Here is a 110572-nt window from a genome sequence, read left to right as displayed (position 1 = left end):
GTTAATAAGTTTGGTTTATACATTTGGCTTCAGACGTTCTTTCCCATTTAACTTTCAGTAAAGCTAGAGTTGTACTGATGACAAGCAGACAGCATTCAGCCAACCCCCTTGCCTCTCATGACGTTCCATGACATTTCAAAAGAAACATCCGTAACTGGGTTCGATTCAAGCACAAAGCAGTTCTGTCTGCACAGTGACATTGCCCTTGGGAGGGTCTAGGAAACTGACTCCAGTGTTGCCAGAAAGTAAATCCTGCTTTCTCAAATACTGTAAATACAATGTAAATACAAGAGACTCATGCAGCGCATAACCAAAATGAGCAATAGATCGGGCTGAAGAATGGTTAGGAATGTTGCCTTTGAACAAAGTGTGGAATCATTACTGCTGTCCTCCCATGCAATACTCATACAGGAGGAAGTTGATACTGTTCTGAATTTGTCACAGTATATATCAAACTCAAAAGCCACAATTCTGGAAATTTATTTGTGACCAAAGCCATCCTGGGAAAGTTGAGTCCAAAGTTAATACAAAATGTTTTTGGTCTTGTGCATTAAACACAAAATATATTGCATTAAAACTATCTCATTATCTCATTATAACTGTGACCTAGTTTTTGGGTCTGTATAAGTTTAACTTCTGCATATGATAACACATCATGTGGTTTTGAAAAAAGCATGCGTGATCATTCTCCACTCTTTATTTTTAACATGCAAAATTGCACCTGCTTGCATGTATTGTGTCATCTTCCTTTTCAACAAAGATTTCTGCAATCCATTCACTAAACCACACCTTGTTCTCTTTATATTTGGTTAGTATAATTAAATAAGATAGAAGAAACGCTTAAGTGACACGTGAAGCAAATGAAAATTACAGGAATATAATCTAAGTTGCGCATCTCTTTGTACATACACTCCATCCAGCTAAAGCTTAATTTAAAAATCAATTATTTAATTCTTTAAATTATATTTATATTAATAAATATAAATTATATTAATGATATCAAATAATTATTTATTTAAAAAACATGCTAATATAATGCAGAAGAGGATTTAGCGCGTTGCATTTACAACACAAACGCTGAACTGCGGCAGTCCGGAACCTTCGAAACACAAATCACAGTCTCCGGAGAATTACTGAGTGCTGCACCAACCCGGAAGTGCGCCGATGTTTGAAAGATGGCGGACGTTCCAAGTGATGCACCAGAATGTGAGTCTTATCAATGTCTTAGGGTGGTTTCTTCAGATACTTTAAATGTACTTAAAGACTCCTTTCCCTTTTAACCAATGTACATTTATGGATCGCTAGCATGTCATGTGTAGCATGACATGCTACGCTTCAGATAATGAGATATTTATGGCAATGGAAACTTCTAGTAAATGTATGAAAACATCTGTCATCAGATAGTCTGCCACAACAACTGCCTCTTTCAGCTGGCTAGACGTTTGTTTCTAACTGTTTACTTTAACGTCCATATATAAAGATTAGTTTAGGTCTTTCTTGAAATGTATGTGGCAACGTACAGTTATTCATCAATCATTTTGATAATTGATTGTTAAAAACAGTCATGCCGTGTTCATCTATCAAGTCTCAAGTATCTACATATGTGTATTTATATCTTAAAGTTATTTGGATTGTTTTTTTTTTTCTGCAGACTGTCCGGGCACAAGCAGTGAACAGGCTGGTAAATCATCTGCATGTCAGGGATGTCCAAACCAGAATATATGTGCATCTGGTGCTGCCAAAGCTCCTGATCCTGGTATACATTCATTTATACATCTTCACTTATATCTGCCATATCACAGCTCTGGTTTGTCAGTATATATGAACAGAATGGAATCTTATACATTTTGGGTGTTTATAGTATCTGCAAGTTTTATAATGAACTTTTAGTAAATTTTAGGATATGTTCAAAAACGTGATATAAACGTTATAGACAATTAAACCTAAAAAGTCTAAATCTCAAGGCTCTACATATTTTTTTTCTCACTGCAGCTATTGAGGAAATCAGACAGAAGATGACATCCGTGAAACACAAGATTCTAGTTTTGTCTGGGAAAGGGGGTGTTGGGAAGAGCACATTCAGTGCACATTTATCTCGTGCACTTGCTAGTGATGACTCCACAGAGGTAAGCCCGAAAAATTCTGTACATGCAAAGAGTGCTTTACTGTTATACTTGTGTGTAGACGGTTTCAAATGTTACTGTGCGTGCTTGCTTTTGTGACCCATATTTAAAGGGATAGTACAGTCTTCTACTTCTTTTTTCTAATTTCCTATCCCCCCCAAAAAATGGGTGGTTAAATGACTAAATGTAAAATGTATATGGACATTTCACCCCAAAAATATGATAATTCTGTCATTTACTTACTCAACCTCAGGTTGTTCCAAACCTGTATACATTTTTGTGTTCTGCTAAACACAAAGGAAGATATTTGCAAGAATGTCAGTAACCAAACAGATCTGATCCCCCATTGACTCCCATACTATTTATTGTACCGTACTATGGCAGTAACCGGGGGATGAGATCTGTTTGGTTTCTGACATTCTTTCAAAATGTAAAGAACTGTATGCACATTATTTGGAACAACCTTAGGGTGAGTAAATTATGGCAGAATTTCAATTTTTTTGGTGAAGTATCCCTTTAACTTCCGATACACATTGACAAAGAAGTCCCTGCTGTTTATTTCTGATAACAAGCTAAATAAATAACATTAGCTAGCAAGTTTAAAGGATGTCTAGCCAGTACAAGAACCGTTCCTTGGCTAATCTTAAATTCGACACAAGCCATTCAACAAATTGTTTATTTAATACAATTATTACACAGTACAATTTTGAAATATATTAACACAAATTTAATTAAATATAAATATTATCAGCCACTAGCCAGACCTATCAACAAACACAGACCGGAAGTTAACCCTGTTGGGCCAGGCGCCATGAAACCGTCTATAAAATTTGAGTATTCTATAAATCAGTTATCACAGTTTATGCAACTGTCGGTTGTTGACATCAGCTTTTAGTCTAGTCTGATCCATCTGAATTTATAATCTTGTTTGGTTCTTGTTCATGTAGTTCAATGTCATATAAATATGTAACTAATAATCTTTTAAAATCCAGTATAAATAAACATGCCATGTTTATTAGTACTTATTTGTAGTCCTTATCTTTTCTTTGGTTTAAAACATGTATACCATTATAAAAAGAATATTTCTATGTTTTCAGACATGTTTATTTCAAAATGCAAATACTTTTGAATGAATTGAAAGGTTTAAGTGGGTAGTCCATTCCATTAAAAATATATATAAACATCATAACTTTATCACTACATTGGTTCACATACAATAGCTTTAAAAAGCTTTTTTGTATCACTAACAGTGTTAGACCAGAAATATAAGCATCATTCAGTGAGGCCGGATTAAATCTGGTTATTTTTGTGTATATCATCTCCTTGCAAATGAGTTTGTTGACATGGTTACTCTGCTTAGGAAAACATTTTTAGCACTGGTATCAAATTCCACACGATGCCTCGCACCACCCATGAATGTTTTACATACTGACTCAAATCAAAATTCATGCAGAGATGATAACAGGTTGTTTTATAGTGTTGACATGTTAGAACAGTTTTGAAGGGAAAAAAAAGAATATTAAAAAATAATTTTCTCTTTAACCGTTTTTGTACAAATGAGATTTTTAAGAAATTAGACACAGTTTTCCAAAGCATCTTAACCTTTTAAATTTTTTATTATCTATTTGCTTTGAATGGGCTACAAGCTTAACTAGTGCGACTAGCTTTCCTTAACATACATTTTCATTTTGTCGCCTGTTCCAGTGGATTAGTGACAGATTATTTATGCCTCACAGCTCTGTGAACATTAAATCACATTTCCAAACTCTTTCAAAACATTTCTGAAATCATATCAGACATTTTTAGTGTGACGCCGTGGGCTATGACATTATCATTTTAATCAAATTAGGAATCCCAGCCAGCCCCTGAGAAGAACGTAACGTGCTTTTGAAGAAAGCTGAATCTCTGTGACAGAGCGGCTAATGGGAGAAACCTTCTGTCTGTATCTCGTCATCAATCGCTTCACATTAATGTTTGGCTGTCTGAGATTGCTGCCTATGTTCAGTGTGCTGCAAAATCTGTGTGGCAGATAGAGGCGTATTTAACAGGTTCACTGAGGAGAGCACGGCTCAGTCTGGGACTCTTTCTGAGTCAGTGTGCTGGGTAGAGCTGTATTGATTTCGTCTGTGGCCGCAATAGCGCTGTCAGCGTGCAGACCAGGGCCTCTGCGTACCCATGGCAGCTCACTGGCAGAAATAATCCTCAATCGCTCAAACGATTCAAATCTCACACCCGTCTCTATCTGTCTGAGGACTTCCAGAGTGTTAAATGCTCTATTGTCGGCCCGCATCCGTGAAACCGTGAAGAATAGAGTCTATGCTTTTAGCTTCCTTTTGTGGGACCGTCTTAAAAGGTCTTTATTAGGTCATGCTTTTTTCTTTTCTTCATATCTCACTTTCTTACCACTGTTGGATTGAAGTTGTCTGGATGTAGCTGTTTTAGTATTTAGTTCTGTATTGATTGTGTTTTTTTCCAGACACTGTCACTATCTCTCAGTGCTTGGGCATCGTAGGCAAGCGAATGGCTTACATGGTAATTGTGTCCTCTAATTGGGCTCTTGCGGGAAACAGGTCACACTGATTGAAACTTGACAGTGGTGTGCGTATTTGTGTGTCAATGCGATAGATAACCCCTGAGCACCATTCCGATATCTCTCTTTAGTCTGCTGTGACAGACCCCCGGACCCCTCTTAAGGGCCGTGAACAGGGAACGTGAGCTCAGGAGGGAACATCCTTTGTACACCTGCGGTTTGTTCACACATCCTGTTGCTGAAAACTAAATGAGTGAAGGGAGCGTCAAGAGCCCCACCAGTGCAACTGTCAGTGGGCAGAGTCGCTCTTGTCAGGCTTTTCCACAGCAACACATTTACAAGGTCAAGTAAAATAGCAGTCGCCACTTAGAACCTCACATTTGACACTTTTTAAATATGACAATAGAACACTATAATATTTTGTGAAATTAATAGTTTGGTGTCCTAATTCTGGTTGGAGCCATGTTTAAAGGGAAAATTCTGTCATCATTAAGTCATTAAACCTGTATGACTTTCTTTATTCTGAAAAACACAAAAGAAGATATTTTGAAAAATTATATTTCCCATTGACCCCTCTATTGTATGGAGACAAAACCAAGGCAGTTCAATGGGGACTAACGGTTTTCTTTTACCAGCATCTTCTTTTGTGTTCTGCAAAATAATCAAATCCATACAGGTTTGAAATGTCAAGAGGGTAAGTGGAAGATGACAGTATTTTCATTTTGGAGTGATCTCTTTAAAGTAAAATAACTGTGTGGTACAGTATTATATTTTGCTTGTCAATTGCAGGAACAGGTAGAATATGAAATGAATATCAAAATGTAATGTTTATTCTCATAATTATTAATGTTGAACTTTTTTTTAAACATAGGCAGAGAAATCTGTTCTGTAGGTGTTGTGGTTATGTGTCGTCCATAAACATTGACTGTGGCTAATCTTCTTGTTTTGCCCAAATGTCACACTATTAGCTGTTGTATCATGCGGTCATGATTCATTTATACAATGTTATCCTACGTAGTAAGCGAAGCGGAAATTATCAAAGATTCTTTACCCAGTTATAGGCTATTATAGTAAACAATATTGTTTGCCCCGAGATACTCATCTCATGCTAATGATTATCTAAGTGTTGAATTTACTCAATTCTACATTTGTTTTGCTTTTAAAAAAAAAGAAAAACCCTCATCTTGACTTAAATGCTTTTGGTTCTGACTGGAGGTCGATGTTGGGAGATAAAGTAATCTACAGGTGTGGCTTTCAGTCATAGTTATTGGAGCTTGAAAGGGAATGAAGTCGTCATTGTAATGTAAAATCCAGCTATATGTAGCAGTTAATGAGGAAGTTTGTGTGCTAATGGTTATAACCTGATAAACCGGCTTTGGTATAATGCGGAAATCAGACCCAATATTCTTATTTTGTAGAAATATAAGTCCTAGGTTTACTTTTCTGTGATGTTTGTTTTAAAGGAGTCATACGACGTGATTTCATGTTTTCCTTTATCTTTGGTGTGTTACAAGTTGTTCATGCATATATAAGACACTTTAAATTGCAAAAAAGTCTCAAACCTAAAGAGATTTTTTATTTAAAAGCGGAGTCTCATCCAAACCTGCCTAAAACACCTGGTTTGAACACCATCCCCCCCACATTTCTTAGTCAGTTTGTAAGAAGCATTAAAGAACACCGCCCAAAACGTATACACAGAGAATGAAGGTGTGCCTATTTCCGCTGTAGTGTTGTTGTTTTCCTGCCGCCATGTCGTGGAGGCGCAAATGAAAAACGACTTAGTTGGGTGTTCCAAACGAGGACACAATTAGAAATCGGTGGTTACGTTGTCTTTACAACACTGTTCCAAAACAGCACAACTCCAAAATCTGAGTGTGTGCAGCACATTTAACACCTGATTGTGCACAAAAGCTGTTTCTAAACAGTGGGGCAAATCCAACTTTGTAAGCACAGTAAATTATTTGTAACTGACTATTCAAACGTAAGAGTTTTGTCGGTCCTGCAAGTGCAGACTTTTTTGTATTTATGAGGCTGAATCCATCGGGAGCTGGAGCCTCGTATCCTTTGGCTGTTCTCCCTTGCAGGGTGATGGTTTACAAAAAAGTAAATATGAGTCATTATATTCAGGAACTATGCCCGTGCTGGATCCAACAAATGGCATGTTTTATTGACTTTTGTCACGTTCCGTCAAATGCAGCTCAGGTAGTTAGCTAACTGTTAAACCTTACCAAAAATAAAACCTTTCTGATCCGTTACTTGGGCAAATGCATTTTCTGGATCATATTCGGGCTTGAACAATCCCCGGTGACATGTTCCGAATATGGTAAGGGGCGTTACATTTCGGCTTTATGTTATTAGGTATTCAGCCAATCAGAAAGACGGGGAACAGAGGAGCAACGGCAATGCACAGAATGTGAAAACGAATAATTTTTTTTAACCGTAAACCACGTAAATGCACTTTATTACACCAAACACACACAATAATGTTCATTTTAAACATCCAATATGACCCCTTTAAAGGAATTTAGAATTCAATTGTAATTATAACTATTACTTATGTTAACTATACATTTCTTTTTCTCGACGCAGCACAAAAACTGACATAACATCTGAGCCAATCAAACGTTCTATGTCTAGATATTTCTTAATATCTTTTTGTTAGGACGTTGAGCTTCTAGAAGGATAATACTTTTTTTCCCTGTGGATGAACCCTATCCCCGTTCTCTTTATCAGACGATGAATACCATTTTCAAGACTACTGTGCCTATCTTGAACAATCAGAAATGTATTGGAGTCACTATATATACACTATATTCTATCACAATACATATTTAGTCACTGATATTCTTTTAGCATTTTCTGACAGCCTCGTGCAATGTGGGGTCAAATGCCTCAAGGGAAGAATAATGATGATGGTTCCGGAATCTCTCCTTCAGAGTTTTGAACCTTTGCATTTTGAGTTGCAGCCAGATTAAACCACAATAGTTAGATTATATAAATGTTAACTGCATTTTCTTTTTTTGTTCTTTAGCAGGAGCATTCAAGCTACAATATAATAACCAAAGCAAGTAATAAAGTAACCGTTTGTGGTTATCCCACATATCCTCAAGAGATCCATGAGATTCCTAGCCTTTTTCTGAGACTAAGACATGCCTTTCCACTGCCATTCAACATACATTTTATGAGCTCTTAGACATTTATTTAAGAAGGGACGATGGTGTTTTTAAACCAGGAAAAGAGGAAGTGCTGAAAAGTGAAACGGTTGCCATAAGAAAACTATTTAGCTTCCGGAAGGAAGTGGTGTGACTTCCCCTGTAGCTCCGGGGAAGAATCCCTGACCTTTGCTGCTATCTTACCCTCCCTGCAACCTTACTCACTGGTAGTGCATTTCCTTAGAGAGAGAGAGTGAAAGAGAGAGTGAGGGAGTGAAAGAGAGAGTGAGGGAACCTGCTCGGTTCCTCTGGGACTGTTATGTGGCGTTCTTCCCTCCTCCTTTGCTTTTTTAACCCCCCCAGATTGCTTTTAGCAAATTTCCTTTTGATAAACATCAGGAAGCAAAGGAACAGGAAAAGGGAGGGACAAACAAACAGTTTCTGAGTGCAGCGTTTAGTGAATTCAGTGATTCATTCAGTCGAAGTTCATTCAAGACAAGGTTAAAACAGACCGATTTAAAGAAAAATATTTCAGGATTTAGACAAAATACAAAGTTGCAGAAAAAGTATTTCTGCTTAAAATAAAATGCAGTTTTATCTATACTACTTTACTGCATTGATGTTCATTTATGTCACAGTTGTAAACAGACTTAAATAGACAACACATCTGGAATTCTATCTTTTGCCACTGATCACACACACTGAATGATATTTGCTCTGCTGTGATCGTCTGAACATCTGCTGTAATATTGCATGCAGCAACATGTGCATTTTATTGTCAGAAAAGAGGAAAACGTTTTGATGATCTCATTGACAAGAGGCAAGAACGTCAGCCGTGGGTTAGTTTGCCAATGTTTCTCTTGTGCCAATATAACATCTGCAGATGTAGATGCTGTGTCTACAGACCAATAGAAAGTCAGTCCTGTTTATCATAATGCAGTGCAAAAGTTGGCTTGTAACAGATGAAATCTGAAAGCATTCCCATATAAAGATAATGATGCTTGTGGTTATATAGAGACTTCAGCCCTTTATTAAAAAGCAGTGCAGGAGGATTTGTAACACACTTTGTAATAACAGGCTGCATTAAAGACTGCTACTGTGGCATTGCTGTTGTTCAGATTCAAAGGAACAGTTCCTCCAAAAATGAAAACTCTGACATCATTTACTCACTCGCAAGTTGTTCCAAATCTGTATACATTTCTTTGTTCTGTTGAATACGAAAGAAGATATTTTGAAGAAGGTAGGAAAAGAAACCGTTCTGGGCCACTATTAACTTCCATTGTCATTTTGATCAGAATAAAGAAATGTATACAGATTTGGAAAAACTTGAGGGTGAGTAAATGCTGACAGAATTTACATTTTTGTGTGAACTGTCCCTTTAAGCTAAATTGTTTGTGAACCCAAAATAAATAAAATCACAGTCACAGGAAAAATACAGCTGCCAACTAATGCACGGCGTAATTTGCCTCTTTTCATGGTCCTCATTAATGCAGAGTGTGTGGATCTAGAATCAGACTGCTTTATTTTTAGTTTATAGTGTTTCCTTATTATTGGTACGATTTGTTCCAGCCTGTAGGCAAACTCGGATGATTGTAATTGTATTAGCGGGACTATGATTTTGAATTACCATGTTTTATTGAAGTTTGAGCTTTGGCAGTAGTTCTGGATGTGTCGTCACCCACACAGACATGCTGAGTTAGACACACATTGTGCCCCTGTTCTAAGCACATCGCTGCTGAGCATCTGGCTCAAAGTTCAGATATAAGCATGACTCAGGTCTGGTATACACTCATACCCAAACACAGTCCAGACTTTACAGTCTCACACGTAATGCTTTCATTCATACCCACGCAGGCAATGGAAAGGTTATGTGTCACAGCAGGGCAGAAGGGCCATTCACACACGAGTTTAAATAACCAATATGTGTATTAGCTTTGGTCTGTGTCCAGGGCGCAGACTGAAGGCACAGTGCAGCTGTCTTATATAAGATATGAGTCAGTGCTGTGTGTGTGTGAGAGAGAGAGACTAACTGTGCCACACTGACATCTTGTGGTAATTTTAGAGTATTGCACTAAAAACTATTGAGAAAGGGGAAAGCAGCCTAATGAAACATGTTCAAAACCATTTGAAAATATCTTACATTTTCTTTCTTTAGGTAGCTCTGCTAGATGTGGACATTTGCGGACCATCCATACCAAAAATAATGGGGTTGGAGGGTGAACAGGTATGAGTGTGAACACACAGACAGCATGTATGTGGTAATATATGGGAATATTCACTGAAACGTTCAGGCAAATGATCTCCGTTTGTACTCCGTTTCCTCTTTAGGTTCATCAGAGTGGCTCCGGCTGGTCTCCAGTGGTAAGAAATATGTCTCTAATAACTTTTGACCTTAACACTTTACCCAATATAGTCTGAAATGGCCTGATAGTGTCGTAATTGTCTTGGGATGACTCTCTGACTTTTTCATTTCAACTCCCTGTTTAGTATGTAGAGGACAATCTGGCAGTCATGTCCATTGGCTTCCTGCTCAGTAGTCCAGATGATGCTGTTATCTGGAGAGGGCCCAAAAAGAATGGTTTGTCTTTTACTTTAACCCTACAGACATTGTATGTGTTTTATTAGACTTCCTTCGCCGTAGTTTTTCTTTGTAGTGTCATTAGTTGTATGAAAGCCAGAAGTCTGAAAATGTCTTACGTTTGGGGGGACTGCGCAGGACTTTTATCTTTGCGATATCGTAGATCCTGTTACTGCTGGGTAGGACATTGAGCTTGCAGGCCAGTTGGAGGGAGACCGTAGTCTTAAAGACTGAGCTGTAGTCTAAAAACAGCAGCTGAACATAGTTCCTCCAGTTGCTAGATACAGTGTATCTTGCTCAAAGCACTAAGGGAATTTAAAAACCTCAGATGGCTAGACGCTGGTTGAAAACATTTCTGATACTTTTTAAAACCATTGCCCTGGTTTTTGAAAATAGCAAAAAGCCAAACCTGACTTCAGAAAGTGGGGTGAAGTGTTGCATTTACAGAAGGTGCACTTTTTTTACAAATCTACAGTACACGTAAATATGATCTGATCTTAAATCTGTGTTTTTTGGTTTGGAACTTGGTTTCTTTGTGGGTTGGTGTTTTTTAACTCTTGCTTGATGAAAACCCAGGTGTGCTGTGCTGGTCTAAAAAAGTGTTGGAATTTTGCCTACTTTCTAGAACAAATTCAGTATTAGAGATGACAGGTTCTTATGTGTTTCCAGCATGTGATTTATCTTTGGTTTTTACATGGGTTGCTATGAGATGTTCTGCCTGATTAACCGTGAGGTTTCATTTCGCTAAACGGTTTTATCATCTCAATTTCCTTTATTAAAGGGATAGTTGACCCAAGTCTTTCATCATTTATTTACCCTCTTGTCATTCCAAACTCATCCGTCTGTGTTCTGCAGAAGAAATTATGTCATGCAGGTTTGGCATTACACCAGGAGGAATAAATGATGACAGAATTTTTTGTTCCTTTAATGAATCGGCTTTCTGAGCCACATTTAAACTTTATAAAGCAGAAGTATTGCTTTCTAATTAATAAAGTTCCCTACAGACATAGAATACAGATATGATTGTAAGCGGAACTTGGTCACGATGAAAAAAGGTTTTGTAGGTCCTCTGATAAAGCATTGCAAACACCCCAATTGCGTAGATAGAGGGTGCAAACTGTTATAAAAAGGCACTAAAAGCAGCAAAGGCTGAGCAGCTCCGTAACCTGATAGAAACAAACAAAAACAATCCAAGGTTTTTATTTAGCACAGTTGCTAAATTAACAAATAAACAGACATGATCTGACCTAGTTATTCCGCCACACCTTCCGCCGCAACCCTGTCCTATGAATTAGTACCAACCATCGCCCTAAAAGAAAGGCTCCATTGTTTTTTATCTTTAGGAGGATTTTACCTAGGAGGATTTGATCAAACTTATTGCAACATCTAAACCTACAACTTCCTTATTAGACCCCATACCAACTAAATTTTTTAAAGAGTTACTACGAGTTGCAATTGAGCCCATTTATAACATTATTTACTCGTCAATCAATCTAGGCCATGTCCCAGGACCCTTTAAGCTTGCTGTCATTAAGCCTCTTATCAAGAAACCAAACTTGGACCCCAACGAACTAGGAAACTATAGACCAATTTCAAATAGTGTCCACTCAGTTGTGCTCTTTCTTACAAAATAATGACATACACAAACATTTTCAGTCAGGCTTTAGACCACATCATAGCACTGAAACTGCGCTCGTCAAAATGACAAACAACCTGCTTATAGCATCAGATAAAGGTAACATCTCACTCCTAGTTCTGCTTGACCTTTTTGCTGTGTGCGATACTGTAGACCATAATATACTTCTAGATCGCTTGCACAATTATACCGCTATTGAGGGACTGGCACAACAATGGTTCAGATCTTACTTATCAGACAGACATCAATTGGTCCATTTAAATGGGGAATCATCAAATCTAACGCAAGTAATTTATGGATTACCTCAGGGATCGGTTCTAGGGCCCTTGCTATTCTCCATATACATGCTCCCCTTGGAAACATTATTAAAAAACATGGAATTAGCTTCCACTGCTGCAGATGATACTCAGCTATACATCTCATCAAGACCAGATGATTCCTCCCAGCTATCCAAATCAGCCTTTTTCCACCTTAGAAATGTTGCCAGATTACGAAATATTCTATGTGTTGCTGACGCAGAGAAGCTTATTCATGCATTTGTGACCTCAAGACTTGACTACTGTAATGCACTTCTTAGTGGTTGTCCTGCATCATCAATAAACAAACTACAGTTAGTTCAGAATGCAGCTGCCAGAGTTCTTACAAGGTCCAGAAAATACGATCACATGACCCCAATGTTATCAACCCTTCACTGGCTACCTATTAAGTATCGTATTGACTTTAAAGTTCTTTTAACCCACTTATAAAGCCTTAAACGGTTTAGCCCCTACCTACCTAACAGAGCTTATATCACACTACAAGCCATCACGCTCTCTAAGATCTCAAAACTCAGGACTTTTGATAACACCTAGAATAATAAATCCACCGAAGGGGTCGAGCTTTCTCATACATAGCACCTAAACTCTGGAATAGCCTTCCTGACACTATTCGAGGATCAGACACACTTGCCCAATTTAAATCTAGATTAAAAACGCATCTTTTCAGCAAAGCATTTACTTTAATTGCAAAATATGCTAAATAAACCACCGGGAGACTGCTAAGATTAGATATTATTTACTAGAATAATTTTATTTATTCTATAAAACACCATGTAGTGTGTTTTACCTTTTTTGTGTTTTTCGGTTTCTATTTTCCCCTGTAAAGCTGATTTGAAACAATGCACATTGTGAAAAGTGCTATATAAATAAAATTGAATTGAATTGAATCGAAGGGTTTGATTTCCATGAAACAAACTGATAAAACAGAAAAGAATGGATACATTGATGAGGCAATCCCACAAAACTGTTTTAATGTTAATTGGGTGTTCCGTCACGCTCACGTTGTTTGGAGTTTTTAGTTGTTCGCCTTCCAAAAATTGGAGAAATAGAATGTTGGTGATTGTCATATTGAATTTTTGTAAATTGTAAAGCTAAAATTATCTGGATACATTTTGTATAAATTTGATGAGAAATGTGGGTTCATATTTACATTTTCAATAATATTGTTTTAGATTGTAGGCATATATGAGCTCAATTTGTGACAAGGTTGAGATCTGAATCTGAGGTTCTGAATCTCTAGAAATATTTGAAAGGTTTTTTTTCTTGAAAAGAGACGTGACACAACTGAAACATGAGAAAACATTTCTAGAGATATTGACAAATAAAAGAGATCTGAATTCTATAAATGTGTTTACGCTTTCAAAAAGTATAGCCAGTTATACATAAAACAGTGAAAGGCGATTACTTTCTGCATCAGGTTTGACGGTATAATTAAATGTGTATTGCATGTTCTGATAAAAAGGAACAGAAATACAGTTGTTGACTTGTTTCAAGATGACGTTCTCAGGGTCTTTTCTCTGTAGAGTTAAGAGCATGTGGCTCTATTTGTCGGTCTAAGTTTAGTGTGGTTTCACTTCCTTATGACCTGTGATGTTTAGGACATTTTTCAGAAAGTATTATTTCTTAACATCGTGTCGCACTGGTGATCAGCGATCTAAAGGGCTCATGTAGCCACATTTGAGTAGACTCTGGATGGCAGAACCCCACACTCTTAAAAATAAAGGTGTTTTTTTGTCTAATTTGCTCCACAAAGAACCTCCAACATTTCTCTTTCATAAAAGGTTCTTTGTTGTAAAAAAAGGTTTTCTTTAAAGAACCTTTGACGGAATGGCTCTTCAATGACTTCGCTGTGAAGAAACTTTTAAGGGCCTTTATTTTTAAGAATGCAGCAACTGTAGAACCTTTTCAGAGACATGTTCCGATATTCGTGATTTTGCTTTTGGTCAATTGTATTGTATTTCAGGAATTGATGTCCTGTTATTTCTGAGGAAGCTGAGATTGGGTTTACTGTGATTTTATTTAGAGCCTCAGGATGGACAAAACGTCGCATCGCTCTTCTGTGTTCTGACTTTAACTGAATGCAAATACATGAGATAACAAAGGACAGACCATCAGCATTCAAAGTCATGTGATGTTAATTCCATGTTGGAAAGATAAATGCTAGCACTCAGTTAGGGCCGATCGAATTTGGCCAACCTTTCTTTTATGTAACTGTTCTAAAGTTTTCATTGGTTTTGAACTAAACAATGTATGACTAACTAGACGAGTCTAGGCGGTGAATGACATGCAAACTGTCACTGGGCTCAACTTAAGTTTCAGACCATTTGATGGACCAGTGCTGTGTTCTAAACACAACCAAACATTCAAACTGGCTAGCGGACAAGAATTATATGTGATTTAAAGGGATGGGTCACCCAAAAATGAAAATTCTGTCATCATTTACTCACCACCTTGTAATTTCAAACATGTATGACTTTCTTTATTCACAAAAGAAGATATTTTGAAGAAAGTTGGAAACCGAACACTGGCCCTCATCCACTTCTGTTGTATGGACACAAAATCAAGTGCAAGTGAATGGAGGCCAGTTAACAACATTCTTCGAAATATTATCATTTGTTTTAGATGTGCTATGTGCTACTGCCAAGAGTATGTGTTGCATGTTATGTGTTAGCTCCGCTAAAGTTGGGCTGTTTTTCGCTGTTCTAATGGTGTGATTGAACACATTACCCACTGCGTCAGTGGAAGGGATGCAATTTTGCCCAAGCATAGAACCGTTTCTGATGGTTGCAATGGGCTTGTGGCTACGCTGATTGGCTGAGGCGGTTTCCCTCACACTTGCACTGTGGTTCTGCTCTTTGCTGCTCTCACAGCGTGATTTTATACGGTCCCCTTGTGTTTCACGCAATGGTAGAGACCTCTCTCAAAAGAGAATGTCTCCGGTTATCGTCATAACGTCGTTTCCCTGAGAGGAGGGAACGAGGCATTGCGTAAACTGCCGTGTTTGCATGCTCAGATCGTCGTGCTGTTGTGTTCAGTCGAAAGATTCTGAGGATATGCTTTCAAGACGGTGTACTATATAGGGGTGTTTTGACTGACATTGGCCAGTTCCATTTTCATTTCCGCTGGCATTGTGCCAGTATAGGTTTCAGTATAGGTTTGTAGAAGGGGATTCACCTATGTCTCGTTTCCTCCACTCAGGAAACCGAGGTCTTGACAGTGACAAGTTGTTTAATACAGGGATCGTTGCATGCTACATTGAAGTCCAGTCTGGTCAGTTGTGGCCTGGGGGTTAGAACGTTGGGCTTGTGATCAGAAGGTTGTTGGTTCTAATCTCAGTGCCAGCAGGTCATGACTGAAGTGCCCTTGAGCAAGGCACCTTACCCCTGATTGCTCTGCAGTAATGTGTCACTGTAAAAAGACTACTTGTAAGTCGCTTTGGATAAAAGTGTCTGCCAAATGAATTAATGTAAATGTATAGACAGAGGTGTGCTTTGCGAGTGTCAGTCCTTAGTGTTCAGCAGCCTGAAAATAATTCACAAATTTTCCTTTATTCATATTTTTATTTTATAGGCCTAATATCGAAAGGCACTTTTTGTTGTTGGGGTACAAAGTAACTTAGATTACATTATTGTAGCAGCCAATTATAGGCCTTATATAGGCTATTCATGAAGGGAGAGGGCTACATTTATTGTTATATTTGACTTTGTTTTGCTCAATTTTATTTTAGGTTATATTGTATTTTATTGAAAAGCAAGACAAAATGTGAAAAGCAGATTTTGACCATTCAGTTTATGCAATAGTGGAAAAAAGGCTAAATAAATAGAAGAAATGTAAAATGCCATATTCGGCCTCCTGCCAAGTGTTTCATTTTTATATAGTGTTGCCAGTTGGCAAGCGTTAGTCTCATCAGAAAATTGGAATGACATTCATTGGTTAGGCAAGCCCAGAGCATCTATTCATTGGGTGTATTTAGAGGATGTAAAAGCTTTGAGGCTGGGTATGTGGGAAATGTTATTTGGCTTGGATGCAAACATTAAACATTTAAAACATGAATCTATAAAAATGATGCAGTTGTAATTCCTGAATATACAAAACGGTCTGTGTAAATGCACCTAAATGTATCTTTAGATCAGGCTTCTGTGCCGCATTTGCAGTGTGCGTGACTGCGTGTTTTTGTAAATATTGGCTTAAGTGTTATCTGTTCTAACTCGTATCCCATTAGACTGATGTGTTAACAATGTAGTTTTTCGCATTGTTTTAGATTGATACATGTTCAATATATTGCTCATGTTTAGGTATGATCAAACAGTTCCTAAGGGATGTAGACTGGGGAGAAGTGGACTATCTGATTGTAGATACGCCCCCAGGAACCTCAGATGAGCACCTGTCCATCGTGCAGTACCTCGGCGGCGCTGGTATCGACGGGGCTGTGATCATCACCACTCCACAGGTTAAAACAAAGTAAAATTTATGTTCCATAAAGTCAATCTTCCGTATTTTTGTAACCTAACTAAGATAGAGAACAAGATCTTGACACTGTTAACTAAAAAAAGTATTGGTTTCCTGTAGACGACACAGTTCATGAAGTGGAACACTGGTTGTGAACAGCTGTGAAAATGTTTTTAAATGGCCTGCATGTCAACTGGTATCTAACTGATAGTATTGCTCTATCAATGTCAAGGTCACAGGTTCGATTTCCAGGGAGTGCATGAACTAATGAAATGTTTACCTCAAATGCACTTTACAATGTTAGTCTGTCAAGTGTAGAAATGTAAATGTAAATGAACAAATCAATAACGTTTGAAAATGCTTTTCGAGGCCACCAAGCCAATTTTTGCATAGACAAATGTTGCTAACTTAAAGAAAAGTTAATAATTCATAGGATTAATCTTGATTATTTAAACAGTGGAATGCAGTGGAAAGAGCACACATTGTGCTCTCACTTCCTCATAAAGAGCCAGCTATGTTTTGGTGTGGTGGTGTGTTGCAATACCTGTCTGCAAAAATAGGTTCTAATTTAAATGTATTGCCAAGTAAACAATATAAATGTTAATGTCATGGTTGTCACCGGTATTTTTTTCTTGCTGTTAAAAAAAACTCTAGGTGCTGTTATGCATTTAAACCTGTTGTTTAGATAGTAAGGTAAAGAGCAAGCATGAGTTTATATTATTCCTTCTATGGTGTTCAAGTCTGTGGTGCTCATATGAAGCAATGCATTCTTTTTTTAAACTGCAGACATTTATATTTATTCAAGATAAGCAAGTTGTTTTCTTTTTTGCATAAATAAGTGTTTTTCATAGATGTGATTTAACAGAAGTAAATGACAAATATTGGCTCTATACAGTATGCTGGTTAGATTGCTTACAATTGGGATAAAGTAAACATTACACAAGTATTACATAAAAACAAATAATGCTTTGGGTCCACAAGACGTGCAAAGAATGGTCGAGTAACTCAAATATAAACGCCAGGCAATGGTTTATAAACTTATTTATTGAAGTCAGTCATTAATGCTTTTCTTTAAACCGCAACAGCATTTTGCTATGCAACAAAAACCCCTTTTAGCGGGAACTGAGCATCAAAACATTTTAGCATGGCTACTGACCAATCGGCTTCCAGGATCCATTTCATTAAAATAATTAATAAATCTCATAGCTTTATGTAACTGAATGTTTGATTAGAACTAGTGCATTTATAACGTTTGTTATTATTTCCTCTTTGAATAGGAAATATCTTTGCAGGATGTGAGAAAAGAGATCCGATTCTGTAAGAAGGTCAAATTGCCCATCATTGGTGTGATTGAAAACATGAGTGGCTTTGTGTGTCCTAAATGCAAGGTATGCTTTTCATTTTGTAAGGGTTTACACACATATTTCATAATTTATTTTCTACATTAAATATTTTAGTTATCGCATTTCTTGAGTAAATGCGCTCATGTGATAAAGGGAAAAAATGAAAATTCTGTCATAATTTACTCACCTTTGCGTTGTTCCAAATCTGTATACATGTCTTTGTTCTGATAAACACAGAGAAAGATATTTGGATGAATGCTAATAACTAGACAGCTTCTCTCACCTACGTAATATTAACTGTATTCGTTCTTCTCTCTCTCAACCAACATTACAGTAGTTCTTATTCACGCACTAGTCACCTCACGTATAGACTATTGTAATGCCCTTCTCACCGGTGTTCCCTCCAAATGTCTGTTTGCACCCTTCAGTGCTCTTTCTCTTGTGGTACCTCGGAGTCGACTTACTACCATGGGTGCTAGATCTTTTAGCTATGCTGCCCCCGGCCTATGGAACTCCATTCCCTTAGATATTCGAAATACCGATTGCTTGCAGACTTCTAAAAACACCTCTTAAAATGTATCTTTTTGCTTAGGCTTATAATATGCTTTACTGAGTCTTTAATGCATTTAATTTTTAGGTGCTAAGTGTTTGTTGTGTGTTTTGTCTTGTGCAGTGATTTGTACATTTATTTTATTCTTTGCCTGTTTGGGAGGTTTGACCTACCACAGTAGGAAAAATACAGTGGTATTCAAAAGTGCCCCAGAACGGTTTGCTTTCCTACAGTCTTCAAAATATCTTCTTTTGTGTTCAACAGAACAAAATAAAGATTAAGTTATATTTCCTACAATGGGAGTCAATGGGGGGCAAAATCTGTCTGGTTTCAAGCATTCTTCCAAATATCTTTCTCTGTGTTCAAAGACATTTAAGCAAATTTGAAACAAAGCAAAGGTGAGAAAATTACAGAATTTTCATTTAATATTTAATAATGTTAATTATTACATGAATTATTGATTTTAATTGACCCTCGTTCTGGTGACAGAATACATCACAGATCTTTCCTCCAACAACGGGAGGAGCACAGAGAATGTGTGAAGAGCTGAATCTCCCTCTTTTAGGCAGAGTACCCCTGGACCCACGGATAGGTACACAAGATTTTATGACAGATTTATTGCATCAGTAATAAAATGGCATCCTAAAATCGGTCGCCGTCAGACTATCTGGCTATGAGGAAGTTTTACAAAATAAACAGTGCCATTTGCGGTGCGTCCCGTTTCTTTAATTTGTTGAGAGTGTTTCCTTGTTTTTTAAATTAAACGTAGTCAAGTATAAGGAACCACTTTTGTATCAAAAAATCTCCCTCTGCGGTTCCTATTAAATGTCTGATGCAAGCAGTTTCTAGTTCTCTAAATGCCGTTCCGTATTTTAAAGGGAAAAGCTGTGATGCGGGAAAGTCTTTCCTGACCGAAGTTCCAGACTCTCCTGCAGCGAAGGCCTATCAGAGTATAATCCAAAGTAAGTTACAACATGCCCAACACATGAGACCATAATCTCTAACTGTTCTGGTGTTGATCCTTCACACTTATATGAGCAGAGGTGGTTTGTTTTATTACAAACTGGGTGTTCCAAACTCTGCCAGAAGCAGGTAATATGCAACCAAATGATAATACAGTAAGTTGTCAAAACACAGTTAAGCTTCGTCGTCTTAAAGTACATCTATAATGCAAAGGTATATTGAATTTCTTCAATTTTTTTCATTGAATTTATTTTTGAAATTCTACCTGAATTGTAGTTCCCCATTCCTTCTATGAGAAATATGTTTCTGTTTTTGTTGTTTTCATGTTAAAGGACTGTAATCTTGACAAAGCTGTATCATCTTGATTTCAGTGCCAGGATTGATGAAGATAACCTTTATAAAATGCTGACACATACTTTGTTTTTGTCTTTTCTACATTTCTCTTCATTCATTAAATCTCATTGGTTGCTTCATTATTTACCCAGCTTGTTTAAAATGCAGATTTCAACTCAAAGCGTGCGCATAAAGTCAACAAGTTTAAGTCTTCAGACTTTTAAATGATCACTGGAGATGGTGATTTTACATTTTTTTCCAAAGAAAAATAGAATTTTATACCGTAGCATTTTACCATATGGATAAGAAGTGAGGTGAGAGGACTGAACCCAAATTAGGGTGGTCATCTATTATTAAAGACATATTTAATGCTATGAAGATTATAATTGTAATTTAACTTTTTAGAAGGCCTGAAGGTGACTGGATCAATTTAACAGTTATTTGGAAAGCAGAAGCAGAATGTAGAACTGTTTATTCATTGGAATCCAGATTTATTAATATCCATTTGTCAATATTTGGAGTCTGTTATGTGAAAAATACTTTTGCTGACGGTCACTTTTTTTTATACAGAAATCAAAGACTACTGTTCTAATTCTTCTACAGAGGGTCCTTGACAGTAGATCTTGTGTGATGGGGTATGAATTGAGAAAGCAGTGTCTTGTGATTGGTCACTCATGAAAGAAATGTCTTGATGGAAAATCATTATCTGATCAATCCACATTGTAACCATAGAAAGTCTTACACAAACGAATCCTGCTATAAAACTGTTGTCTTGATTGTGTAACCCTTATGCATAAAAGAATATTAAAACATTTCCAAATTCAGAATATCTAAATCTAATTGATGTAACTCTCTAACACTTAGAGAGTAACTCTAACACTTTAAGCAGATTTATAAAACAAGTCAGCAAATTGTAAAGGTTGAATTTAATTTAATAACATAATTTGTATCAAAGCTCAAAGAAATTTAAATGTGGCATTGCATTTCATACAGTTTAAATCCTAATATCGGTAGCACTTAATTTTGTTGAAAATGCATTGTTAAAATTTGTCAATAAATTTCTAAAGATTAAAATGTCTAAAACTGGTCTGTGTCTCATTGAATTGTGTACATTTCTGAAGTGCAATATACAAGAAAACCTTTAGCACATCATTTTTATTGCAGATAAAATGCTGTCCTGGTTAAGCAGGAGGAGAGACATCCTATCAGTCACCTACATTTCTCCTTTTCAGTTTTTTGTAATCTTACTAATACTTAACATTAGTTTGAAGCTTCTGGGTATGTCCGTGTTATCATAACATTCATATCACTCAGTAAGGTTATGCTGGCTTCAGAATTGTAGGGTCTTTCCATTTGTAAAGATTAGGATGCCGCAAAAATTCTATTAGTCTTTAGACGGGAAGATCAAAGATGTCTGGGTTTTGAGGAGTAACCCAAGTGCAGGCAGCGGGATGCCAAGAGGATTTTATACGCCAAAAACAGAGCATTAAAACCACTCGCATAACTACACATACACATTTTAATAATTGATTAAGAGATGAAAAGTGTTTTACTGAGATGAGTCAGGGACGCTGAGCTGTTGTCCCCTCAAGATGCTGAAATGAACAGCTTTTTCATTTAGTTTCACATGCTATTAAAGCTGACTCAGAAAATAGAAGATACAGCTACCCTAACTAATTACAATATTTTCTGCATTTGTGTCCTCCATCTTGTTTTGTAGTTTTGTGGAAGTCTGATTTGTAGTTCTGTCTCTGTGGCCCCTTTCATCTGTCTTGTCACATGACACTTGTATTTGTTTGGTCTTGTGTTTGTTTGTGTGTGAGTGCAAACTCTGTGTTTTTATTTCTCTTGTTTCCTTGTTTTGTGGTTTACCCTATTTGGATTATTAAAGGACATGTTGCACTTGGATCCAGACTTTGCCTTAATGTGTATTTTCACTGTTCTGACACTATCAGGATTTGGCCATAATGGGATGTAAATGTTGAATTCTCTTCCATATAAATTCCTAGTAACAGAAGAGAAGTGAGATTCAGATGTTGATTTGTCCATGCACAGCACATTTAGCCACATAGTAGCCTATATTATGGAAAAAGCACATATGAAACCTTCTCCTGACCAGACCTTGGTGAAACCACTTGCTTTATCAGACAGAGGGATCTGGCGAGGTTTTATTTGTGCTTTTTTCTACTCCGGAACAAAAGCAAAGATGCCTGGCTTCAGCTGATTTTAGTGTGGCAAAGAGGAAATGAAGTGCCAAAATGAGCACCTCTCACAGCTGTCATCCAGTCATGGTTCCTTTTGAGGATGTGCTGTTTCAGGTGAGAAAAGCTTTGCAGGTTGGCCCCAGCCTCCTTAATGGACTCCTGGCCGAGCTGCATGAAGCCAGAGTCTTCTCCACGCAGTTCTACCTGTCTCTCTTCAAGGATGGAGGGCAAAGTTTGCGAGAAATCAATTTTAATGATGAAGAAGATCTGGCCAGGAGACTGTCTTTACCTATTTGGCAAAAATGGGACGTCAGTCAAGTCATCTTGGATTCGGCATTGAACATTGAGGAGGATTTAAGTGCGTTTCTAAACAGTCCTGGTGAGTTCACATCTAGCAATGTTTTATTTCACGAGTTCACCTGCGCAGATAACAGTGATGTTGATAGGGATAATAAAGCAAGAGCTTGGTTATGAAGGTTATGCGTATTTGGCGTGCTGTCATGTGTTGGGTAGCATTGTGTCATGGGATCATATTTGCTTTCCATTTGAAGTCACAAAGTTTGTGTGGCTTTTGGCTTGGAAATAAATATAAATTTAAGAAAATAATTTGGTGCCTTATTGAAGGAATTTATTATCAATTCACTGAACTAATATATTGCGGAACACAAATGTTACATAGAGAAATCATAGGGGATGATAATAGATTTAGTTTTTACCGTGTATACGTCTGGTAAAAAATAATTCACATTGCAAATTATGATCGATATTTTCCTAGAACACAGATTTAATTTTTAAACAGTTACTTAGGGGATTTTTAGTAAGGCGTCGAGGGATGCAACACTCAGGGAACGATTGTACTCCTATGAAAACATAATAACTTAACGTTTCGATGCGGTGACATTACAGTTTGTTTTTCATGTTTACTTTGAAGTTACCATTTAACTGTAAATAAATAGCTGTAAATAGCCTCAACACACATATAGCCTACATTACAAGGCGAGAGGAGGTGCAAATAATAGTCCCACAGTAATGCCTTAGCGCAGTGCCGGCCTGAGCCTCTTGGGGGCCCTAAGCAGAATTTGATTTGGGGGCCCCCCTCCCACCACGCGGAGTCACCATTTGCTTGAAGATTATTGACATAAATGTCATGCTATAATGTAACATTATAAATCTATATAGAGAGGTTATGTATTAATACAAAATAAATAATACAAAATCGATACTTAAATAAAATACTTTACTCTTAAACTTCTGAATACAAACTGTCACAAAACATGAAATAAATAATTTGCAATCTTAAAAATAAAACAAAAATAGACAAACATTAATATAATCAAAAATAGAATGTGTTGTGTTCATGAGAAATGTGAAATATTACTATTTGTGTATACTGTTTGTAAATAGTAACGCTTGCTGTTGTCACGTGATGAGACGTGACTTACGTACGTAATGACGCACGAAAGAAGAAGAAAGTTGAGTAAAGAAAGTTACGGATTCACTACTCTCGTGTTGCCTGGATTATTCTTAAATCATCTTTACAATACCACAGAATGTTACGAAAAAATAGATCCTTAAATAATGAAAGCAAACATAAGAACAGCAAGCGGTTCAACAATGACAATTGTACAACAATGACCTCAAAATCGCATAACTGCAGCCTATAAATATGAGGATAGCCCTGCTACAACACTCGCCACCATATTAATAAAAGGTATATTTTCTAACGTTCACTACAACACACACAGCAATGCTAGCTGGCATCGCTTTCACCGAGAAGGTTAAGTTCCCCTTCGGCTGTTTTCACCAACTTAAACTGATATATATATATATATATATATATATATATATAATCAATACGTGAACGACACCGAGAAAAATGTATATTAATAATGCGAGACATTTTACTTTTGATGGCGGGGACGTTTACGTTAGCTCTGGTGATGGCTTATAAAAGATCATGGTACCTGAAGTGACGTGAGCAAACTTTGTGCTACCGCTAATCTTGCTCATTTTTCTCATTTTCTGTCCTTTTCTTCTTTCTCTTTTCGGCACCAGAGGATTTTTTGTTACATGGCTTACCATTTATTACAGTGACGCGCACTTGCGCACCGGCGCTAAGGCCTGTGACACACTGGATGCGTGGCGTGAGCGTGGCGTTTCTGTTGCGTGTCAGCTGCGTGGCGGCTGCGTCGCGTTTTCTGTGTCTTTGCACACCAGCACCGTGCCTGACGCGGCGCTGGCGCGCTGCTGCTGCTATAGGTGACGTAGAGGGAGGCCGCCGACAGACAAGGGTCGTACAGTTGTCTGTGTTTCTCCACCTCTTCAATTAACCTGCCGTCGTCCATCGTTGAAAATCGAAGTGTAGCCTACTTGAAAGTGTCAAGTCACGTGATTTGGATCATCCTTGCTCACATATGGGGAGAGCGTTGTGGAAGACTATACTTCATGTTAAGCAGTATAAAGCCTACTGATAAAGGACACCGTCAACATTATTGACGGCAAAATAGACTTTGTTTGAGAGGTGAAATATTTGAAAATCGATAATTATTATTATATATATATTTTTTTAAATTAAATTTTTATCTGAATTTATATCAACCTTGATCTTCAAACATCAAAATGGCATTTATTAATATGTATTCGTGTACAAAATGACATATAAACATCTTTTCCTATTCTATTTTGCCTGGAAACGCTTCCAACACGCTTGCGTGTCGCGTGAAAAATAGGCGTCGGTTCTATTCCTAGCATGCACGCGTTTTCCGCGCGGCTCGAGCCGCGCCTGAGACGCGCGTCTCACGCAGGCAGTGTGCAAGCTCTAACCTGTTAACATGGGAGCCGATTTAAAAACGGACACGCCACGCTTCTGAGACGCTCACGCCACGCATCCAGTGTGTCACAGGCCTAATTGTCAACGCACGCGAGATGTCTATTGCGCATGACTCAAACGCTAGCAGACACAGCAGCAGTTGTCGGGAAATCAGAATTTTCTTGTCTTGGATTATTCATTTATTTATTCATTCATATTCATTCGTTCATTCATTTATATCACTTGTTTGAGTTATTTAATTGTAAAAATAAATAAATAAAATAAACGATTGAGGGGTGGTCAGGGGGCCCCAAGCAGCCGCTTAGTTCGCTTATGCCTCGGGCCGGCCCTGCCTTAGCGTGTATTTATGTTGATGTCTGTGCCCTTCCCTTGATTCAAAGTAGCCAATAAATCAGCAAGTATTTGTGTTCCTGGATCTTTATATGCTGTGAGGCATTGTAAATAGACAGTGAATCACATCATACATGTTGAGAAAAACACATTCATAACCAAAACATCGATCAAAAATGATTGGTATCTCTTGAATTAAAACGCATTTGAGACCTCTGAGCAAGGGTTCATTTTTTTATTTGGTAGGTTTCACAATCACCAATCTTTATAGGTAGACTCAATATCAGGAGTTACATAACACCATCATGTAACACAAAGGGACGGGCTGACAATGGAAAACACCTTCGACACCAGGGTGGTGCATTTCCCTGTAAGAGTGCCAGCTCGGAAAAAATCTAAACTGAAATCGGGTTCAAGAATGCAACTGGTTGGCATGGTTCAACCACTTTTTTATCTTTATAATGTAAAGAAATTAGCTTTCAGCTTTGTATGCGGAAAAACCATACGTCGCCATCATCTGCATCATCTGCATTTCCATCACACCTGTCGATTTACTATATGTTTTAATAGAAATAAAATCTATTCAGTTTCACGATTTGACTTTGGTATGCGCACGAACCTACTCCCATCTTATAGTGAAAGTAAAAGCTGTTTAGGTGCAGTTTTGGTATTGCCGTTGCCAAACAATGCCGCAGCTGCCTCTTGGGGTAATCTGAGGACTGATCACGCGTATATTATAAAGCTTTGTTTTTATACTTATTAACTTTCAATTCATGGAGTAATAACTTTAAATGAAGATGGAGCATCTCTGTGAAACAGGTAAAGGGGCAGTTTAATTTATTTCACAAATTTATTTTTATAATGCGTTTGCGTCATGCATGTTTTTCGGTTTGACGATACATGAGGCTGATTAAACTCCATTAATAAATTAAGCAATAATAATTTGGATAGCCTCGCGTTTTTTACACCTGCGTCCTCTCGACTTCTTTATTTCAGAGAAATGCGCGCGCTCTTCACGCTTCACCCTATAGAGTCTACTACAAATTTGTCTTCATTTTTGTATTCCATACAAGTAATACATTTATCTGCACTACTGTCTTACAGCTGATGCTGAATCGCAAGATATGATAGATACGTTAGATTCGGGGTTGGATCTACTACCTGGTGAGTGTTTACAGTGGCAAAATAGCCAATGTGAAGTTATAACATATATGGTATAGGCTTTAATATTAGAAATATGTACTAACAAATGTACACATCTGATACTTCCATAAGGGTAGATGCATGGTTGTATAGATTTCAATATTTTCATTGCGATGTCATCTATATTCACAGACCAGCTTGTTTCTGACATTATTGACTCCATTCTAAGCGAAGACTATTTTGAAGACATTTTGGGTCAGTCTTTTTCCTATCAAAATACAACAATAGCATGTATATGTGGGATGCTTCTTTGAGCCGGTTCTATATAAACATCCTCCGCCTGTCTCAGCAGATCCCAGTATCCTTGAAGATGAGTTTGATTTTCCATGTAAGACCCCCTTTGAATCATTTATAATGTTTTAGTTATAATACTTATGTATTTTTAAGAAGGTGAACCAATGTAAATTACACTTGTTTTGGCAAAAAGGTGGATGATGTCATTAACATTTTGTTTGGGATGGTGTCTCTCATATCTCATTGACAAACAACAGGTGAAACAGACACAACCTGCACACTGACATCAGAGACTGCTATTTCACACCAAAATACAACTAGAAAACGGAAAGGTATGGTATTTCCTGTTAGATGCCTAAAGATTAATTTAGTGTTTAACTTTTTAAGTTACGTGTGTAATGTTTTATGGTGACAGGTAAAGACGCTTCCAAATGCAACAAAACACCAACTAAACGCAACAGAAAAGGTAAGTCATACATTAATAAATGGTCCTCTAAGCTTTTGATGAAATATCTTGTAAGCACATGGCAGAACCAAGTGTTGTTGTGTAATCACTGCATGTTATATCCAAACAGCCTTTAAGAATTGTATTTTCACTATCAAGATTCAGCAATGTTTTTACACCTCCATCTGTAATGAAAATCTAAATTGCATAAAAATGAATATAAGGAAACAATGACTTGATCATAATATTTCAAGTAAATTGAATATAGTAAAGTGAAACTAAAAGTTGCAAACAAAATATTCATTTGTTCATTGAAGCAACAGCCTGCCTTGAAAGTCCCCCTTACAGAAGTACACCCACCTTTGCATCTGGGGGAAATTTCCACTCATTAAACTCATTCCAGCCTGTATTGCATCTTTCCAACGTCCCACCCATAACCAACATCACTGCCTTTGACAGCACACCTTTTCTATCCCCTAGTGGTGAGTGTGATTATTTAGATTAATGTACTGTGTTCAAAATATCTGTTTGACACCAAACATTGTGTGCATTTCAATCCTGCAGGTGGTTCTGCACTGAAGATCATCCAGACCTCCTGTTCCCTTTCGCCCCCATTGATCAGCACCGTGGTTCCATTTAGGCCCACATATGTGATTGGTGAGACATCTTCAGACTTGTCACTTCGCATTTTTCAGGGTTAAAGTTTAACTATCTATGATTCATTCTCTTTCATCACTTTCTGTGATTGGTCGTCGTCACTCTTCTTATATTATGAATTGTCTAGCTTTACTCTCATCGGATGTTTGACTGTGAAAAGCTACTTCTACCTTTCAGTTATTCAGCTCCCACCCTCTTCTTAAATGGAAAGTTCACCAAAAAAATGAAAATTCTGTCATCACACACCCTTGAGTGGTTCCAAATTTGTATAAATGTCTTTGTTCTGATGAACTCAGAGAAAGATATTTGGAAGAATGCTTGTAGCCAAACAGTTCTTGGGATAAGCAATGTAAAAAGCAATGGTTGCAAAAAAACTGAAATACAAATGACATTCTTTAGCTGCTCAATTTGTCTTATGTAACCTTACCTAATCCGAGCTTTTGTTACGATTTCCCATGGTCTCCTGGTTTACATCTTAACTGTTCTGTCCGCTGACACTATGTAACATTATTTTCATGTCTTCAAGTCTCCACTCAAAAATGTTTGTATAGAGTGACCTTATTACTTTTACTAGTTATTATTATACAACTTTTGCATAACCTTGCATGTCATTTAAATTCGTTACAATGTCTCCTTTTTCACATTGTATAGTGTCACCGCAATCTGTTTGTCCAGTGACTCAAATACTTCCTGTTTCTCCTGGTAAGTTGAATGGCTCATTGAAAAACGGTGTTGAAAAACAATGTCTGTTTAGATTAACAATGTTAGTGGAAATTCCCTTATAAAGAATGATGTGTTAACCTCATCTTCCCTCTTACAGCTGATGGCACAGTCGCTCCTCCAGAACTCACTGTTGCCGTGCTTCCAGTTGGCACATTATCAGATAGTGCAAGCAAGGGCTTGGCTTCACACCCTGTACATACTATATCCCCTACAAAAGGTAAGCTCTGTGTTTTTATGCAAAATAAACTACATTTACATTTATGCATTTGGCAGACGCTTTTATCCAAAGCAACTTGCATTGCATTATACTATACATTTGTTTCTAAGCATGTGCAATCCCTGATATCGAAACTATAACCTAGGTGTGCTTACGCCATGCTCTAAACACTGAACCACAGGAAAGCCTGCATTTCTAAAACAAGGAATCTAACAAGGAATCTCCTTGGCAAACAATTTAATCTGCAGGAATGATTATTAGTGCATTGAATTTATATAGAGTAGGCATTGTTACATAATTCATACACCCACATGTCCTTTCAATCCTGTATGGCTTACTTTCTTCTGCAGAACACGAAAGAAGATATTTTGAAGAATGTTGGTAACCGAAGACTGACGGTACCCATTGATTTGAATTGGCTTAGCACCCATACAATAGAAGTGAACGGGTACCACCATTGTTTGGTTACTAACAGTCTTCAAAATGTCTTCTTTTTTGTTAAGCAGAAGTTCAATTAACTGGCCTGAGTAGGTTTATCACTGATATAGATGATTTTCACATCTAGAATTGTTTTATTGCTTAATGTTGTCTCTGCATGCACTAACAATTCTGTTTTTGAACATTTCTGGTGAGTGAATGAGTGCTTATTGGTTTGACGCTTATAGTGTTTTCTTTGTGTAATTTGCTAGTGGAAAGTACCAACAACTGTTTGTTAGCAGATGGAAAGCCACGGAAGAACACTGATTCCCCCCCTTCCAAACCAGCCCCCAAAGTCCGTCCAGAGGTTCCAAGTACGCAAACTATTCTCTCATTGTCTAAAAATTGTCTGTTTGAGATCTGAATGATGCCATTGTTGAAACATCACAAACCTTTGTTTTTCAGAATGTGTCAAGGATTTCATTCATCGTGCAAAGGTTTACATCAGGAGTGTCTGCAGTGCCATGCGTGGGGGACTGGCAATGGATTCGCACTACATCGACATGCATCTGATTCCGAGGAAACTCCTAATCAAATCTGGCAAGAATGCTAACAAGTGTCTGGAGAAAGAACTGGTCGTGCTCAGCGACTCAGAGCGAAAGAAGAGCCAGCTGGATAGAAGTCAAGTTTTCCAAAACAACCAACCCAGACCAAAACAGTCAATAGCAATCCTTGGAAAAACCGGAGTGGGAAAAACTGCAATGATTCAGCGGTTGTGCTTGGACTGGGCGAGCGGTAGCCTGTCTCAATTTCAGTTTGTGTTTTTGTTGGACTGTAAAAATTTGGACCTTAAGAAATCGAGCTTCAGCTTAAAACATTTACTGTTTGATTTGTCTGTGTCTCCCCGCTGCGAGGAATCCGAAGCTATTTTCAAACACGTTCTCTCTTCTCCTGAAGACGTTCTCATTATTTTCGATAGCTTTGATGACATTAAAGACTTTGAGGGGCTCCTTCAAGCTCCCGCTAAATCACCCAAAGACACTAAATACACGGTCAAACAGTTGTTCTCAGGTCTGTTCCAGAAGGAAATTCTCCCAGGTTGCACGCTTCTCATCGCCACACGACCTAAAGAGGTTTTAAATCAGGTGCTGCGAAAAATGGACAGCCTTTTGGAGCTTTGTCACTTCTCCCCCAAGGACATAGAGGTCTACACGACCAAATATTTCAGGGACTCCTCCATACAAGCACTGCAAAAAATCAAAAATCAAAAATACATCTACAGTTTATGCTCCAACCCGCTGCTCTGCTGGACTACATGTTTCCTTCTGGAGCATCAAGACGGCAACGGTGAAGCTCTACCTTCAACTCTCACAAAGTTGTATAAGGAAGTAACCTCCAAGCATCTGCAGCTGGCTAGCCGGGAAAACAACTCATTATCTAACCCAAAACGGAAAGATATCCCACAGTTGTGCAAAACGGCTTGGGAAGGATTCAAGAATCACAATACGCACATAAAGCTCGACTCTTCACCGGAGTTGGTGGACTACTGTCTCAAAAGTGGCATCCTCACGTTATACGGTCGAGAGAACCACTTCGAAGACCTTTACATTCAGAACCTTCTAGGCGCCTTGCACTCAGTACAATCCAAACAAGTGAATGAAAAAATGCTGTCGGCACACTGCATGGTCCAGCAAAAGAAACGGAAAATTCAGGGGGAGTCGCAGGATGTGATGCAGAGGCTCGTCACGGGCCTGCTTTTCCAGAAGGCTCGACCTGATGGAGTTTCCATCCTGGATGGCAACGTTGATGTACAGGTCAAAAGGAAAGCTGTAGAAACCCATCTGCTGAACCTGAAGCTTAATGAATTGAATCCTGCCAGGTTGCTCGAACTCTTTCATTGTGTTTATGAGACCAGCAACGCCAAATTTGCCAAACTGCTGTTGAAGAAACTCCCCGACAATCTGTCGTTCTGTGGAGCGCAGCTCTGCTCATCAGATGTGTATGTCATATGCCATCTTCTTCAACATGCTACCACGTTAAAACGGACCTTCTCGATTAATCTGCGAGAAACATCAATTCCTATCAGTGACCTGAGAGAGCTGGTGGAGCTGAAATGTATAACATCATTTTGGTGAGCATGTACAATACTTAAATCATTTACTAATGTTTGAGTGCATTGTTTTGTATTTATTAATTTGTTTTATAATTAGGGCACATACAGCGGACACCATTGCATTGTGGGAGGACTTGCATCACAGCAACAATGAGTTGAACCTGAAAGGTGCCATTGAGAAATTCACCTTGAACCCACTGAAAGCAACACAGGGGCATCACATAGAGAACCTACCTCTCCTTGTTCACATTCACAGCGAGAAGAAGTTACCAATGAGGTAAAGACTCTGATATACATTAGAGGAAATGTGTTTATTTCTAGTAATTATGAGGAATTTTATATTAAATGTAATAATGCTATTTATTTGTAACTAAGTGAATGCACTGAGTTTTTTGGTTTTAAAATATTGCTGACGAGGATGACGAAGACTGTGCTTTGTTTTAGTGATTTTGTGCCTGCACTCAGTGAAGGGGTACCAGCCCTCGGGCAACTTCAGAAACTAGAATTTGAGTAAGCAAAAGTCCTTTCTGTTTTGATCAGCTTGCCCCTGTGCTTTCCTGTCTACGCATTGGTTTTTTTTTTGCCAGAAACAGAATTTCCATTGATTATCTGGCATTGTTTTGTACTGCAGGCTTGGAGTTCAAAATGGTCCCGAAATGTTTCCTAAACTTATAGAAGTCCTGCCTTCTTTGCAGTCTCTACAGCATCTGGAGTGAGTTGCCAAATCAATTCAGATAGTGTCTGCTGATGCAGAAAACAGACCATTTGCTTTGAATTGATATAGGTTTGGATTGAAATGCATTGTTTTTTCCTCTAGTTTCGCTGTAGTTCTGGTTAATATGGATTGCTAGTGAATACACATAAATGTATATTATAGATACACTGCAGCTACTACAAATACAGTATATCATTTTAATTTCTTTAACAGATTTACTATAAACAGCTTAATGTTTTTACTCTTTGAATGTTGTATTTAGCATTGAGAAAAACAAAATTGGCGACTCTGGAGCTGAGAAGCTTGGTGGTGTTCTGCACTTTCTGGCATCGTTGAAATGGTTAAAGTAAGTTTCTTTTTTCGGGTTTCAGCATGTTTTGCGGTCACACTGATTGTATTGTTGGACATTCTGTTCGTTTAATAACTCAACTCTTCCTCCAGTCTGTCTCAGAACTGCATTGGAGATGCTGGAGTGGAGAAGCTGGCTAAAGCTCTTGTATCAGTCCCTTCATTACAGAGCCTCAGGTAAAATCCCTTGCATGTGCGACATTTGCAATACTATCACTGTATAAATCATTTTGAATCACAAAACAACGATGCCATTTGGTCTTGTGTAGTCTGTATGGAAATCTGATTGCTGACAATGGAGCTGAAGAACTGGCATTAGTTTTACCAGATATGAAACTTCTGCAGGACCTGGAGTAAGTCATAGAGTTAAAATAAACCACATAAACATAATCATACATGTTAAAAAGTACTTATTAGACATGCTGTTTTTGTTCTTACTAATTATTTCTTGTTTGTATGATTATTTTCAGTGTAAAGTTTAACAAGTTCACAGACATAGGAGCTAAAAAGCTCAGCGCTGCTCTGAAAAACTGCACTGGCATGAAGTCTTTGGAGTGAGTCTTTGTTTTAAATAATGAGCATCTATTTTTCTTTTTCCCCAAACGATCTGATGGGCCAAGTGCTGCTTTTAATTGTATTATAAATAAAACATTTATTCAAATACATTTTTTTCATCCCATGCCAGGAAGTCACTTTTAGTTTGCATAATTTTCTTGATAGTAAAATTATTTGTGAAGCAGCTTGGAAAACAATGAACTGGTTAAAAAAATGTCTCAGACGCTAGCAACTTAAAATAAAGTAAAACATTTCAGCTATACGTTTGGTGTCATTAAAGAGAACAAACAAAGACATAATAAAGGAAGCCATTTATAAAAGTCAGGTGGTAGTTAATCTATCATTATTTATCTACATGGTTTTGATGATATGCAAATAATGTTATTTTCCTTCTTCCTCCCAAGGCTGTGGAATAACTGCATTCCGTGGGGAGTTTTTGAACACCTTCATCATCAGGACCCACGGATTCGATCACTATAACACAATATAAAAATAGCTGCATACTGAACAACACTGTTAACAAAACAAGGTTTCTCCGTTAAAACATAATTTATTACAATATTCAATACTTTATCAATAGTTATCAGCAAGAACACTAAACCTTTTTATTTAAGCTATTTTATCTTGACAAAGTCACCTTATGTGTGTGATTTTATTTATATCATGGCTGATTTGCACTTTCTAACACTTCTGTGACTCGATCACTAAAACTCATTTTTTGCTACCATTTTTGTAAAAGGTTTTGAGTCTCTTTGCAATTTGCATCTTTTGCAGATACTTCTACAAAAGAATAAACGTCTCAACAATTGTTCCTATTGCTGCTGTTTCACAGTTTTTTTTATTAAATTAACGTTGTGTGACAGAAAAACTACAAAATGTCAACTTAATCATTTATTAAATATATATATATATATATATATACTGTGCATAACTTTTATTTTCAGGTTCTTACAAAGATGCAGTTCATAAGATAGTCCTATTCCATAGACCCTGTTAGTCTCAATGTATTGCTCGTTAGAACTGTATTAAAGGGAACAAAAACATGCCAAAACAGAACATGTATGAGGGTGCTCTCTAAAGATACTCAAGGGTAATAACAAGCACCTTGCAGGGCAAATACAGAATGCGGTTTGAGTGCTGTATACCAAACTAAAAACAAATAGGCTAATGTATTATTTATATCCACAGTAAAGGGTGGAGCCTGAATTTGATCTCCAAAGAGACACTGGCCCGGCTGCTTCCTGAAACCCCACATAGTCCCTTAGCTTATCTGTTCCAAGTAAATATTCCATGTGGCACGGTGGCTTGGTTGCAGGTCAGTACCCTGAACCTGGACAGCCTGCGGAAACACAACACTTAGAATTTGTTCATTTCTAAGCATGCAACATGATGTCAAAACGGTTTACTTGAACTTTACTCACTTATTCGCGAAAGTTCCTCTTTTATGAGGTGACCTCTGCATCTTTTCCTGTGATTCTTGAGTAATCAAATGGATAACCTCCTTGGCTGCTTGCCCGCAAAAGCTTGGGTTGGGAATGTCAGTCATGATCAGGTTATTCCAAATATCCCTCGAACACATCCAGTTCAGTGTCTGTGTCGTAGGGAATGGAGGCTGGATCAGATAAGACTCCCAAATCCACCAGGGCCTGATCCATGTCCTCTGGCAGGAATACTATCCCTACATTAAGGACTATGTATTCCATTAAAAATGCATAGTAGAGAATCAAAACATTCACAAAAAACAGGCCGAGATAAAACATATATGGAACCTTGTCAATCAACGATTCAACCGAATCTAACTGCGAATAAATTGATTGTGTCATAGAACCCAAAACACACGATGCTGTCTCACCGAGCTGACTGAGAGTGAATACATTAAAAGCATTAAGCACGATGTATATAAAACAGATCAAGCATTCATTTCATATTTAAGTTAACTGTGGTGATGCAGGTTTGTTTACATCTCTGTTTAAATTACACGTATCTTACAACGTATGTTTTACTATATACGCTTGTGTTTGCAGTCATGCTTTCATATCATTTACAAGTTCGTATGAAAAAAAAGTCTCAGACATCTGTCACTGTATCTTCTGCAACGTTGGTATTTTCATCAAGCCACGCGACGCGCCTCGAAGTCAAGCTGACGATGCAGTCCGCGGGGCTTTCCTTTGATGCTCCTGAAGGACAACGATCAGTTTTAAAACAGAAATGAACGGATGAATGTCTATTAAGAGCTCAGCGTGCTGTCCAAAACGGCCTGTGCTGTTGAACACCGAATACAAAACGCACTCTTTTCAATTCGTTGTGTTGTTCGAACATCAGCAGGCTGGTTGGCTAAAACACCCATCCTCTAAAACCCGCCCGTTTTATGAAACGCTCGATGTGTGTGACAAAACATATATGAGCCTGATGGTATAAACTATGCAGACGTCTAGCAAGTCATCTCCGAAGAGAAACAACGCGTGAAAAACAAAAACAAACGTCGCTTTCTGATGACGCCACCAAAACGTTGCATGCACATGCCGAGCCTGGGAAATTGAGTTCATACAGACTGAAAATGTCATTTGGAGTCATTCTATGACTTTCTTCTCCGAACTACAAATCCCATGTCGGCTGGTAATGAGCTGTCATGAACGCTAGGTCGACAGGTAGGTATGTTTTCATGTGAGATTTCTGGGCCTTCACTGTGGCGGATATGGATCCATTCGCCTAGCAATTTTTGTTGAAACATAGATATTGCGATATAAAAAACATGTTCGGCCGTTCGAGGAGCTGGGTCGGAGGACAGGGGAAGTCCAAAAACATTCACTCTTTGGAACATTTGAAGTAAGTTGTCATGCACATTTTGCAGCTAATTCGTTAGCCGGCTGAGCTCGTGCAGTTACGTTACGAGCCTTTTAACGGGTCAGTGTTTATTTATTGCTGTGGAAAATCACTCATTAGGGCTTTACGAAGTTGAAAGTTTAATATTTCGTTGTTGCTGTTTAGTTGCGATGTTACTGAACACATACGTGAAAAGCACTGAGTAAAGATGTGGGGCTGTGTTTCAAAAACGAATAAGCTGCATATTAAGACAACATTTTTATAACGTAACAAATGTAACGTTGCCTTAATGATGAAATGCGGTATAAGCAGAGAGCTCACTAGGCATTACGCCGAAAGCGTCATTTGCAGTACGTCAGGTTACGCTTGGTTAAACCTGGTTGAAAATGAACAATGTTTTTAAAGATATTTGTAGTATATCCATAGTAAACCGAAATTTAACCATAAGTTACGAATATTTCCGTGGGAACATTGTGTTAACTACTTAAATCCATGTTGTACATATATATGCATGGGTTTCGGGATTTTTGGTGTAATAAAATGATGATTAATTTGTTAGGACGTTAACTTTATGTAATCCTTTTAAAGCAAAGTGAATTGAAACATTTTTAAAGCAATTGTAACCCTTAGACTCACTTAACCCTCTGAGAGATTTATAAGATTGTGACATTCAACTATGTACTAAGTGTATGAATTTTTAGGTATATGTACCATGTTCTTACGAAGAACACAACAGTGACTGATCACAACAGAAACCTACTGGTGGAAACTATCCGCTCCATCACTGAGATTCTCATCTGGGGAGATCAAAATGACAGCTCTGTGTTTGAGTGAGTTTCATCTGTATCTGCACATTAAGATTTTGTCTTGTTTTATTTCATACAAGTGATCAAATATAATAATGACCAAAATAAAGCAATCTACCTTTTCTTCGTAGCTTCTTTTTGGAGAAGAACATGTTTGCATTTTTTCTCAACATACTGAGGCAGAAATCCGGGCGCTATGTGTGTGTCCAACTTCTGCAAACACTTAACATTCTTTTTGAGAACATAAGTCACGAGACGTCTCTCTGTGAGTAGAGCTAAACAACGTACAAATGTTATGCATTTCTATTGATATAAAATATATTTGGATTTGGATATATTTATGTCTAAACATTTACTATGCGTTTATTTTTTCCTAGATTACTTGCTCTCCAATAATCATGTCAATTCCATCATTGTGCATAAGTTCGACTTCTCAGATGAGGAAATCATGGCGTACTATATCTCCTTTTTGAAGACTTTGTCTTTGAAACTCAACAACCATACAGTACACTTCTTCTACAATGAGGTAAGTTGTTTTTGCAGGGGCATCTGTGGTTTTAAAATGACAGTTGACATACTGAGAACAGAAGGCGGGTATTGGTGGGAGCTTGTTTGCGTTCTGTGTGCAGTAAACTTCAGTACATTTACAGGAAGAGTTAACAGCTCACAGTGACTTTGTAGAACTGTGTTTCCTGCTTTTTCATGCATCTCAGTGCTTTGAGCAATTATGCTCTTTCATTTTGGATGTATGCAATCCATCTGTAAGTTAACAACTGTTTTACATTTACATTGTCGGTAAGCAGACGCTTTTTTCCAAAGCGACTTACAAATGAGGTAAACAGTGAAAGCAATTGGAACAACATAAGTACAACAAAAAGCGTAAGTTCAATAGAACTGGTCTCATATTGCCTTCCACAGTATACAAAGCTAAGTAGTTTTTTGATAGAAAGAGTAGAAAAGAGATAGAGATCAGAACTGATCGGTCAGATGCTGACGGTAGAGATGTGTTTTCAGCCGATTCTTAAAGATTGCTACAATTGCTTTTATGAGAACTTGAAGTTAAAATCAAGTTCAGAGCTTCTTTGTATAGGGGGAAGTTATTGGTGTACTGTAAATGGTTGTACTTATTTCGCCATGTGTTCTTTATTCCACGGCACCTTTGATGGTTGTTAGTCATTGGTGTCAGGAATAGAGAGGGCCTGTATGGAGGGATTTTCTTTTTGAGAGATCTGGTGCTGCGGTATTCATTGATTCACCAACACTGATTGAATATAGAACGCATGTTAGACATGTTTTTTAAACTCATTTTATTACATCATCAAATAGAATATAAATGCAGTTCAGTGTAACTACATGAGACAAATGTAGTGCATTGTGTGGCCAAGTACAGATAAAAATGTTGGGAGTGACAACTCCATTGAATTTTGAAAATGAGTAATGTAAGTAAACTGATACAGGAGTCACTCCTAACCTGCTCTAAATATTGATCTAAATAGTTCTACAGAAACTCAAGTTATTTAGTTGGGTTGTGCTCAGACTGTTCAGACAGTCATGTAATGTACTGTGAATGCAATTGCCACTACCTTAACTTAAAAAAGAATTGGTTGTATAATGTTGTCTAAATTCAGAAACACTCATCTACTCTGATATCATCAAATAATAAACAAGAATTTAAATTGACAGATTTCCTTTAGATTAACTTAAAATAATATACTACTATAAAGTTCAGGCAGGGGCAAGTTCAGGATATTATCATGAGAACAAATTTGCATTCTTATCTCTGGTTGGTGAGTCATGCCTGTGATGTAATATTTCAGGTGTCATGCTTTAACTGTGGTTGCTTGATCAGTGACCAATCCTTAATAGTTTTATCAAAAAACTGATTTGTTTTAGTTTAAACCAAAAACACTAGCTGCAGCTCTCATCTCTCTTGGAGCGAATCCTCCTTGTTGACGGCCTCGCTCTCTGTCTCCCATGCTTCCAGCACACTAATGATTTTGCCCTGTACACGGAGGCCATTAAGTTTTTCAACCACCCAGAGAGCATGGTCAGGATCGCAGTCAGGACCATCACGCTCAATGTGTACAAAGGTGAGTAGATTGCTGACTCCGCAGCGCTGTGGCCGATCAAACCTTCTCTCTGCTGTCAATCGCTCTGTCATGCCTCTGATGCATGGGCATGCTACTCTGCTCTCCGCCATCTGTAAGTAACACGCACTCGCATTTAGTGATCAGTGCAGCCTGATGACACACTGGGCTTTCTCTTCAATATGCTGTCATGCATTTTAATTGAGGGAAGACGTCAAAAGGCTCTCTGTGATCTTTTTTATAAGATTGTTCTTTGGCTTGAGCTTATTCTGTACTGTACCCTTTCCTTAAAGGGATAGTTCATCCAAAAATGAAAATGCTGTCATCATTTACTCACCCTCAGGTTGTTCCAAACCTGCATAAATGTATTTGTTCCAATGAACACAGATAAAGATATTTGGAAGAATGTTTACAATTTTCATTTCTGGGCATCATCCACGACCATAGTAGGGATGAAAATGTTATATTATGAAGAACTTGGGAAAACAAACACTTCGGAGGAACCTTTGACTACCATTCATTTTTTTCACTATGGTTGTCAATGATGTCCCAGAACTGAAAATTACTAAAATGTTTACCAAAATCTCTCTGTGTTCATCAGAACAAAGTAATTAAAAAAGGTATGAAATGACACGAGGGTGAGTAAATGATGACAGAATTTAACTATCTCTTTTAATAACTGAGCTCTTAACATTTCCTATCTGCTTTATGCTTGCTATTGAATTCCTGTTTGTCCTCTAGCTGATCAGTTGATCCCTGTAGAGATGTGTTTGAAATGATAAGTCGTAAATGTGCAAATGGTGATTATTGCCTTATTGTGCATACAGCGGGCCACTTGCCACACTAGGCTACACAAAAAATGGAAATGGAAAAATGGTGATTGAATTGAATAACAAAATGTCATGTGCAAATATTTGATGGTAGATAATTTCTCAGAACTTACTTCACTTTTCTTGTCCAAAAGGTCATTTTTAGTGTAATATTAGACTGTTCCCCTCATGTTCACACATGTGCCCTTAAAGAGTAACCACATGAGGTATGCACATTTTGACAACTGGAAACCTACTGTAGGTAAGAACAAAGTCAAATGCAACTTGATTACTCGTCCTCAAGTCATCCTAACTGAATATGGTTTCAATCAACTATATGGTTAACTCTTACTGGATTATTCTTCCAGAAGAAAAACATATTCAGTTAGGATGCCTTGAGGGTGAGTGAAACTTGGGGAAGTTTTGACTTGGTAGTGAAATATCCCTTTAAATGTTTATGCTTAATCTACATCACATGCATCTCTAAGGAACTACAGAGAATGAATTGCATTTCAAGAACCTGATTGTATAAATGACCAATTGGGTGGTACATTTTCCTCTTGGCTTTAGCATGTCCTGGCAGCTATGTTTTATGTCTAGTTACTGTGGTGTCACTGTGTTTTTGGGCTGTTCTTCTTATGCTATTTTGTGCAGGTTTAGTTTAAGCCACTAGATGGTGTGGTAGTTATATCTCTAGGCCCTCAGGGCCAGAGCTCCACTAGTTCAGTAATCCTGTTAACCTTTGTCTGTTCTTCCCCTCTCCCTCTATGGTGATTCCTGTGTGCCTTATTCAAGTGTCATGTAAGTTGGTCAAATTCAGAACTTTACAGAACTTTTTTTGGCACTTGTATTGCATGTTATTTGTGGTTTTGTTGTAAGCATAATGTGTGTGATCTGTGTCAGTTATAGGTGTGTATGTTTTCAACTATTTTAAGTTGAGGGGTCACATTGCAAATATCCTGTTATATATCCCTGTTTCTATTTATTGCATTGAAATAATATGTTTGACAGATTGTGATGCCATTTATAAAACATGTTTATCTCCCGATCAGAAATAGCCCAGCTCCTTATTCTGTAGTTGCATCATTAAACACAACACTCTCACATCTGAATAGTGTCTCCCCATTTCCCTGAAATTAACCTCTTATGCTTTTATGAACCGCTGTGTCAGTTGTGTTATACTTAACCACAGTGTGTCTGTTTCCTGATCCACGTGACTGCTGTCAAATAACTGACAACTTTTGTCCTACCTTGTAGTGGACAACCAGCACATGCTGCATTACATCCGGGACAAAACAGCCGTGCCCTATTTCTCCAACTTGGTCTGGTTTATAGGGAGCCATGTCATAGAACTGGACAAGTGTGTGCAGACCGATGAAGAGTAAGACGACTTATTTTAAAGAGCCAATTAGCAACATGTAATTCATCTTCCCACCACTAGATAACACCAGAGACCATAGAGTTGATCGGAGAATTTGCATTACTGGTGCCAGTGTGTTGATAGATTGTGCACAAGATTCCCCTAATTATTACCACAAATTAATGTAAACCTTTTTCATCATCAGGCATAAGAACAGAGGAAAACTGAGTGACCTTGTTGCTGAGCATCTGGACCACCTTCACTATCTAAATGATATCCTTATTATCAACTGTGAGTTTCTTAATGATGTGCTGACCGACCACCTGCTCAACAGGCTCTTCCTGCCCCTCTATGTGTACTCTCTGGTCACCCAAGACCAGGTGAGTCCTCTGCCTTTTGTCTTAACCTTTCATATGTTCAACATTAAGAAACCCCTTTGTTGTGATGTTAATTCAGTATGTTGGCTGCAAGTTTTGATGACTCTTCTCGTTTGTAAAGTGTTGTTTTACTCTTTTAAAATGATCAAATGTATTGTTTCTCTTATGTCAGAACAAACGAGCAATACATTTTTCCTCGTAACTTTTTTGTGTTGGTAATGAAAAGCATGATGATATAATATAACAGCAGGTAAAATTGTGGGGCTCTGCTTCGTCAATTGCAATAAAGATCTTATGATTTTACAAGCATTCATATGGCTATGAAATAAAAAAGCAGATACAAAAAAAGTTTGTATAGTTGTGATACATTGCGGTTAAATGTAAACGCATTAAAGGAACAAATAAAGAACAGCATGGGTTGTAACAATATACAGGTAATGACAATAACCGGGATATTAAAATTCATGATTATCAATACTGTGCTAATTCCACACGTACGTTAATATTGTAATATTGATTCAGCACCTGCTTAAAGTTTTGCCTTAAGAGATTTATGTAAGTGTGATTTGTTGCGGAAAACACAAATACACAAAATGAAATATCATTTGACCGATAACATTATTTGTTCTTTAAAAAAAATTGATTGTGAAAATATTGTTAAAGGGTTAATTCACCCAAAAATGGAAATTGTGTCTTCATTGACTCACCTTGGAGTTTTTCCAAATGTCTTTGTTCTGAACACAGAGAAAGATATCTGAAAGAATGCTTGTAACCAAACAGATCTTGCCCCCCATTAACTACCATAATAGGAATAAATACAATCGTACAGCAGTCAAAAGTGACCCAGAACTGTTTGCTCCCCATTAAATGTCTTCGTCTGTGTCTAACAGAACAAAACAAAAGAATAAAGTAATTTTTACTACTGTGGGGAGCAAGATCTGTTTTGTTATATGCATTCTTCCAAATATCTTTCTCTGTGTTCATCAGATTTAGAACAACTCGAAGGTGAGTAAATTATGACAGAATTTTTAAGTTTGGGTGAAGTATTCCAAAAAAAGTATTGGGTGAATTATTTTGGCCAAAATAACCATGAAGTGAAACTCCGTACGGCCCAATATATATATATATATAGAGTAATTACATGAGCATAGTGATTGTTTCATATTGCAAGATTTTTAGTACCATTTCTAAACCCTCTCATATTTTCAAAGAGGCACCATGACATATTATAACTGTTTGCATCTTTTTTCCAGTCAGAAGAAGGCAAGATCAACCCTCAGGTGTCACTCTACCTGCTGTCACAGGTTTGTGTAATGAGATTTTTTGTTTTGTTAAGACTTGCATTGAGAGAACAGATCATGGAAGGTGAACTGCATGAGTGGGTAATGAGTTTGTAATGTATTGACAAATTTGTCTCTAGGTGTTCCTGATCATCCATTACCGGCCACTGGTGAATTCCCTGGCCGATGTCATACTGAATGGAGATCTGTCCATGTTCTCCGTGCAAACAGAGCAAAGTGCTCACAAATGTTCAGTGAGTATATTCGCTGGAAGTGTCACGAGTGAATATGATAAAGTTGAAATGTATTCAAATGAGCGATGCACTGTGCAACTGTAGCTTTTAATCACTTTCAGTTTAAATGTGTAAGGGGTTAAGGCTCAGAGAATCGCGTACAGATATTTATTAAGGAGACACTTTATCCAAAGAGATATTTAGATTGTGAATCTATACTTTGAACACTCTTTTCATGAGATTGAACCCATTGTACTACACAGTATAAAGTTGATCTGCCTCTGTTAGGTGTTAAATGATATTCATTGTGTATTAAACCACGACTGGCCAAACTTTCCCCTACCCAGTGTTTTTTGCAGTGACGTGCGCTCCCATTGAACTTGCTAAATGTTATCAGCTCACCAGATCTCTTAACAGACTACAGAGGCACAGTGCCCTTTATTCGATATAATGCTTATCAAACCCCCAATTAAACTTCTGAGAAAATGGGTAGTTCCGAAAACGCTGTTGTTCCAGTCGAGGGACGAGATGGTAGGAGAGGATAGGAGAAGAGAATTTTTCATTGTGGTTTGCATCTGTTCTTGTTATTTTCATGAGTGTATTTAACACTGAGGTAAGAGACGCAGATAAGAGCGCTGTGATATCAGTGGTGTTAATGGCTCGCTTTGAAGTTTTCTACACAGTAGACTAGACATCGCTGCTGAAGAGTGTAGGTGGAAGTGAGATTGTGCAGAGCAGGCCTGTAGCACGCTGCTGGTTTTTTATTCTGTTGATGGCAGAATCCGGGCCAGGCCACACATATGCCTGTATGCAAATATTTGTCAGCTTGAGCTGTTTGCTTGTATCTGGCTATGACACCAAAATGTCAGACTGGTTGCTGGGAGAGGGTTTGAGAAAAGTGCTTCCGCTCCTGTCGGGGAAGCAAAGATGGGGACGTTTCAGTCAATAATGTAAACAATTTATGTTTTGTACAGACGATAACCCATATGATAAAAATTTTGTTTACCTTTTTTTAAGCGATCAATAATAAATCAATAAATAATCATAATAATAAATCAACAATTTCCACTAGATGATATCAAGCATTAACACATTGTAGAACGCATGTAAATATAGTATGCTGATAAAATGCAATTCTTTTTTGAATGGGAAAGATTTGCGTTTGTACTGGATAAACAAAACTATTATTAGCCTACCGTATCTAATCTGGTGCTTTAAATAATAGCTGATACTTAAAACTATAATTACTGGAAAATGTGGTGATTAATATATTTCTAGAATGCGTTTGGTGGCATCTTGAAAGCAAGCCTACCTAAGCACAGCCCATTCTGCTAAATATGTTTTTGCCACCAGTAAAAAAAGAATCGTCTGTCAGTCAAGTTGCCTTTTCAAGGAAACTGCCTCTTTTTCTTATTTGTGTCAGTGTTATCAAAAGCCATTTCCTTTTTCCCGTACTCTGCCCCTTTTCTGAGGTCTGTTTCACCTCTCAGGCTTCACCACATCGTGCTCTGCTCGACTCTTTTTTTTTTTTAATCAGCTGATGGTAATCTGTCAACCTTTAAACCAGCGAGACCTGAGCGACTGCTACCTGACATCTACCTCGAATTCAATTAAGAGGCCGTTATCACAGTAATGCAATAAATCATGCACGCTAGTTTGAAACATTGTCAAATTCATGTTAAATGAATTTGAATTGTAGATCATTAACCCCTGCACTTGAAGTAAGCAGAGTAACGTGATACTTAGTTTTTTTTGGGCTTTGAAATGCAATTGTTTTGCTGACTGTTACATTTTCTTCAGCTTGCTTATTGCATTGCATGCTTGGAAGTGCCAAACATGTGCTATAAATTAAGCTGACAGCAACAACAGAATAGAGCGGCTTGTTTTTAAATCACTTTGTGCTACTGTGAGATCCAGATGTGCAGATGATATGAACAAGAGCTTTTTATAGCCAGAATGTTTTTATTAACAAGGAGCCGTAAATATGATTATAAGAGATACCGTCCTAGCCCATATAAAACATATTTTTTATGAGAAGTATTGAATGGGATATCTTTCTACCCACCATAAAAGCAGTCAAGTTGGATTATAATTAACTGGATAATAATTGTATATAATCATATTTGATAAATTTGCTATTTTTGTAAAGCTGCTGCAAGTATAGGAGAATATAGGTTTTTTAGTTCAATCTGTTATAATTAATTGTGTAAAAATGTGTTGACCCCCCCCCAACTCATCGTGAGGAGCTCTCTAAGGAAGCTGGCGGGAATCCTTATGTAAATGCTAACTTTTTTTTGCCACATAGATACGGTTTCATTGCTCTGTTATAAAGCGATTTGCTTTACAACATCACTACACTGCGTCTAACCTACTTTCCCTTTCCCGTAAGGCCTGTGAAATAGGTGCTAGTACCTCTGTGTGTTACCAGTAACACACACGCAGAGACACATCACATTACTTTCATCTACCACAAGCCACAGATGGGGGTTGAGCACAGGAGGGAACAGCCGAGACAGGGCAGATCTGTCTTAGGATCTGGATTTTAAACAGGTCCCTGTTTGGATGACAGGAAGTATAAAGTTCATATAGTGCAGAGATGAAGCGTGAAACCGCATTGCTTTCATTTACGCCACTGTATTAGAAGCTTCCACTGTTTTCTCTACACATGATTTAAATAGTGCACTGCGAGTGTTAAGACATGCACCTGCTGCAGCGTTTGCTGGAAACGCACCTGTAACCCGGTGGCACGCTTTAGCAACCTGTTTCTGGAATTTCTTCATTTTCATATCAGTTGCGAATGTAAATCGGATCAAAGTATGGAAAGTATAGAATGCTTTGCCTCATTTAAACACATTTCCTTGTTCTCTTTCATATAAATTCGGTATATCTAGGTGTCTGTCGTGAAAGGATGTCACGTGTCAGTTGACCACAGTACAGCCTTTAGTAACTGTTAGACAAGCTGTGATCCTGCAAATAATGCTTTTTTGGTTTTGCTTATCTTCTCAGCAGTCTTACAGAGAGAGTGAGGTCATCATAACTGCTGTTCTGTATCATCTCTCATCTGTTACGTCGAACGGTCCTTTCTCGTAAACACATCTTGCCCTTGCAATTTTTCATTGCACTTTGAATAGAATTCCGTCATTAAGTCTGCGACCGCAGGCAGACCACAGATGGCTGTTTTTCGCAAGTGTGGCATCCTATTGAGCACTGCACTTCTCAGCGAGGCGCATGTTCTTGGCTCTTTGTCACCATGACCTGTTGCGGTCCTGGCTTTGTTTTTGTTGAGAAAGTGAGACGCACTGACGCTTGTAATCGGCTACGTGTTCTGTTTTTCTCACACTGCGTCTGAAAGAAACCATAGAGAATGCTAACGTTTCATCTTTGAAGGGAGAGCATTATCTTACTTATCAAAATGTACCATTTATTTTGCAGGCGGCGGTGCAATAAAAACACGTTCTTTGAATTCTCTCAAGTGTTCCTTGAATAGCAGGCCGAGTGGTTCAGCGTATCTGCGAGACCACGAAAAATGTGATTATTCATTTTGCTTTCCTGCTCTTCTTAGAACAAACTTTGTCGGTTGCCCTGAATGAGGCAGGGGTCCTTTATTGTGCCGTCCAACTGCGCTGCCTAGTGTATCTCATATCGCATGATTTATTGCAGCTCTTCAGAAACAGCTCTGCTGCCTGTATTGCATTCGCCTTTTTGTGTCCTTGACTGTTTGGCAGCTGTTTCCTGTTTTAGTGGCTTGTTGTTTCTGAGAAGCAAGCGGCTCTTTTCCTTTCACCGCCGTTTTGGGTTCTGCAGAAATTATAAAAGCAGCTATTGTTGTTATCTCAGAAGGGTTATGTGTGAATGTTATGTCGAGAATGGCCGGCAATGACCTACTCTCATGTTTCAGAGAGAAGCGTTTAGGAGCACTTTTGTTTTTTAGAGTTTGTTTGGGGCCTAATAAAGCTGGGGGACATCAAATTAAGATTCTGTTTGATATAGATCTTGATTTTCAGTTTAGAAGTTGCTGCTTTGGTATTTTCTCAGAAATTCTTCAAACGGTGAATTGGGTGTTTAATGTTCTTGCAGTTGCTTAGGTTTGCCCGATCACACTTTGGTAAAATGTTGTCCCCCTTTTGAAGCTCTACAGTGTTGAATTTTGGGGAGGCCTTGTGGTTAAAACTCTTTAACCCAAGAATGGGTAGTTTATAAACTACCACCATTGTGCCCCCTTTAAATAAACATTAGTAATAATTATTTTTATCCTCATGCCATGCCTGATGTCTATGACTTCAAAATGAATATTCTGTCTTTATTTACACACCCTGTTGTGATTTCAAACCTGTATGATTTTCCTCCTTCTGCAGAGCACAAAAGAAGATATTTTGAAAAATGTTTTCTAAAACTTAAAACCGTTGGTCAAAATACCTTTTTTTTGCAGGTTTTGCAGAAGAAAGAAAATCACACAGGTTTAGAATGACAACAGGTAGTAAACAGGAGTAAATGGTGACAGAATTAAAATTTTGAAAGTGAACTATTCCTTTAACACGCATCATTTTATATTTAAATGCATTGGCTTATAAAGCCAACATTTCTTCCAAATACCTTTTTCTGTGTTCATCAGCTTCTGGGCGAGTAAATGAAGACAGATTTTTAATTATTTTAATGCTGTGAATATTCATAGCCTGTGCAGATTAAACATTTTGGTTACAAAAGGCTGTTAAAAAAATATGCTCTGTCCCCTCTGTCATATTTTCAGAGCAATGCTGGTGTCCGTCGCTTCACCAAGCCGCCAGAGAGTCTGGAGCGTTCTTTAGAGATGAGCCGTCACAGGGGCAGGAAGAAGACTCAGAAAAGACCTAACTACAAGAATGTGGGTGAAGAAGAAGAGGAGGAGAGGGGAACGGAGGAAGGTCAGGATGAAGAGAAGGAAAAGGCTAAAGGTACAGAAGCTAGCTCAAAGGCCAGCAGGACAAGTGGGGATAAGGAAGGTGAGTAGCACTAGACTAAATTAATTTCCAAGCATGACTGATGAATGGCCCACCATTCACACCTCTCTTCCTGTGGCTTTGCTCTCACAACTGACCAAACAATAAGTCATCTTCTTCTTTGATGACCAGTGTTGTGAGTAATGTTTTTGATGTGTCATGTAACAAATAAAATACAGCCTAAGTGCCTAATGTATTCCATAATGTCCAAGTTACTTTACTTAAGAAGCATACCATTAAAGGGATAGTTCACCCAAACATTAAAAATTAAATCATCATTTACTTGCCTCATGCCATTTAAAACCGGTATGACTTTCTTTGTTCTGCAGAAGAAAAAAGAAGATATTTTGAAGGACGCTGGTAACCAATCAACATTGGGCCCTATTGACTTCCATTGTATGGATACAAAACAACTGAGACATTTCTCAAAATATCTTCTTTTGTGTTCCACAGAAGTCATATACAGGTTTTGAACGGCATAGGGGTGAATAAATGATGACTATCCCTTTAAGAATGAAATGTACTTCTATATTTACTACTAAATGCATCAACTGTACATGCATGTGATGGATATTGTCGTGTATCATTACGCTTCCGTGACGTATAGATGATGGCGTGGCGAGACGTTTGTTTATAAAACATTAAAATACTGCAGGTGAACAAAAAATCTTTCCTTCATTGGAATCCATGGTAGTGGCAAAAATAAACACCAAAATTTGGGTGTAGCCTCACAGCAGGGATTTACCTGAAGCTTGCGGGTGCGGTGGACATACGCTTTGCCTTTGAATTCATTAAATTTGACAATTGCATAACCTGTTGTCATTGCACGCAAACCCTGTCTTTATGAAGTGAACACAGCGAAAATACGGTCTTTCGATTTAAAGAAAAAGTGCCTGTCGGACAAACATGTGAGAACACCGAACTAGCTTATCAATGTGATGTAATGCAATAGTTTCCTCTTATGGCTATTTTGATTTTGTGTATATTCGGTACTTGTGAAAGTTATGTTCCCCGACACTGGTAATGAGAGAAATTAAAGCTCATAGTTAAGATATGTTTAGAGATCAACATCCTTGATGGCAACAGTAATCCAATTCACCAACAAATCAGATTTTAGATCTTAGCTTTGGCTTGTTGCCGGGGTTAAAGGATTTATAGAACATCAACCTGGCCTTTCCCAATGTTATATTGTTTTATGTTTGAATGTATGATTGTTTGACAGATATGTTCTTTCAGGACCAACAAAGGATGTTGATCACAAATCATGTCAGGTCAGTTGCGAGAGCATCCCACTTTGGATGCCTTCCCACACAATTTCTTTATTTAAACACGGTCACTTTGGTTCACGTTCATTCTGTGCTCTCCACCTCACCCCTTGCCCTGTGTCATATGTATTTAGTCACATTCATTTATCTGTGTTATATACTTGTTTTTCACATATGGACATTTTCAACTGATAATGAGATTTATTTGTTGGTCATTGATGGACTCAAAGCGCCACAAAATGTGAACACACATTTCTAAATTTCTACACATTCCTATTGTTGTTGTCCATATTTGTTTGTATTATAGAAGACTTTTGAAGAATTGTTGTGTAGGTGTAATGTTTACTGTGGAAGTTTTTGAAAGTTTAATTGTCTGTCATAGACATTTTCACCGCTGTATAGTTAATAAAATAGAAGATCTAGATATAAAAATGTGAAGGTTTGATACTGGTATCTTCCATGACTGATGCCCAAATCCAGCTCTGCTGTCATATGTTGTGTGGATATGTCTGCGTGTACTGCAGAGATTGAGATGGTGGTGATGGAGAAGTGCAGGATCTCTGATGTGTCCACGTTAACCGAACAAAACATTACAGACGAGGAGAAGAGCGCTGCGGCTGCTAGATCTGAAGTCCAGAAGAACAGGTAGTTGGACACACGAGAGCACACGTTGTCATAGCTAACTGGGATTAAAAAATAAAAACACACATAAACTGTAGTGCTTTGAAAAGTGTTAGTATGTGTTGGCCTGAACCGATAATCCTATAGTTGGGTAGTCAGTTTTGGTTCCTTTTAATCTGAACAATGGAGCTTCAGAGCTCTCTTCAAAAGAAGTCCAGGACGTGTTCAGACTGCTCTCCAAACCTTTTAAGTGCCTATTTATGTATTCTTGTCTGTATGAACATGCAATATCTGTGAAATTCTCAGGAATATCTCAGGAGGGTGAATCTAATGTTTATACAATATAAAGTTTAACCTATGATTGCTTCTTTGAAGTTTACAGATCAGTTTTGACATGAGGCTTGTGGTTTATACCTTGCCTTTAATATAACTCAATAATACATTGCTACATAACTCAGGCCAAGAGATTATGTTGTCATAATCTATTGTTTGGATGTTGATGTTGTCAAACATCCACGTGTTTTGTTACATCCATAAGTGTGCATGATTTTTAAAGAAATAGGAAATAAATGACTGTGTGTTTGTTTTATTCATAGGCCCTTCCTGGACATGTTATATAATTCACTGGATTGCGACACTGACGATTACCAAGCCCTGTTTGTGCTTTGTCTGCTTTATGCCGTATCTCACAGTAAAGGTACTTGATCTGTCTCCTCAACCCTGACAGTCTAGAAAGCGTCACTGTACACAAAGAAATGCAGATGTAAGAGTGAATCACTTCTAGTTTAAAAGACCATTTAAAGTCACAGCTGCAGCGGATAAAGGGACGGTTCGGTCTTAAATAAAAATGCGTTCATCATTGGCTCACCCTCATGTCATTCCAAATTTGCATGGCTTTCTTTCTTTTGGAGAAAAATATTATTAGGAATGTTGGTAACTAAACAACATCGGCCCCTATTGACCTCCATTGTATACACATAAATCCACAAAGATTTTTTTTCATCAATAACGTGTGTACAGTAATAGGCTTGCGTTGAAAGACTAGCTGGAAGTATACCCTGCTTAAACATTTAAACATGTGACTTCTGTAATAAAATTGCTAAACCAGCCAGTTATATCCAACCTTTCAACTTTCACTTATTCAAGTCACGTGTCAAGTCATAGACGTTAACAGTTTATGTTCATTTTGGGGGGATTGAAAACTTGAACGTTTGAAAACGGGTCTCAAAGTGCAAGTTTTTCAAAACGACGGCATTATCGTTAAAAGCGCATTATATGTGCAGGCACATGGGGTTTCTTTATAGCATAACGGCGCCATCCACTGCCATGCATAATACAGCGTTTTACTCATTTGTCAGCACTTTCCTTCCGTTTTGGCCTTTAATCCACACTGAGACTGTATTTTGTCAATGAAAACATAGCTTTTCGTAAACGCACTCGACAGTGGAAACATTTGAAAACAAAGTTGTGGATGATGTAAACTGAGGCGTTTAAAAACGATGATGCGTTTTTCGTCATGTGACGCAGTTGTTTCGACTGCACTCCTGATAGCATTAATGTCAGTTAATACATACTTTAGATTGCATTTCAGGAGACTGAATATTTAATCACTCGCAGTTATTGTTCAGCAAGCAGAACGTGAGTTAAGTTTCACTTTCCGCTTTTGCAGCTTTATAGTCTTGTGTTAAGGTGACAGCAGACAGCAGATTTTTGACGTCTCAGACAAATTTGCCGAAAAGAGCGAAGTGGACTGTACAACAAGAAGAAAAACTTGTTGAATTATGGAGAGAGAAAGACTATTTGTTCGACATGTCATCACCAGTGTATCATGACAGAGGGAAAACTGTTTTTGCGTTTGTAATGCACTTCACAGTCTGATGAAAAACTTCTTTTGCGGGTTTATTGGCATTTGATAAACAAGGAATTTGTGTATTACTGACACCAATTGATATGCCGGACAATCTTCTTGCATGTGTAATACAATCTGTCATAAACAACAGATGAGATTGCAGTGTGTGACATGAATTTAATCATGTTCGACAAGCAACGATCTTAGATAACTATATAAAATCGCACAGTGTGCAACATATCTAAGTTACCTCATTGTCCATCTATATAAAAATAGACTCCACATTGATGACATAATAAGGCAGAGAGTAAATAAACGAATTAATCAATTCTGATGTGTTTTACTCATGCGCAGTATATGGATGTGAGCGTTTTCCGACAGTATGGATGGCCAGCGTTTGGGAAACGCTTGAAAATGCTAGTTGTGGACGAAGAGCGTTTTAAAAACGAAAACTCTGTATTCAAATGAAAACGCACTAGTGTAGACAGAGTCCCAGATCCATGTAAATGCAGATCATTTTGATAATGCTGTCATGTGTACGGTAAACACTTCTCCGTTTTTCATTGTGTAAAAGTACTCAGTTTAAAACTTCTTGTTTAAAGAAAGTCTATTTACAACATAAATATTCCCTGTCCGGTGATGTTGAAACTTTAAAAACCTTATGTTTACATGTACAATCACACTGTATAGGATCACACCACTTGTCAGAAAAGACTGTTTGTTTTTATAATGCATAGTTCCAGTAAAAGACACAATTCTGGCTTCTGATAAAAGGGAAAGGATCATCGCAGATTGTTCTTTTGATCCCTCTTGTTGATGCATGCATTTGTGTACGTGCAGGTATAAACCTCGAGCTGTTAGAGAAGATCCAGCTGCCCGTGCCAAATGAGGAGAGGAACTTTTACAGCCAGGTGTTAGTGGAGCGAGTGATTCGGATCATGAGCCAGGCCGCTCAGCCAGGTACACATGCTGTCTCACCTGCACCTTTTCACTGAATCCTACTGAACTCTACCAACTGCTTGCTTTAACTTGCTGATTCTGCAGAATTTAGAGTTGCGTCTGAACTTGTCGAACAAGCCAGATGCTAAAAAAAGGCATAATAACTATTTCTGTGAATCATCTGCTGATGTTAATAATGTGGTGCAGGCAGGAAGAAAATACAATAACAAACAACAGTCTGATAGTACTGCCTTATTCATCTGAATTCTGATGGATACAGTCAAAACCCGCCCTACGTTCCCTTTTTATACCTTGTACATCAGGATGTTTCAGGATGAGGATTTTTATAGGATTACCGTTTCCTGATGTCTTTGATAATAGGTTGAGACATTTCTTCAGATGTGTAACCTTTGTCACACCCTTGAGTAACCATAAATGCAACCAACTTCCTGTAACTGTCAGTCTGTTTCACCTTTTTGCGAATTTTAGTGTTCTTTTATATGTTGACATTCAGACTTGCTTCACATCCAGGTAATAACAGGGTTGGATGAACACATTTTTTAAACTGTATTATTTGACTAAACCGTATTATATGATGCTCATCATTAGTACTCGACTATCGATCAGAGGCCTCACGCACCTTTATTAAGAACAAGACTCCACCAGTGGTCACTTGGAGCACAGTTTACCCAAAAAAAAAAAACCTTTATGACTTACTTTCTTCTGCAGAACACAAAGAAGATATTTTGAAGAATGTTAGTAACCGAACGTCGGCCCCCATTGACCTCCATTGTATGAACACAAAACCACTGATTTCTTAAAATATATTCTTTTGGTATTCCACTGAAGAAAGAGTCATGTATAGGATGAATGACATGAGTATGAATAAATAATGATGTGTTTGATTTGTTTATGGCATAGTTATACATGCGACAGTTCAGCGTCAAATCAAGTTGTCAGAATCAGTACGTGATGCTGTAACTTTGTACTTTTGACACTTCAGTTGAGGATCTGTTGTGACACTATGATGACAGTAAATCTAGTTACAGTTTCATCTCCGTGTATATTGAAAAAAGGAACGGACATATAAAACAAAGTCTATATTTTTGCTTTCAGTGCAAATCATTTTCAAAGTGGTCGTGATTCCTCTCATCCTGCTATCGAAATAACTTTACCTATTTCCTATGCATGTTTGACAATTGTCATTACGATGTTTAACTGTTGTTTTGGTTACACATGGCACATCTGAGCTAAAGGACTCAAATGCTCCACACTTCCTTTTTTGCCATGTTTGTTTTGATATTTCTCCTGGCATGTGTCAGAATTGTAATTGTGTGATAAGACAGCCCACTCATTTGACATCCTTATTACACGGCTCGTTGGAATGCTTGATTCTGATTGGCCAGTCGCCACATTTGCAGGTTCTTCATTCCCAGATAATAATTTTGACAAATTAAATAACAATATGTCTTTTAATATCATGCATGACATTATATTTACCAATTATTAAACCAAATTGCCTGTTCATGACGTTTGAACGTCATTTCTTGCATTAAAACAGCAAGTAAACAGCTTTTCCTCGCTGAAGGCCTGCATTTGGATAATGAAATATTTCCAATCTACATTTTATGTTCTAGTTTTTTTTCTCATGTGGCAAGTAGCCTTGTAATAAGCGGGATAATATACAAGCAGCCGGCTGTTATCACGAAATAAGCCCATACTTAAAGGTAGAAACAAGCTAGTGTTTGTTTTATATCATCACTCCAGAAGCAAAACTGTAAAGTCTAACTTGGGTGTTTGTGTGTCTCAGATGCAAAGGTGCGTCTTGCTACCCTGGAGTTGTGCTGTCTGCTCCTGAAACAGTCTGTCCTGTGCAGCTCTCGGTGCATTATAAAGGACGTCCATTTGGCCTGTTTGGAGGTAGGGACTTTGACATGCAGAACATCAAGCATTTTAATATCAGAAAAGCAGAATGAAATGCTAGAACTGGTTGTGTCCTTACCTGTCCATATCTATCAGCATATACAGTCAAACCAAAATCTATTCTGACAACTTTAACATTTCTCCCATTATCACATTTTATTCCATATAGTTTAGAAAATGGTACTAAACATGACAAGCACTCAAGAGTTAACCTGTGTCTGAACATGTGTGAAAAAATGGGGCCCACATTTTTTTCAATTTTACTGGTAGTCTGCTGTTTGAAGAATTTTGGGTATATATATATATATATATAGTTATAGTTAAATTGCTATACACAAAGCATGTAAACCAATATAGCATGTAGCATGACCAGGCAATATAATTAATAAGACATCAAAACTAATAATCACATTCATTCATTGTCAGATGCATCACACTATACTGTTAAAGTCTTGGATTTTCCTGTACTTTTACACAATAATAATGTCCTATGATTGGGGTAGTTTGTTTAAAAGAAATGAAATGATTCATTCATTCGTGATTTGACTATTCAGGATGATTCGATATTGCTTGTAACATATTTCGCTTGTTTATGGTACAGTATGCACTTTGTTTTTTCCCAGTAATTTCTTACATTGGCTAACTCTTCTTGCTTATTTCGAAACTAGATTCACAGGAAGCTCATAATAAAATTGTGCTCGTTTATATTGCGTTGCACAACTTTATGATGATTGTTTTTTTTTTTTTTAGGGTGCTCGAGAAGAGAGTCTTCACTTATTGAGGAGATTTTATAAGGCAAGTTTTCTGTTTGGTTTTACTTTCTTTTAAGTCTCACGTCAAGTTCACCCGTTGGCAAGTATTTACAGAAACCACATGTAACAAGTTCAATTTTAAAAATGTTTTGTAGAAATTATCCCTAGTGTTTCCCCTCAAGTCACCCAGTCGCATTTGATTTCCTTTTAAGACAGAGGTGGAATTAGGCTCACACATCTCAAAAGAAAGACATTTAATATTTGGGAAAATCCCAGCAGATTCCTGTTAAAACATGTCGACACGCTTGGTGGCTTCTTCACATTCAAGCATTTCTGCGAAAGCGAACTACTATTAAACAAAAGCAAATGCTTTAATCAGACAGAGACTCTGGGACTGTGTATGGAAACAGTTTTGTGCTGGGGCCAGTGGTTACATTAGGAATGAATATTGTTTTCTCGTCTGTACTACAGGCTTTAGCACTTTTGTTTTCGAAGTTCTAACATGTGCCATGATTCTGCTTACTGTACGTGGGAACTGTAGACGCTTTTGTTTTCAGATAACTTTTTCTGAACACGATACGCAAGCGTCGCATTCCTCCTGATGTTATCCCGCGACTTTATTATCAGGAAGCACAACAGGATCTGTGTACTGTACACAAATAAATACAGTTCTGAACATTCTGTTCTTAAATCATGGTTTGCCCGGGGAGGGATCGGGTTTTTGTATGTCACGTTCTGGAGTGTTTTCTTTTTATTGCCAATCGGTGTCTGAGCTCATCCAAGAAACATGCCAGTACAGAAAAAATATTCTACATAGTCCGTCAGCCCTCGTTGTTACTGTTCCTGTCTACATTTTAGAGTAATAGAGAAGTTGTTAAATCTTTTAGACATGTGAAAGTCATCAAATTGAAGTATGGAAATTATTCAGTGCCTAAGAAATGTTAAATCAAAAGTGTCTTTTAGGTTCTTCAAAACAGTTGTCCTTATTAAAATCTTTGAAAACTTTTTTGTGTGGTCCTGGTAAACTTTATACAGTGTTACCGGATGTCTTCACAAAGATAGCAATTCCAGTAGATTGTTTTGTTGGGTCATATTTGGGTCCCAATGAGAAAAACAACTTAAAAGTCTAACTAAATTATGTTTAATTAAAAATGTAAACATGCAGAACAGTTTGGAATTAACGCAAGCCAAGTTTCACTATTAAATCATGAATTATTGTGTGTACCTAATATAGAATGAGAGACAAAGGCTTAATCTGTATTTCGCAATAATGTGTCAATACGCAATAATGTAAAGTCCAAATGGAGCTTTTAAGTAGTGTTTAGTTTTCCCAGTGGAGTTTAGTTTCGCTTTTATGTGTTCAGTAAATGTTTCTTTACGATAATGTTTCTGAATATTTCACTTCCTGCAGGGGGAGGAGATCTTCCTGGACATGTTTGAGGATGAATACAGGAGCATGATGGTAAGGCTTACAGAGCACATACGCTAACAGTCACTTTTGCAATCTCACTTTTATTGTTGGTCATAACTTGATAATGCAGCGGTGCATCCTGCTTCTGGAGTGGAAGGAAACTGCTGTCATTCCTAAAGCAAATTTACTGGAAAAGGGATGGCTAATATTTCTTGTGTTTCTTCCTCTTACAAAACCTTTCCTGGGAGTATTGTTTGTCTTTGGTAAATTCACATTTTCTGTTTCTCTCTATGTAGAGTAAACCCCTGAACGTGGAGTATCTTATGATGGATGCATCTATTTTACTGCCTCCCACCGGAACCCCCCTTACTGGCATTGACTTTGTGAAGAGACTGCCGTGTGGAGATGTGGAGAGGACACGCAGGGTTAGAGATACACACTCATATTGAAAGCACAAACACAAAGGATTCCATCGGTAGGCTAGAAATGCCGTTCTTTGTCCCATGTGTGGGGCTCAAGGCATCTGGGAAGGCATCCAACAGTTCTCAGAAATCAATTTCATGTTCAATTTAGTAGGAGGTGATAAGCTATAACTGTGGGACCAGGGATCAGTCTCATTACTCTCGACTGGATAGCTTAAGTTGCTATAATAAGATGCCACGTCATTATATTTTCTTCCCGAATGTGTAATTAAATGCTTGATAGCTAAATGTATAATTGTATCTTTGCTCTTCATTGCTCACTGTTTACATGTCCTACTGGTCTTGCTGTCTACTTGGAAAAACCACAGTTCCCACTTTACCAAGAACTGTTTACTTGACAAATATTTGGAGGCTACATTTCACTGTTTTTAATTAAAAAAATGTTAATATTTAACTTGCATAATGAAGTTGTGTTAATACCGGTATTGCACACTACTAGTATTTGCTGTGCCTTCACAATTGGTCTTCAGTTTAATTCCGTAGGTCTTATTAGAGCTGTTATCTAAATGAGACTATAGTTTTTTGTTTGAGAACATTAAGAATAATATTTAAACTACTAGAATTAAAGTACACACGCAAAGGAACACTGAGCAAAAGGCCTCAATTATTTACTTATATAAAAAAGATTGAGTAGGATTAAAGCCATTATTTCTGCATTGTCACCATTGCTTTATCGCTGTGACATCATTAACCGTTCCTGCATGTGTCCGTTCAGGCTATCCGTGTGTTCTTCATGCTGCGCTCGCTATCCCTTCAGCTACAGGGTGAACCAGAGACTCAGCTTCCTCTCACTCGGCCAGAGGATCTTATCAAGACGGACGATGTGCTTGACCTCAGTAAGGCCTTACTGTCACGTCAGATTTGTAATCAAACTTTTTCTTATTTGTCAAAGCACTCTTTGACTTATTAACAATAGCTGGCATTCAAGATTACGCAATTTTGTGTAAATGCATCATGGTGCATTAATGCTTTATCATCAGACGTTTCCACTCTCTTGGACTTTATTTTTGCAAGAAAAATATGTGTAATTGCCATTTCTTACAAACTGCGTCTCCTTGGTTTTAAGATTCATCTGTTGACTTTACTTCCTTTTGTATTTCTCATTAACTGTGTACCACACGTGTTGAAATCGTGGTGTGTGTACATACACCTTTTTCACGCAATCTGTGGGTTTGCACTGTTAACCGGTTATCACATCACCATGTGTTGCACGTCCCTTCTCTTTGCACCTCCAGCTAAGTTATGTCCAGGTGTCCTGGTTACCTCAGGGCCTTTCACTTTAAAATGTAAGAGGGGGTGTGTGTAGAAGAACTGACTCAGAACTTCCACTGTCACTAAGGCCTGCAGCCGTTGTGGGCAGCTGTCTTAAGCTCTTCCAGTACGTCTGGCATTTGACAGTAAGGCAGTCTGAGCAGCACCTACAGGCTGGGTCACAGAGTGGGCGGGACAGGCCCTGGAAGTGTTCGCAGGTGGGAGGAAGCTCAGATTTTGCTGCCAAAATCAGCCCACTGTAATTTCCTGTCACGTTGCATTTGGTGCACAAAAGGGTTAATGCGCACAGCATATGGTTGCGTGCGTTTGGTCCGGGTTTGAACCGTTTGTTTCGCCAGAATTGGGAAATGTGTAGAAAACTTTGTCAAGTTTTAGATTAGTTTAAGTTTAAGACAGATTTAGATTAAGTGACTAAGCAAAGGCATGTTTTATAGTTTACCTCAGTATGATACTCTTATCCTTCAAACCCCACGTATGATTTTCTTTTGGGAAGCACAATTTATTTTTTTTGTAGTAAAAAGTTCAAGCAGTTCTGAAAGTGTATGTTGACCTGATGTCACCTAACCCACTCCCCTGCCTTGGTTATGACAAATTGCTTATTAAATTTCACCTTTGTACGTTTTGGTAAAGCTGCAATCTGGAACGTTTTGGAGTTAAAATAATACAAATCAGTTATTAAAAGCAAGTGCACAAACACAACGTTCAAAACTCCATAACTTTCCATGATTCACAACTGTAAGTTAATGTAAAAAATGTCAAGCTTCATTTTAACGTACCTAATATATAAAGGAATACTCCACCCATGAAAATTCTGTCATAATTTACTCACCCTCAAGTTGTTCCAAACCTGTTTTCATTTCATTGTTCTGTTGAACACCAATAATTGGTGGAATGTAAGCAACTGAAATTGTTTCTGGGAAATAACTTACTACCATAGTAGGAAACATATTGTATCTTTTTTGTTCTGTTGAACACAAGATGAGATATTTTGAAGAATATAGGAAAGCAAACGTTCTGGGGCACTTTTGACTACCATTTTAATGTTTCCTACTATGGTATTCAATGATGTCCCAGAACTGTTTGGTTTGAACATGCTCCCAAATATCTTTCTCTGTGTTAAATTTATACAGATTTGGTACAACTGGAGGGTGAGTTAATAATGACAGATAATGACAAAATAATTTTTATTTTTGGGTGGAGTAAGCTGTGTCAGATTCAGCTGTTTTTTAACACATGTTAAGATGAGTAACATGGAATCTTGTGTTTCAAAATAATATGGTGATAGAGGCAAAAGTTACAGATTGCAGCATTAATAAATGTGTGACCTTGATTGTTAAGATTGATAATGTTAAAATGAGTCTGTTTCACAGGCAAAGTTGAACATTACTTGAAAATCTTGCGTTTGTAATGCTTTTGCATGAAAATTCTTTTATAATTTACCCCCCTTGTGTCATTCCAAACCTTTATTACTTCCTTTCTTCGGAAAAAACACAAAAGGAGATATTATGCATGACACTATTGACCTAACAATTTGAAACCCCAATGACTTCCAATGTATGAACACCATTGAGACATTCTTAAAATATATGTTTTGTTTTCCACAGAAGAAAGAGTCATTATACAGGTTTCAAATGAGGGTGAATTTGTCCTACTTCATAGTAACTGCTACACATATTACAGATGCCACGTCTTGCATCATTTGAGTTAATGTTTCTCTTTTGATGTCCTTTGAGTGTGAATCCAGTAATTGATCATCAGACGGTTGTTGGAACAGACTAGACAGATAGAGCTGCCATACTGACGTGCCACTGATGCCTGTTATTTTTAGACCTACAGGAAGTGATGCATGCACACAACGCAGTAGTTCACAGCGCATTTTGTGAGCCTACGTTCCTTCTTACTGAACATTTCCAGTCTTTGCTGTAATTTATGCATTTTTATAAATACTTTTTTTAACTAATAGATGTCGCCGCTTGGTTCTGTTTTTAGACTGCATGCACATAATGGTTACTACACACACAGCATGACATGCAGAAGTGTTCTGAAGAAGTTCTCAGAAATGCTTTCTCAACCACTTGGTCACATGGTACATTCGCATGTAACACCCCTCCCCACATGCTGGCTGAGAGCCTAAATCACTTCTATTAAAAACAAAGCTTATTCTCTTTAAGTTAAACAGAATGTAGCCGTTCGGTATACACTTGAGGATTCATGGGACTCTCTGTATGGCTTCATTCAGTTCGGATTTAGCATGTGTTCTTTAGTTGTTTTTTGCATTTGTCCTGTACAAATGTGTGTGGGAGATAGAGAGAGAGAGATCACCTGGTCTGTGCATTTGACATTTGTACATAAATGCTTCTAGAAAGACATGTATTATGAAACAACAATAGTATGAATCAACCAAAACCAGCCACCTTGTAAAAAATATGTCCTGGTTGCCTGTAGTCAAATGTCAAAGAGCTTATGTACCTCATAAAGGTCTTTCAGTGTTCAAAAAACTTTGTCCTATCATCTTACGGTAGATGTGTTACATGATAACTGCGTGAAATGGTTGTTCCTTGGTAGAGAATCACAGACCATGCCTAGCGGCACTTTGCCTTTCGCTTCTATAGTATTTCCCTAATCTGCTGGTGTGACTTCTTAGGAACTACAGATGCTTTTGCCAAGCCACAGGTGTGATGCCACCGTTTCAGATATGAATAGTTGAGTTGATCTATTTGCAAACGACATTGTGTGTAACTATGACTCTTTATTTACCCCTGGCTCGCCTCTGTCCTGGTTGACGATGCTCTCTGTAGGTCATGACTCATTGGAGTATTTTTGAAAACTCCCGCATGTCTGTCTGCAGTCTGATTTCACGCCAAATTAACTCTCACTCACTCTTTTGCACTTTTTGATCGACTAGTGACTACATTTTTTTTTAAATGGTTGAGCTAGGTGAGCCGAGGTGAACTTTGTGTATCATACACATCTGCACTTCTGTATCTTGATTTTGTGTTTGTAGAACATTTACTAACACAGCGTTTCTTTTTATAACCTGAACTCTCATGTGCATTAGTGATGTATTTTGGGCATAAATTGGAAATCTTTGGAATTTCATATTAAAGGAACAGTTCAGCCCAAAATAAAAATTCTGTTGTCATTTACTCGCCCTCGAGCTGTTCCAAATCTGTATAAATGTTTTGGTTCTGATGAACATAAAGATGTTTGGACAAATTATTGCAATCAAACATTTCTTGGCCACCATTGACTTCCAATGGTGCTTTCCTGGTCCAATGTGCTTTCCTGTAGCTCAGTGGTAGGAGCATTGAGTTAACAACGCAAAGTTGTGGGTTCGATCCCAGGGGATTGCAAATTTCAATAAATGTATAGGATAATGCAATGTAAGTCGCTTTGGATAAAAGCGTCTGCCAAATGCTTAAATGTTAATGTAAATGCAATGGTAGTCAAAAATGCCCCAGAACTGTTCGCATTCCTGCATTCTTACAAAAGAAGATATTTTGGTTCAACAGAACAAAGAAATGTATAAAGAAACTTTTCCTACTATGGTAGTCAATGGTGGCCAAGAACTGTTTGGTTACAAGCATTCTTCCAAATATCTTTCTGTGTTCATCAGAACAAAGACATTTATACAGATTTGGAACAACTTGAGGGTGAGGAAATGAAGACAAAACGATCATGTTTAACCAAAGCCCTATGTCTGTTTGGTATTGTTTTGTAGATAACAGTGATCTTATTGCTTGTATGGTGGTGAGCAAAGACGGTGTTCAAGCTCAGCGCTTTCTGGCTGTGGACGTGTACCAGATGAGCCTTGTGGAACCAGACTCCAAGCGTCTGGGATGGGGGGTTGTCAAGTTTGCCGGCCTCCTGCAGGTCTGCTTCAACCCTTGGACCTAATTCTTGTGTGGACTGTTCCAACGTGACAGATCAGATAAATCCCATGCATATTTTCTCAGGACATGCAGGTTTCCGGCGTGGAAGATGACAGCAGGGCTTTGAACATCATCATTCACAAGCCCACGTCTAACCCTCACGCCAAGCCCGTCCCCATCCTGCAGGCTAACTTCATCTTCGCTGATCATATTCGCTGCATCATCGCCAAGCAGCGACTCGCCAAGGGCCGCATCCAGGCCAGGCGCATGAAAATGCAGCGGATAGCAGGTCGGTTCCTGGCACTTCGTCGGTTATACAAATCAGTTTGCAGCCAAAGTCATAAACGGTGTCTTTAAATAGCATCTCTTATCTTGTGTTTACAACAGCATCTCTTATCTTGTGTTTACAGAAGATATGTTTATTTTCTTTACTCTACATATATAAGTCAGAATAACTTGTTTAAAGTGATAGTTCACACATAAATGTGTTTGAGAAAATTCGCCTTTTGTTTTTATACTTTAACAGTTGGTTTCATTTTCATTGTTAATGTTTGCGTGTATGTGTTTAATATATACATACAATATTTCTATGATCAGTCTAGAAAAGATCATCTTTTCCAGTCTTTCTTATCTGTCTTAAATCATTTATCCTGCAGCTCTACTGGATCTCCCCGTTAAGCCTCCTAGTGAAGTGTTGGGCTTCAGCCAGCCATCGGTTGCATCATCACTGCTGCCTTTTCGTTTCTATGACCAGTCCAGACGAGGCCCAGCCTTTGCCTCTGTAGATAAAGTTCCAGGTAACTGTGTGAATGACTAAAGAGGAAATCACAAAAGATAAAGGGGCCAGCTGTGATCCACGCTTGCATATTACGGTTTATGGGTCAATGACATATAACGACCATGTGGTGCGACCAATAATATCAATAATTGTTCAAAATAAAATATCTCTTTTTTTTGTGGCTGAAATATGAATCTATGATACAGTATGCATAAGTGAATGGTATTTTTAAAACCTTTATATCAGTTGTATGTGATTTTCAGAATGTTCATTTAAAGGGATACTTCATTTACTCACCTTCCATTTGTTCCAAATCTGTATACATTTCTTCAGAATTTTCTTCATTTAAATTTTCTAAGAAAAACGTTCAAAGCTTCATAGGTTCCTGTTTCTATTACAGCATAAACTATATTTGGTAAATGTGAGTGCCAGAACACTCACCTCCTTAGCATTTTTTCTTTCTCTTTTTTGGGTTTTTTTCTTTACTCTTTCAAACCATTCGTTGAAGTACCACAATGATGAAAAAGCGGCTTGCTACTTCTCCTTTGCGATCTGCATAGACAATTGACGAATTTACTTGCAAATTGCACATCCTTATTTTGTTTTCCTTAGAATTTCTCTAGTACTTCTCAAAGTTGCAGTTCTTTTTAGTCTGTGCCAGGTTTTTAGGTAAGCTTCCTCCCAACCGACTCTGATCCTGTGCTTTCATAATATTGTTATCTTGTTTTCCATACTAGTGGGTAATATTCCAGTGCTTTTTTTGCGAATTTGAATCTGATCCCTGTCCCAGTGGTAAATATTCAAAACGTCTCTTAGGCACCTGTTGATGAAAAACGCCATTGTGTGGCGTTAAGGAAATCAAATTTGCAAACTTTTATCAACGTCAAATTTTGGCTGGAGTTCTAACTAATGACACCTGTTTAAAAGCTTGTCACTCTATATGTCCTGTAGATGTTGACATGGATACCAGCAAAATAAATGAAACCAGATTTCTCACTATATTCTAAATATTCTGACACTTAGAATTTTGTGACTTTAAGAAGTTAGTTGTCTTTACAGAGAAATGCATGACTCAGAATAGTCTTTCAGTCTCTTTTGATGACGTGCTGATATTTCAGGTAAAAATAATTGTGCTTCCAAGAACTCTTGACATTTTGTCAAGTGTTTCAAAGGGCTTAATATGTGTGAACTCGCATTTGTTTGCCATGGCTTGCTGTTTTTTGTAAAATATGAAATATTAATGGTCCAATAATCAGCTGGTTCATACGCATATGTATTTGATATAGCGACTCGCATGTGTCCTCTTACTGAATTTATTTTTTGTATTGAATAATGGCCATAAAAAGTAAACGGAAAATTGTTGCGTCTAGACAGCTTTTGTGTTTGCCACCTGTTGGAGTTCATTTGTTATTCATTTATGTTTCAAATTTCAATAAAAAGTGTCAGGTCAGTTAGTGATTTTGTCTGTGGCTAAGCAAAGTGTGTGCCTGTGTGTTCCAGGTTTCGCGGTTGCTCAAGTTGTCCAGCATAGTTCCACGTCAACCTCTTCTCCCTCACCACCTTCTACCGAAAACACTGGACCCTGCGACTCAACCGCAAGCAGCGGTGCATCCACACACACAGTCACACAGAGTCAAACAGGTAACAAACACACAACAAACCATTCGACGCCCACTTTACCTAACCTCCAAAACACTTCGTACACGTGTAGACTCGATCTGAGCATACATAAAACACACATATATTATTTAACTTAAAAGTTTGTTTTGTTCACTAAACAGATTAGTGTTCAATTATATCAATTATATGAGGTTCATAATTTAAAAGCCCTTATGCCAACACATTAGTTTGTTAGTTATACACAAATAATATCTTTGTATTTATGCGTTTATATATAAATGTTATTTTTGTACATGGTACACAAAATGGTCAAGTTCTCTAAAGCAGTGGTTCTTAAACTTTTTCGTTGAAACCCCCCCCATCTGTGTAGAGGGCATCGCTTTGCGGCCCCCACATAAAGATTTATAATCTTAAACTTGGAATTTTAATTATACCACTAACATATTCAGTTATACAAATGCTGTTATGTCAATTATTTTGGTTGGTGGTCTTGTTTTAGTCATGTTTGGTTGCATAAAATCTATCATTATTTTTAATATTTCATAAAATGCCACAAAGTCTGTGGCCCACATGGATCCATCTTAGGGCTTAGTTTGAGAACCACTGCCCTAAAGCACATACATCAATTATTAAAGTAATCCAAATGACTCAACCGGGTTACCTTATGTATTCTACTTGTGAAAGAAAAATAATAATATTTTGCGTATCTAAATTAAAAATGATGCTGTCATATGCATGTTTTGTCACTAATGATCGAAATCATTTTTGGCTGCAATTTTCCTTTAATGTTAATGTTCTGTCATAAAAACCCATGGTCAGTTTTCCTTTTGAGCCAAAGTTCTGACACTTTTTTTTTTTTAAACATCTGTTCCTCTTTGATTTAAGTTACTCAAGCTGCTTGTGTCAAATGTAAAATATAAGGGTCACATTGTCATTCCTGCCATTTAATTTAAATCAGTCATTATTTTGCCATTGCTACATTCACTTTATTGTGTTTATAGTGCTTAATACGTAAAGGAGGATTATGAACTGACACAGCATTATCAAAGCTACAGTACATGATTAAGACTTCTAACTCTCTGATATTCCTCTCAAGCTTAAAGCATCACAGCATATACAGTACATTTAAACACGGTTTCCAGCAAATCCTTTTTCCTTTTATAGAGACCGTTCATCGCAAAAATGAGAAACATAAGTCATTCCAAACCTTTATGACTTTTCTTCTGCTGAACATGAAAAAGAAGAACGAAGAATGTTGGTAGCCATACAACATTAACCCCCATTGACTTCTATTGTAAGGACACAAAACCAATGAAATACTTTTTAAGTACCTTGCATATCTTGTTATGTGTTCCACAGAAGAAAGAGTCATACACAGATTCTAAAAATGATGTAAAACATCTTAAAATAGAAGGGTCATTTACGACTACCAACTACGCATCTGAGAAAACCAGTGTGACTGCTGGGTAGCCATCTGATTGGATGAGAGTCTCCAGGGAGATGTGTTCATGTGTGAAAGGCTGTTATTAATCATTGTGTGGGGGAAAAGCATCTTTTAAGTACGGGTGGTCGGGTGTGGTTTTGGAAAAACCTAAAAGCTTGCAGTCTTCACACCACAAAAAAACAGGAACGTACCTGGTGGTTGGTTGACTTCTCTGAAGGTGGGAGTAATTCTTGTGGACTCTGTGAAGTCACCTACGGATTTCTGTCTGTGTGGCGGAGGCGTTTCACTGATACGGTCATGGGCTTTTTTGGTTTTTTAACTTGGTATCTTTTTACATTTTATTCTCTGAACCACTGTAATGGTCTGCTTTGAACTACACTATTACTGTATGTTTTGTTACCAACCCCTTTCACGTTTGTAGTCACATGAGCAGGAGAAGGTGTAGGTGTGAGGGGCTTGTCACAAACGCACGGTTTCAAATGGCAAGTGCAGCAGTGTGAGCTGACCACATTGAGTTTTGGTTAGTGCCTCGTGGTGTGCGTCGTCTTTGAAGAGGCGTTCTTAGAAACAACAGCCGCTGCAGATTGTGTTGTAAAGGGGTGAAATTGTGGCGAGACAGACATCCACGTCTCCCTCGAATTCTGTCTCTGTCTTAGCACGCTTAGTGCATGTAGTCGTACACATTTGCATAATTCTTAATACAGTGGTCTCCAACGTGGTGCCCGCGGGCATCTGGTAGCCCACATGAACGTTTTGAGGTGCCCGCCATGCACAGCATAATAAAAAGTGCATAAAAAAGTATTCGCAAGAAGATTTTGAACAAATATGAGATGTAATATTTGTTAAACTATGTGAATGGCACTCTAGTGAGACGGAAATTATCATTCAACGACTCTAATACGCTATTCTGTGAATGGTTATGGTGGTATAACTAAGGTGAAATTGACCGTTACAAAAAACTTTAAATGTTAAGTCTAACAAAAAATAATGAATCACATTGTGCATCACACAGTTTAAAGTTCGAAAGTATTTCTCATTATATTCAACGAGAGCTGTAGCCTTCTGGGTGATTTTATCTCTTCGGGTAGCCCTCGCTTACAAAAAGGTTGGAGACCCCTGCCTTATTATATGTACACTGCACTTTGTTAGGCAGAGATTATGGGTTTGATTCCCGGGAACACAAAAAAAATGATAAAATGTATACCCGACTGTATTGTAAGTTACTTTATATAGAACTGTTTGCCACATGCATACGATGTAATGTAAATGTTGTCAGACACAGCCAGAGAAAAAGTTTATTTCGTTTTTCTTTGGTAATCCACCACTTTGTGTCATTATATGGCGGTAAACGGTGTATTTTGCATGTTGAACTTGTTCATATTCATTTGTTATACAAATATACTTGGTGCTTTCGCATCTGTCTGTCTGGTGGTTTAACACTAACATCTGTAGGTTTTCCTCCAGATTAAACGCTGTGCTTGCCTATAGGAAGCGTGTCATTGTTCTCCCTTTAATCTGTCCCTCTCTTCTCTAGTCAGGGAAGGCCGGAGGTGCGGGTTTTCTCTGTCAGACGGTGACAGGCGAGGTGGAGAGTGGGTTTAGAGATCCACATACACGTAACAGGCATGTCCCTGTGATGCTGTTTGCTTAGACTGTAAAGAGTGGCTCCCCTAGTCTCCAGTGACCTGCATTTGTGCTAGTAAACCAAAACAATGACTAAGATAGCATTTGTGTGAGTATTGATAAGCTTGATATGGCATAACTGCTATAAAAAAGAATGACATATTGCATAAATATTGACTACATTCCGTGTGTCGTGTAAAGGTTTGGACGCAACAAAATTTGTTGTTATTGCTATCTTATGCAGTTTAAATGAATCAAATGAAATAGTTTCTCTCGGTTTGGACATTTAACTGTATTCAAATATAATATATAGGCAATAAAAATAGTCAGTGATGCTAAAATGAAACATTGAAACATATTTACTATAACTAATGTAGAGCAGATTGTACGGTTAGGGCTACTGTAGACACAACATGGTGAATTCCACGCAGGGGGACCCGCAGTGTATGTAGATAGAAATAGCTCATTATAAGGTGATAAAAACATAACGCTTCAATATATGTACAGTATATTATATTGCATTTTTGTCAATAGATCTTCCAAAAGAATTACACACAGCACGTTTAATACAATTGTTTATGATGCAGTAACTTATCAAATACAACCTTATTGTAAAGAATTACCAAAAGGTCTTTGAAACAAGTGTGTCCATGCTTTGAATTATTACTGTACTGTAAAAATAATAGAAAGCTCTTCTTTATATAATGTTTTTCAGCTTCACACCTTTTTATTTGTAACTTTTCCGTTTCATGGCAATGCCATTAAGGTTCCTCCTTTTACAATTATATTCGTGGCACAAAGCTTAACAAATCTCTGACTCACCATCTCACTCTTGGCACGTCTGCTGTTCATCCCACTCCTAAGCTTTACTTCATAAGCATTTCTATTGACTTTATGACATGAAGGCTTTGCTCACTTCACCTCTCCCAATTCATGTTGAAATGTTGGCAGATTTGACAAACTATATTAATAAATCACATCGAAAACACTTCACAGTGTTGACCTATACATTGCGTGAATGGAGGCAGTTTTCCCTTTGCTTGTTTTGCCTTTGTTCTTGAAGAATTGAAGAAACTGCACGTGTGTTTGCAATCATCTTCCCACGCAATCGTGTACTTGTGTGGCTCTCTGTGTTCTCTGACCTGCCCTGATTTTCTCGTTTCAGGGTTTGCCTTGGCACCAAGCCTCACCCCTACGCCACAGCCCACCATCTCTCTACTGTCCGACAATGATACTGAAACTCTGAGCATCGACTCCCTGACCCTACTTCCTCCCGCTGACCCACCCCGCCTACGCTCATTCAGCACCCAATCCTCTGTCCAGGACGAGCTACCTGCAGAAGGTGATGAGACGCCGACCCTCGAATGCATAGAAGACTACGGCGAACGATCAACGGACATGCAGGAGGACAAAATTTCAGTTATACCTGAGGAGGACGAGATATCTCCCGAGTCTGGACCATCGGAAATGAACTCACTTGAGGATTCAACGCAAGTCAGGGAATCTGTGGAGACTGACCCCACAGGTGACCTAGAGGACAACACAGATCTAGATGAGGAGACTGCGATAGACTGATGGATGGAGTTCATAACAGCACTCGAAAAAGAAGACCAGAAATTCTAAAACTCTGAGCCCAAAGTGTTTATCGAAGGTCATTCCATGCACTTTCAGTGATCTGCGTTCATCTTGCACAGTCACCGATTGTGTCCCAAACATGCACAGGCTAGTAAAGCTAGTTTATACATGCTTCTGGCATTAGCAATTCAGGCGCTCATTGTTTCAGCTGTGAGTAGACAGTCACTATATCAACACTGGTTGACTTAACACTGCGGTTTAAAATACCTTCCTTAACATCAAGACTTTGATGCATTTCAGCATACAACAGCGCTCTTACTACAATGATGTTATTGAGAGTTCATGGGAGTTGCTCAAAGCACAGCCGTGTGTGTGTGCGTGTGTGTGAATTGTTCTTTCTATGGTGCTAAGAGAGAACCAGCCGTGTGTTTGTCCGTGTGACTGTTTTCTGATTGATTGATTGTTTGTTTGTGTGTATGGTTTTATGATACTGCGCAGGCAAACAGGAAAGGTTGTCTTTATAGAAATATGTATAAAATATGAGTGGGTAAGCAGGGAATGCCCACTTGATTTTGCTAGTCTTAACACTGAGGAATGTACGAAGACCTGTGGGTCGGTTTAGCAGTGCTCTATTCTGAAGGCATATTTTAATTCCACTGAACATTTGTTTGCACTTCAGCAGTGGGGTTTTAACAGTTTTTGTTTTTTCTTTTAGAGATTGTAAAAAACTGATATGCGCTTAATCAGACTTGTCTTGTGTTGATTGGTCAGTTCATTTAAGATGATTTAAATTACCCCAAACCCTTTGACCGGTATGACGGTCATACATCATTACATCATTGTTTAAAAAAATACAGAGTTCTGTTATTGAGAGTTTCACTCACTGCCACCTTCACACATTTCTTTCATTCGGCCAAATGGTCATTTCTCAAACTGCTTTCTGTACTTTGAAAGAAACTCCAGTTTTATAAAATGAGGCCACATTTCCTTTTTATGTGGATTTGAATGTTAATACTGTAATAAACTTGATATTCCAGGAGTCTTCAAGATATTTTGCTGAACATGCATAATTGAAGCTGGCTGTAATGTTGTTGTGGTTTAATTTTATTTTGGTGTGCAATAACAGTCATATAAGATGAATATGAAGTCATTTATTTTACTTACAGATTCAAGTAGTTTGGCTGTTACCACTAATTGACTGAAATATCAAATACGATGGTAGCACATTGACCAGACACTTATTCTTTCCGTGAGGCACTGAAACAGACGGTGTGGTAGCTACACCCAGATTTAACCTTTATTGACAGAGTTTCAAAAATATTACAGTAAAGCAATACAGTTAATTTAGCTTATTTCAGTATTTTGAAGTTGTGTTTGTTGAAAAAGAAGGCATTGGGGCATAAAACAAGTCTTAGTTTATGTACATTGTAAAATGTTGTTTTTGGTTTAATATTATATTTTACCAACTGGAGTTATCAAGGTCATGCAATAAATTATTCTGATGTACACTGTGGTCTTTTTCATCTTTATCATAAATGCATAAAGCAAGTGTCGTAAAATATAATCTTTCATAAAATCTTCCCACACTTTATCTTTTATCGCAACATCATTAGGTTCACGTTTATAGCTTCGGAGCTCTTGGTGATGGAGGATAACAGATAATGCATTCCTCATTATTATTACTTGTATTTCTTTCTTTTTATTTCTATGTATTTATCACGAATCTGAAGAAGAAATGTTCTCAACTATAGGCTATAAACAGCGTATTCTATTAGTTCAACAAAAAAAAAAGAATATGTTGTCATTATTTCCTCAACGTCATGTTGATCCAACAACTTGACTTCATTTTACATTTCGAGGAAAAAAGATCTAATGGCTTGATAAATAATGACTTGATGTTCATTTTTGAGCTTTTTTACATGACAGAGACCAAAGGGGCAGAATTTTTCACAAAAGTACGTTTGAGGCTCTTGTTGCAGCACACTAATCTAGAGAAGAACGTAAATCGTCATGACATGAGATCATTTGAAACCCACCTGCTCACATACGGAAAAGTGGGCGAGGTGATTACTGAAAGGTGGTCTCCGTGTTCTGTGAGACACTTTTGTTTGTGAATCAGTGAATTGGAAGTCCTGCCCACATATTCTCAGCGGAGGCAATGGGGACCTTCTACCTTGATGTGGGATGGCAAGAGGTGTGTGTTGTCATAGTAACCATTTTGTGGGTAGCCCTATCTCTTACCTTCCTGGAATTTAGGCTTGTGGTTTGAAGCATTGTCCGTTTGCAAAAACCGCTGCCAGGGGTCTTCAGCATCATAACCATAAATAGATTAAAAGGTAACAGTTTTGATATTGTGTCAGTAGTTTCCAGGGTGACGTTTATGAACAGTGCTTGATGCAATGCATATAAATAGCCATGTGACGCAGTCTGAATCCATTATTAAATGTTTTTCATCGGTTTCACGATCCTCTTTCGCTATACATCTATATATTTTTTATCAAAAAAGTTCAAAGGGCCATTGTTATGAGCAGAGTACCCACACAGGCTTGTGTGTATGTGTCTGCGTTCTAGAAGCGAGCGTTGCGGTTCCTAAAGGAAATGCACATATCAGGAACTTTGTGTGTTTGTGTTAACTGAGGTCAGATGCAGTGGAGATTATGGGCTTTTCAAGGAAATACAACTGTCCCTTTTCCTGGAAGTGACTGTGCGATTTAACGTGTGTCGTACGAGGAAAGGTAGACTTATAAACACTCACCACTACATGTCGATCAGGCCACCTCAGCAGCCGAAGCAGCTACCGCGATTAATCCACGTTAATGGTAATTTCCTCGATTGTGTTTAATTCACCCGTATAATAAACATTTAAAAGTCACATTCAGCGGTTATTTCTGTATTATGAGGTTTTAAGTGGTACACTAAGTCCCTCGATAAACATTACGTTCCCTAGTAAGATAACTTGATTTCGTTAGAATAATAAAGAGTTTCCTCATAAAGATAAGCTACTCTTACACCAGCAATGGTTCTCATCTGATAGAAGTCAATGATTAATTTATAACTGTGAAGATACAACACTTCCTGTAGTTATTTTCAATATTGTTATAGTGCTGCATTTAACATGACAAAATGAGTTACGTTATCTCAGGATGACAAGTCATTTGTCTGAGTACATATCACTTCCTTCTTGCATAGAATTCCAAGCAGCGCTCGAGTTTACGTGAACACCTGGATATTCTTTTGTTCTTAGTCATTTTTCTGCGTAAGTTTGACAGAGGTGTTGAGGCATTTATTGATACCGTATCTTTTGAGATCACAGGCTCCGCCCCACCACACTCCGTCAATCATCACAACCCACTTCATTTCTTGTAAATGTCTGAACCATAAGCAGTTTACGGTCACCACAGCTCCACCCCCAACCACGCTACTACCAAGATTAATCACACTAGTCTATTACAGAACGTCTGGACAAAAGTTCCAATAAATCCCGCCCGGTTTTTGTAATCCAAGTGTTATCTAGTAAAACGTAGCCTTATTGTCACATTTTGACAAAGGGTTGGTTTAGTAGGAGGGTATTTTTCCAAGATATGACTGATCTTTGTTAAATTAAGGGTGAGTTTCACGATGTATCTGGGAAATGTTTGTCATGCCAGTCTCACCAAGATTTCTCCCTTATGTGATGTAATTCTAACAAGGGCAATTTACAGTTACTGAGAACAATAACATTTTGTTGTCTATTGTTTCCCGCAGTTGACTGAAATAGACGTTTAAAAGACGTTTTGGTTTTGTTTTATGTTCATTCAAACTTCGTGTTTGTTGTTCGTGTAAAAACCAAATAAAAAAGTGAGATTTGTTTTAGGTGGTTCAATAATATATTTATTATTTTTATAAAAATGTTGTAATATTTCTCTCTGCATAGCAGAAACGTATTGCCAGGAAAACAATTTTCCCGTATAGTGTAAACATTCACCGACAATGTAAACTTTGTTGAAGCAGTGTTCGTTCCAAAATGTGCTACAAAATGATGCCTGCTTCCTAAAACAGAGCAGTACCATGAGGAGTCCATCCAATATTACAAGAACGTTCGAGCAGCGCTTTAATGCGATGAGTCTAGTCTTCATAGCGGATAAGGGAAGGCATGGAGGAAGTCTTTGAGGATCGGAATCACAGGGATGCGGTCGATGTCTTTTCCAACACATGTTTCTATAATCCGTTTGCGACAGAGCTGCTGGAGAGACTGCACTGGTTCTTTCCTGTAAGGCCTGATCAGAGCCTTCCTTGGAGATTTGACGTAATATTCCAGCAGTTTGAAAAGAGAGTCAAAACATTCCTTACTTCCGGTCAAACTGAATTTGGAATTCTTGAAGTTAATCCGAGTGCTTACAGGACCGTTTGCCGCTTTGTAACTGAGCGTGTAGAAGAAATGAACCTGGCTACTGTCCCGCATGAGAAAAGTTCCAACTGGCTCTTTCTTCAGCTTATCATGTGCCACCTCCACAGTCATGGGACCCCAGTAGAAGCCACTCTCCTCCAGCATGGAAGTGGTGCTGGAGATGGTCTTGAAGTCTCTCTCTGTGTTGAACGGTCTGAAATGTGTCTCGAATATGGGCCAGGAGTCTGCCAGCTGCCTGGATCTAGAGGTCCGGGATTGGGAGACCTCTGGGGAAGCGTCTATACTCGACCTGGGTTCTTCTGTGCCTTGATTCCCTTCCACTGAACTGTGCGCCACCATCCTACAGGAAAGACCAACCAGTGTGGTCTTCCATTCCGTGCCACATGAAGGTCATCTAGATGAGACTCATTTGTCTGATGGGGAGAAAGTGACAAACACTTTTAATACTTTTGCCAAGTTTCATTTTTCTTTTTCATGGACAGACAGGCATTTAGAACATTACGAATAAACATCACACATTTTAATGGTAAACTATTATATTTGATTATTACGATGTCCTAGTTGAACAGGATTGTCTATGAATCATGATTAACTCATAATCTGATTCATAAACAGCTTTATAGCCCACGCAACGCATTTTCTAGATCATTCAAAACGCACACATATAAATACACACTCGAGATACATAATAATCAAATTAAAAGCGAAATATAAAAACTATAAAGAGACTGCTTGTTTAAACGCCTGACAATTCCCCGGTAACATTAAACAGTTCGCTTTAAAATCACGTCATCATTCGATACATTTGTAGGTAACGTTAACAGCTGTACATTACAACCTACGAGAAACAAACAATATTAAAAAAGTACAGTTCCGATCTTACCGTTTTAGCGAATCTGAACTCCTAGAGCAGTCCATACAACTTTGACAAACTCTTGTCGTCGTTTGCAAAATCAATTTATTTTGAACTCCCATTGATTTATTCCGCTGTTGGGTCTTGGTAGAGATTTCTACAGCGCGCTCAAACTTTCTGCGCGCTCTCGTGAGTCTGATCTAATGTCTCAAAGAATCGACTCACGCTTTTAATCCACTAGTCGGAACGGCTCCGCCCATTTCCCGGAATCAGTTCACTTTAGCTCTTCTCTGAAATCAATCAGGGATTAGCGCGTCTTGTACCTGAAGCGTTACACCTCGTACTCTACTTTAAACGTTAAGCATTTCCAAAATAGACATTTAAAATTACATTTATATCAAAAAGTATGTCGCTTTGGGTGTCTGCCAAATCTATAAATGTAAATATAAACCAGAAGAGAATGAGAAGATTGTTTATGTATATTAAGTGTTTTAGCCTGTCCACGGGTCTTGCAATAGACCTTTACTTCTTAACTATTGTGAGGTATACACTTTTAAGGGGACAGATCTAAACACTACAACTTCATTTGACCCTTATTCATATATAGGTATGACTGACTATGTCATGTGCCTTGTTTTGAATACATTCTCAATGGCAGATGAAAACTTCTGGTACTGTTTCCTATGCAGTGATTATATCATGCATCAAAGCATGCATCGTAGTACAAATAATTAGATTTTCGAGAATTATGCAAATTATAGTATGTAAAGCATTAGCTGTAAATGAAACTTAGTCTTGGTCTAGTGTCGTTCTACTACAAATCCACAAGGACCAAACAAACATTTGACCGTGAGTTTCATTTCTTGTGAATAGTGATGGACGCTGCATGCACCAGAGACACTCGCACCTGGACGAAATCTACTATCAGCTATAAAAGCAATCTGTGCACCTGGATATTTGAACAATTGTTTGCATTTTGTATTAGTTTCGGTTAAACCAAAAATCCAGTGTCTGTGTGTACTTTCAGTCTTTATGGTCCAGTGATATGAATCAACTACATCCTCACTCATAAGGCGTCACTTGCCCCTTTAACACGAAGAATGACATCAGCTTCCACCAAAACACGATTATAAGATTCTGAGTAAAGATGGACTCTCCTGGCAGTGTGATTCGTTTAAATGATCTCATTGTGAAACTGAAATACACGATATGCAAATTTGAGGGTGTATTCTTCTCTTTAAAATGAACTGTTTGCCTTGGAGTAGAATTACTGGTTATACTTTCGTTTCACACGCATTTCTCAGAAACACTGTATTTACATGATGACCACTAGTGGAGTGTATGGTTCCTACACTTCCACGCCGGGAAGAGGAATCTAAACAAAGACACACACACACACCCATTTCAATAATCTGAGCATTTTTCGGAAACAAGCCCGTTTATCAGATTAGGGAACTGGTGGATTGGGATAATCTTTTTCATTTAAATATCTTGCTATCATTTAATTTTGTATCCATATGAGTGTATCTTTAGATTTTTTAACAGGGCTGCCCACATATCTGCCCGAAGACAGCATTTGTTGAGGACAGGTGCATTGCATTCATGCATTATACAAAGTGCATTCGAAGTGTATTTGAAGTGTGTATTTTCTGGAAGTTGCTTGCATTGTTGACACAATATCTGTATATTTTACAACTGGGATGCGCAAAATCAATTTATACCTGTATGAATACTAATGCTCTCGCCTGATAACCCTACAGGTGAAACGCATTGTTTGGTACCTTTACCTAAACATTCCCGTCCTGCTTTAGAATTCCACAGTTTACGGGAAAATGAAAGTGAAAGCACTAGGTGGTGCTGTTTCTCCTTAAAACAATTCTGTGCGCCGTGCGTATGGAATGAATGAATTTCAGTGTAATCTAAATTCACGTGTAATCTATTAAAATGTGTGATAAAAGGAGGGGAAATAAATACAGAGGCCTTATATGCATTTCAATCTGCTTCTTCAGAATACTATCTGTTAAGCAATATCTTTGCTGTTACAGATTCATACCCAAAATACTTCCATCAGCTGTAACCAAAACATTCCCTTTAAAATAATGGACAAAGAGAAAACATTTCACGGCATTTTCAACTTTACTTAAATCACGTGCATTGCGGTTATAGCCACTGCACCCAGAGCTCCAGTGCGCTTGTTTCTTTGAAGAACTTGTTCTTCCCTCGCGGTATGTCTTTATTTCTGCATTAACAATGTTTAATATTATGACATTTATACAGTTTATTTTCTGCAGACGCTTGCAGAACATGCGGTATTTGTACGGAATTAGGCACTTTACCCAAAACCCCGTCTGTGGACCACTATAATCGAAGGATCTTCACTTATACTTACTAAGCTTTAGTGCAGCTGTTTATAAAGTTTGTCATAATTTAAATTATTATAATTAAACAGGCCTTAATTAAAACTTGTTCATTGAGCGATTAAAAAAGGCGTGAAGATTCATAGCATGGCTAGAAATCACGTGACTTGGATTGTCATGCAGCTCTTTACCTGAAACGGCACGTTTTCTATAAGTGTTTACTTACACGAAAGAATGCAAATAGGTTACCTGCGGTTACAGCATTACAGATGGATCAAAGGTCCTAAAAGTATGCACAACTCTATTAAAGCATAGTCTATTAAACAAAATTATTTATTAGCATAATACAATTATTAACAAAATTATCAACTTTCAGTTGAGTATTTAAAAGTTTTTATATTTTCGAGAGATTTTAACGCAACTCTGGCGCCATCCCCTGGACGTCATGAGCTAGTCTATAATGCTGCATGACAAACATGTCACTTTATACATAGAAAAGTGAGTCATTAAAATGTCTTTAGTCGTGAATGTGTATTGTGTTTAAACAGCACCAGTAATATTGTGTTTTAATGGAGCCTGTTTCTGTCTTGCAACATGACCTACTGATCCAGAACAACAAATTATTTGTTTTGGAAAGCAATTTAGCTAAATACACAAATAAACAAATAAACACATATATTACAACTACAAATTAGTCTTACTATGGTTCATTTAAACTGAGGCTTTATTCATAAGAAAAGGCAAATAAAACAGTACAGAACCGCACAACTAACTGCCATTTTCTATGTTAAGACTTGCAAAAAACTTGACATGTCCATTACTAAAGTAAAGTTTTTTGATAAGCTATGTCTGACAAAATATAGTTTTCTTTAAAAAACACAAATCTCATATGCCATGTATGCTTAATAAATACAATCCACAAAACCCGTTTTCACACAAAGCTGTTTTTTTATTTTTATTTTATTTTTATTATTGCTTAAAATAATATACAGATAATAACAGGCAACATAACTAAAACAGATGAAAATAAACAAAAAAAACACAAAGGGGAATCATGAAACTGAAACATATTGATAAATTATGAGAATTAAATGACACTGAAAAAAGGAAAAGAATGACAAACAGATAATGTTTTTGAGGCCTTTTTGTTGTCAGACAACTTAATTGAAAGGAGGTATTTTTCAAGTTCTTTCAAAAATGTGAGAAAAAGGGGTTTCACGTTTAAATATTTAGATTGATGAATATGAAACTTTGCTAGTAACAAGATCAGATGAATTACATAAAACTTCCTTTTTTAGATTGATTATAATCTACAAAGCCTAGGACCACATTCTTCCAATACAACACACATTCATTATAGATTTCAGACCTAATAAAACGTAAAACATCTTGCCAAAACATTTTGGTAAATGGACAATACCAAAAAAGATGAACTACAGAAAGAACAACTGGAGGAAATATCCTTTCTTAATTTATTGAGGTGGTGACTTGCAGGGTAGAATTTATGAATTATTTAAAAAGAAATCTCTTTTACTTTATTGGTTAAAAAAGATGTGAGCTGTTTAAATACTCATTACATTCACACTTTACAGGGTTTTTCTTTTGTGTTTTAGTTCCCTCCTTAAACTGACGCCTTATCATTTTTTGTGTTGCTGTTATCAGGAGAGAAAGGCTGTTTCTTTAGTCGGCCCTTTTGTCTTAGAATATTAAGATAAGTCAACGCTAAAGTTTCATTCAGGGACATTCATCCATTGACACTTCCTGTAAGTAGACTCTGGGCTTAAAAATATATAAATCTGGATTTTTTGTCGCTGGTTAAATATTAGGAAAATTAACCAAGATTTTACTCTCATAAAGTGTACTAACCGTGTCTTTTGATAGATTGATTACCATTTGTACCTATAAGTATAGTTTTACTTCAAATATCGCGGTTTTAAACCTTTGCTACAGGGAGACACGTGTGAATATGTGGTAACTGTGGTTTTGGGACGATTTTGTACTTTCTAGCAATTTAACTTAAATTTAAAAGGTTTTATTCAAAACACCCATCTCTCTTGCGCACAAAAAACGAAGGTATGTTTGAGCCTCTGAGGTCGGAACTAAAATTTGTCTACACCCGGCGGACATTAAAAGACGGACTATCAACAAAATGAGCGTCAAATCGATGGTCGATAAAAACGCATTTCCCTGGAAGGTTGTACTGAGAATTTGAACTGATGAGTAACATTATTCATTCACGATTTTTGCACATATCCTTCAACTGGGAGCATGCCAGCGTTGGCTAATTCGCAAAGTAAAGTTAGCTTGCTCGTTGGCGGTCATCAGATAACAGTAACTTTTAATACCTCGCCCTTCACAATCTATAAGGTATTTTTGTATTGGTTGACTACACACTTTACTAAACGGTGTTGCATATAGTGGCCTGTCTTTGATTCTGAATTTGATCGTGCCTAGTTCGCGAATCGATATACATTTTGCCCGGAGCGTTTGGTTTCCATAGAAACGACCCGAGTGTTCATTGGATTTTGAAGGGCAAGAACTACATCCGTGGATGCCGCTATAAAAAACGGATCTGTATTTCGGATCTGACACTTCGGAGTTGTGCGTTGAAACTTATTCTGGTCTACATATTATGAGCTGCTTAATGCTATTTGTGTTTTAATTTTACATTTTGAATCCATACAGGAGTGTATATTTCACCATTGCTGGACTTCATAACACACCATCATGGTGCTGAAGATTTTCTTCCCGCAATGCTGCAATACTGCTGAAAGTGGCCTCCTGGTTGGACGCTGGATCCCAGGTCACAATTCAGCCGTCGTACTGGCTGTCATCCACTACCCCTTTATACCGAATCAGGTGAAGAAATACTTAAACGAGTTACAGAGCCAGACGCAAGTTGAACTAATTGTCCTGGGATCCTGGAGTATGCCCAAAGAAGGTCAAGAAGGAATGGACAGCTTTCTAAAGGACCTGAGTACAATCTTTCCCCAGAAGTGCTGGCTGCAGTTGAGTCGTGAGATTGGCAAAAGAGGCTTTACTTGTCATGTGGTCCAAAACAATGGAAAACTTTTACAGGACCCGGAGACAGAGATTAAAGATGGTAGCAGTGAGAAAGATAAGATCACCCTCATTCATTATGATCAGAGAAAGGTTATGTTGTCCCAGATTCACCCCGTAAAGGAGGTTAAGTCTGATTCTGAACCGTCAGAGCTGCGTCTGGTCTTTCAGACGGTAGCACAGAGTCAGCTTCTGTTTTCACAAGATAAATATGACGATGGGCCGCTCAAGCTCACCCACTGGCAGTCTGAAGGCCGGGAGGCTAGTATTATTGCAGAACTTCTGAAACAAGCATCGGTACCAGTTTGTGTCTTTCTTACCTGGCTACTTTCACTGTGGCACTACTTCTGTAGCTTTAGGTAAGTTAATCTATATGATGAAATTATATTGTACCAATATATAGCTAAATAAGATTCAAACCTTTTGGTCTTTTGCAGGATTTTTAATGTACGCCCAGTGCTGTTCATCTCAAGCAAGCTGTCAACGTGTGTTCAGTCAGGACACAGGGCACTTAATTTTGAGACCGCTTTCTCTAGGAAAAGAGCTGCAACACACACAGATTTCATGAGGTATAGTACTCTTGTGGTCTGAATATCTACAATGATTTCTATTGTGCAAAGCGATGTAAAACAATGTGCAATAAAATTTTATGACTTTGTAAGTGATATTCAGCAAAACAAACTTCCGCTTTCTCACTGCAGAAAAGCAAACATTTTTGTGTCATTTCTCGTGGACATAGCCCTTGGTTTGCTGCTTATCTCGTGGCTTTACAGGGAGAATCGGATCAGCAAACTAGCCAATACTCTAGTACCTATGGCTGATGTAAGTGAATACACTCTTACTTCTTCTACTAGTTTTTTTTATTCCTTTTGCAGATCTTAAACATATAACTATGACATCAAGTTTCCAGATGTAGTTACTGTGCACTTAATTATCTATAGAAGGAGTTACACATGCGGTCAAAACCCTTTTACTTTGAACCCATAAATACTTTAATTATGAAAAAACAGTCATATTATTAGCCAATACTTTCCAGAAGCTAACCCCCGTTTTATTACGTTTTTTTATCTCTCCTTAGCTTAAACCTAGCCCTACTTGTAAATATGCCTCTATGACTGTCTAAAAACGACTGCACTTATTGTTAGATGCATCGAACCATATGACACCTTGTCAATAAGCTATTAGACACGTAAAATTGCAAAAATCTACGTCAGTTCGTGGTAGGATTTGACGAAGACCTCCAAAATGTAAACGCAAGTAAGGTGGGCATGCCTGTCAGTACAATTGCTTTGGAACCTGATGTTCCAAAAATGGTCAGAGGCGTCACATTTCCGTCACATGCTTGCAGTATTCGACCAATCACTACTCACTGGTTAACTGGCCAAGTCATAGCATTAAATAAAAGAGTTTTGAAGGGACAGTTCACCCAAATTAATTTACTCACCCTCGAGTTGTTCCAAATCTGTAAAAAGTTATTTGTTCTGTTGAACACAAAAGAAGATATTTTGAAGAATGCTTGTAGCCAAACAGTACTTGGTTATCATTGACTACCATTGTAGGAAAATTCAAAAGTGCCCCAGAACTGTTTGCTTTCCTACGTTCTTCAAAATATCTCTTGTGTTCAACATAACAATTTATAAAGCAATTTCACCTACTATGCTAATCAATGGCGGCCAAGAATTGTTTGGTTACAAGCATTCTTCCAAATATATTTCTCTGTTTTCATCAGAACAAAGTAATTTATACAGATTTGGAACAACTTGAGGGTGAGTAAACGATGACAGAATTTTCACTTTTGTGTGACTTGTTCCCGAATATCTTGCTGAATATCTTTCATTATCTGGCAGCATGTTGCTAAGGAACTGCAGGAGCTGTTAGAATGGCTGATGGGAGCTCCAGCTGGACTGAAGATGAACAGAGCTCTTGACCAGGTCTTGGGGAGGTTCTTTCTCTACCACATACATCTGTGGATAAGTGAGTAACATTCCCATGATGATTTGGTCGTATGAAAGTGTGACTAGAAATAGACTAAACAGGTTATGCACCCATCTGGCATGTACATTCTTACTTTTCTGAACAATGGTTGGAACTTATAAAAGTGAGAAGTACAATGAAGCCATTTATAAGTCACGTTGAATTAAGGGCTCTGTTAAATAATGCAAATTTGTGTTGTGTGATTGTGTCCTTAGATTATATCCACCTGATGTCTCCTTTTATTGAGAGGATATTGTGGTATGTTGGCCTCTCAGCCTGCTTGGGATTGACCTTTGCCCTATCCATACTGTCCGACATTGTGGCCCTTCTGACTTTCCATATCTACTGTTTTTATGTGTATGGGGCCAGGTGAGACTCAGTTTGTTTACTAGTTTCCCATTCACACACTTTCAATGTTTTACCACAAGAGGGCAATGTTCATATTTGGAACTTTAAACTGAAATTCTGTCATCATTTATTCACCCTCATGTCATTTAAAACCTATATGACACTTTATTCTGTAAAACACAAAAAAGATATTTATTTTTTTGGGTCTCTTTAACATCATATGTGGCTGGGCAGTTAGTGGTTTTGAATATTTTCGTGCATGGAAATGGTTGTACAGAGTGGAAAACATTATTTTTCATATCTCTCCTCTCAGACTTTACTGCCTAAAGATCTATGCCCTCTCCTCCCTGTGGCGACTCTTCAGGGGGAAAAAGTGGAATGTGCTCAGGCAGCGTGTTGACTCATGCTCATACGACCTGGACCAGGTTGTATTCTCATAATTCATACCCCTCATTTTTCTAATCCTCATTCAGCAACTGTCTTATTGATGCTGCTTTGTGGCATTTTCAGTTGCTCATTGGCACTTTGCTCTTTACGATTCTGCTGTTCCTGCTTCCCACCACTGCGCTGTATTACCTTGTCTTTACACTGGTGAGTCACTCATTGGGCTGCGTGACCCGGTTCCTGAATATATTACAGTTTAAATGTTTTAAAATGCTTTTCTTTTTTGTGTTTTTTTTTTATATTTTCCAACTATAAATTTGAAACTGACAAATAATGCCTGTACTATATGGCCCTATGCAATGTAGGCTGTGTAAAATGTGTGTGAAACTCTTTGGAACAAATGAAAATGTATATATTAAATGTTAAGTCATTCATCTCTGGCAATAAAGGTAATGTCTAATGTTATAATGTGTTTCAGCTGCGGCTAGTGGTTGTGCTTTTTCAGGGTGTGATTCATTTAAGTGTTGACTTCATCAACTCCTTCCCCTTGTTTGCCATCGGCCTACGTATCTGTAGACCGTACAGATTGGCAGGTGAGCTATGTGACATTGATGAAATTAGGAAAAAATATTTTTGGTCAATTGGTAAACATAAAAAATCATTATATTTATTATTAAAGATATTTAAATTGATTTTGTTTATATTTTATAACATCTCTAGAAATGTTTGTGTATTCCAGAGGGGGTTAAATTCAGCGTGCTTTGTGAGGACCCTGGAACTCCTCTTCACTTGATGATGGAGGTAGGTTAAGTTTGGTAAAACATCTTGGCCTGGTGATTTTGTTTGGTGGGTCAGGCCTCTGTGTGCTGTGTATTGTATAACATTTATGATCAGGAGAGTTACTGTGAAAAGCGCTACTGAACTTTGATAGTGAATCGTGTGCTCAATAAGCAAACATAAAATGAAAAATGTCTGTATTTTCAGATCAACCCCATAAAGTTTAGCTCTGTGCTGCAGCTGTACAGGGCACCTACGTACAGCTGTTACCCTAAAGATTCCTGGGCACTTCTGTGCAAGAAACTTTTTGTTGGAGAACTCGTTTACCCCTGGAAACAGAAAAAGAATGTCAAGACGGACTAACCAGACATATGCTTGATCAAAGAGGGTGCTGTGTGAAAAAGTTCATGTCATGCAGTTTCATGTTCCAGAACTTAATTTTAAAGAAGACTGCACTCACTTTAGAAGATAGTCTACAACATAGTGTTTAATAATAAGGAAGCTTACATTAATTATATAAATTACTTCTTGTTTCTAAACATTAATCAGAATATTTGACTCTGATTTACCTCTGATTTTTGTTTGTAATTTTTAATAATATTCTACTATGTAAAGATGTGGCATTTTTTAAATAATCGTATTAATGGACCAATCACTGTAACAAAATTATTGATAGTCTTTGATATGAATGTCTCACTTCAGCTCACTGCCTAAGCCAGTGCAAAGAGAATAGCTGGTATAGGTTTGACAGGTCTTTGTCAAATGGGGTCATAAATTTAACTGTGAAACTGGTACTTGCTGTGAAATTAATTGTTATATTAATGTCGCCAAATTATTGTTTTGTAGTTCGGATGATTAGTGAAATGTAATTTAGATGCAAGATTTATATAATTCCAAATGATCATAATAATTTGTAAATGTCTGCTGTTAATTTAAAAGTATATGATTTTACCACAATAAAATGACATTAAATGAAATCCCTTTGTGTCCAATGTGCAATTTAGATATTTCTTATGTTTGTACTATAAATTAATGTGTAAATCTCAAGTTTATAAATAAAAAAGTGCAAGTAGAACAGATCTCGATTGTTTGTTTGGCAGTGTACTGCCTGCAAACAATGTGCTGAATGTATCTGTGATGTGGCACCCGATTATGAATGACACATGTAAATATATATGATCAGGGATTCACCTTCACGTTGGTTGAAAGGTCAGAATACAAACATGAGTAGTTAAAACTCAAAATGTTTACACTGTATTGATTTCAGCTTCAGGTCAACATCTATTTATTTATAATATTACATACATAAAACCACAACCTGCCAATGTTAGTTTACTTTGTCATTTAGTCATATCTATTTGAAAACCTACAGACTTGCTCAAATTTGTTGGTACCCTTACAGCTCATTGAAATGATGCTTCATTCCTCCTGAAGAGTGATGAAATTAAATGCTATTGTATCATGTATACATTAATACCTTTGGTATGTCATAGAATAAAGCAAAGAGATAAATTATTTCTTATTCTAGAAAGATATTCTAAAATGGCCTGGACACATTTGTTTATACCCCTTAGACAGGATAATACATCATTGGATTGTGGTGATATTTTAAACTAACTAGTATCACACATGTATCCAATCTTGTTATCAGTCATTCAGTCTGTTTAAACTGAGAAAAGTTGTCACCGTCTTGATTGGTCTCATTGTGTGCTCCACACTGAACATGGGAGGAGTCTGAGGAGCTCAGATTGGAAAATAAAAGACAACCATGGTAAAGGTAAAGGCTAAAAGACCAGCTCCAAGCTGCTTGATGTTCCCGTGACAACCGTTGCAAATATTATTAAGTGTAAGGTCCATGGAATTATAGCCAACCTCCCTGGGCGTGGCCGCAAGAGGAAAATCGACCCCAGATTAAACCGAAGGATAGTGCGAATGCTAGAAAAAGAACCAAGGTAACTGCCAAACAGATACAAGCTGAACTCCAAGGTGAAGGTACGTCCGTTTCTGATCGCACCATACGGTGCTTTTTGAGCCACTTTTGAAAGAAAAACATAAAAAAGCCAGACTAGTTTACCACAATCGACAAGCCACAATCCTTCTGGTTTAACGTCCTACGGACAGATGAGTCAAAACTGGAGCTTTTTGGCAAGTCACATCAGCTCTATGTTCACAGATGGAAAAAAATCGGGCTTTCAAAGAAGTGAACACGATACCTACAGTGAATCATATCCGAGCCTCCTTCATGTTTTGAGGCTTCATGGCTGCATCTGGCAAAGGGTGCCTGTGATTTCTGTAGTCCACAGTCAACGCAGCCATCTACCAGAAAATTTTAGAGCACGTCATGCTCCCTTCTGCTGACAAGCTTTATGGAGATGCTCCATTTCATTTTCCAGCAGGACTTTTCACCTGCCCACACTGCCAAAGGTACCAAAAGCTGGTTCAATGACCTTGATGGTACTGTGCTTGATTGGCCGGCAAACCCACCTGACCTGAACCCCACAGAGAATCTATGGGGTATTGTCAAGAGGAAGATGAGACACCAGACCCAACAATGCAGATGACATGTTGGCCGCTATCAAAGCAACCTGGGCTTCCATTACACCATAGCAGTGCCAGAGGCTGATTGCCTCCACGCCGCATTAATGAAGTATTTCATGCAAAAGGAGGCCCAACCAAATATTGAGTTTATAGAAATGCACTCAATTTTACATTTCTGTTAAAAAAAATCATTAATCTTATGTAATTTCTATCTATTCTAAATATTCTAATTTTCTGAGACTCTGAATTTTGGGCTTTCAATTTCTGTAAGATATGATATTCTAATTTTGAGACCTGTAGATGGTAACAATGTTAAAGCCTTTGTGTATACACTTTCCATAAAAATGTGAAGAATAAACGCATGCATTATATTTCTAAAAAGCTCTTTAGATCACGTTTTATGTTTATTGGGGGATGGGCGTTCATGTTTTTAATGGCTGCCACAGAAATTGATGCGGGGTCCAGATGTCACCTTGGCTCCCATGAGACCCTCGTGTTGCTATAATCTCTATGAGCAGACACAAAGACTTCACACAGCTATTTGCATTTTAATCTGTTGGGGGGGGGGAGTATTTTATTTTAATCAATGATTCCATGAACGTGCACAGATCTCTGACGTTTCACTGGCCCAACTCTTCTGTGTGTCACGTGAGCAGCAACCTGTAATTCAAGTACATGAGACAGAAGGCAAATAAAACCATTTACATTTTTCAAAAAGTAGATGAAAGAAGAACCGAATATGTTTCCCCTATCAAATTTCCTCATAATCTTGATAACAAAAGACGGTCAAATAGACAAAGGATTAGTAACAACTGTCTCTCCCCCTAAGCAATTACATAAATAGGAAAGAAAGGTTGTGGAACATCACCTGTCTTTGTAAACACTGCGAACAAATGAATTAGAAGAGCCATCGGCAGGCAGGCGGGGTGTGTTATGTGTACTGTTTGCATGGATGTGTCTCGAAATCTCAAACGCTGCCTGCCTAGACAGCACTTTGTCGCCTCAACGGATCGCTTGAACAATACAACGTGCAAACCAAACGTTTAGCAAATACAACTGATTTGCTTTTCCACATACCGTTTACCCAATACGGGTCTATAATGCGCAAACGTGCTGTCTACGTAGTCAGATTACTGAGTTTGATACACAGCCATCGTGTGTAGGGGGAGGTACAGTAGGACGCAGCAGCAGTACGCAGATGTGAAAGCTCAGCGTGACAGTATGTGCGTGATCTCTCCTGTATGAGTGAACATGGGACGTATATGGACATTCAAGCGAATTTACAGCACGAGTAATAATATCGGGCGCATCGGATTATCGTGTAATCCTTCCTGTGATATTTCCAGAACCGCCTGAGACCCACCGACAAGCAGCGCGAACTGACTGAGGGGAATCTTTGTTATTCAGACAGAGGGAAACAGAGTAAAGGAGCCATGATTTCTGCCAGACACGCTAGCGTCAGCCGCTCAAGCTAACTTGGGGATTTTCTCTCTCGTCAAATTGTTGTTTTCATCATTTTTTAAAATCATTTTCGGAAGGGATGAGTTGTGTTTTGACCACCCTAACGCGCTGAAGTTACCGCGTGAAGGGAAATCCGCGTTGCGCGTTTGTGGTTGACTCGCTTAAATCGCAGCTAGCATTAGCCGCTGCTGGTACTGCACCAGAAGGCTTGTCTCAAACATATTGTCATGAGCTGTAAGATAACAAATAAACCTTCTTTGTGTAATTATTAGTTTCATAGTGCAGGTAACGTAAGTTCGTGGAAAAAAGTGAGTTTTTTTCTTTGCGTTGACAATTTGGCAGAAGCATGCTAACAATGCATTAGCTAGCCTTATAGCATCGTATATATCATTTCCCAATCACATAGATACATATTTCGGGACATTTTCTGGTAAATGTTATTTGTTGTTTTAAATTCTTCTTTTTATGACGTTCGTGACTATGATTTGAGCGTTTGTGGAAAAAATGTAAACATCCGAGCTGTTTACCATGTAACACCATTGAAGTGTTTATGTTTATAGCTTTTACAGTATACGGCTAAGGGTGACATTTTAAAGACTTCAAGACCTTTCAACCACGCAAGGTTGTTTTTATAAACTGTTGTTCCTGGAGTGGGAAATCATATGAATGGTTTTGTCTGCTGATTTGGCTTAACCCCATTCAAAGATAGAGCTGGCACGAGACTTATAGACCCCCAGAGCTCTGGAGGAAACCGGGTCCATTTTTGGCATTAGACAGTTGTCCCATATCCTGTACTGTCACCCTGGCTCTCACGTGAGCAGTCATGGGCACCCAGGGCAGCCCTGTGAAGAGCTATGACTATCTGCTCAAGTTCCTCCTAGTGGGAGACAGTGATGTGGGGAAAGGAGAGATTCTGGACAGCCTTCAAGATGGATCTGCTGAGTCTCCATATGCTTACAGCAGCGGTGAGTTTGCTAACCCTTCCCAGACACATTCACATCGAGTACTGGATTAACAGATCCTTATGCCAGAATTATTAAATACACATTACACATCCAAGGCCATTACTGACACAGGGTGGCCGTGGGTCCTTAAAAGGTCTTTAATAAAGGTTTCCTAATATAATGCCTTTAAAAATATTTTTGTTTCTACGGGTCTTAAATATTTGGGTCACATTTCCGTAAAAATTATTTCAGTCTGACGGACCAAATGACTGTTTAAAATCATTGAACAGACCTAATTTAAAACAATATTTTTTATTTTGAATTTGGTTGAAATTCTGTCAGTAGTTCACAGAAAAAAAACATTATGCGGAAAAACTGAAAGTAATTTGAGTTGTCTCTACAATTCAGAGGCTGTGTATATGAAATGTATGTATTGGAATGTGTATGTCCATCGCAGGTTTGATCTTAAATTTCATATAAAGCGACATTAAAATGGGCTTAAAACATCGTAAAATCAACTTTCTTATATCTGTAGACACCCTGTTACAGTGAGTCATTTCAGATGACAGCTACCTAAACAGGATGATATACACTACAAACATGGTGTTTTTTATATTACCTTATTTTATATTCATTCCTAATATATTTTTTAAATGTTTATAAAGCATACATATTTATATACGTGTATAAAATATAAAAAAATTGTAACACGCAGAGAGGTGTGTATTATTATAACACGGAGGTGACCCTACAGCAGGGGTTCCCAAACTTTTCAGCCCGCGACCCCCAAAATAACAGTGCCAGGAACTCGAGGTGGCTATAGTATAAAAAATTTGCGCGTAGGTCTATCCAAACACAACACAAAAGAACACAGTCTAACATAATAGCACTATAGTTATTTAGTCATTATTTCACTTGTTGTTATACCAAAACCATGAACTATTACTACAGATGGTCAAATTTCATCAAACTGATTCGAGTGCTAATGGATGTCCTCTTTATTCAAACGGCCTCTTTTCGTACCTGAGGATGATTGCCTTTCTGTCTGCGGCGCTTCTCCTCCCTCCTCTGCTGGCCTCCCTGCATTTCTTTGGTCGATATTAACCTACGTTTCATTTCGACAGATAACTAAACTTAAAGCTTGAAAAATAACCTGCGTGCACATATGGTAATGTTTAACATGATGCTGTAAATGGACTTGCTGCACCTCACCTAATGAGGTTGCTAATGTGACGTAATCACCGCAGGGGTCACGATAGAGGGTGGGCAAATTCCAAAGGCTGATGGCTTTTTAATTGCAAGGGTTTTTTCTAACTTGACTAATATTTAAATTTTTTGTTACACTTATTGATTATAAAAATATATTTCTGGAAATCATCTTGCGACCCTATCCTCATGGCGTGGCGACCCCCCCCCCCAACTCAAACTTTAGGAACCCCTGCCCTAAAAGATATCAAACACATCTTTTACTTTAAGAAAATAACATGTAACCGTCAAATCTCTATAGCAGACGGTTAAAGCAAGTTTAAGCATAGCTGTTTTGATTTAATTATTTCTCAGCCTTCTCTTTCATGAGATAATCCATGCTCACTCATTAGGCTGAATAGACACCCACTAGTCATGCCTTTCATACCCAAATTAGCAGGAAAATAGGACCTGAGTGTCTCTTGCTCCAACCCTTTTATACATATGGGCGGTTGTTTATTTTGTTGGTTGACTGTATTGGGCAACAGTGTGTATTTAATGTGTGTGAGAGATTTCACAGTGATGTCTCTGGTCTGAGCTCTCCTGGGGGCGCTTGCTGGTCTGGCTTCAAAAGAGCGCAATCACTAAAAATCAACACAGATGGCTGCATCAACCATCCATAGATTCAGCCCTAATCAGATTTATGGTGATTTGAGCTGCAGTTGTCTGTATCCCTGAGGAGCGGTCCATCGTGATGTGCTCAGATGGTATGGTTATAGGAAAGATTTTGTAATGAATTATGCATAAATCTTATCAGGGTAGTCCTGGGTTTTTGAAAAGTGAGATCGTAAGGTACGAACGCTACTTTTACAGTTTACATTTAATCTCATAACCTTGTGGTTGATGCTTTGTGCTGGTAACCAAAAGGTCATTGGTTTAATCCCCATGATGGGCAATCCATGAAGTATCAGCATGATATTGCTCTTGGGCAAGGCGCTTAACCTCAGGTTGCACCAAGGGGACTGTCCCTGAACGGTAGTTTGCTTTGGATAAACATTGCTTAAATCACATATTAGTGATGTGAGTGCAAGAGTATTATAGTGCATGTAAACCGAAGTAATTTCGATTCTATCAGTCTTGAGCCTATAAAAAAGGTTTTTTGGTGTTTTCTCTCATTACCAGTACAGTATTCTTCTCTTGCTTAGTGGACGTAATTATTCAACCAAACAGAACTGTTTTTATAATCAAATAAAGATTTTTATGCTTTTCAACTAAATTTTTAGCGCCAATAGCCAACTAAATTAACCAGTCAGTCTTACTAAATGAGCAAAGCTCATTCACATCCTGCGGCCCATTCCACACGAACACAGGTAGTTTCAAACAGTTTTCGTCTACACGCAAACGCAGTTCTCAAACTGAAATCAAACTTTTTTGAAAACTTCATGGTTATATCGCCACCTGCTGGTTTGGCATGCTTTTGATGCAGCTTTATAGCGTGTTTTGTGTGGATGCAGGTATTTTAAAATATAAAATTTAAACTCTATGGCCTTTCTACGTTTAATAAACTTCCTGTGAATGTGTGGACTAGGCCTGAGGCGGCACGGAATTTGTTGGAGGAAAGACCCTGATTGATAACAGAATAGTCACATCCATAGCGATCCATATTCCTCAGAAAGTTTAAAATAAATTGTATTTCATGTTCTATGAAGAGCCGCCTTCATTTGTTTGGTATTATTGCTTCTAGTTTGTACATTTTAATTAGCAGAAATCCTACAAAAATGTTGTCTCTCAAAAACATGTATCCTTTTTGTCACATGATTTAAAAAAATAGAAAACTGGTGCAATAACTGATGTCTGGACTCTGTCATCAGGGGTTTAGTTGACTATAAACAGTTCAATATAATACGTTATCTGAGAATTTATGTTTTCGTCTAAAAATGTCAATGCTGGAATTGCCCGTTACCTCTCAGATCAAAGTCAGGTCTAAAACCATGTTTTTTGCTGAACCCCAATGTATTTTTATAGAGCAAATAGCACTGCTATTTAATTTTAGTGGAAAGAGACTATCTATGTCTGGTTAGCAATCAGAAGTCGTGTAACACACAAAGAATGTTAGATCTTGGATTAAACAGCTCTCCTACCTTTCAAAGCTTCAGGCATGGATGTTTCAATACTTTCATGAGCTCAAACATTTTTAATGGCAGTCTCATAGTGTGTTCACGGTAAATCACGCTATTCTCGTGTAGTTGGACGCTTGAACATTTTGAGTTTACTCACATCATTCGCGCGTGAAATTCGCTTCATTACAGACGCAAATTCACGTCATGGGAGAGGCTTCTGCCGCTCGCTCACTAGAGCAAGCTCCTGATTGGTTAACGCGGTGTAGATTTTCGCCAAAGTTCAGATTTTTCAGCCTTGTTCGTGCGAATTGCACCGCAAGTAGGTCATCGCGTCTTTGCATTGACTTAACATGTAAATCACTTGCACTTAACGCTTCATTCGCGTTTGGTGCGAACACACTATTAGACCCACCCTCGCCCGCTCTTAAGCATAACTATGTTCATGCAATTGAGAGCCTTGAGTTATCAAGCACAACAGTGAGATGCAGCCTTTGTATGTTTGACAGAGGAAATATGTTACGTTGAAAGCCTCCTACTTTGCAAAAATCCAGCCAGGCTGCATTCTGCAGTTGTAATCATCTTTGATTCTGCCCTGTGTTGATAGCAAGCCATTTAACTTGAATTAGACATGCCCGCACATGTCGCTGTCCACATGAACCCGTCTCAGGTGTCCTTAGTCCTGCTGTATCTGTGACATCCAAGCTCTTTCTCAAAACTAGCTGCTTCGGGCTGTTTTCGTTCAGCAGGCCCAGAGCTGGAACTTGAGATGATAATCACAATATACTGCCCTTGTCAGGCAACGTCGCATCTGCCCATACAATTATCCAAAAAGTGAGAAGGAGGCTTTCCAGAGGAAGGAAGTGAGATCCGTTGTTGGCCCGATGTTATGTTGTCCTGATTCTAAGCAAAGCTTTTGCAGGATGTGCAGGGGAGGAAATCAGCCCCAGTAGTTCCTTTTAAGTGCAAACCATTTCCCTGTTGTTAAATTCTCCTGTAGATGTTTAATAATTGAGGATGAGTTTTCAGTGCCTCTTTTCTGTGCCACTTAAATGCCGACTGAGCTGTCGATTGAGACATTTGTCCTCATTCACGTGAACGAAAGTCAGAACTCTCAGATAATACAAATCCAACAGATCTTACACAGTGGTTAAACTGATCGCGAATGATCTGTGATCCGCACAAACAGCGCGCCAAACGGATCACAGCGCACATGACACGTGGATTCATCATAGTGAAAGACAGTTTTAACGCTTGCGGTGGTTGAAGTTAAACCAACGTCAATTCGAAACAAACGTCTGTAATGCAAGCGATTCAACGAAATTTTCCGCTTTTCATTTTCAATCCTTTTCTGTTTTTGGAATATGGATGTAAACAGACATATGGTTGTGTGTGACTTTGTTTTGGTCTCTAATCAGCACTTTGTGTATTTCCTTTGCAGTATTGATGTATTGCATCTAAGGTTGGTCAAAAGTGCTCTATGAGAAACTGCCTCTGGCTGCTCCAGGCAGGAGACGAGTTCATATGTCCGCATAACAGATAATCTGATTATTCAAGTGTGCGCAGAGATGATCCTGTGTGACAAGCGCTCTTGGCATGGAAATATTACAGACACAGCCTATATGAAAAGAGACACAGTGATCTTTTGTTACAGACTGAGCTGTCTATTAAATTGCAAATCAAGTTTAAATGCTGATCAGTTGTGAAGTAACAAAAATGTATGTGTTTTGGCATACATTCATTTTATGATGCCCTTACTCTCAACAAGCTTGTGGGAGGAAAAATTCATTTTAAACCCATGCATCCTGTAACCATGAATTTTAAATGACTTTTTAGATCAGCAGTAATTTCTTCATTTTAGGAGAGAAAAACACAGATAAGCTGTAAAGATAAATGCTTTACGGGAAGCGTCCTGGTTGTACTTGTGATAGTATATTAAGTAATGGCAGAGTGCCTATAGCTGTCAGGCTCTCAACTGAATGTGCGCATTCACAATCGAGATGGTCATCTCGACTTTATTGGCTTCTAATGAAAAAAAGAACTGGCCTTGAATTAAATTTGATAACTCAAAACGGTGCATTAAATAGGCACGCTGGGATGGCTACGTTTTTAGCTATTGCGAAGGTGCCTAGAGGCTGTGAGGGTGGGTTACCTAAAGGGTTATTTACTTTTCAAATAAATACTGTGCTTAATGAATTTATTATTCGATTGTTTAGTCTCATGCACCACCATACATGGAAGGTCATATACTCTTTCCAGGTCCAAAGGCTCAATAAGATGCTTAAGTTTTATAAGGGTTAAATGTATGCTTATCTTATAATTTTAAATAAAACTGTAATATCTGTAAAAAAACAGTAGCTTTAACAAATGTATTAATACACTCTTTAGGCCACGAGTATTGAATAAAAGTTCCAAGAGGTCCAGTCTTTATATTTTCTTCCAATCGGAGGTCCGGACAATATGTTTTTGGAAATTAAATAAATAAATATTTAATCAATTTAGCCCAGTTGGATATACTGTATAAAATAATGATTTTATATTTTGATATATGTAGCCTATTGTATAGGGGAATGCCCTCCTATTAGAAGTCTGATAATTAATATTTGTAAAAACAAAACTACTGACAGCACACAAACAGCAAATGAAATGTAACAATTAAAATCATAAACAGAAAACAGAGTTAATAACTAAATTATCCTTTCCATGCCATTGTCACCTTTTCATTTTCATGAAATGCTAAATGTGTATCGAACTAATGCTAAACGTAGATAAAAATCGTTAATAAAAGGTCACAAATCCGCTTGAAAGGTTGGAGACCTATAGCAAACAGTAAACAAACTGAAGGATAATAATGCTTTAATATTCGCTGCATTTTGTTAACTGTTGTGTGTCCATTAACGTGCTCTGCACGTTATCATTAGTCGTAGGGCTGCGCAACGATTAGTCTCTCAACTAATCGTTTGTCGAATTAAAGTTATTTGTTTACATAATATACAGTGCATCTGGAAAGTATTCACAGCGCTGCACTTTTTTGTCATGTTACAGCCTTATTCCAAAATGGATTCAATTAATTATTTTCCTCAAAATTCTACAAACAATACCCCACAATGACAATGTGAAAGAAGTTTGTTTGAAATCTTTGCAAATGGATGTCTCTGTACATTGCTGCATTCATCTTTCCCTCGATCCTGACTAGTCTCCCAGTTCCTGCCGCTGAAAAACATCCCTACAGCATGATGCTGCCACCATACTTCTCTGTAGGGATGGTATTGGCCAGGTGATGAACGGTGCCTGGTTACCTCCAGACATGACGCTTTCCATTCAGGCCAAAGAGTTCAATCTTTGTTTCATCAAACCAGAGATTTTGTTTCTCATGATCTTAGAGTCTTTCAGGTGGGCTGTCATGTGCCTTTTACTGAGGAGTGCCTTCTGTCTGGCCACTTTGCCATACAGGCCTGATTGGTGGAGTGCAGCAGAGATGGTTGTTCTTCTGGAAGGTTCTCCTCTCTCCACAGATACATGCTGGAGCTCTGTCAGAGTGACCATTCTCCCCCGATCGCTCAGTTTGGCCAGACGGCCAGCACTAGGAAGAGTCCTAATGGTTCCAAACTTCCATTTATGGATGATAAATTCTTTATTTTGGAATAAGGCTGTAAGGTTGTGGAGCACACAATGATACCAAACAGCACATTGACTACTTTTCTCCGTTTAAATATGCTGAATGACTGATTACAAGATTGGATACATCTTATACTGTTAAAGAAACTAACTAGTTTGAAATAGTCTGTGAAATATTGCCACTGTTATCCAATGATGTATTATCTTTTCTAAGGGGAACCAACCAATGTGTCCAGGCCATTTTAGAATATCTTTTTAGAATAAGCAATAATTCATCTCTTTCCACAGCTTCGTTGCTTTATTCTATGATATACCAAAGGCATTCAAGTATACATGATACAGTAGCATTTAATTTCATCACTCTTCAGGAGGCATTCATCAGTATATCAATGAGCTGTAAGGGTACCAACAAATTTGAGCACGTCTGTATATAATCTAAATGTTCTCTGTCTTTCCATTTGCAGGAATCGACTACAAGACCACCACAATCCTGTTGGATGGGCGGAGAGTGAAACTGGAGCTTTGGTAAGAGGAAGCACATACATGTTTTTATGGTCCTCTGTTAATGCAGAAGAGCACAGGGTGAGAGCATTATCTGTGTAAGAGCTCATAAGGCTGTGACATGACTCGTTTTAGTCTTTGAGATGGCATGATACATCACTCGCTTAGAGCAACTGTATGTCAAAGTCTCTGGAGTTCAGTGTGATGAGTCAGTGCCTTAAAGTAGACCTATATTCCTCAGACAACAGCCTCTCCTTCCTATTGCAATGAAAATGAAAAAAACAGAGGCAGACGGGACCTGATTTGCAAAGCAATAAATCTGTGCCCATGTTCATCAGCCGTGAGGATATGAGTGTTGGACTATTTTCCTGTCAGCCGAATAGATGAGATAGGGAAATCTAGGGTGCAATAAAAAGGAGAAAGCAGGAACAGAACTAGAAGCTTTATATATAGAAAAGACATAATATCTAGAAGTCATACATAACCAGAAGACCAATTACTGAAATTATGGCAAAATCTCAAGGCCATCGTTTACAGAAAAACCTGTTAAACATCCATAAAAGCATTTATCTGCTTTCCCAGAGAGAAAGAAAAGTTTCTTAATCAGGATGGTACTGCTGTTTTGTACGCCAGCAGAATTGCACATTAAGAAGACAAACAACAAGCTTATTACTGTTAACACAGAGTGTGGTAAGTGCCTAAGGAGCACTTCTTAAAACCCTTGAGGAAATTCTCATGGACTGCAGTAATGTTCTGGCCATATAGCGGGAAGCTTTATGGTAATGTGCTACATACAGCATATTCCTTCTTATGCTGCAGTGAAATGCAGTCTGTCCTCAGGGCTTTAAGCTTGTCTCACATATGTCCCAGGTATCTGCCCAAGGTATATCTGATGAAGTCTCTGATGTGACTGTGGAAGTAGAGCAGCACAAGGCATAGATGTGGTTAATCTCTCCTGATTTTGAGAGTGGGTTCAATTCCACCACTTTAAAAAGGCAACTGGCACAGTCAATCTCTTATGCAGATATTTTTGACACTTTCAGGCCCGTAAGAGCCAGTTTAACTGCGTGAGAAACTAGAGTAGGCAGCCGGAAAGGTTATTTGGGTGCGGACGTGCCACAGTGGAAACTCGTTTTTCTAGGCTGTGACGTCAGCACAGTGCCTGACTCATCTTGTTTTTCAACTCAACACTTGGTGTAGTGACCAAAACATAGATTTTAAATGCTCGGCTCTATTTCAAAACGTTGTGTTGTCAATTGCGTGTGTAGACAACGTAGATGAAACGTCATAAATGACAGATGTGTTTTGGAACAGAGCTGTGTTGACAGATTGCATGCTTTGTGATATTGTCCTGACTTGTCTTTGTTTGCTTTTAGGGACACATCAGGACAAGGCAGGTTCTGCACCATTTTCAGATCATACTCCAGGGGGGCACAGGTAAAGTGGCTTCAGCATGTTAAATGTCACTGTTTGTTCTCGTTCACAGAGAGGAAGTGCTCTAGGCCGAAATTTGAATATTAATTTACAAAAACACGAAGCTTAAACAGTTTGCAAAGATAAACATTCTCCGTGAAATAAACAGCATTTTTAACAAATGTTTAAATAGACTAGGTTCACATTTTGTGTCTTTTTTGGTAAGTTGACATGGGTGCTTTTTTATTTAAAAAAAGCTTGTTGCGCAATACAAAAAGCAGCCAAATGAAACTTTCATTTGTACTAAACTGTGCTCCATCTGGCCTTTCCGGTCTTTTTGGGAAAACACTGTTTACTCCATAGGATTATAATGAAAAACTGACGCTAGCAGCTTCAAATAAAGAAGTCAACTGTGAACACGGCCTAAGTGTTGTTTAGTTTATTTTTTGTTATTTTAGAGTGTTAAAATAATTGGCCTTTTGCTTGCTTTAACCTTCCTCTTCACTGCTTGAGCAGGATACTGGGTAACAATACTTGTTTGCTTTTTCTCTGCAGGGGATCCTGTTGGTGTATGATATCACCAACCGCTGGTCGTTCGACGGGATAGACCGCTGGATCAGGGAGATTGACGAGGTAAGCCTTTTGTTCTGGTACCCCGAAGTGACATCACAAGTGTACCCACAATCCTGTGGGGTGAGATGTTGAGACTGATCGATTCGTTCACCGAAGAACCCTTAGAGTTAGTACATGCAATGGATCTATAGAAACACCATCAGACATCTACAGTAGATCAACAGATATGCCTATGAGTACAGACTTCCACCACAACACAGTGACTCCTCGCATCCTTCCCTTCTTCCTCTTCTGTCACTAGCTGTGCTTGATCTTAAGAGAGGATGTCCTCAGCCTTCTCATATTCTATATAACTGTTCCTTCCTTTCCTCTTGGTTTGTATAGAATATTGGTTTGTTTGTGTAGTGCTGTGTATAGTATATTGTGTGGTATTTTTAAGTAGGTGAAAATAGAATAGAACAATGTCAATGTAAAATTTTGATCTCCTGCTCCCTATCTTTTCACAAACCTCTTTTGCTTCTGTCTGTTTCTCCTCAGCACGCACCCGGTGTGCCCCGTATTCTTGTAGGTAACCGACTGCACCTGGCGTTCAAGCGGCAGGTGCCCACGGAACAGGCACGGGCATATGCAGAAAAGAATGGCATGACGTTTTTCGAAGTGAGTCCGCTGTGCAACTTCAACGTCATTGAGTCGTTTACAGAACTCTCGCGCATCGTGCTGATGAGACACGGCATGGAGAAGTTCTGGAGACCAAACAGAGGCAAGTTTCTCGATCATCGGTGTGCTTATTGGATTGCTAAAGGGATAAACATGCTAGTTCCGTTTTTGCCAGTTCCCAAATTCACCAACTGTCTTTTTCTTCTTTTAATAGTTACTTATCATAGATAATTATGCAAATTGTGCTTTTATTAAATAGTTGTATGTATTTGGGAATGTAGTTTTATTACAATTGACATGAAAAATACTTCTTTTGACTAAATGTGGTAAATTAGACTTGAGGCGCTCTGTTGACTTGGTTTCAATTGCTTCTGGCTTGAGAAATAAATTGGGATAGAAAAAGTGTCTTCAGCCATATATCTAAATCAGCCATGTTCTTTAGATATCATTATAGCAGGGCTCTAGACTATCATTTAAGAGAGGTGGCACTGGTGCTGCCACGTTATTCTGTTGGTGGCACCAGCCCTTAATTTGGTAGCACCAGAGTCATGGGGTGAGGTAAGAAAAGAATCACTAAAACGTCATTCAAATGTTTTTAATATAATAATAAATCAATAAGAAGTTAATAATTTTTTTTTATGGTTTGATTATTTTGATTGTATATGTAAACTCTCTTTCAACACTTTACCATATTCAAAGCACATAAAGCTTCTTAAAGCTACTTTCTTCCTTTATTGGTTGTGAACAACTTGTATAAGAGAACACCGTGTTTATGGGCCAGTCCTTTGTTGTTTGATGAACATTATAAACGGATATCTTTATTATGCTGCTGCCTCTTTAAGTGCCAGCGCACTATACTGCAACACACATGGGTTTTGTTTCCCAACGTGTATGTTCACGAAACGGACTACCTTTGCGTCCCAATCCGCATACTATCCTTCCTAAATAGTATTCAAAAGTAGAATTATGTATATAATGTATATATGTCCCAAATCGTAGTATGTTGAAAAGAGTATTCCAAAGATTCCTGGATGGTCTACTACTAACAGGTAGACATTTGAAAAGCAGAACGATGCACACTCAAACAGCTAATATTAGCCACAACTCGCTGCGAGTCGGCAGAGTTTATTTCACTAAATTAACAAATGTAAGTAGTATACAGTAAACATTACATACAAATTAATAAATGATCTTAATGGAAAGATGAACTGTACACACATCGATGCGACCATTAAGAAAAACGTTTCGCTCTGGCAAAATGCAACCATACGTCACAGTCTAGAGCCCTGATATAGGGATTCGTCAATCACGCATACACATTTAATTCGGACATATTTCAAATCATCTGCTTTAAAATCAATATAAAGATTTAAAATGGCATGAAAACTTCCTTTTAGATGACAGACTCGCATTCAGTGGAAAGCTTTGGTTTTAACCACAGCTTTGCTGCTTCTTGCATATGCAGGAAGACTGCCATGATCTGCATAGCTTTCCATTAGTGCACGAAAACCACACTGTGGGTCCATATCCAGAGCTGCGTAATTGGAGGCAGAAGCGTTTCAGTTAAGCACTTCTTTCTCTGTCTGTTTTCACCGTTATGTTGGAATTTCCCATGAGACCTTGCAGTACCCCAGATGAGCTCTTTAGCATAAGCAACATCCTGCAGTTCTGAGAGCGGGAATGGCTGCGGATGTAACCATACAAAATGGCAGCAATTTACACTCCCTCTCTCCCTCGCGCACTCTCTTACTCTTGCTGGATTTGTAACTTTACCAGCTGAGCTACAGGAATGCTTTCACTCAAAACGCATACTAATAAAACGTATCTTGGGAACATATTTTGCATGAATGGAAGTGTTAAATTCCTGGTGGTTCTTCTTCATACGTTTACATCCGGCGCACAGTGAGTGTCTTTCCCGTTTGTTTCCATCAGAGAGAAATTCAGGGAGCGTGTTAACATCTGCCAAGGGAATGTTGAATAATTGAACACATTCTCGTTTCTTGTATAAAGAGAATAAAATATGATCTCTGCATGTAGATGCATCAAGGCAGCTACCGCCCAATCCACAGAGCTCATGATTTTTATTTGTGGTAGGATCACAACTCATCCACCTTGAAGTTGTTCTGATTGCAGTCATTTATGTGTATTTTTGTGTTTTTGCAGTATTCAGTCTGCAGGACTTATGTTGCCGTGCAATCGTTTCCTGCACTCCGGTGCACCTCATCGATAAGCTGCCACTTCCTGTGGCCATTAAGAGCCACCTTAAGTCCTTCTCCATGGCCAACGGCATGAACGCAGTCATGATGCACGGCCGGTCCTACTCGCTGGCCAATGCTGCTGGAGGCAGCAAAGGGAACAGTCTCAAACGCTCCAAATCCATTCGGCCGCCTCAGAGTCCGCCACAGAACTGCACCAGGAACAACTGTAAGATCTCCTAGCCTGTTGACATGGGGCGGGGCCATCCTCCCCTCTCTTCCGTTTATATAACGCTCAGGTGCACACGGACATACACGCAGGGACACGGGGCTGGGTCGATGGCGGAGCAGAGGTGTGGCACCTTTCTGTGCCGGGGGAGCAGGATGTGACGGAGACTCCTGCTGCTACACTTCCTGTTGCACCACCCTCCTCACCTTGCTGCACCACCCTCCTCACCTTGCTGCAGTACATTTAAACAGCACATTCACGTTTGATTTCTCTCACACCAAAACTTAAACATTGATTTGGCCACTGAAAGCATGTTTTATAGCGCACTAGCGCCCTCTGTTGGAGAACTCAAACATTTTGTTGTTTGGCTTCTCTCTTTCTGTTCTAAGTGAATGCTGCACCCTGCCGGTGTGTTTTGTTAAGGGTTATGTTCTCCATCCAAATGCTGAAGAACATAAGATGGTCACATGGTCTTGCATATTTAAAACACATGACAGAGTTTTTCGAGGGCTGATGCCAAATGACTTGTAGTGCTTAAGCGTGAACTGATGTATTAAAACTTGATTTGCACTGCAAATTGGTGGTCTTAAGTTGGTCAATGCTGCAGCTGGTCTTTGCACACACGGTAACTTGTTAAGAGCGACTATGTTGTTGAATGTGGACTGTGAAAATGGGACCGCTGGGTGTTAGTTTACCCAACAGCACAAGCAACACCTGATGTCCTCGCCCGAAGCTTCTGGAAGATCTCGAAAATTATGAAATGTTTAAAACTCCCTTTTGTTTAACATCGGTTGCAGAAAACTCCTCAGGGGACAGTGTTGGCAAAGAGTTATTTTCGTTTTTTCCCTACATGTCGTATGGAAAGGTCTTCACATTTGCAATATTTTAACCCTATACTGTTCGTAATTACGCCAGGGCTAATGTCAAAAGGCGCCGTACCACAGCTTACCCTCTGCCTATCTAAGACAAATTTCTGCACTATTTAGTAATTCTGCATTAGACCTTGTGTGCAATTGCAAGTATTTCACTTCCCTTCTAAACACACCATAATTTCAAAGTCCACAATTATCAGTGTTGTAGCATGAGTTCATTTGAACTGTACAGAGTGCAAAGTGCACCAAACCGCTTCAGAATGAAGGATATAAACATTCCAGGCTCCAAAATAAAGAAACATCACTAAGCAGAATTTGGTGTTTGCAGAACATCACCTTGTCTATAATCTGCAGCACTTTGGTTTATGTGGTACGAAATCCTGACACAGGGAGAGTTGCCTTTTCGTTGTAAATTAATCGATGCTCTTCTCACAAATCCCCAGAGTTTTCCCCTCATCTTTGTTCCTTCCAGCAGAGAGCAGCTCTTTCCCCATCTGTCTCCTGCACCCCCTTATCTCAGGGACGAGCCCTGGCCTCCAGCTGCAGACCTGCCCAATGACGCCTGCATGAACCAGGCTGAGTGACAGACTGTCAGCAGGGGGCATACAAAATTCTCCATTAAGCTTTCTACAACAAGCCTGCTGTCACTGTAGCTTTTATAGTTCCATGTAAGAGCGTCCATCTGTTGTGTACGCAAAATTAAAGGGTACACTGACCGTGCCATTCGTCTCCCAGCGACACTCCTTCTCTGATTCTCAAAAAGCTGTGACATCAGAAGTTTTGTTTTATATCTTTTCGGGCATCTTCAGAATGTGTAGGTATTAGTTTGAGCTTTTCACCTGAGAGCGAGGGTTGTTCCCTGTAATGCACATCATACAGTGCAAGGAAATTACGTGACCTAGCTAGAAAGTTCCATTTCAACTTTTTGTATTGTACAATGTTTTTTCCTCTTATCTAAAGTCTTTGTTATTGATATTTTAAAGAATGTGCTAATTATATGTGTAATGTTTAGCAGGAAACTTGTATGTGTGTGTGTGTGAGCAGAATAAAGGGAAGTGTGATTGCTGAAGTAGTAGGACACAAATGTAAACACTATTTTCCTTTGGTTGAAGCTAAAAGCTGCTGAATAACTTGCGTAAGAAATTATCAGACATTCTTGCAACAACAAACAACAGTTTTTTAAATTATTGATTGTACAGTTCTTAGTGTATGAAATGCAACGACTTTTTCACAATAAAATTGTTATGATTGTAAAAATGCTTTGCAGTTATTTGCGTCTAACACTCTTGTCAAAGACGGCACTTGTTGTAATAGTTTATTTGGGGATATTTACAAATATCACTTTGCATGTATGTAAGAAAATAGTTAACTAACTTGAATGTATTCTCTTTTTATGAGGAAAGACAGTTACTTCCTGGAAAAACACATAATGCCATTCTTGTGCCAGCACTGTTGTTTTCTCCTCCCATCCAACTTAGTGACTTTAGTTAGAACTTGATGAATAATTTACATGAAAAGTAATTCGATATTTACAGAAAAGGGCACAAATAAAAGCATAAAGAACATCCTTTCACATATCCAAGGGGAGGGTATTCATCCAGTTTGGGTTGAAATGTAGTGTCTGGTCAAATTCCTACATGACAGAAACATTGGAGATTATACAGTAGTTCTATAATCATCAAAAATGCTCTTTGAAACCACATTCAGTTGGGTGGGTGGGTGCCCTCATCTGGAGTTTCTCTGAAGCCCAAGCATTGGGTGGGTTGTGGTGCTCATCTTCCACCCAGCACTCTGATCTACCCCTTCTTAGACCCCCTCCTCTGGATCCTAGGTGGTTTTGAGCCTGACCTGTCTTCAAGACTTAAGTTTTGTGAGACTAGAGCAGAACATCTGCATTGCCCTGCGCTACAGCTTTTTTCTGTTTTCATCTGTCTCTGAACTCTCTGGAAGGTGGTGAGCTTCTGATACCCTTTTGTTTATTAGGGGGCCTTATTACTTTAACTTACTTAACCTTCTTGCATATAAACTGAAATTCGATGTAATACTTCATGTTTGAAGCTATGGGAATCTACCAGGAAATAATATGGGGTCATTGCTTTGCTGCTGAGTAAAGCATTACATAATAATTGTTTAATTCATCCAAAAAATCTTAGTGCAGGTTTTACCCATACTGCGACACTTTCTAGTGACTTGTCTTTTATTTATTTTTTAATCTTACATATATAATGAAATCTTAAAGATATTCGTTTAACATTTTGATTCTGTTATATATATATATATATACACGCACCTAAATAATTATTAGGAACACCATACTAACACAGTGTTTGACCCCCTTTCACCTTCAGAACTGCCTTAATTCTACGTGACATTGATTCAACAAGGTGGTGAAAGCATTCTTTAGAAATGTTGGCCCATATTGATAGGATAGCATCTTGCAGTTGATGGAGATTTGTGGGCTGACATCCAGGGCACGAAGCTCCCGTTCCACCACATCCCAAAGATCCTCTATTGGGTTGAGCACAGTGAACTCATTGTCATGTTCAAGGAACCAATTTGAAATTATTCGAGCTTTGTGACATGGTGCATTATCATGCTGGAAGTAGCCATCAGAGGATGGGTACATGGTGGTCTTAAAGGGATGGACATGGTCAGAAATGCTCAGGTAGGCCGTGGCATTTAAACGATGCCCAATTGGCACTAAGGGGCCTAAAGTGTGCCAAGAAAACATCCCCCACACCATTACACCACCACCACCAGCGTGCACAGTGGTAACAAGGCATGATTGATCCATGTTCTCATTCTGTTTACGCCAAATACTGACTCTACCATCTGAATGTCTCAACAGAAATCGAGACTCATCAGACCAGGCAACATTTTTCCAGTCTTCAACGATTCCAATTTTGGTGAGCTTGTGCAAATTGTTGCATCTTTTTCCTATTTGTAGTGGAGATGAGTGGTACCCGGCGGGGTCTTCTGCTGTTGTAGCCCATCCACCTCAAGGTTGTGCGTGTTGTGGCTTCACAAATGCTTTGCTGCATACCTCGGTTGTAACGAGTGGATATTTCAGTCAAAGTGGCTCTTCTATTAGCTTGAATCAGTCGGCCCATTCTCCTCTGACCACTATCATCAACAAGGCATTTTTGCCCACAGGACTGCCGCGTACTGGATGTTTTTCCCTTTTCACACCATTCTTTGTAAACACTAGAAATGGTTGTGCGTGAAAATCCCAGTAACGGAGCAGATTTTTAAATACTCAGAACGGCCCGTCTGGCACCAACAACCATGCCACGCTTAACTGCTTAAATCACCTTTCTTTCCCATTCTGACATTCAGTTTGGAGTTCAGGGGATTGTCTTGACCAGGACCACACCCCTAAATGCATTGAAGCAACTGCCATGTGATTGGTTGATTGGATAATTGCATTAATGAGAAATTGAACAGGTGTTCCTAATAATCCTTTAGGTGAGTGTATATATAAAAAAGTAATGGTAAAAACTGAAACAGGAAGGCCCAGTGTTGTTTATGGTTTCGACAGTGAGCCACAGGCTTAAATCTTCCTGTAGTCTGTAGTTTTGCATCTTGTTAGAACTTTGATCTTTCATTCAGGTTTGTTTTTGTCAGTAGGCCAGTAAGTTATTACTGATCAGAAATGCTCACCTGATATCTGAAAGATGCCATTTGCATTCTCTGCTTCTGTGTATTCTGTAGTTTATTCAAGAGAAAGGCTTTGTCCTTTCCTTCCTAAAATGAAGGAAGAATGGATTAACAGAGGATAAAATGATTGTCCTTTTTTGCCCTGTTTTTATGTTTATTTTGAGACACAAGTACAGTGCAAAAGTCAGCCGAGTGGCAAAACTCATTCGAGCTTAACACTCACATTCACAATTTGCTGTCGTAGAGTCCTGATGAGGTCTTTCAGTCCCCGAGTGATTTGCCAGAGAAAATAAGTGATGACTCTGAAAGAAGCAAGAAGGAAAAATGTGACAGCTCTCATCTGAAACAATTTGGTCATAGAAATGGAGCCACTGTAAACGTCTCAACTTTCAGACGTACAAGACGATGAGAGTAACCAAATAGTAGAAGAGTTCGTTCCTCAGCACGTTTTCAAATATCCACCAGACCCAATAAGTTCCTGGAAGGGTCTCAATATAAACAGTCCAGCTGAGGACAGTGTGGAAGGGGGTTTCAAGGCCCTGGAAGGGCCCACAGTAATTGGAGGGCTTCAAACTGCAAGAAAGGTAAGGCAAGTATTTGCACAGCATAAAACAAATGTTTTAACAGTAACAGACTTTTTTTAACAAGTGATGGGAGCAAATATTGATACCTCCACACTGTATATGCTACCATGGACAGCGTCCCCACAAACGAGGGGAAGAAAAGTAAAGCGATGAAGACCGTCTGCATCTGAGCGGCTCTGCCTGTGTGTTTGGGCGGCTGACAGTTCATACTCAGACTGAACTAAAACAGAAACCGTACAGTTGAAGACAAAACTCTCATCGGAGCGACAGATGCAATTTTATCTCAAGGGGCTTTGATGCCATGACGGTGCTTACCCTTTTCACGTAAAAAATTATATACAATTTGATGACTTGCATTACAGGAAGTAGGGGGGAGAAGTAAATACCAATCCTGTGGAGAAAGGAAGGAGTATTGAAGGAATATTAAAGTCTAGAACAGAAGAGACATTAATATTGACTTACCAAGCCAGCGTCTGAGCATAGATTAAATCCAGTACATTCCTAGCAATGTCAAACTCTGGGACGCCAAGACTCGGGATGCATGTGGTTCCAATTACACTGAAACCATTTTGAAAAAGTGAAATCAGAGTGAATATATTGATGTTGTTTCAGACTTAATCATTGGTTGCTCTTATCACATGAAAGACTATTCTCATGAATGCAATGCAAACATTTCCTTTGATTATTTTTCAAAGGTTTTTAGCAGAACAAGAAAATAATTTATTCAAGCTACAAAACATTTTTAACTTCTCAGACAATTGTGGAAATATTTGGGGTTATTGAATGGGTTGATTTATCATTGTTGGTTTGTTTTTCCATTCAGATACATCCTAACAATGACATAGACATTTTTTCACAGAGTACAGTGACAGTGACTCTATAACAGAAAGGTTAACAGCAAATTTCCTTGTCACCTTTGGTAGAAGTTATGCCATATGTCATAAAGCTGTTAAGAGATAGTACAACCAAAAATGAAACTTTTGAATATAATATTGATAACAGTAAAATGGCGGTACAGCTAATATGTATTAATTCTTCATACAGAACGTCATATAGGTTTTAAATAAGAAGAGAATGAGTCAAATTTTGGGTGAATGATCCTTTCAATTCACTTATTTCAATGGTGTATCACATCGATGTAAAGCAAAAAAAAGGTTTGTGACAAAGATTGTTAACCTTAACAATCTATCTTTCAACCACAATATATGTCTTTTATTATATGACTTATTTTCTTTGACTTACTTGCGTAGAAACTCGCCAAAAAAAGTGCCAAGCAAGCAGAAAATGAAGTCAATTATCAGCAGTCGATACACACTCTGCCCCACAAAAGACTCCCAACACTGGAGGAAAAAAGATGACAATACACTGAGCAAACGTAATCATGATTTACTTGTGTGCTTTAATAAAACACTAACCGCCATTTTCGTGGGCACAGAATTCAGCCAGTAATAGCAAAGAATTCCCAAAATAGACATCTTCAAAACAACGTTTCTAGAATAAAAACAGAAAAACAATACGTCATAATGGCGAGTTCATCTTAGGAACTTTGAGTGTTCTCATTGCAAACAGTGATCACACCTTGTGATGCTGATGTAGATCTTTGCACGAGGGTTAGAGTAACGCTCCATTATGCTAATGAAGGAGAAGAGGAGAGGCACTATCAGATTGATGAGGGACACCACCACGGGCAGAAGAAGAGTGGATGCCTCAGCTGTTAAATCATTCGGATTGTGATTCAGGCTGGAGGAATCCTGCAAAACGGAAGTGCATGAGTGTGACATGCGGTGAATCTATGGCGATTTTGGCACACTTGCGCATCCGCAAACTCACCAACTGATCTATTCCTAGGAAGTAGATGCCTGCACATGAGCCAACAGCTAGTCCTAAAGAGAGAAGCCAGGCCAGAAGGTGGAGAGACAGATACTTCATCTGCTCTGACACTGACATTGTGTGTTTCATCTGTAACCTTTCCGATAAAGACTCCTGGAAGGCACAGAAAACATAAGCCAATGAACATAAAGAAAAGCGTTGACACCCAGTCAAAAAAATTAGCAGGTATGAACCTTCAGCTGAATGCAGAGGTTGTTCTTGTTGTTCTGTATGGCTTTCTCGTTGAAGACACTGAAATCCCAGCTACACAGCAGACGCCACGCTCCTCCAGAGACGGGTCCTGCCTCCAACACAAAGTTCTTCTGAAAGGATCTGGACATGCTGGAAAAGAAAACCAATTTGCATTTATTTCTGGAATAATATGACATAACAGGAAATGCCATTAAAGTTGGCACATATGTGTTTAGAAAGAAAACACTTCTGGATATTTCCCCAGCCATATGCAAATGCTACACAGAGCATCCTATCCTAAGTCTTGTTTACTGCTACACTGTAAAAACGTTATTATGCCTATCAATAACATTACCTATAGATAAGAGACACCCCACACAGCACTAGATAAGCAGCTATGGTGAAGAAATAAGCCAACTGCATGTTATAGGGTGGCTTGGATACAATCACTTCACCATTATAGCCTCCATAGAACAGCACCGTCTGGTTAAAATAACCCTGTGGACACAGACACACTGACAGTCACTCCAGATGCTGAATGTATGTATGTAGTATGTAGTAAAACTGAAAATTCTGTTATCATTTACTTACCCTCAGATTGTTCCAAACCTGCATACATTTCTTTGTTCTGCTGAACACACAGGAGGATATCAGGAAGATTGTCAAATCTCACCCCCCATTGACTCCAATAGTATTTATCTTCCCTACTATGGCAATAAATGGTGGATGAGATCTGACATTCTTCAAAATTTCTTCCTGTGTGTTTAGCAAAACAAAGAACTGTATACAGGTTTGGAACAATCTAAGGGTGAGTAAATGATGAAATGATGATATTTGGGTGAGGTATCCGCTAAGACTCAATGTAGAACTCACCACTCCGGTGAGAAGCTCAAGACCTCTGAACCCAGTAACACTGCTGATGTTGGGTGCGTGTGCGATTTGGGGAATCGTGATGAAGCAGAAATTGATGATCAGCGAGAAGACGTTGAACTTCAGGAGCCATTTAAGGAACAAAAAGTAAGAGAGGACAGAAGTACCAAACCTGCCTCCTATCTCCTTTAGAGTCCCATGCCACACAACCAACCCCTGTCTGGCTGATGCCACGCTGGCACCAAATCTACGAAACGACTGAAGAGGTAGTTTTCTTAGAAGTGCACTCGATTTGTGGATAAAACTTGTGCATTTTGCTCATCCAATCAGAATGTAGCATCAAAGCTGATTTATAATCATGTTTTTATCTTCTTACCCGAGACACCTGCTGACTACAATCTATATTAAAGATGTTCTTTGAGGTTTTGACAGAGATCGCTCTGCTCCTGTTGAAGAACGTGTAAATTCATATTTAGAGAAAAGCATTTTGGGAATTATATTTTGTAAACATGTATCATAATGACCTGATTCTCCGCCTTTCATCGTATGACATAGGCAAGGACCGTATGGCTTGAATTCGTGCCCTGTCTGACAGATTTGCCAGCTCCGATACCAGTTCAGATGTATCTGAAGTTACAAGTAATAACAGAGCCTATTCCATCAAAATAACGTCTTACCTAAAACAATGAAGCTATTTGTTCCTTAATTTTGTCGCACAATATATTTACATTTAGTTCCACCGCCACCGGTCTATTTTATGCATCAAACACAAAATCAGATTGTGTAAAACTTACTGTTTTCAGCTTCCTGTTGGAGTTCGTTTGCTGTCAGTCCCAGGTTTCCCAGAGATGTTCCCGGTTGAGGGAACACACTCATTCTTCTCATCCTCCCGTTTTGATCAGAAGTTTGTCCTGAGAAATACGGCCCTTTGAAATGTTACATGTGATCCTTAATGTATAAACATTCCAAAAGTATCCGACTCATGAAAAACGCAGCTGTGTTTGTTGGAGGAACGAGGAAGTTATTGGGTAATTGTGTAGGATACAAGGTGCAAGTGGGCTGTATGTCTTCTGATCTTTGTGTCCTGTTGTCTGGGTGACAGGTTTACTCAACCAATACCACGCTGGGGAACTCTGTGGCCAGGTGTTGGATTACAACTGAAAGGTATTCATCAGTAATTTATTAACTCTCTTCCTGCTAGTCAGCAGCAACGTTTACAGACAATACATGGAAGCACAGAAAGTTGCATTTTCATGTTATGTTAATTTTTAGGGATGACAAACATTAAGAAATTAAGAATTCAAGATAAAAAATCTTTTGATCGAAAGAGCAGTCTATTTTTTGCTTTGCTACGTAAGATTGTCATGACGTTGCGAAATTGACCTGTCATTGTTCAGTAACACAAAATCTTTCAAAAGAAGTCAAGCTACATTTTTTCTACAAATAGACTGTTACATTACATTAGCGAAAGATAATACCTAAAATGTTATGTCAGTGTTCTGACTGTTTGAAGGAGATCCCATATTTTACAGTCGTAGGCCTCATGTAGGCCTTCGAATTATGTAATGATTGTAATTTAGTGTGAGTAAATAGCGTGAGAAATTTTCTATTTTTTATTTTTTCCAACTTATTTGTTCTTAAACAATGGTTTTCAATAATTCTTTAAACAATGTTTAGATATATAAGGTTTGCAGAAGCTGCCAAAAATAGCAATAGATGGCAGTGTTGGACCATTCATAGCCCCCTCCCTTTCATTTTCTGCAGAAATGTCAAAATTCAAGAATTTTGATTATGGGGTTTTAAAGACTTAAATAC

The 110572-nt window shown here is 38.3% G+C and overlaps 8 protein-coding genes across 22 annotated transcripts; 5 read left to right on the top strand and 3 right to left on the bottom strand.

Annotated features, from left to right (window-relative positions):
* Positions 1–1089: 1089 nt before the first annotated feature.
* Positions 1090–21061, top strand: nubp1 (nucleotide binding protein 1 (MinD homolog, E. coli)). Its single transcript, XM_079457227.1, has 11 exons — positions 1090–1206; positions 1652–1756; positions 1993–2126; positions 9961–10029; positions 10134–10166; positions 10293–10383; positions 16632–16786; positions 18063–18173; positions 19168–19270; positions 19557–19640; positions 20545–21061. The coding sequence occupies exons 1-11, from the start codon at positions 1176–1178 to the stop codon at positions 20586–20588; spliced, it is 960 nt and encodes a 319-aa protein (XP_079313353.1). The 5' UTR covers positions 1090–1175; the 3' UTR covers positions 20589–21061.
* A 1026-nt stretch (positions 21062–22087) lies between these two features.
* Positions 22088–33773, top strand: ciita (class II, major histocompatibility complex, transactivator; the record flags this gene model as incomplete). Of its 12 annotated transcripts, none has more annotated exons than XM_079457173.1 (20): positions 22088–22557; positions 26443–26502; positions 26674–26736; positions 26834–26869; positions 27033–27107; positions 27191–27241; positions 27538–27702; positions 27785–27877; positions 28529–28579; positions 28698–28817; positions 29534–29608; positions 29700–31365; positions 31445–31624; positions 31792–31857; positions 31979–32059; positions 32325–32408; positions 32504–32587; positions 32680–32763; positions 32881–32964; positions 33370–33773. In XM_079457173.1, 20 exons carry the CDS (start codon positions 22233–22235, stop codon positions 33443–33445), a joined length of 3519 nt encoding a protein of 1172 aa, XP_079313299.1. In that variant the 3' UTR covers positions 33446–33773. The 12 variants fall into 12 exon arrangements, with proteins under 12 accessions (XP_079313299.1, XP_079313295.1, XP_079313297.1 ...); XM_079457169.1 differs by having other exon boundaries at positions 22092–22557; positions 29507–29608; XM_079457171.1 differs by having other exon boundaries at positions 22208–22557; positions 27544–27702; positions 29507–29608.
* A 618-nt stretch (positions 33774–34391) lies between these two features.
* On the bottom strand, positions 34392–34938 carry dexi (Dexi homolog (mouse)). The gene has a single exon (XM_079457177.1). It carries the CDS (start codon positions 34786–34788, stop codon positions 34519–34521), a length of 270 nt encoding a protein of 89 aa, XP_079313303.1. The 5' UTR covers positions 34789–34938; the 3' UTR covers positions 34392–34518.
* Positions 34939–35580: 642 nt separating this feature from the next.
* On the top strand, positions 35581–70649 carry clec16a (C-type lectin domain containing 16A). Of its 3 annotated transcripts, none has more exons than XM_079456078.1 (23): positions 35581–35791; positions 36490–36618; positions 36726–36859; positions 36972–37120; positions 38579–38688; positions 40748–40871; positions 41056–41230; positions 42481–42531; positions 42648–42761; positions 47488–47719; positions 49506–49626; positions 50199–50299; positions 52292–52411; positions 54201–54310; positions 55064–55108; positions 56477–56527; positions 56773–56901; positions 57674–57794; positions 61952–62103; positions 62187–62391; positions 62759–62899; positions 64381–64521; positions 68733–70648. In XM_079456078.1, exons 4-23 carry the CDS (start codon positions 37116–37118, stop codon positions 69140–69142), a joined length of 2658 nt encoding a protein of 885 aa, XP_079312204.1. In that variant the 5' UTR covers positions 35581–35791; positions 36490–36618; positions 36726–36859; positions 36972–37115; the 3' UTR covers positions 69143–70648. The 3 variants fall into 3 exon arrangements, with proteins under 3 accessions (XP_079312204.1, XP_079312206.1, XP_079312205.1); XM_079456080.1 differs by having other exon boundaries at positions 35595–35791; positions 38579–38684; positions 68733–70649; XM_079456079.1 differs by lacking the exons at positions 35581–35791; positions 36490–36618; positions 36726–36859; positions 36972–37120; positions 38579–38688 and adding an exon at positions 40155–40291.
* Positions 70650–72992: 2343 nt separating this feature from the next.
* Positions 72993–74584, bottom strand: socs1a (suppressor of cytokine signaling 1a). Its single transcript, XM_079457224.1, has 2 exons — positions 74413–74584; positions 72993–73942 (listed from the first exon to the last, which is right to left on the bottom strand). Exon 2 carries the CDS (start codon positions 73866–73868, stop codon positions 73254–73256), a length of 615 nt encoding a protein of 204 aa, XP_079313350.1. The 5' UTR covers positions 73869–73942; positions 74413–74584; the 3' UTR covers positions 72993–73253.
* A 4244-nt stretch (positions 74585–78828) lies between these two features.
* pigq (phosphatidylinositol glycan anchor biosynthesis, class Q) lies at positions 78829–84257 on the top strand. Of its 2 annotated transcripts, XM_079457411.1 has the most exons (12): positions 78829–79106; positions 79194–79340; positions 79425–80158; positions 80237–80368; positions 80501–80621; positions 81647–81773; positions 81989–82142; positions 82435–82546; positions 82632–82712; positions 82984–83098; positions 83245–83306; positions 83490–84257. In XM_079457411.1, the coding sequence occupies exons 3-12, from the start codon at positions 79467–79469 to the stop codon at positions 83643–83645; spliced, it is 1752 nt and encodes a 583-aa protein (XP_079313537.1). In that variant the 5' UTR covers positions 78829–79106; positions 79194–79340; positions 79425–79466; the 3' UTR covers positions 83646–84257. The 2 variants fall into 2 exon arrangements, with proteins under 2 accessions (XP_079313537.1, XP_079313538.1); XM_079457412.1 differs by lacking the exon at positions 79194–79340 and having other exon boundaries at positions 78829–78933.
* Positions 84258–86683: 2426 nt separating this feature from the next.
* On the top strand, positions 86684–102837 carry rab40c (RAB40c, member RAS oncogene family). The gene is made up of 6 exons (XM_079456303.1): positions 86684–88246; positions 95610–95670; positions 97023–97083; positions 97615–97692; positions 98170–98392; positions 100453–102837. The coding sequence occupies exons 1-6, from the start codon at positions 88105–88107 to the stop codon at positions 100725–100727; spliced, it is 840 nt and encodes a 279-aa protein (XP_079312429.1). The 5' UTR covers positions 86684–88104; the 3' UTR covers positions 100728–102837.
* Positions 102838–102892: 55 nt separating this feature from the next.
* tmc5 (transmembrane channel like 5) lies at positions 102893–109882 on the bottom strand. Its single transcript, XM_079456302.1, has 17 exons — positions 109552–109882; positions 109282–109384; positions 109134–109203; positions 108761–109015; positions 108243–108385; positions 107890–108037; positions 107657–107809; positions 107405–107577; positions 107242–107317; positions 107069–107166; positions 106289–106384; positions 106142–106217; positions 105913–106046; positions 105642–105815; positions 105466–105544; positions 105246–105329; positions 102893–103218 (listed from the first exon to the last, which is right to left on the bottom strand). Exons 1-17 carry the CDS (start codon positions 109640–109642, stop codon positions 103156–103158), a joined length of 2016 nt encoding a protein of 671 aa, XP_079312428.1. The 5' UTR covers positions 109643–109882; the 3' UTR covers positions 102893–103155.
* Positions 109883–110572: the final 690 nt, after the last annotated feature.

Source organism: Barbatula barbatula (genome assembly GCF_947034865.1).
Source record: "Barbatula barbatula genome assembly, chromosome: 5".
Classification (NCBI taxonomy): domain Eukaryota; kingdom Metazoa; phylum Chordata; class Actinopteri; order Cypriniformes; family Nemacheilidae; genus Barbatula; species Barbatula barbatula.
The sequence above is the reverse complement of the archived record's forward strand: the minus strand, read 5'-3'. Positions and strand labels throughout refer to the sequence as shown.

Bases quoted from the DNA above. Each gene is read 5' to 3' on its own strand.
- tmc5 (XM_079456302.1), bottom strand. From the start codon at position 109,642: ATGAGAAGAATGAGTGTGTTCCCTCAACCGGGAACATCTCTGGGAAAC. The intron at 108,038-108,242 runs GTAATGTTATTG...TTTCTTTTCCAG, and splicing joins GGGGTGTCTCTTATCTATAG to CATGTCCAGATCCTTTCAGA. The intron at 106,218-106,288 runs GTAAGTCAATAT...CTTTCTCCACAG, and splicing joins TATGCTCAGACGCTGGCTTG to GATTGGTATTTACTTCTCCC.
- socs1a (XM_079457224.1), bottom strand. From the start codon at position 73,868: ATGGTGGCGCACAGTTCAGTGGAAGGGAATCAAGGCACAGAAGAACCC.
- rab40c (XM_079456303.1), top strand. From the start codon at position 88,105: ATGGGCACCCAGGGCAGCCCTGTGAAGAGCTATGACTATCTGCTCAAG. The intron at 88,247-95,609 runs GTGAGTTTGCTA...TTCCATTTGCAG, and splicing joins TCCATATGCTTACAGCAGCG to GAATCGACTACAAGACCACC. The intron at 95,671-97,022 runs GTAAGAGGAAGC...GTTTGCTTTTAG, and splicing joins AGAGTGAAACTGGAGCTTTG to GGACACATCAGGACAAGGCA.
- pigq (XM_079457412.1), top strand. From the start codon at position 79,467: ATGGTGCTGAAGATTTTCTTCCCGCAATGCTGCAATACTGCTGAAAGT. The intron at 80,159-80,236 runs GTAAGTTAATCT...GGTCTTTTGCAG, and splicing joins CACTACTTCTGTAGCTTTAG to GATTTTTAATGTACGCCCAG. The intron at 83,307-83,489 runs GTAGGTTAAGTT...CTGTATTTTCAG, and splicing joins CTCTTCACTTGATGATGGAG to ATCAACCCCATAAAGTTTAG.
- dexi (XM_079457177.1), bottom strand. From the start codon at position 34,788: ATGACACAATCAATTTATTCGCAGTTAGATTCGGTTGAATCGTTGATT.
- nubp1 (XM_079457227.1), top strand. From the start codon at position 1,176: ATGGCGGACGTTCCAAGTGATGCACCAGAAT. The intron at 1,207-1,651 runs GTGAGTCTTATC...TTTTTTCTGCAG, and splicing joins TCCAAGTGATGCACCAGAAT to ACTGTCCGGGCACAAGCAGT. The intron at 10,384-16,631 runs GTTTGTCTTTTA...GCTCATGTTTAG, and splicing joins GAGAGGGCCCAAAAAGAATG to GTATGATCAAACAGTTCCTA.
- clec16a (XM_079456080.1), top strand. From the start codon at position 35,718: ATGTTCGGCCGTTCGAGGAGCTGGGTCGGAGGACAGGGGAAGTCCAAA. The intron at 37,121-38,578 runs GTAAGTTGTTTT...CCATGCTTCCAG, and splicing joins TACACTTCTTCTACAATGAG to CACACTAATGATTTTGCCCT. The intron at 50,300-52,291 runs GTACTTGATCTG...GTGTACGTGCAG, and splicing joins TGCCGTATCTCACAGTAAAG to GTATAAACCTCGAGCTGTTA.